The sequence below is a fragment of the Cervus canadensis genome, chromosome 4 (assembly GCF_019320065.1).
Source record: "Cervus canadensis isolate Bull #8, Minnesota chromosome 4, ASM1932006v1, whole genome shotgun sequence".
Taxonomy (NCBI): domain Eukaryota; kingdom Metazoa; phylum Chordata; class Mammalia; order Artiodactyla; family Cervidae; genus Cervus; species Cervus canadensis.
In genome coordinates this window covers 55,095,549-55,239,727 of record NC_057389.1, presented here as the reverse complement: position 1 = coordinate 55,239,727, position 144,179 = coordinate 55,095,549, and the positions used below count along the sequence as shown (strand labels likewise).

Below are 144,179 nucleotides of genomic sequence, written 5' to 3'. Positions count from 1 at the left end.
GTCTCTTTTTCTGTTTTGCATATAGGGTTATCGTTACCATCTTTCTAAATTCCATATATATGTGTTAGTATGCTGTAATGTTCTTTATCTTTCTGGCTTACTTCACTCTGTATAAGGGGCTCCAGTTTCATCCATCTCATTAGGACTGGTTCAAATGAATTCTTTTTAATGGCTGAGTAATATTCCATGGTGTATATGTACCACAGCTTCCTTATCCATTCATCTGCTGATGGGCATCTAGGTTGCTTCCATGTCCTGGCTATTATAAACAGTGCTGCGATGAACATTTGGGTGCACGTGTCTCTTTCAGATCTGGTTTCCTCAGTGTGTATGCCCAGAAGTGGGATTGCTGGGTCATATGGCAGTTCTATTTCCAGTTTTTAAGGAATCTCCACACTGTTCTCCATAGCGGCTGTACTAGTTTGCATTCCCACCAACAGTGTAAGAGGGTTCCCTTTTCTCCACACCCTCTCCAGCATTTGTTGCTTGTAGACGTTTGGATAGCAGCCATCTGACTGGCGTGTAATGATACCTCATTGTGGTTTTGATTTGCATTTCTTTGATAATGAGTGATGTTGAGCATCTTTTCATGTGTTTGTTAGCCATCTGTATGTTTTCTTTGGAGAAATGTCTGTTTAGTTCTTTGCCCATTTTTTGAATGGGTCATTTATTTCTCTGGAATTGAGCTGCAGGAGTTGCTTGTATATTTTTGAGATTAATCCTTTGTCTGTTGCTTCGTTTGCTATTATTTTCTTCCAATCTGAGGGCTGTCTTCTCACCTTGCTTATAGTTTCCTTTGTAGTGCAAAAGCTTTTAAGTTTCATTAGGTCCCATTTGTTTAGTTTTGCTTTTATTTCCAATATTCTGGGAGGTGGGTCATAGAGGATCCTGCTGTGATTTATGTCGGAGAGTGTTTTGCCTATGTTCTCCTCTAGGAGTTTTATAGTTTCTGGTCTTACATTTAGATTTTTAATCCATTTTGAGTTTATTTTTGTGTATGGTGTTAGAAAGTGTTCTAGTTTCATTCTTTTACAAGTGGTTGACCAGTTTTCCCAGCACCACTTGTTAAAGAGGTTGTCTTTTTTCCATTGTATATCCTTGCCTCCTTTGTCAAAGATAAGGTGTCCATAGGTTCGTGGATTTATCTCTGGGCTTTCTATTCTGTTCCATTGGTCTATATTTCTGTCTTTGTGCCAGTACCACACTGTCTTGATGACTGTGGCTTTGTAGTAGAGTCTGAAGTCAGGCAGGTTGATTCCTCCAGTTCCATTCTTCTTTCTCAAGATTACTTTGGCTATTCGAGGTTTTTTGTATTTCCATACAAATTGTGAAATTCTTTGGTCTAGTTCTGTGAAAAATACCGTTGGTAGCTTGATAGGGATTGCATTGAATCTATAGATTGCTTTGGGTAGAATAGCCATTTTGACAATATTGATTCTTCCAATCCATGAACACGGTATGTTTCTCCATCTGTTTGTGTCCTCTTTGATTTCTTTCATCAGTGTTTTATAGTTTTCTATGTATAGGTCTTTTGTTTCTTTAGGTAGATATACTCCTAAGTATTTTATTCTTTTTGTTGCAATGGTGAATGGTATTGTTTCCTTAATTTCTCTTTCTGTTTTTTCATTGTTAGTATATAGGAATGCAAGGGATTTCTGTGTGTTAATTTTATATCCTGCAACTTTACTATATTCATTGATTAGCTCTAGTAATTTTCTGGTAGAGTCTTTAGGGTTTTCTATGTAGAGGATCATGTCATCTGCAAACAGTGAGAGTTTCACTTCTTCTTTTCCTATCTGGATTCCTTTTACTTCTTTTTCTGCTCTGATTGCTGTGGCCAAAACTTCCAACACTATGTTGAATAGTAGTGGTGAGAGTGGGCACCCTTGTCTTGTTCCTGATTTCAGGGGAAATGCTTTCAATTTTTCACCCTTGAGGGTGATGCTTGCTGTGGGTTTGTCATATATAGCTTTTATTATGTTGAGGTATGTTCCTTCTATTCCTGCTTTTTGGAGAGTTTTAATCATAAATGAGTGTTGAATTTTGTCAAAGGCTTTCTTTGCATCTATTGAGATAATCATATGGTTTTTATCTTTCAATTTGTTAATGTGGTGTATTACATTGATTGATTTGCGGATATTAAAGAATCCTTGAATTCCTGGGATAAAGCCCACTTGGTCGTGGTGTATGATTTTTTTAATATGTTGTTGGATTCTGTTTGCTAGAATTTTGTTAAGGATTTTTGCATCTATGTTCATCAGTGATATTGGCCTGTAGTTTTCTTTTTTTGTGGCATCTTTGTCTGGTTTTGGAATTAGGGTGATGGTGGCCTCATAGAATGAGTTTGGAAGTTTACCTTCCTCTGCAATTTTCTGGAAGAGTTTGAGTAAGGTAGGTGTTAGCTCTTCTCTAAATTTTTGGTAGAATTCAGCTGTGAAGCCATCTGGTCCTGGGCTTTTGTTTGCTGGAAGATTTTTGATTACAGTTTCGATTTCCTTGCTTGTGATGGGTCTGTTAAGATCTTCTATTTCTTCCTGGTTCAGTTTTGGAAAGTTATACTTTTCTAAGAATTTGTCCATTTCATCCAAGTTGTCCATTTTATTGGCATAGAGCTGCTGGTAGTAGTCTCTTATGATCCTTTGTATTTCAGTGTTGTCTGTTGTGATCTCTCCATTTTCATTTCTAATTTTGTTAATTTGGTTCTTCTCTCTTTGTTTCTTAATGAGTCTTGCTAATGGTTTGTCAATTTTGTTTATTTTTTCAAAAAACCAGCTTTTAGCTTTGTTGATTTTTGCTATGGTCTCTTTAGTTTCTATTGCATTTATTTCTGCCTTAATTTTTAAGATTTCTTTCCTTCTGCTAACCCTGGGGTTCTTCATTTCTTCCTTCTCTAATTGCTTTAGGTGTAGAGTTAGGTTATTTATTTGGCTTTTTTCTTGTTTCTTGATGTAAGCCTGTAATGCTATGAACCTTCCCCTTAGCACTGCTTTTACAGTGTCCCATAGGTTTTGGGTTGTTGTGTTTTCATTTTCATTCATTTCTATACATATTTTGATTTCTTTTTTGATTTCTTCTATGATTTGTTGGTTATTCAGAAGCGTGTTATTTAGCCTCCATATGTTTGAATTTTTAACAATTTTTTTTCCTGTAATTGAGATCTAATCTTACTGCACTGTGGTCAGAAAAGATGACTGGAATGATTTCAATTTTTTTGAATTTTCCAAGACCTGATTTATGGCCCAGGATGTGATCTATTCTGGAGAAGGTTCCGTGTGCACTTGAGAAAAAGGTGAAGTTGATTGTTTTGGGGTGAAATGTCCTATAGATATCAATTAGGTCTAGCTGGTCCATTGTGTCATTTAAGGTTTGTGTTTCCTTGTTAATTTTCTGTTTAGTTGATCTATCCATAGTTGTGAGTGGGGTATTAAAGTCTCCCACTATTATTGTGTTACTATTAATTTCCTCTTTCATACTCGTTAGTGTTTGCCGTACATATTGCGGTGCTCCTATGTTGGGTGCATATATATTTATAATTGTTATATCTTCTTCTTGGATTGATCCTTTGATCATTATGTAGTGTCCTTCTTTGTCTCTTTTCACAGCTTTTATTTGAAAGTCTATTTTATCTGATATGAGTATTGCGACTCCTGCTTTCTTTTGGTCTCCATTTGCATGAAATATTTTTTTCCAGCCCTTCACTTTTAGTCTGTATGTGTCTCTTGTTTTGAGGTGGGTCTCTTGTAGACAGCATATATGGGGGTCTTGTTTTTGTATCCATTCAGCCAATCTTTGTCTTTTGGTTGGGGCATTCAACCCATTTACATTTAGGGTAATTATTGATAGGTGTGGTCCCGTTGCCATTTACTTTGTTGTTTTGGGTTCACGTTTATACAACCTTTCTGCATTTCCTGTCTAGAGAAGATCCTTTAGCATTTGTTGAAGAGCTGTTTTGGTGGTGCTGAATTCTCTCAGCTTTTGCTTATCTGTAAAGCTTTTGAGTTCTCCTTCATATCTGAATGAGATCCTTGCTGGATACAGTAATCTAGGTTGTAGGTTATTCTCTTCATTACTTTCAGGACGTCCTGCCATTCCCTTCTGGCCTGGAGGGTTTCTATTGATAGGTCAGCTGTTATCCTTATGGGAATCCCTTTGTGTGTTATTTGTTGTTTTTCCCTTGCTGCTTTTAATATTTGTTCTTTGTGTTTGATCTTTGTTAGTTTGATTAATATGTGTCTTGGGGTGTTTCGCCTTGGGTTTATCCTGTTTGGGACTCTCTGGGTTTCTTGGACTTGAGTGGCTATTTCCTTCCCCATTTTAGGGAAGTTTTCAGCTATTATCTCCTCGAGTATTTTCTCATGGCCTTTCTTTTTGTCTTCTTCTTCTGGGACTCCTATGATTCGAATGTGGGGGCGTTTCACATCGTCCCAGAGGTCCCTGAGGTTGTCCTCATTTCTTTTGATCCTTTTTTCTTTTTTCCTCTCTGCTTCATTTATTTCCACCATTTTATCTTCTACCTCACTTATCCTATCTTCTGCCTCCGTTATTCTACTCTTGGTTCCCTCCAAAGTGTTTTTGATCTCATTCATTGCATTGTTCATTTTTAATTGACTCTTTTTTATTTCTTCTAGGTCTTTATTAAACATTCTTGTATCTTTTCAATCTTTGTCTCCAGGCTATTTATCTGTAACTTCATTTTGTTTTCAAGATTTTGGATCATTTTTATTATCATTATTCTAAATTCTTTTTCAGGTAGATTCCCTATCTCCTCCTCTTTTGTTTGACTTGGTGGGCATTTTTCATGTTCCTTTACCTGTTGGGTATTTCTTTGCCTTTTCATCTTGTTTAGATTGCTGTGTCTGGAGTGGACTTTCTGTATTCTGGAGGTCTGTGGTTGCTTTTTATTGTGGAGGATTTACCCAGTGGGTGGGGTTAGACGATTGGCTTGTCAAGGTTTCCCGGTTAGGGAAGCTTGCGTCAGTGTACTGGTGCGTGGAACTTGATTTCTTCTTTTTGGAGAGCAATGGAGTGCCCAGTAATGAGTTTTGAGATGGGTCTATGTGTTAGGTGTCACCTTGGGCAGCCTGTATGTTGACATTCGGGGCTATGTTCCTGTGTTGCTGGAGAATTTGCGTGGTATGTCTTGCTCTGAAACTTACTAGCTCTTGGGTGGTGGTTGGTTTCAGTGTAGGTATGGAGGCTTTTGGACGGTCACTTATTGCTTAAAGTTCCATGTAGTCAGGAGTTTTCTGGTGTTCTCAGGTTTTGGGCTTAAGTTTCCTGCCTCTGGATTTCAGTTTTATTCTTCCTGTAGTCTCAGGACTTCTCCAACTATACAGCACTGATAATAAAACTTCTAGGTTAATGGCGAAAAGATTCTCCCCTGTTAGGGACACCCAGAGAGGTTCACAGAGTTACATGAACAGGAGAAAAGGGAGGAGGGAGATAGAGATGAGCAGGAGGAGAAAAAGGGGGACTCAAGAGGAGAGAGACAGATCTACGCAGCTGTCTGTTCCCAGAGTGTTCTCCGTATCTCAGACACCTACAAGGATTCACAGAATTGGATTGGGAAGAGAAGGGGAAAGGAGGAAATAGAGGTGTTCTGAGGTAGAAAACAGAGAGTCAAGATTGGGAGAGAATAATCTTCGGTTTAAAGATAGGGCTTCTTTTTTTTTTTTTTTTGGTAAGGTTATAGTGTAGTGAAAATGAAAATGAAGAGTAGTAGAGGAGTACTAGAGGACTTTAAAAGAAATAAGAGAAAAAGAAAAATAGAAAATAAAAGAGAAAACGGAAAGGAAAAAAAAGAAGAAAAAAGAAAAAGAAAAAGAAAAAAAAACAAAAAAAAAAAAGAAAGAAAGAAAAAAAAAATTTTTTTTTTCCCCTAATTAAAAAAATCGTAAAAATCTATGTAAATGAAAGTTAAGGAGTAATGGGGGAGTAATAGGGAATTTTAAAGGAAAATAAAAGAGAAAAAATAAAAAAGAAAAAATATAAAAAGAAAAAAAAATTTTTTTTTTTTTCCTTACTTAGAAAAAAAAAGTAAAAATATATCTAGGAGTTTCTCTGGAGCTGCTGCGGTCAGTGTGGGTTCGGCTCAGTTTCAGATAGCTCCTCGTTCCAGCTTACACTTCTCGATATCTACAGGGCCCTTCCGGTGAAGTCGGTGTTTTCTACAGGGATTTTAATCTGTTGCACCAGTCCCTTCTGAAGCGGTTCCCTTTGTTTATTTGGCTTCTGTTTGCCGGTCTCTTCAGAGCCTCATTTCCGCCCTGACACAGGCGGGCGGAGGTGGACTCTTATTCAGTTAGCTAGTTCCGTTGCGCTGCTGGGAGGGGCTGACGCTGCGGGGAGGGGCTGGCGCTGCGGGGCGGGGCTGACGCTGCGGGGTGGGGCTGGCCCTGCGGGGGCAGGCTGCCGCTGCCGGGAGGATGACGCTGCTTTCTCCGTCTGCGCTGCTCAGGCTCCCGGCTGTTCTATATGGAGCGCGCCCCGCGCTGCGCTAGGTTCCAGCCCTCGGGTGTTACACAAAAGCGCGGAAGGAAAAGCTGCGCCTGCTCTCTGTGCCTTCCCCGTCAGAGCGGTCCATGCAGCGAGGGGCTTGATGGGCGCACTATCCCCAGGTGTGGCGCACTCACTCCCTTCCGCGGACCCAGTCTCAGTTTCCGCTGGCGCCAGTCGGGTGCGCGCGCCTTCCGCCCTCTGCGTCCCCAGCCCCAGTCCCCGCCCGCGCCGGTCGGGTGCCTGCGCCCTGTGTCTCGCCGCGACCTTCCCCTCCCCCCTGCCTCCTGCCTCCGGCGGGGCTGGGCGGGTCCGCAGCCTGCGACCTCTTCTTGGGACTTTCTCCGTCCCTTTGTTCTGCGAACGGCCGGCAGTGTGTTCCGGCCGGTTAATTTTCTCTCTTTTGGTCTCCCACAGTTCAAGTTGGCACCTCACAGAAGCTCCCTCCGATTGTCCTCAGGGCACTCAGGCCCGGACCCTAGCCCAAGCAAGGCCGCCTAAGACTCCCTTCCCGGGACGGGTCTCCGTCCTTAGCTCTTTTGTCTCACTTTTTATCTTTTATATTTTGTCCTACCTCCTTTCGAAGACAATGGTCTGCTTTTCTGGGCGCCTGATGACCTCAGCTAGCGATCAGAAGTTGTTTTGTGAGGTTTGCTCTGCATTCAGTTATTCTTTTGATGAATTTGTAGGAGAGAAAGTGGTCTCCCCGTCCTACTCCTCCGCCATCTTGGCTCCTCGTTAGTTTGAGGTTTCTTTGGCATTGCCTTTCTTTGGGATTGGAATGAAAACTGACCTTTTCAAGTCCCGTGGCCACTGCTGAGTTTTCCAAATTTGCTGGCATATTGAGTTCAGCACTTTCACAACATCATCTTTTAGGATTTGAGATAGCTCAACTGGAATTCCATCACCTGCACTAGTTTTCTTCATAGTGATGCTTCCTAAGGCCCACTTGACTTCACACTTGAAAATGTCTGGCTCTAGGTGAGTGAGCACACCATTGTGATTATCCGGGTTATGAAGATCTTTTTTTTTTTTTCTTTCAGTTCTTCTGTGTATTCTGGCCACCTCTTCTCAATATCTTCTGCCTCTGTTAGGTCCATACCATTTCTGTCCTTTATTGAGCCCATCTTTGTATGAAATGTTCCCTTTCTTTTAAGGGATTCTTGCCCTCAGTAGTAGATACAATGGTCATCCGAGTTAAATTCACCCACTCCAGTCCTTTTAAGTTCACTGATTCCTAAAATGTCGATGTTCACTCTTGTCATCTTCTGTCTGACCACTTCCAATTTGCCTTGGTTCATGGACCTAACATTCCAGGTTCCTATGCAATATTGCTCTTTATAGCATCAGACTTTATTTCCATCACTAATCACATCCACAGCTGGGTGTTATTTTTGCTTTGGCTCTGTCTCTTCATTCTTTTTGGAGTTATTTCTCCATTGAAAATAAAATGGGTCAGAGTGGTCTTTGTTAAATATTTCGTGAGATCTACTTTGCGTGGTCTTTGCTATATTTCACCAGTGTTTGCCATGCCATTAGGCGAGCACTTAAAGATAGGGGCAGAAAATGCCAAGTGAGAAATAGCTTTCTCCTTAAGAATAATCTGCTTTTTATTTGTAAAATATATCTGGACCTACCTAGACTCAGATAACTCAGCAAATTCCTTCCTCATTTAGAATAATTGGCAGTAGGGCAAGCCTGAACTGTAAGTATGGGGAATAGATAGATTTTGATTACCTTCAAGGATGTACCTTTGAGACCAAGAGCTTAATAGACTTTCCTTAATTAAGAGATAGCTATAATTTACTTTTAAGTAGCTTCATTTGTGTATGATAGGAGCTAAAGTCATTTTTTTTAAATGGGTGTTTTTTTTTTTTTTTTTTTTTTATTAGTTGGAGGCTAATTACTTCACAACATTTCAGTGGGTTTTGTCATACATTGACATGAATCAGCCATGGGAGTTACATGTATTCCCCATCCCGATCCCCCCTCCCCTCCCTCTCCACCCGATTCCTCTGGGTCTTCCCAGTGCACCAGGCCCGAGCACTTGTCTCATGCATCCCACCTGGGCTGGTGATCTGTTTCACCATAGATAATATACACATCTGTTTTCGAAACATCCCACCCTCACCTTCTCCACAGAGTTCAAAAGTCTGTTCTGTACTTCTGTGTCTCTTTTTCTGTTTTGCATATAGGGTTATCGTTACCATCTTTCTAAATTCCATATATATGCGTTAGTATACTGTATTGGTCTTTATCTTTCTGGCTTACTTCACTCTGTATAATGGGCTCCAGTTTCATCCATCTCATTAGAACTGATTCAAATGAATTCTTTTAAATGGCTGAGTAATATTCCATGGTGTATATGTACCACAGCTTCCTTATCCATTCGTCTGCTGATGGGCATCTAGGTTGCTTCCATGTCCTGGCTATTATAAACAGTGCTGCGATGAACATTGGGGTGCATGTGTCTCTTTCAGATCTGGTTTCCTCAGTGTGTATGCCCAGAAGTGGTATTGCTGGGTCATATGGCAGTTCTATTTCCAGTTTTTTAAGAAATCTCCACACTGTTCTCCATAGTGGCTGTACTAGTTTGCATTCCCACCAACAGTGTAAGAGGGTTCCCTTTTCTCCACACCCTCTCCAGCATTTATTGCTTGTAGACTTTTGGATAGCAGCCATCCTGACTGGCGTGTAATGGTACCTCATTGTGGTTTTGATTTGCTTTTCTCTGATAATGAGTGATGTTTTTAAGTAGTGAAAAGTTTCTCCTCCTGTTACTAATTTGCTTGTTAAATTTCCCTTGATAAACATTGTAGAGATTGTTTAGTCCAGCCTTTCTTATCATAAGTTTGTGTGTGTGTGTTTTGTTTTTAATGTGGAAGCATTCTTTTACCCCTAAAGGATGCCAAGCTCTCTCTTTAACCAGCGTTCTGTTACAGCCTGCCACCAAGTCTAGGATTCTCACCCCTGGGGAGACTCCTTTGGCTTAAATCCCTTCATTTACTGGAAGCTGTTAAATCTGTAGAGGTGATGGTGGTGTGTATGTGTCTTTCTATTTCTGAGAGGTTCTTTAAAAAGGACTATAAATCTATTTTGGATCACCTGGGTGATTACCCCGTGACTCAGCCTGGCTATTTTGTTTTGATTCCAAGGTTTGCATGGGTGTTTCTGCTCACAGTGGGACCAAGGGAAGGCCATTGACATCCTGTTGCAGAGTAGACTAAAGATAAAACATGGTATCCAAATTGTGTCCTCAGGTGGCTCCCACTGACAGAGTCATTCCAATCTCTAAAGCTTGGTGTGGTTGGCACCTTATTTTTATTGCAGTCAAAGATGCAGGAAAAGTAACACAATAATAGTGGGAGACTTTAATACCCCACTCACAACTATGGATAGATCAACTAAACAGAAAATTAACAAGGAAACACAAACCTTAAATGACACAATGGACCAGCTATACCTAATTGATATCTATAGGACATTTCACCCCAAAACAAGCAACTTCACCTTTTTCTCAAGTGCACACGGAACCTTCTCCAGAATAGATCACATCCTGGGCCATAAATCTAGTCTTGGAAAATTCAAAAAAATTGAAATCATTCCAGTCATCTTTTCTGACCACAGTGCAGTAAGATTAGATCTCAATTACAGGAAAAAAAATTGTTAAAAATTCAAACACCTGGAGGCTAAATAACACGCTTCTGAATAACCAACAAATCATAGAAGAAATCAAAAAAGAAATCAAAATATGTATAGAAATGAATGAAAATGAAAACACAACAACCCAAAACCTATGGGACACTGTAAAAGCAGTGCTAAGGGGAAGGTTCATAGCATTACAGGCTTACATCAAGAAACAAGAAAAAAACCAAATAAATAACCTAACTCTACACCTAAAGCAACTAGAGAAGGAAGAAATGAAGAACCCCAGGGTTAGCAGAAGGAAAGAAATCTTAAAAATCAGGGCAGAAATAAATGCAAAAGAAACTAAAGAGACCATAGCAAAAATCAACAAAGCTAAAAGCTGGTTTTTTGAAAAAATAAACAAAATTGACAAACCATTAGCAAGACTCATTAAGAAACAAAGGGAGAAGAACCAAATTAACAAAATTAGAAATGAAAATGGAGAGATCACAACAGACAACACTGAAATACAAAGGATCATAAGAGACTACTACCAGCAGCTCTATGCCAATAAAATGGACCAACTTGGATGAAATGGACAAATTCTTAGAAAAGTATAACTTTCCAAAACTGAACCAGGAAGAAATAGAAGATCTTAACAGACCCATCACAAGCAAGGAAATCGAAACTGTCATCAAAAATCTTCCAGCAAACAAAAGCCCAGGACCAGATGGCTTCACAGCTGAATTCTACCAAAAATTTAGAGAAGAGCTAACACCTATCTTACTCAAACTCTTCCAGAAAATTGCAGATGAAGGTAAGCTTCCAAACTCATTCTATGAGGCCACCATCACCCTAATTCCAAAACCAGACAAAGATGCCACAAAAAAAGAAAACTACAGGCCAATATCACTGATGAACATAGATGCAAAAATCCTTAACAAAATTCTAGCAAACAGAATCCAACAACATATTAAAAAAATCATACACCATGACCAAGTGGGCTTTATCCCAGGAATGCAAGGATTCTTTAATATCCGCAAATCAATCAATGTAATACACCACATTAACAAATTGAAAGATAAAAACCATATGATTATCTCAATAGATGCAGAGAAAGCCTTTGACAAAATTCAACACTCATTTATGATTAAAACTCTCCAAAAAGCAGGAATAGAAGGAACATACCTCAACATAATAAAAGCTACATATGACAAACCCACAGCAAGCATCACCCTCAATGGTGAAAAATTGAAAGCATTTCCCCTGAAATCAGGAACAAGACAAGGGTGCCCACTCTCACCACTACCATTCAACATAGTGTTGGAAGTTCTGGCCACAGCAATCAGAGCAGAAAAAGAAGTAAAAGGAATCCAGATAGGAAAAGAAGAAGTGAAACTCTCGCTGTTTGCAGATGACATGATCCTCTACATAGAAAACCCTAAAGACTCTACCAGAAAATTACTAGAGCTAATCAATGAATATAGTAAAGTTGCAGGATATAAAATTAACACACAGAAATCCCTTGCATTCCTATATACTAACAATGAAAAAACAGAAAGAGAAATTAAGGAAACAATACCATTCACCATTGCAACAAAAAGAATAAAATACTTAGGAGTATATCTACCTAAAGAAACAAAAGACCTATACATAGAAAACTATAAAACACTGATGAAAGAAATCAAAGAGGACACAAACAGATGGAGAAACATACCGTGTTCATGGATTGGAAGAATCAATATTGTCAAAATGGCTATTCTACCCAAAGCAGTCTATAGATTCAATGCAATCCCTATCAAGCTACCAACGGTATTTTTCACAGAACTAGACCAAAGAATTTCACAATTTGTATGGAAATACAAAAAACCTCGAATAGCCAAAGTAATCTTGAGAAAGAAGAATGGAACTGGAGGAATCAACCTGCCTGACTCAGACTCTACTACAAAAGCCACAGTCATCAAGGACAGTATGGTACTGGCACAAAGACAAGAAATATAGATCAATGGAACAGAATAGAAAGCCCAGAGATAAATCACGAACCTATGGACACCTTATCTTTGACAAAGGAGGCAAGGATATACAATGGAAAAAAGACAACCTCTTTAACAAGTGGTGCTGGGAAAACTGGTCAACCACTTGTAAAAGAATGAAACTAGAACACTTTCTAACACCATACACAAAAATAAACTCAAAATGGATTAAAGATCTAAATGTAAGACCAGAAACTATAAAACTCCTAGAGGAGAACATAGGCAAAACACTCTCCGACATAAATCACAGCAAGATCCTCTATGACCCACCTCCCAGAATATTGGAAATAAAAGCAAAAACTAAACAAATGGGACCTAATGAAACTTAAAAGCTTTTGCACTACAAAGGAAACTATAAGTAAGGTGAAAAGACAGCCCTCAGATTGGGAGAAAATAATAGCAAATGAAGAAACAGACAAAGGATTAATCTCAAAAATATACAAGCAACTCCTGCAGCTCAATTCCAGAAAAATAAATGACCCAATCAAAAAATGGGCCAAAGAACTAAACAGACATTTCTCCAAAGAAGACATACAGATGGCTAACAAACACATGAAAAGATGCTCAACATCACTCATTATTAGAGAAATGCAAATCAAAACCACAATGAGGTACCATTACACGCCAGTCAGGATGGCTGCTATCCAAAAGTCTACAAGCAATAAATGCTGGAGAGGGTGTGGAGAAAAGGGAACCCTCTTACACTGTTGGTGGGAATGCAAACTAGTACAGCCGCTATGGAGAACAGTGTGGAGATTCTTAAAAAACTGGAAATAGAACTGCCATATGACCCAGCAATCCCACTTCTGGGCATACACACTGAGGAAACCAGATCTGAAAGAGACACGTGCACCCCAATGTTCATCGCAGCACTGTTTATAATAGCCAGGACATGGAAGCAACCTAGATGCCCATCAGCAGATGAATGGATAAGGAAGCTGTGGTACATATACACCATGGAATATTACTCAGCCATTAAAAAGAATTCATTTGAACCAGTCCTAATGAGATGGATGAAACTGGAGCCCATTATACAGAGTGAAGTAAGCCAGAAAGATAAAGAACATTACAGCATACTAACACATATATATGGAATTTAGAAAGGGGATAACGATAACCCTATATGCAAAACAGAAAAAGAGACACAGAAATACAGAACAGACTTTTGAACTCTGTGGGAGAAGGTGAGGGTGGGATATTTCAAAAGAACAGCATGTATACTATCTATGGTGAAACAGATCACCAGCCCAGGTGGGATGCATGAGACAAGTGCTCCGGCCTGGTGCACTGGGAAGACCCAGAGGAATCGGGTGGAGAGGGAGGTGGGAGGCGGGATCGGGATTGGGAATACATGTAAATCCATGGCTGATTCATATCAATGTATGACAAAACCCACTGGAAAAAAAATAATAAAAAGAAAAAAAAAAAAAAAAGAAAGAAAAAAAAAAAAAAGATGCAGCAAAGAGCCAACTTTGTAAGTCCCAAGTTCATTAGGATTTCTTTTCCTTGTAGGGGATGTTTTTGATATTGCATTTTAGGGTACCACATTAAATTGATTAGCCTTTCAAAATAATGAAACAGAAGATCCAATTGTTTTATTATTTAAAAGAACAAATTACAACAACAAAAACAGTAATTTATAAAGCTGTTTTTGTAGACTAAGTACTTCGCTTCTATTTAATCCTCACAACATCCCTATTGAGTTGATACTCACCATATTTTACAGGGGAGTGGTGGGGCTTACAGAGATTAAGTCACTTGCCCATGTCATCAAGGGCATTCAGCCTAGGCATCCTGACTCTAGATCCATCACACTAAGCCTCATTTTGTGAAAGAGAAAACACACAACTGTATCTTTCTGCTATTAAACACTTTTCAGTTTCAGTTCACTGTCTCAGAAACTCATATCATCTATCACATTTATGTCTGTATTTTGGGTTCTATTGGCATTGCAATTCTTATTTTTAATTTCTTTTTAAATAAGTCACATATGGTTTCCCAGGGTGGCACAGTAGTAAAGAATCCACCTGCCAATTTAGGTGACTCAAGAGATGAGGGTTCGATTCCTGGGTCAGGAAGATCCCCTGGAGTAGGAAATGGCAACTCAACTCCAATGTTTTTGCCTGGAAAATTCCACGGACAGAGGAACCTGGCAGGCTACAGGCTATGGGGTTGCAAAGAGTGGGACACGACTGAGCATGCATGCATGCTAATCACATATACTTATTTATAAATTTGGTTTAATAGTCATGTAAGAACTATAAGCATAAGAGTTTATACCTAGTTTTATATATTTGTGTGTATTTAAGTAATTTTATAATAAAAATGGCTTAAGTCAACACTGGCAGTCCACAGTATTAAGTCATTAACACCCTCAACACATTAACACTGTTTACTTTAAATAAAGTCCCTTAATAGCCTAAGAGACTGGACGTATTTTGATGGACTGGGAGTGAATGCTCATAACTCAAGGTGCTGTGTAGAAATGACTCTGCCACTGGTTATGAGGTACCAGTAGGGAGTAGGTTGATATTTTTTTCTTTGAGCACTTTGAAGACCCGATTCTACTCTTCTCTGCCACTACTGTGCTGAAAAGTCTGCTGCCAGTCTAAAAGCCACTTTATAGGTAATGGCTCTTTCCTCCCACTGTTTTTGAGATATTCTCTATGGTATTCTCCATATTCACAGCTAGATGTGAATATAATTTTCTCTATACTGCATAGGACTTCATATGTGTCCTAAATCTTTGGATGCACATGTTTCATCGAAACTGGAAAATTCTCAGTGAAAATCTCTCCAGATACCCTCAGTCCATGTTTCCACTCATCTCTCATACTACAGCTCTTCCTTTCATTCTGTTTTCCTTGTCTCTTGACCTCTTATTGAGCTTACCATGTTACATCCTGGTTAATTTTTTCAGATTTATTTTTCTTTTTACCCAGATTCTCTCTTCAGATATGTCCATAATATTTAGCCCATTTGTAAGGATCTTTTTTTTAGTGGAAGGGAGAAATATATTTTCTCATTTACATTTTTGAACTTTATTAAGATATAATATATGTACAGTGAAGCACATCATTTAAATTGTATAGTTAGATGCATGTTGATAAATGTCTGCACACAGGGAACTACCACCACAATCAAAAAAACAAAACATTTTCATCACCCTTAAGAGTTTCTTTGTTCCCCTTTGAGACATTTTCAACAATTATTTCTTCATATATATGTTTTTCTGGCCCCTTTTCTTTCTCCTTGTCCTTTGGAAATCCAATTTCATGTGTATTGAGCATTTGTACATTGTCCTCTTAAGGTGTCTGGGCTTCTCCTCAATTTTCTCCAGTCTTCATTCTTTGTGCTCTTTGGGCATTTCTATTGCTCTGTCTTCAAGTTCACCAGTTCTTTGTTCTGTTGTCCACCAAATGTGGTTGAACTCATATAGTGAATTTTAAAAATTCAGTTTTTTACTTTTCATCTCTAGAATTTCCATTTGTTTTGTTTTAGTTTCCATTTCTCTATTGAGAATTCCTAACTGTTCATTCAGTGTTATAGCCTAGTTTCCTTTAGTTATTTGAACATATTTATAATTACTGCTTCTCTGTGTTTCCTAAATGCAATATCTGGAACTGTTCAGAGTCTGTTTCTATTGGCTGCCCTTTCCCCTGAGTATAGAGCACACTTTGATATTTCTTTGAATGTTCAGTTCTGGTTGAAAATTGGAACTTGCAGATAGTACATTATGGCTACTGTAGATTCTGTTGTATTTTTCTGAGTGTGTGTGTGTGTGTGTATTTAGTTCTAGTAGCCAGTTAACTTTTCTGGACTGCAACTGCAAACTTTGTCACCCTTCTGATATGAAGCAACTAGAATCTCTATTCTTACAACTTCCCACTGCTACTTTTTTTCCTGGTCCCTTGAGATTTTTTTCCTTGTTTCTGTGTAATTTGTTGGTCATTCTTTTTTTATTTTCTTCTCGGGATTCCAATTGTCCTAATAAGCTGTTTGACTGATTTGGGGGCTCTGTTCCAGATCTTTTAAGCCTATAAGTTCCAACTTTCTGACACTTGCGCACGGTTGGAAAGTTTACTCAGTTTAAAAAAAGGCAGCAGACTTACAGATAGGGCTGCACACAACTCTGTCATTAAGGAGCAGATTTGTCTCTGGCTCCTACCCACTTTTTCACCAGGCCCCTTAGTGCCTCCTCCTGCACATGCATAGTTGAGTGCTTGGCCTGGGATTTGGGCAGAGTTTATACTCAAAGTTGTATACTCCTTCTGTGGGGTTTTTTGTTGGTGTTTTATTTTTTTATTTTTTATTTTTGCTGCCAGTGTTTTTCCTCTAGACTTCTAGCTACTTTTTCGGCATTGAACTTTGATCTCTGGCACTTTGGCTAGTAAGGGTGTGATTTTCCACTGCTGTTTTTTTTTTTTTTTTCCACAGTTAAAGCTGTAGAGTTGGGCACTACCTCCAGCCGGGAAGACATAAACTCTCAATTCTGACCCTTTCCTGTGGCAGTTTTTGGAGAGTAAATCCTCCTTCTTTCAGACTCTCTCCAGGGTCTTGAAAGTTGCTCTTAAAAAAAACAAAAGCAACATACTTCTTTAAAATTATGTTTTTATCATTGTTATCTGTAAGAGGGTTTCATGATCATTTCAGTCCTCTTACATTCCTGGAAATAGTTCACCCATTTGGTTCCTTTCTGAATTAAATCTGCCTAAGGGTCTATAGTAGTCTTTTTATTTCTCTCATTATAAATATATTTATTTTATGGTCTATATAAAATTAATGTCTAATAGTATTTCCAGCATCTGAAGTTCTTGGGTGTTTAGCAGTGCTGCTGACGAGTTGTGTCTACTGTCTCTCTCTCATTCAACTTTTTCTAAGTAGATTTTGGATGATGAACCAATGATCTGGAGTGCATTAAACATGGAAAAATACTACATCCTGATTTGAGGGTTTGAATCTGCAAAGAGGTTTTTGTTTCTTTTTTCCTGGTGTCCAGAGAATATTATGGACCATTGTTTTATTAATTTCTATGGCTAGGGGCTTTTAGAGGTCAGTCATGTAGTAAAAATTTGAGTCTAAGTCTACTTGAGCACAGGCTCATGATAATAAATTCTTACAGGGAAGCTCTTCTGTCTCATAATACAGAGCTAAGGAAAGCCATATCTGTAGCCCAGTGGATAGAGTTTTCTTGATCCATTTCTTCACTGACAATATAGCTCTTCAAAACTTCTGGTCAGCAGTAGTCTTGATAATAGTTTCTTGCCTACCTCCCACTCAAGAGTCTGTTGTGTACCCACTTCTCTATAGAAACTTTAAAGATTTCATCTACTTGATTACCAGAGGGATCAGATGAATCCCTAGCACTGCCAATTCCTACTTACTTCTCTGATATTTCATTTTCTTATTTGATTTGACTTTCTATTCTGGGAAGTTTGGAACAGAAAAGTATAGAGAAGAGTATAATAAAGACCTGCATACTCATCACATATATTTATTAGTTAACATTTTGCCACCTATTTGCTTTGTCTGTGTTTGCTGAACCATTGTGAAGTAAATTATATATTACATCATAATATTTTACCCCTAAATGCTTTAGCATGTGGGCTTTCTAGGTGGCTCAGTAGTAAACAATCTACCTGCCAGTGCAGAAGATGGAATAGACATGGGTTCAGTCCCTGGGTCGGGAAGATCCTCTTCCAAGGACATTGCAACCCACTCCAGTATTCTTGTTTGGATAATCCCATGGACAGAGGGTCTGGTAGGCTATAGTCCATGGGGTTGCAAAGAATCAGACTGAGTGACCGAGCACACACAGATGCATACACTTTAGTATGCATCTACAAAAAATTAGGCTTTTCTCTACACAATCATAATGCTGTTTTCATGTCTAACAAACTGTATTAATTAGGAGTCTCCAAAGAGATAGAACTGTGAGAGAGGGAGAGAGAGAATGTGTGTTTGTGGCTGGGGTGGAGGGTGGGGGCACAGAGAGAAAAAGAACTGAGTAAATGGGAAGAAGAAAATTAAGAAGTTTTACCAGACAATTCCTTAGGACAAAAAGTCATGTATTTCTAGACTAAAATGGCCCACCATAAACTCAGCATAGTGAATAAAAAGATCCCGCACCAAGGCACATTATTATAACCTTTGAAACACTGGAAGTGTTAACAAGATGTTGAAAACTTCCAGAGACGAAAAGACGTGATATTCAATTGATCAGGAATCAGAATGGCATCGTATTCTTCCTATAAGCACTATACACTTGTGGGACAAAAGAACAGTTCCTTCATGTTTCTGAGTGAGAATGATTTCTAAGGCTTTCTTACTCAGCCAGACTGTCAACCAAGTGTAATGTTACAATGAAGACATTTTCAGACATAAAGGCCTTTTAAAGTAACTTTTTGCGTAACAAGTTGTAAGAAAGCTGCTGGAGGAAGTATTTATAATTGTGGGGCTAAGTAAAAAAGGATTGTATAGATCCTGGAATTGCATAGCTAAAACAGGAGAGAGGCATAAGAGATCCTAGGAAAATATGGAGGAAGTCATAGGGTGATTGCCCCATGGGCTCCAGAGATGACATCTCAATGAAAATTGAACTGGTAAACAATGTGGTTGATTGTACTGAGAGTCTTTTTAGAGCTTTGTCAGAAATTCTGGGGTTCAATTAGTGATGAAAAAGTTGAAAATGAAAGAAATGAAAAACAGATACCTACATAAGAAAAGACAAGCAGTCATCTGTGGCTTATCTGTAACAGTTACGCAGTTTACAAGTATAAACATTGAATCTTGCACTAATCAGTGATGCTGTGTGACTATGGAAGGTCACTGGGATGGGGTGGAGGCTATGACGTAGCTGGCTGCTGGGTAGAGAAAAAAGCTAAATCCTTACCTTCGACAAAATGAAAGCAATAGATACTATTTAATATTGAAGAAAAACCAAGAAATGAAGCATCATCATATTGTTTAGAAAAACAAAGCATCAGAAATATTTAAAGTGAAAGTCACTCAGTCGTGTCCAACTCTTTGCAACCCCATTGAATTCTCCAGGCCAAAATACTGGGGTAGCCTTTCCCTTTTCCAGGGGATCTTCTCAACCCAGGGATTGAACCCAGGTCTCCCACATTGCAGATGGATTCTTTGCCAGCTGAGCCACAAGGGAAGCCCAAGAATATGGAGTGGGTAGCCTATCCCTTCTCCAACAGATCTTCCCGACCCAGGAATCAAACTGGGGTCTCCTGCTTTGCAGGGAGATTCTTTACCAACTGAGCTATGATGAAAGTGCTTGCCTCTGGGAAGCAGGAACCAGGAGTACAATGGGAAGAGGGACAACTGTTTTTTGTTAACATCTTGTAGTGTTATATGATTTTTAAAGCTATGTACCTGTGTTAGTTTGATTTTTTAAAATATTGTTTAAATCAAAATGCACCAATTTCAGAGTTGTGTAATTTTATAACTAACTGTGACACATTTCATGATGCATTGTAACATTGCCATGTTGGTAAAGGTCTAAGTCATACTCACTTTTTTCAAGGGCAAGTTGTTCCAACTCTTAAATTTGCATTGTTCAGTGGAGTGGCCATTAGCCATGCATGGCTGTTTAAATTTAAATTTAAGCTTCAATTCTTCAGTTGCACTGGTCACATTTCCCAATGCTCTGTAGCCACATATCAGGTTAGTTCAGTTGCTCAGTCATATCTGACTCTTGGCATCCCATGGACTGCAGCATGCCAGGCTTCCCTGTCCATCACCAACTCCTGGAGCTTGCTCAGACTCATGTCTATCAAGTTGGTGATGCCATCCAACCATCTCATCCTCTGTTGGCCCCTTCTCCTTATATGGCTAGCGGCTAACATATTGGACAGCACTGCACTGTCCTAAATCATTCTTGAATACACCTCTTCCCAACTCATTGCCATCATCTCTAGGCAGCATACCGTGGAGATTGAAGGTGTGGGCTTTGGAGTCAGACTGCATTAGCTCATATCTTACTAGCTGTTTGACTTTGAACATGTCATAACCTCTTAGTGTTTCAGTGTCCCCATCTATAAAATGCGGTTCTAGGGGTTATAAGGAAAGACTGTGATAATGCATTTAAATGAAATGCTTAGTACCATGCCTGGCCCACAGTAAGCACTCACAGGTTTATCTGCTGTAACTACTGTCATCATCGTGCCCTACTGCACATCCCTTCAGCCACTTCTGAGCTCACATGCAGTCCTGGTGGACAGTCTCCTTTCAAGCTGACAGCTTCTCACCTCAAGGCCTGCCTCCCTCTTTTTCTCTGAGAACTTCCCTGGGTGTTATGTGACTTTGCTCAGGTGAGAGGCAGAGAAGCCCAGAAATGCTGGGATTATACCTCTAGCGGAAGCTCACAACCAAAGAAGGAAAGTACCCACTTTCTTTATTGGGGCAGTTCTGAGGTGTCTTCTCCGTAATCCTTGAGAGGCTCCCAGAGAAACCGAGCCCCCCACCCCCACCCTCTATTCCACAGCAGTGATGTGATCAGTGATGTGCCTTTGTTGACCTTCCTCCCAGTCCTCTTTTTACTTTCCTTCCCTTACTTGTGCTTCTTGGTATCTGCTCCCAGCCTTGGTGGAACCCACACTAAGATAGTCGATCATCATCACTACCACCATCACCATCAATTCTGGTTCTCATTATCTCAAAGCCAAGCTCTTATAGTAGCTTCCTGGATTGTTTTCCCATCTTCTCTTCCATATTATAACCAGAGCTATCTCAGTTTAAATGTAGAGTTATGGCTTAACTGCTTAAAGACTCTGATGCGTCCTTCTTGCCCACAGGTGGAGACTGAATGTAGTCCTGCAATGAAGAACTTTTACAGATTCTCTAGAGCCTACCTTACAGCCTTACCTCTTGTTAGTCTTGCTGTACACCACCCTTTCAGTATACCATTCTCCTTTGCACCTCTGTGCCTGAACACATGCTGTCTTCTCTGATTGGAGTAATAATAATTGCAGTGCACAGCTGTTAACCACCTACTCTGTACCAAGCAGAGCCCTATGTAGTATGCACAGATGAGTTCTTTAATCCTTAACTTTATAAAAAAAGCTTTTATGTTCTCCTTGTATTAGGGATGTAGAAACCCAGGCTTAGGGAAGTCACATTATTAATAGCAGAGTTTGGTAATACCAAGCTGATATCCTGTGTTTGGCAGGAAAGTGACATGACGTAGACATAGTTTACTTAGAGGAAATCAACTTTACTCACCCAGGAGAGAGAGATTTGGGGGTGGGGAGAGAGAGAGAAGGAGGAAGATAAATAGCGTGGGTGATCTGCTTGCCTGTCTGCCCCATGCATGTGTGCTCCCAGGGGAGAAAGGGTGAGGCACGACTCTGCTGTTACCCACATTGTCCTGGGGGCGCTTTGCCAGTGAGTGTGACTAGAGTGCTTACTTATTCACAACATTCCTATGACATAGCTGCCTAAACCCTTGCCAAAGACTTCCAAGAGATAGTATATCCTTCTCCCTGCAGGCTTTTCAGGGCTGCCTTTGACTGTGTGTGACTTGTTACAGGCTGACTCTCCACAGCCTGATCCAAGAACGAGGTGAGACTCCGTGGTCTTCCTTTCCTTTCCCACTTTCCCGCCTGGTAGACACCTGCTCATCTCTTCCACAGCACCTCCTCTGGTAAGCTTTCTCCATCTCCTTTGGGAAGAGCCTCTCCTCCCGCCCGGGGTTCTGTGGCCCCCTGTACACGTTTCTTTCAGTGCTGTCCCGTGTGACCTTCCAATGACTTGTTTATACACCACGTTCCCCAGCCAGGCAGTAGATTCCTCATTGGACCCCCTTCTCTTTTCTTTCTCCGGTATCTGCTACAGGCCCCTCTCCATAGCAGCGAGAACTATCTTGGTTGTCAGCAAGGCAGGTCTCCGTGCCTTCTAGAGAAAGGAGGGAGATCAATTCTGAATGCTTATTGTAATCAGTCACGTTCTTACAGAATCTGGAGACCGAAAATAATCTATTCGGTCTCTTCTTTCTCTTTGGTTTCTATTTTCTTTCTGTGGGGTTGCTATTTGATCATAGGTCTTTAAGAAGCCAGTTAGTGCAGGGTAACGTGGTCCATCGGATTTTTCTTGTTAGATCTGTGAAAACACATTTTTGTTATCTATCTTCATACCTAAATTAAGACATCTCCATCAGACAGCCAACCTCCCCCCAACCCTGAGACTGGCACCATCCCTGAAGAGTTTCCAAGTTATCATTCTGTTTTTCTATCTTGTGAAGGATGTGGTTTTTGGTTGTGTGATTCTTTTTAAGCTGCTTCATTTGTTTTTGGACTGATTAATAGCGTAGCTACCCAAACTTGGACAGAAACGTCAAATTCAGAATCTCTGGAAGCAACAGCACCAAGACGCTAATTAGTTCATGTTTTCCATATGAATGAGACTCAAGTACACGATCACTGCTTCCTTGTTTTATCTCTCACCCTTGACTGTGCTGGCAAACCTTGCTTTTCCTTTTAGCTGTAAGAGAATTTGTTGGGAACAAAAATCCTTTTCCTGTACTTCACCTGCTGGATGGAGTGAATAAAAGCCTCAGGGCAAGATCTAAATATTTAACAAATATAACCTCAACCCCCAAAGTTTTAAATCTGGAATACATTTTACAGTCTAAATTTGAACCCAGGCCAGGGGCATGCATGCTGATACTGATTATTTGTGTTCTTTGGCAGAGGGTCTAGAGAAGTGATTTAATTCAATTGTGTGGGAAAGGGAAGGGGGAGAGAAAATGATCATGTAGATAGAGTGTCCACTTGGTTATCTATATGTGCTGGACAGTGGAATCCACCTGATTCCCTCTTCCGTCACTGGCCTCTGTCTTGCTGGCTGGCCTCGGTTTGCACCATGCTCCCCATCCCATGCTCTCCACTCTTGGGCCTCACTGGCATTGTGCTCCCATCTGTCACAGGGCCTTAGCACATGCTACTGCCTCTGTCTGGAATGTTCTTCACAGCCCATACTCCACCTCTTTAGCTAGCCAGGTCTTACTCTTCTTGCATGTAACAGCTCACTTTCTCAGGGAAGTCCCTGAGATACTTATGAGTGAGATAAATCCTCCGTTATGTATTTTGAGGACACTGAATACTTCTCCCTTGTAAGCACCTGTCACAGTCGGAGTTTTACGTTCTCCTGTATGGTCCTTTGTGTAGATTGTTTCCTAGGGTGTGGCATTGTTATATGGGGAAGATGATATGCGAGTGTTCATTTTTTTCCCTTTAAAGTTCTGTGTTTAATAGATGTTAGAAAAAAAATCTATATAGTAGTAACTTGTCCCTTTGTGAGTATTTCTGCTTACAGTAGACATAAAATAGATAAGACTGTGAATCCACCTTTCATAAGCCATATGAATAAAGAAGTGCCATGATCAGGCAATGGGCATAGAGAGAGAAATTTTGGAAGCAGTATGCAAATAACTGAAATTTGGGAAATAGTATGTTCATATGTTTCCTGTCACTAGAACGTGGGCTGCAGAGAGCCTCATTGTGCACCGTTGTACCCACTAGGCCTGGTGCATATTTTGGCCTTCATAAATATTTGTAGAAAGCCTGGTACATGACTAGATGAACAATTTAATGACTCAATGTGTGCCCCTCCCAGGCACATCAGGGAGCCATAGGTCAGATGACTAGAAAGAAGGCCAAGATTTGTCTTGAGGATCATCCATATGGATGCACACAGTAGAGACAAGTTGGGACTTTGTATACTTAGAACATTCAGCTTGGGATGCCGAAAGATTGTGTAGTCTTGGGGATGTAGGAGACCTCTGCAGTTATCCTGCTCAGAGTGGTGCTTTCTAGCATCCTGGGCAGGTACTGTCACAGACAAGCTTCCCTGATAACAGACTCTGTGATGAAAATTAGCATGCAGAAAGTTTATTAGGATCTTGGGATGAACACCTGTGGGAGGAGAGGAAGCAGGACAGGGCAGAAGGGGAGGTTGAGGCCATCTCAGCATAGAGGCCTCAGCTGACTTTATGAGAAGGTCTGAAGCTGGAATGATCCTTCAGAGCTACCTAAAGCTGGTAGCTTCACGGACTGCCTCAGAGGGACATGCTCTTGAGCAAGGCAGCTCTCCTCCCCAAGGCCACCTGCAGGTAATACTCTCAGCAGCTGGGAGGATCATTTCTGAAGAGAAACCTTAGGGATGCCTCACAGAGTCAACCATAGACAGCCATCTAGAATCCATGTGAAAATCTCCAGGAGTGGCAGATGGCAGCCACTGTCTGTGGATTTGCTTCAACCATGGAATTGCTATAGTCATTAGAGATGGTTTTTGCTTTATACTGAAACCACTTTCTCAGCAAGTTCCAAATACCTGTACTCATTTTGACTATGAGCAAGAAAAGGAAAATGACCCTTGAATGATCTGAGTAGATTTTAAAAGTGAAAGTGAAGTCGCTCAGTCATGTCTGACTCTTTGTGACCCCATGGATTGTAGCCTACCAGGTTTCTCTGTCCATGGGATTTTCCAGGCAAGGATACTGGAGTGGGTTGCCATTTCTTTCTCCAGGAGATCTTCCCAACCCAGGAATTGAACCCACATCTCCCGCATTGTAGGCAGACGCTTTTAGCCACCAGGGAAGTCTATGATATCTCAGGTCAAATCTTCTCTTGACTGAATCACCTAGTTTCTTCTGCTGTTTTTTGGTGTATGTTTTTCTGGCCCCTTGCTATTCATCTTTTAGCCTCCATTTGCAAAACTTCATTTAATGTGTAGCATCTAAAATGAGATATAGTAATCCAGATGTGGCCTAACCAGCCCAGACTACAGTGGGACAATTACATAACATCATCTGTGCCTTATAGAACTAAGCTTGGAGGCAATTGAGATTCTTCTTTTTCAAATGAATTGCTATGAAGCAAGCTCTCTCCAAATGTGGGCTTATGAAAATAATCACTAGGAACCTAAATGGAGAATCTAGAAGATCATTTTAAGCTCTATCATATTACATAGTATGTATAATTATATTTTTATAAAAATAATAGCAAATGTTTATTCAATCCTTATCATATGCCAGATACTGGGTCAAAAATTCTTTCATGCCTCCATCTCATTGGATCCTCTCCACAAACCTGTGAGGTTCGTACTCTTTGTATCCTCATTTTGCAGAGGAGGAAACAGAGGGCAGAGGATTAAGTAACCTGCGCTAAGTCACCAAGTCAGTAGACGGAAAAGCCAGGATTCCAACTCTGCCAGTCTGACCCCAGAGCTACCTTCTTCTGTATGTGTATATTATATTGGTTTGAGTTGACTCAAACCAGTTAGTAACTGACTTAACAATGTCTGAAGAAAGGACCTTGAACATACATGATGGGCTTCAGAGAAGCTTAGAGGGCTTAGAAAGATGTCATTTTATAGGGGACAAAGCCAAAACACTTGACGCTTTCAGATAAGGACTTTCTTCATTGCTGTTGTAAGCTTTTTAAGGGTGAGGACCATACTTGTTCATCTTCTAACACTGTGTCTAGCACAGTATCTAAGTCATGTTTATGCTAGTTACCAGTGCATCTGCTCCATTTTCATTCTTCTCTGCTTTCTTTTCATGCTGGAGCTGGACCCTGTAATCTTTTCTCCTTCACCAGCTGATGCCACATGAGGTTTGTCAGTAGAGGGCGCTGGAGGGCCGCTGTGAGAGGAAGGGGCTTTTTTCTAGGGTTCTTTTCTTCTTGCTCCTATGGCCTTGGCCAGTGGGCAGCTTCCTGCTGAAGACCTAGTGGTGCACAAGCTCCAGTGAGTGCCATTGGCACCCCAGTAAGTTGCTTGCAGAGTTTTGCCAATACTCCTGTGGGAAGCTCCGTGAAGCACCATGGTGAGAGCCTCTGTCCCCATGTGCCCCAGCCACACCTTTGCCCATGAAGTCTGAGTGTCATCCTCCAGAGAAGGGCTTCTTGCTTATTTGTTCCTTCCTTGAATACTTTCCTCAATCTTGGGGGTTGTAACTGCTCCCTACATCTGCTGTTCAGTTATCTTCAGAGGTCGCTTTACCTCTCTTTGTAGTCAGTCCCTTTTTACTAGCTAAAAATTCTTTCCATTGATATTTTCCTATTTAAATTATTGGTGTGGTTTCTGTCTTCTTATCAGACGTTGACTAACCTAGTCCCAAACGCTCAGTAGGTAATGGGTGAACTAGTGAGGGAATTGAGGAAAGATGCTTCATTTTCAGCTTATTGCTGCTATTTATCGTGTGGACTGGGCTGGATTGACTAGCCTTCTGCCCCATCGAATTCTTCCCAGATGTTTCAGTTGCTTGGGAGTTATACATTTTCAAGTGTTATGTAAAAACCATCTCTCTTCTTCATACCAGTTAAATATGATGTGACAGGTTCTGATAGCCCCAAAGATAAACCAATTTCTCCCTCATTTTTCCTCTCTGCACTGCTACCCTGGATTGGGTTTTTATCCTGTATTATCAGAAATAATCTGGTCAGTTCTAAAACAAACACAGTTTCCCAGGTGATTTGGGGATCCTCATGTAGATATTCTTATTTTGAGAATGTCATAGATTTTACCATTCACTTCTATGTTGTTGAGTTGCTAAGTCATGTCTGACTCTTTGCAACCCATGGACTATAGGACTTCAGGCTTCCCTGTCCTTCACTGTTTCTCAGTTTGCCCAAACTCATGTCCATTGAGTTGATGATGCCATCCAACCATCTCATCTTCTGTTGCCCTCTTCTCCTCTTGCCCTCAATCTTCCCCAGCATCAGGGTCTTTCCCAATGAGTTGGCTCTTAGCATAATGTGGCAAAAATACTGGAGCTTCAACATCAGTCTTTTTGATGAATATTCAGGTTTGATCTCCTTTAGAATTGACTTACTTGATCTTCTTGCTGTCTGAGGGACTCTCAAGAGTCTTCTCCAACACCACAGTTCAAAACCATCAATTCTCAGCACTCAGCCTTCCTTATGGTTTAACTCTCACATCTGTACATGACTACTGGAAAAAAGCATAACTTTGACTATGTGGACCTATGTTGGCAAAGTGATGTCTTTGCTTTTTAATATGCTATCTAGATGGGTGGTGGCGATAGTGGTAAAGAACCCGCCTGCCAGTGCGGGAGACCCAAGAGGCTGGGGTTTGATCCCTGGGTCAGGAAGATCTCCTGGAGAAGGGCATGGCAACCCATTTCAGTATTTTGCCTAGAGAATCCCATGGATAGACGAGCCTGGTGGGCTGTGCAGTCCACGAGGTTGCAAAGAGTCGGGTACGACTGAGCGACTAACACAACAGGTATGTGACAGCTCTCCTTCTAAGGATCAAGCATCTTTTATTTTCGTGTCTGCAGTCACTGTCAGCAGTGATTTTGGAGCCCAGGAAAATAAAATCTGTCACTGCTTCCACTGTTTCCCCTTCTGTTTGCCGTGAAGTGATGGGACCGGATGTCATGATTTTAGTTTTTTGAATGCTGAGTTTTAAACCAGCTTTTTCACTTTCCTCTTTCACCTCTTTAGTTCCTCTTCACTTTCTGCCATTAGAATGGTATCATCTGTTTATCTGAAGCTGCTGCTATTTCTACCTGCAATCTTGATTCCAGCTTGTGATTCGTCTAGCCCATATTTCGCATGGTAGCTCTGCAAATAAGTTACATAAATAGGGGACAGTATACAGCTTAATTGTACTCCTTTCCCAATTTTGAACTAGCCAGATGTTTCATGTAAGATTCTAACTGTTGATTCTTTGACCCACATACAGGTTTCATTTCTATAGGAAATGACTAAATTCTGAACACAGTTGATATTCCCAGGCTATGAACAGTCCTGTGTCTACAATTTACACAAAATGTGTGAGCATATGATAACATTCCTATTGCATATTGTGGAGAAGAAAGTTCAGTAAGGTAATCTAATGTCTTGCTCTTATGTATCTCTAGGTTAGACTAAAAATGTTTTTCCTGAGGCAGGAAAACATGAAATGTGGAAATCACAATGAAGTGTGTTTCTGTGATTTGTACAAATTGTCTGCCTACAGCTACATCCCCAAACACTGCAGCCCAGTGAACTAAATCCTGAAATTGAATACCGTTCCAAAGAGGTAATGCCCAACCCTTCATTAAGGCTGATAGAAAAGCACGTCAAGGACGCAGTGAGGTTTTGCTTGTTTATGTAATAAAATAGACACCAGTGTTTAGCTGCTGAGTGTATAAATTTAGCCTGTGTGACAGTCGGAAGCTAAGAAGGAAGGAAGCAATTTGGGAAATACTCCTCCCCACATCACAAATATTCTCAGACTTCTTGGAAGACCCCAAAACACCGAAACAAGGTCCTACAGTTATATGCATTTTTTTTTTAGTTATATGCAGTTTATAAAGCAAATCCACTCTCTAGCTTCAGGCTGTGTGTGACCTGGTTTCTCTCTTTAATTTTATAGCTAGAGTGGAAAGCTAACAATGTAGTATGTCATGGTCAATATGTCAACCACAGAGTGAGTACCATGTTACAGAAAGATCCCAATAGTCACTTAGTATCATTCCTTTGTAACTTGAGAGGGTATTAGATGAATCATTGGGGTCCAGAATACCCGATGGTAGATCCCAACGTCTTAAGCACTCAGTTGTCTGCCTAGATTTTAGATTAATTGTATGTACAGTGGCAAAGAGAGTCTTTCTGGGGGTGAGGAAGAGGTTTAGGGAGCCAAGTCAGAAGGGGGGGGAGTGTGCCACTCTTTGTGAGCCATCATTTCAACTTTAATACTTGTCAAACGAATCCTTAGTAATTGTGAAAAGGAAAACATACAAATCCCACTGCTTGGCTGGGCTTCTTACTTTGCACGAATGCTCCTGAAAAGATTTTTTTTTTTTAATTTGCAAAAGTCCAGTTTAGGGGCACATCTTTGTTTAGGTGTCACTTTTACCATGCTTGTTAATATCCTGACAACCCAGAAGCAATTAAGGTTTGGGATTTCCCTCCTCTCTTCACCACGGGGCAGACAGGACATCACTGTCCTGCCAGAAATGTGAAAGGTGACCTCATTTATATTTTTCTCTTTGCAGTCCAGTTCACCTATAAGAAGCATCCATAAGAGGTCAATTATCAACCACCCTAAACCCCTCAAATATTTAGAGCATAGGGTTACACTTTCTGGTTGGTTCAGCAAGGATGGGAATTTTTGAATCTCTGAATAAGATGTAGTCCAGTAGTAGTGATGTTTTATCTTATGACTGAGTCATGAATGGTATATACTTTTTTTCTTTTTAAGTAGATAACAGCATCATTTCTAGAAAGTGATGGGCACTGGGGAGGATGCTTAGAGGTCCTGGGTTTCTAGCCTTTTCCTCGCTTAGTCCACTTTTCATGTCTTGTTCAGAAATGGTTATGAAATAGGAATTGTGGGGTCAAGAGTGAGGCATGAAGTGAAGACAGTGGGAGTTAGGGAGGGGATGACCTCAAACCCCAAAGTCATGAGATTTCCATAGGAGGAGGTTGTTGTTGTTTAGTCACTAAGTCGTGTCCAAATCTTTGTGACCCCATGGACTATCGCTCACCAGCCTACACAGGAGGGGAGAGGGTCAGAGTCTCTGTAGCTCTGAGAGCAGAAATCTGCTGAGACCAGCATTGGAGGCAGCACTGGGTGCCCATGGGATCTGTATCACTGCATTTGTTTTGCATGATTAGTAGCAAACCAGCTAAAAAAATTCATTATGCCCTTAAAACAGATGGTTCCTAGGTAACAGGATGTCCTTTTGTATTGTTTATTCAAGAGCAAACCATGTCTTTTTATAAATATATATATATATTTTAATTGAAGGACAATTGCTTTACAGAATTTTGTTGTTTTCTATGAAACATCAGCATGAATCAGCCATAAGTATACATATATCCCCTCCCTCTTGAGCTTTCCTCCATCTCCCTCCCCATCCCACCCCTCTCGGTTGATACAGAGCCCCTGTTTGAGTTTCCTGAGCCATATAGCAAATTCCCTTTGGCTATCTGTTTTACATATGGTAATGTAAGTTTTCATGTTACTCTCTCCATACAGCTCACCCTCTCCTCCCCTCTCCCCATGTCCATAAGTCTTTTCCCTTTGTCTGTTTCTCCATTGCTGCCCTGCAAGTAAATTCTTTAGTGCCATCTTTCTAGATTCTGTATATATGCGTTAGTATACTATATTTATCTTTCTGACTAACTTCACTGTATAACAGGCTCTAGGTTCATCCACCTCATTAGAACTGACTCAAATGTGTTCCTTTTATGGCTGCATAATATTCCATTGTGTATGTGTACCACAGCTTCTTTATCCATTCATCTAGATGAATGTTGATGGACATCTGGGTTGCTTCCATGTTCTAGCTATTGTAAATAGTGCTGCTGTGAACAATGGGATGCATGTCTTTTTCAGTTTTGGTTTCTTCAGGATGTATGCCTAGAAGTGGGATTGCTGGGTCATATGGTGGTTTTATTCCTAGTTTTTTAAGGAATCTCCATATCATCTTCCATAGTGGCTGTATCAATTTGTATTCCCACCAATAGTGCAAGAGCATTCCCTTTTCTCCACACCCTCTCCAGCATTTATTGTTTATAGACTTTTTGGTGATGGCTATTCTGACTGGTATGCAGTGATCTCTCATTGTCATTTTGATTTGCATTTCTCTAATAATGAGTGATGTTGAGCATCTTTTCATGTGTTTGTTAGTCATCTGTATGTCTTCTTTGGAGAAATGTCTGTTTAGGTCTTTACCCCACTTTTTGATTGGGTTGTTTGTTTTTCTGATATTGAGTTGTATAAGCTACTTGTATATTTTGGAAATGAATCCTTTGTCAGTTGTTTAATCTGCTATTATTTTCTCCCATTCTGAGGGTTGTCTTTAAACCTTGCTTTTAGTTTCCTTTGCTGTGCAACAGCTTTTAAGTTTAATCAGGCCCCACATGTTTACTTTTGTTTTTATTTCCATTACTCTAGGAGGTGGGTATGGAGGATCTTGCTTTGATTTATGTCATTGAGCGAAGAGCATACCATGTCTTTGAAAACACTAAAGTCAAAATACACGAGGCTAGTAGGGTCCAGTCATCTTTGGGAGGGAGATTGGTTGCATTTAGCCAGTGTTTTTTAATCTGTGGTTGTGACCCTGAATGTTGTGACCCCATTTAATTGATGTTTGACCAGCATTTTTTAGGGGAGTGTAATAGGAAAATCTCAGTGTGCATTTCATATATGTAATGTTTTACATTTTTTTGGTTTCAATTATGTGAATGCTAAAAGCAATATATGTACTATGTTAGAAAATGGGATAGAAAATGTAGTTCTTATGGTTGCTTAAGCTCCAAAAAGTACAAAACTACTGCTTTAGGCAACTTTAGAAGGAAAAGGAGGGATTGATCATGATACATAACTCAAAGAGTGAGCAAACACCACCCAACCTTTTTTTATAAATTACATGTGAGCATGCATGCATGTGCGAGTATATGCATATGTTTGCATATGTGTGAGGGTGTGTGTGTGTGATCTGATTCTGTCACAATGTCTAGGAAGAAGTGTCCTTCCTTCTAAAAATAAGAAGTCATAAGATTTTGTTGTTCAGTCACTTAGTCATGTCTGATTCTTTACGACCCCATGAACTGCAGCAAGCCTGGCTTCCCTGTCCTTCATCATCTCCTGGAGTTTGCTCAAACTCATGTCCATTGAGTTGATGATACCATACAACCCGTCTCACCCTCTGTCACCCCCTTCTCCTCCTGCCCTCAATCTTTCCCAGCATCAGGGTCTTTTCTAATGAGTCAACTGTTTGCGTCAGGTGGCCAAAGTATTGGAGCTTCAGATTTAGCATCAGTCTTTTTAATGAAAATTCAGGGTTACTTTCCTTTAGGATTGACTGGTTTGATCTCCTTGCAGTCCAAGGGACTCTTAAGAGTCTTCTCCAACACCACAGTTCAAAAGCATCAATTCTTTGACACTAAGCCTTCTTTATGGGCCAGCTCTCACGTCCCTACATGACTACTGAAAAATCATAGTTTCGACTATACGGACTTAGGAGTTTATTTAAGGAGATGTTTTTTAATGTGTTAATTTCAGAAAATCTGATGGGCAGACCTCTTAACTCCACATCAAGGTTCTGGAAGATGCAAGAGATGCTCTTCTTTCCATTGACTGAAAATTGTAAGTATATCCTTAAAATTTTTTTCAAGTTACTATATCTTTGCCAAATGCAAACTGGTTAGCTTTCCAATAGTAGCGTAATTTTGCATGCTACGATGAAGAATTAGTGTCAGCTAAGTTAGCTATGCAGGGCCACCCCAGACAGGTCATGGTGGAGAATTCTGACAAAAAGTGGTCCACTGAAGTAGGAAATGGCAAACCACTCCAGTATTCTTGCCTTGAGAACCCCATTAAAAGTATGAAAAGGCAAAAAAATAGGACATCAGAAGATGAGCCCGCCAGGTTGGTAGGTGTCCAATATGCTACTGGGAAGGAGTGAAATAAGGACAAAAAGAATGAAAAGGCTGGGCCAAAGAGGAAATGATGTTTGGTTGTGGGTGTATCTGGTGCTGTAAAGAACAATATTGCATAGGAACCTGGTATGTTAGGTACATGAATCAAGGTAATTTGGAAGTGGTCAAACAGGAGATGACAAGAGTGAACATTGACATTTTAGGAATCAATGAACTAAAATGGATGAGAATGGGTGAATTTAATTCAGATGACCATTATATCTACTACTGTGGGCAAGAATCCTTTAGATTGAATGGAGTAGCCCTCATAGTCAACAAAAGAGTCTGTAATGCAATACTTGGGTACAATCTCAAAAATGACAGAATGATCTCAGTTCATTCCCAAGGCAAATCATTTGACATCACAGTAATTCAAGTCTATGCCCCAACCAGGTTCCAATGTCAAAGAAGCTGAAGTTCACCAGTTCTGTGAAGACCTATAAGACCTTCTAGAACTAACATCAAAAAAAGAGATCCTTTCATCATAGGGTATTGGAAATCAAAAGTAGGAAATCAAGAGATACCTGTAGTAACAGGCAAGTTTGGCCTTGGAGTACAAAATGAAAGAGGGCAAAGGCTAACAGTATTGTCAGGAGAACACACTGGTCATAGCAAACACCCTCTTCCAACGACCCAAGAGATGACTCTACACATGGACATCACCAAATGGTCAATACAGAAATCAAATTAATTATATTCTTTGCAGCTGAAGATGGAGAAACTCTATACAGGCAGAAAAAGAAGACCTGGAGTGGACTGTGGCTCATATCATGAACTCATTATTGCAAAATTCAGGCTTAAATTGAAGAAAGTAGGGAAAACCACTGGGCAATTCAGGTATGACCTGAATCAAATCCCTTATGATTATACAGTAGAGGTGGTAAATAGATTCAAGGGACTAGATCTGATAGACAGAGTGCCTGAAGAACTGTGGTTGGAGGTTTGTAACATTGTACAGGAGATAGCAACCAAAACCATCCCAAAGAAAGAAATGCAAGATGACAAATTGGTTGTCTGAGGAGACCTTAAAAATAACTGAGAAAAGAAGAGAAGTGAAAGGCAAAGGAGAAAAGGAAAGATATACCCAGGCTAATGCAGAGTTCCAAGAGTAGCAAGGAGTGATAAGAAAGCCTTCTTAAGTGAGCAATGCAAAGAAATAGAGGAAAACAATAGACTGGGAAAGGCTAGAGATCTCTTCAAGAAAATTGGAGATACCAAGGGACCATTTTATACTAGAATGGGCACAATAAAGGAGAGAAACAGCAAGGACCTAACAGAAGCAGAACATAGTAAGAAGAGGTGGCAAGAATACACAGAAGAACTATACAAAAAGGTCTTAATGATCCAGATAACCATGATGGTGTGGTCACTCACCTAGAGCCAGACATTTTGAAGTGTGAAGTCAAGTGGGCCTTAGGAAGCATTACTACAAGCAAAGCTAGTGGAGATGATGGAATTCCAGCTGAGCTGTTTCAAATCCTAAAAGATGATGCTATGAAAGCGTTGCACTCCATATGTCTGCAAATTTGGAAAACTCAGCAGTGGCCACAGGATTGGAAAAGGTCAGTTTTCATTCCAATCCCAAAGAAGAGCAATGCCAAAGAATGTTCAAACCATCATGTAATGTGCTTATTTCACATGCTAGCAGGGTAATGCTTAAAATCCTTCAAGCTAGGCTTCAATGGTACATGAACGGAAAACTTCCAGATATATCAAAGTAGTTTTAGAAAGGACGGAAACCAGAGATCAAATTTCCAATATCCACTGGATCATAGAAAAAGCAAGGGAGTTCCAGAAAAACATCTACTTCTGTTTCATTGGCTATGCTAAAGCCTTTTGACTGTGTGGATCGCAACGAACTGAGGAAAATTCTTAAAAAGTTGGGAATACCAGACCATCTTACCTGCCTCCTGTGGAACTTATATGCAGGTCAAGAAGCAACAGTTAGAACTGGACATAGAACAATGAACTTGTTCCAAATTGGGAAAGGAGTACATCAAGGCTGTATTTTGTAGCCCTGCTTATTTTACTTACATGCGCAGTACCTCATGTGAAGTGCCAGGCTGGATGAATCACAAACTGGAATCAAGATTGCTGGGAAAAATATCAACAATCTCAAATATGCAGATGATACCACTCTCATGGCAGGAAGTGAAGAGTAACTAAAGAACCTCTTGTTGAGGGTGAAAGAGGCAAGTGAAAAAGCTAGTTTAAAACTCAACATTAAAAAAACTAAGATCATGGCATCAGAAAACTAACTTCATGGCAAATAGATGAGAAAAAGTGGAAACAGTGACTAATTTTATTTTCTTGGGCAGTTTCATAAAGTTTCATGAAAGTTACTTTCATGACTGCAGCCATGAAATTAAAAAATGCTTGATCCTTGGAAGAAAAGCTATGACAAACCTAGATTGCATATTAAAAAGCAGAGACATCACTTTGCCAACAGAGATCCATATAATCAAAGGTATGGTTTTTCCAGTAGTCATGTGCAGATGTGTGAGTTGGACCATAAAGAAGGCTGACTGCCTAAGAATTGGTGCTTTTGAACTGTAGTGCCGGAGAAGATTCTTGAGAGTCCCTTGAACTGTAAGGAGATTGAACCAGTCAATCCTAAAGGAAATCAATCTGCAATATTCATTAAAAAGACTGATGCTAAGGCTGAAGCTCCAATACTTTGGACACCTGATAGAAAGAGCCTACTCACTGGAAAATACTCTGATGCTGGGAAAGATGGAGGGCAAGAGAAAAAGGGGTCGGCAGAGGGACGAGAGGGGGTGACAGAGGGGTGAGATGGTTGGAGATGGTTGGATGGTATCATGGATGGACATGAGTTTGAGCAAATTCTGGGAGATAGTGAAGGTCAGGAAAGCCTGAGGTGCTTCAGTTTATGGGATCACAAAGAGTCAGACACAGCTTAGCAACTCAACAACAACAGCAAGTTAGTCATGGTCCTTGGCCCTTGAGGGGGCAAATTTCCTGCATATATTTCCCTAATGGATCCCTGGAAAAGCACCGTTATTGACTTAGGTTTCCAAACAAAATGAAAAGATGTATTTCCTATCAACCTTCAAAGTCTCATATCTGGTAACAAGCTAAGTGCAGGAGACAAAGCAGCCAGAGCTCGGAATGCCAGCTAAGTCCTTGCACAGGAAGATGAGACGCGGTGACGTTCACAAACCGAGAGAAAAGTTTTCGCCTTTAAGTGTAACATTTACTAATATTTTAAAGGTGCAAAAAAAGAGAGACAGTGATATGAATGACAGGCATCTTCTTCTTCTGAGGTCTGCTTTGCAGCCCAGGAACTTAATTGGTTTAAGCAGTATGCTTTACAGGGCTGAGGACGTGGGCTCCATCTCCTCCAGCACAAAGCACGGACCCTTATCTTCAGTAACATGGGATGCTCTAGTCAGTTTTTTCTAAGTCCACATGGTTAGCCATAGGAGGCTTTAATTATCACCCCTTCCAAGGAAACAGATTTCCACCACCTCCACCATCACATTGAAAACAATCAGAAGCGTATACACTCCTGATGCTTTGTACAGAATGTCAGGCAACTCGTAACAGTTGGCTTGAAAATGAATCCACACAACAGGCATCTGACAAGCAGATGGCTTCGCAACTTTCTCGCGGGAGAGGGAGAGCAACAAGAATGCTCCATATTTGAGGAATGAGAACATGTTCAAAACAGTGCAGGAAACTGCCACGCACTTCCTTCATATAAGTTCAGAAGGCCTTTTTTATTGATTTGAAGGCCATCTGCCTGAACTGACATGGTTCTGCAGTTGCAGTGTTAGATTTACCTGGCCATATCCTGACACTTTGATAGAGGTTTATCTCAAGATAGGGGTTGCTAATTCTTCCAAAAATCTTGGTTTCTGGGAGTTGTTTATTCAGCAGTATCTACAGATTCTCTGGTCTTTACTTGACTGAAAGAAATGAATCCTCAGCATTTTTCATTATAAACATTATATAATGCCCTGGGAGAGAATACAGCAGCAAACCAGGCAGACAATGTTCCCAGGGGCGCCAGGACCCAGTAAAATGCCTGACACACCTTTGGCACTTACTCATTGAGTGAATACACGAATAACGACTGGGCTGAGCTTGTCAAGTTCACAGTAATGTTTCTTCTCAATGCTTTGGGTCTTTGCAACCACAGACTTCTGTCTCACCTTTTAGCCACAGTTTTAATTTTTCTTGGCCCATGTTATACTTGAATTTGATTCATAAACTAAAAATTATGGACCATTATAAATATCTTAGATTTCCTCTCTGGGTACCTTTTTCTGGCCAAATCTTCATAGTCAAGAGATGTCAAGCCACACTGCACTATCCCCAACTTGCCTGCAAAGACTTACTAAAATAAAATAGAATTGTCTTATCCAAGTTACAAAAACAGAAAAAGTTATGAAATGTTCTGCTGTACAAATGCAGAATTATATTAATAGTGTAGTGTTAACTTAATTCCTCAATTGTATCATGCTGAACTTTCACATATTGCCATTTTTCTTATTCAGAATAGTTCAATTACTAAGGAATTACCTTTCAATGCATAATTACTAAAAATCATTATAAGACATCAGTTTTTATACACAATTATATCATTGCTCAAGAGTCCCCATTTTCAAAAGAAAATTTATAACACCACAGTGAAAAACAGAGAGAAATCTCATTTTCTAAGGTAATTGTAGTAGTCCAAGTAGTAGATAATTAAGGAGTTTATATAGCATATGCTATCATTGTAATTCTCAATGGCTGAATACTAATCAGTTTAACTGCCTTTGAGCTATATATTTTTAAATATGACTAAAAGGTACAATCTCACAGTAAATTTAAATGGCTTATTAAAGGCCTTTACATGGCAACAGTGTCATGTCAGAGATGAATGGTGTTTCTAATTTGCTAGCCACTTGGGTCAAGTTTTCTTGAAGCAGGAAGCATATTTATATAAGTAATCGTCACACAAACGGCCTTTTGGGAAAAGCTGTTTGTGAGGGTTTAATATTTTTGAAGTATGCTTTTGTATATCTTCTAAATGGGCATTTTATAGGCACTTGGCCAAAGTGCTTTAGACCCACAATCCTTAACTCAAGTATAACTGCCTGAGTGCAGGAAGATCCATGGAGCATGCATTTTTAAGGGTGTGGTGGGTGGGGTCTGGGTTTGAGCCCCCTTATATTTGAATAACACTTTTAGGGACCTTGCTATTTAATGTGTGGAGGTAGAGTGGATAGGCAGCAGCATCTGCAGCATCCAGGAGCTTGTAAGAAATGGGAAAACTCCACCGCAGACCCACTGAACCATAATCTGCAGTCAAAACAAGATGCCCTATGGTTTGTAAGCAGTGCCCCAGGACCTCCAAACCTGCACTTTCTGGTGCCCACACACAGGTCATGGTGTCCCTTTCTCTTTCCTTCTCATTTCTAGAGTGTCCTCTTTGGAGAATAACATCCTCTCAGCCCATGCTTCCTCTATCTTATCACTCCCACACCCACTCCCCAGACCCAAATGAATTTCCCAACACCCGACAACCTGATTTTTATCAAGAACCCACTTCTGCTCTCCATCTGACATCATCCAAGGGCTTCCTGCTGCTGAATGACCAGGGGGAAGTCAAGGCATTGTAACAGCTACTAAGGCTGTGCCTTCATTCTGCTATCCTGTGCCTGAGCCTCCCACAATCATCCCAGTGGGATTGTGCGCTGAAATCCCACTCGGATCCAGTCAGCCTCCCCTTGCTATTGGAATCCCTTTTGTTCTTCAGAGGATTTCTTCATCCATGTTTCCACTCATGGAAAGCTGCCTTCCTCCAACCTAGCCATCAACTTTTCTGCTGACATTCGTGATAGATTGAAAGGATGAAAGGGAGTCATGCCAGATGTTCAGGGGACTCACAGGCAGGCTTTACTCTATAGAGGGAATTGCATGCAGTTACTCCCAACCCACTTGGCAGCCCCCTGCTCATACTTCATTTGGCCCCACCCATTCATTGAGAGGCTCAGCCAGCAGCAGATGCCCAGAGGCAATTGGACTTCCAAACCAGACCCAGACTGGCCAGCCAGCTGGCCCCTAAAAGCCATTTGGTTCCTCAGTTCCAAACTGTGCCAGGGCGAAGGGCTCTAAAAAATAGCGAACGGGGCATTTAGAAGCACGTTACAGGTTTAAGCTGTGTTGGCCAGGGGTTAGCACGGCCAATGGTAAAGGGTACAATCTGGGGTCAGCCAGGTGAGGACCCCTTCAGATTCCTCTGGAGTGGTCAGCACCCAGAACAGATTTCTTTAATCAGAGGAGACTGGCAGGGGGAGAAACAAGATGGCTTTCTGGCCGAAGTGAGTCCGAGGACCGAGTTTGGAGCTTCCGTTCTTCTTGAGACCAACGAACCAATTCTTGTCTGCATACTTCTTGGATGTGTAGGTGTTGTAATGGTTTTCCTCTATCCTTTCCAGGAACACACATTCCTCATTGGGTGTCTGCTAAAAAAACCAATAAAACCAGAGAGAGTAGAATAATTAGTGAGTGGTTTTAGATGGGGTTCCTCTGTGTTACTAGTTGTGTGACCTTGGGCAAGTTAGTGAGGCTCTCTGTGCTTCACTTTTTTGTTCAGTGAAACAAATACTGGGAAAAATAATGGAACCTGTGTCTGAGGATAGAAATGAGGACTTCAGTGAGCCTTCAGTGTACATCTGCTGTTATGTAAGCTCTTCTCGAATCTGTTGTGCTCAGGACCCTACACTCTCCAATGGAGGAAATCCTAAAAGACTTTAAGTACCTCAAGGACAAGGCTAAATCTTTTGTCTCTGTGGAGACCTGGCAGCTAGGTTTGACTGTGAAAAACATCCAAAATAGGTGAAACCAGATTGTGATGCTGTGGGACGTTCTTAAGTGTGATCCTGAAGAGTAAATGAAAACCTGCCAGTTTTACTTTATCCCCTAGTGATTTTCACTAACAACATCAGGATTTTACTTTAGTGCTGTTATGAACATGCTGCTGCTGCTGCTAAGTCGCTTCAGTCGTGGCCGACTCTGTGCAACCCCATAGATGGCAGCCCTTCAGGCTTCCCCGTCCCTGGGATTCTCCAGGCAAGAACACTGGAGTGGGTTGCCATTTCCTTCTCCAGTGCATGAAAGTGAAAAGTGAAAGTGAAGTTGCTCAGTCAATGTCTGTCTGACTCTTCGCGACCCCATGGACTGTAGCCTACCAGGCTCCTCCATCCATGGGATTTTCCAGGCAAGAGTACTGGAGTGGGTTGCCATTTCCTTCTCCATTATGAACATGCGTGCACAAAATATATCCTAAGCAAAAAACATGTCCTGGAATGTAAAGGGTTTCTCTCTCTTTTTTTTTTTTTTAATGAAAATAACTTTATTTTTTGCTACTTATCAAAAGAATGATACTTGTAAAAGATCACAGCTTCACTTTAAAAACAGAAAGAAATTAAAAAAAAAAAACAAAAAAACAGAAAGAAAAAAATCACCCCAAGGCATACCTATTCAGATATAGGCATCTGTTAACAGTTGATGAACTTCCTTCCATACATCTTTATGTATGAGCATACAGAGACATGGATAGGCCATATGGATGTAGACTTAGGATGTTATCAAAATGGCCTGTTATCTCTGTTGTCTGAAAAATGGATGATAAATCTATGAAAACATATTTAATCTCACTAGCAGGAAGATGCAAATTAAAAAATGATTTAACTTATGTTGGTTATAATAATCTTAAAAAGATTTACAAGGCTTAGTATTGGGGAGAGTGTGGGAAATAGGCACTTTACACACTGTTGGTGAGATAAATTGGTGGAAACTTTTTGAGGGGACTTTTGCATATGCTGAAGCTGAAACTCTAATACTTTAACCACCTGATGTAAAGAACTGACTCATTAAAAAAGACCCCGGTGCTGGGAAAGATTGAAGGCAGGAGGAGAAGGGGATGACAGAGGATGAGATGATTGGATGGCATCACCGACTCGATGGACATGAGTTTGAGCAAGCTCTGGGAGTTGGTAATAGACAGGGAGCCCTGGCGTGCTGCAGTCCATGGGGTCGCAAAGAGTTGGACATGACTGGGTGACTGAATTGAACTTGCATACGCATCAAAATTTAAAGTATGCATTACCCTTGACTCAGTGATTTCCCTTCTAGGAATTGACACTTCTGAGATAGTTGAGCCAGTGTAAAACTATATTTTCAAAAGATGTTCTTTGAAATATTGGCTATAATGATAACATGGGAAACAATGTAAATACCCATGGAAAGGCGATTGGTTAAGTGGAGAGCGGTATATCCACATGAAAGGATCCAATGCAACTGTCACTTTATTAATTGGATAGATAGTTAAAACATTTTAAACTGTGCAATTACATTGAAAATACCTACCAATAATTACTTTTCTTTCTTTCTTTCTTTCTTTTTTTTACTAAAATGTATGTTAGAATGGGAGGAATTCCAGTTCTTGGCACTTTCTATTTGTCAAGATTTTAGAATACATTTATTATGTTTGGACATAAGACAGGAGTTTTAAAATACACGTGCTCTGTATTGACTTAGCTCCAATTCCAAGTCATGTGATGTCTATATTATCTCTTCACTCAACAGTGATTGGCAAGTCCCTTTCTGGTGGTTTCCAATCCTATTGTTTATTCTCTATTGGTGAGCATGTTTGTCTGTATGGACTGTCAGTCCTACTAGGGAAAGAGATGGAATCTTGTCAGCCTTGTGTCTCCTCCCCAACACAGAAAATTTGCACATAAGAGGTGCTCACCAAGTAGGTGATGAATGTACTTTCATGCTTGAGTTCATTTAAAGTATTCAGTTAAGTTATCTCTGATTAGTAAGGAACTACATAACAGGATTATACAGTGAAAGTGACAAATAGATTCAAGGGATTGGATCTGATAGACAGAATGCCAGAAGAACTATGGATGGAAGTTCATAACGTTGTACACGAGGCAGTGATCAAAACCCTTCCCAAGAAAAGGAAATGCAAAAAGGCAAAATGGTTGTCTGAGGAGGCCTTACAAATAGCTGAGAAAGAAGAGAAGTGAAAGTCAATGAGAAAAGGAAAGATATACCCATCTGAATGTAGAGTTCCAAAGAATAGCAGAGAGAGATAAGAAAGCCTATCTAAATGATCAGTGCAAAGAAATAGAGGAAAGCAATAGAATATGGAAAGACTAAAGATCTCTTCAAGAAAATTAGATACCAAGGGAACATTTAATGCAGAGATGGGTACAATAGAGGACAAAAATGGTATGGACCTAACAGAAACAAAAGATATTAAGAAGGGGTGGCAAGAATACGTAGAAGAACTATACAAAAAAGATTTTCATGACCCAGATAACCATGATGGTGGGATCACTCACCTAGAGCCAAACATTTTCGAGTGTGAAGTCAAGTGGGCCTTAGGAAGCATCACTATGAACAAAGCTAGTGGAGGTGATGGAATTCCAGCTGAGCTGTTTCAAATCCTAAAAGATGATGCTGTGAAAGTGCTGCACTTAATATGTCAGCAAATTTGAAAAACTCAGCAGTGGCCATAGGACTGGAAGAGGTCAGTTTTCATTCCAATCTCAAAAAAGGGTAATGCCAAAGAATGTTCAAAGTACCTCATAGTTGCACTCATTTCACATGCTAGCCAACTAATGCTCAAAATCCTCCAAGCAAGGCTTCAACAGTACGTGAACCAAAAAATTCCAGATGTACAAGCTGGATTTAGAAAAGGCAAAAGAACCAGAGATCAAATTGCCAACATCCATTGGATCGTAGAAAAAGCAAGAGAATTCCAGAAAAACATCTGCTTCATTGACTGTGCTAAAGTGTTTGACTGCTAAAGTGTTCCACAACAAACTGTGGAAAATTCTTAAAGAGATGGGACGAGCAGACCACCTTACCTGCCTCCTGAGAAATCTGTATGCAGGTCAAGAAGCAACAGTTAGAACCAGACAGAGAACAATGGACTATTCCAAATTGGGAAAGGAGTACATCAAGGCTGTATATTGTCACCCTGCTTATTTTACTTATAAGGAAGTACTTCATGTGCAATTCGGGCTGAATGAAGCACACGCTGGAATTAAGATTGCTGGGAGAAATATCAATAACCTCAGATATGCAGATGACACCACACTTATGGAAGAAAGTGAAGAAGAACTAAAAAGCCTCTTGATGAAAGTGAAAGAGGAGAGTGAAAAAGTTGACTTAAAGCTCAACATTCTGAAAACTAAGATCATGGCATTCGGTCCCATCACTTCATGGCAGATAGATGGGGAAGAAATGGAAACTGACTGACGTTATTTTCTTGGGCTCCAAAATCACTGCAGATGGTGACTGCAGCCATGAAATTAAAAGACTCTTGCTCCTTGGAAGAAAAGCTATAACAAACCTAGACAGCATATTAAAAAGCAAAGACATTACCTTGCCAACAAAGGTCCGTCAAGTCAGTTTTTCCAGTAGTCATATGCAGATGTGAGAGTTAGACCATAAAGCGAAGGCTGAGTGCCTAAGAATTGGTGCTTTTGAACTGTAGTGCTGGAGAAGATTCTTGAGAGTCCCTTGAACCATAAGGAAATCCAGTCAATCCTAAAGGAAATCAACCCTGAATATTCATTAGAAAGACTGATGCTAAAGCTGAAGCTCCAATACTTTGGCCATCTGATACAAAGAGCCTACTCATTGGAAAATACCTTGATGCTGGGAAAGATTGAGAGCAAGAGGAGAAGAGGGCCACAGAGGACAAGATGGTTGGATGGCATCACTGGCTTAATGGACATGAGTTTGAGCAAACTCCGGGAGATAGTGAAGGACAGGAAAGCCCAGCATGCTGCAGTCCATGGGGTTGCAAAGAGTCAGACACGACTGAGTGACTGAACAACAACAAGAGTGTAACAGGAGGTGTTCTGCTGCTTGTTCATCTGTAGTCTAGTGCAGTGACAGCTGGCTGAGAAACTTTAGACCACTTTGGAACAAGATAGGACATAGATGTAATATTTGATTAGGTGACTCTGCTGCCTCTGGAGGAACTTACCCAGACATTGCTGTCTGATGCACATCATCGGGGTGGGAGGAGGTTGGCCAGTGTTGGACCCAGGTGGGTTATCCACTCTCCTGCCGGGAGGACTTACCCTATGACCGCCCTCCGTGGGTGTCAGGCCTAGGTGCTGTGATGAAGCTGAGGACGGCCACGTCCCCCACCTGATATGTCTATTACACAAGAGCAGTTGACACACACAGAAATGCTGAGTCACAGACTGAGTCAGAGCCCAAATTGGAGATGCTGTATCTGTGCTTCAACCAGGATTTGTCAGCACTTACTGTGCACTTCGTGCAATGCCACGGGCCTGAGGATTAACAGCTGATTCATGCCTGTTGTTCTAGTTAATTTTTTATATTTAGCATGAAAAAGAATGAAGTGAAAGTGTTAGTCACTCAGTCATGTCTGGCTCTTTGTGACCCCATGTCATGCTTTCCCCGTTATGTAGGCGACAGATACCCACTGTAGAAAATTTGGAAAATACAAAAAAGCATTCACGTATTGTAAAGTCATCCATTCACCATTCCCAAAGAAAAATATATTAATGTTTTAGAGCCTTTCAAACTTCTAAAAAAAAAAAAATATATACTTTCTACGTATAAAAATTTGTATCTGGATAAATGATTACCTACTATTGGCTAAGAGCATGGGGCAAGCTCTGAGATATTTTAGAACTTTCCTTCATCAGTGAAGGCAGATGAAAATTCATATTCTTAGGAATATGAAAATAGTGATATATTAAGATCACCCTGTGCATATTTCAGGTGAATCAGTGACATCCAAGACTGTGGTTAGAGAAGCGGGTGTTTCAACCCTAGAGGAAATGGAATTTAGGGGCATTCTCCATCAGAGTTTTATACAAGTAAGAGAAGGTTATAATAAACATCAGGATTGACTTAAAGGAAGAAAAGCCATAAAACTGTAACATATAACATGATAATGAATGTAAGGAATTTGTAAACCAGTTGCCTTATAGCTGTCATTGCTACGTGTGTGTGGGTTCTGAGTGTTGTCTCTCTGACTCTCCTGACCTATGTAAGTATGCAGTAATTACTGTTCATTACTATCCTTGCTTCAGATAAGGCTCAGAGTAGGTGAGTAACTTGCCAAACTGGCAGAGATATGAGATTAAGTTACAAGTCTGACACTGATTGATGGATTGGTCTATTGATTTCATTACAGATTGGAAGATTTGCCTTTAAAAAAAAAAAATCAACTCTCACTTCCAGTCACTGCCTAGCTCCAAACCCTTTCAAGTTGTCCAATCAATCTGTATTTCAGCAAACAGCCTACAGGAGTCAGCTGTTCCTCCAATGGTCTCATCTGCTGAGCCCTAGTGGGCAGCATGAAAAAGATGAACTGTGTTCAGATCCCAAGCCCTGGCTGAAATTCCCGCTTCAAGAAAAAGTTTCCCATTGCCACTTGGCAATTTGATTTAAGTTAAAGGGAGCCCCAGACTGAAATTCCCCTGCTGGCTGCCTTTTGATAGATATCTTCTTAAAAGGGAAGAAGGGGGGTTTGGTGAAGCCTTAATGTTCAGTTGTTAGGCTACAGAGAAGGGATTATTGAAATCCAGAAATAATTCCAAAACGTACAGCCATTGGCTTTAGCTCTCTTTCAATTCAAATCGTTTACCAGGGATACGAATAGGGACAAAATCAGATTGCCTCTGTTTCCTTCCTTTCTCACAAAGATCAATATGTACTGAGTCAGACATGTATAAAGCCTTAAGTAAAAGAGAGAAGGAGCAGGAGATGGAGAAGGATTTTAGCCACTGAATAAGCTCTTGGACCGTGCTTCTCCAGGGCAGGGATGTGTCTATTCATTACCCTCCCCATCCCCACTCCCAACCCTCCTCTCGCCCCTGTACCCAACTGCACTTTGACACAGGAGGCATTGCTGCATGTTTGTTGAATTAACTTATTAAACTTTTTATCCTTTTAGGTGACCCTTCCAGAGTAAAAGGACTGTTTTAAAGGTTTTATGTGTGACGTATCAACTGCGAGAGTCTGGGCTCTGCAGTTTTTATAAAAAGCATAAGAGACATACCTATATAACCCGTGGCACATGCTCAGGAAGCGTTTTTGGAATGAATGAGTGAATGAAGTGGGGTTGGGTATTCTGGAGCAAGTGACTGGATGAGTTACTAAAATTTCAATCAATGTTTTCTCTTTGTCTATGTGATAATATGTTGGAGTATTTTGAGAGAATACCGCAAGAAACTCTTTTATGTTTGTGCCTAAAATAAGGCTGTGTGGAGGGTGGGAATCCTGCTGGAAAAAATAACAAACAGACTAATTGACGCTTTATAGTTTGCATCACTCCATGTAACAAGATTTCTGGAAACCTCAAACCTTGGCTGAGTCTGGAAGCATGTCAGCCTCATACTTACTGAGCCGTACAAAAGCCCGTCGGTGTCCATGGCCAAGAACTGGCCAGTCTCCGTGCTCTTAATATACACCTCCCCTATGCTTTGCGCAGAGAACTGCAGCTGAACTGAAATAAAAATAACACGAGCAAGAGTAAATAAACACTAAGCTTTTGCCGATAGAGTCTGGCAGCCAGGACAGTTAGCCATGGAAAATTCTGCTCATTCATCTCACAGAGCCCTCAAGGATGAGCCTCATATTAATCAAAACACAGAAATACAGTTCCTTTTTCTTTGCCCTCCAAAGAAAGCCGTCTGTTGGGAGTCATGTTCTCAAGGGAAGGAGAGGTGGTGGCAGGCTCGCCCACCCGTCTCTGCCTCGTTTGTTACAAAGTGACCCCACATGCACTTTACAGGGCAGGGTCAGGGGAGGAGCCTCATTCACTTCCCTGGATCCAGCATCCCAGCGAGCGATCTTGGGGTACCATAGAGTCGGCAGCTGGCCAGCCTGAGGCTGTTCAGCTTCAGTTCTCAACCTGCTTTGGCAGGAGTGCTTTTTATGGCCCGGGCCTTCCTTTCATGGGTGCTTTTCATGGACAGATTGTTATTTTTCAACATCTAATAGTGTTATTTTCCCAGATGGAAGAGATTCCCAGGAAGTTAGATCGCTTGGCATGTATGAAACTCAAGGAGCTCAACCATGATGAAGTTCAGTCAAGACCCTGCCTCTGTGACAACCCCACTCGGGTACTGATAGAGGGGAAATCCTGACCTCTGGCAGGGAGAATGAAGAAGGTACCTGAGATGGGAGTGGTGGTTCTCACATGGGGGTGATTTTGTTCTGCGGGGGACAGGTAGCCATGTCTGCAGACTCTCTTGGTTGTCCCAGCTGAGGTGGGATAGTGCTACTCGCATCTAACAAGTAGAAGCCAGGCACACTGCTCAACATCCTACAGTGCCCAGGGAGCCCCTTCACTGCAAGGAATTATTCAGCCCCAGAAGTCAGTAGTACCAAGGTTGGGAAACACTGAGGTTAAGGGTAAAGACTGAGATGCTCTGAGTTACCCCCTCTCCAATTACACTGACTGATATTCCCATGGCACCTTGCCTACTTCGGGACAATTTCATTGGTCCCAACCATTGTTACGATTAGGAGTGAAATCTGGACTAGGGACCACTGAGCATCCAATAGTTCTTTGGGAGTCAGCTGACCTCTCTAAGGGTCAACTTTCTCAGAGGCTGAGGTGCAGGGGATGCTAGAAGGAACACAGGGCTTCAGTTTGTACCCCTAGGCCCCTCATTGCTTTTCCTTGTTTTCATTTTTTATTTAATTTCTTAGAATCAGAAATGTATTCCCATGTTTCAGACTTGGAAACATAGAAGAGGAGGTGGTGAATGTCTTCCTCCTGCCCCTTCCAACCTCTCGCTCCCAATCGATGGGGGTCAGGACAGACAAGGGTCCTGGTCCTTCCCCTGGGATACATTCTCCTGGGTAGACAGAGACAAACAAGTAAACTCTTCCTAGGTGTATTTTGAGTGTGTTTTCCTAGAGAGATTTTATGTATGAGACATTGATTTTATCCCTCCTGGCTTTTGTTTTATTCCTACACAAATGGTAAGATACCCTACAGTCCTGTGCCTGTGTTTTTCAGTTAAAACTGACTGGAAATCTTTCCACTGAAGCAGTGAAGGAGTTACCATCCATCTTTGCCAATTGAATTGTGTCCCCTTATGTGGATGTGCGGTAATCATTTTACCACTTCCTTATTAGTATGTCTGTATCTTCTCATTTCCCTCTGTTTTCCTTATCTTCTGATTCATCCGAAGGGTGATACGTAGTTACCTCACCCTTATTGAAGACTCAGTTCTCTTGTCCTTGAAAGTCTTTGCTGCAGAGACTCAGGACCTCCACTCACTTCCTCTGGTGAGCAGAGTTTATTTAACTCACAAGAAGAAAACCAGAAGCCACAATCTCCTTTGCCACCAGGCCTCCTGACTCTGCTTAGCTCTGAGAGGCAGTCATGGGAGCACGGGCCAGAGGCCTTCTCTCTCCAGCCTCGGGTCCCACCACTCGCTCACTGAGTCACTGCTCCGGCCACACCACTCCTTTCCCACACCAGTCTCCCTTCTGCCACAGAATCTTTGCACAGGCTCTGCCCTCTGTCTGGTATCTCCTCACCCCTAATAGTCACAAAGACGGTCCTTTTCCTCCTGGCCTCAGCCCCAAAACCCTTCCTCAGAGCGGCCTTCCCCCCACAAGTACCCCACAACACTCTGCACAGCAAGTCCTTTCACTCCCACCCTGGGAGCCCTGGCACCCTAGTCCCTGCATCTTTGTCTTTCTCCTTCCTGGTTTGTTTCCTTCATGGCACTTAGCGTGCACTTACTTTGTGGTTTAGGGCTTTACTCATTTATTTCTGCCTTCCCAGGGGAGTGTACACTTGGGAGAAAAGGCAGGAATTTTATCTGTCCTGCTTCCTCTCCAGTCCCCAGTGCCTCCCATAGTGCTCTGCACCCTGGGGAGAGCCATTGTGTATTTGTTGAGTGGACAATATTAGACTAATCTTTGCAGAGATGATTCTGTTGGCCCATCCTTAGTAAGCTGCACATTTTGAATTGTGTTTCCAATAATGCTTTGTGGAGTGAAGTAAGATGCGACCGGGTTGTGAGTTGTAAGGTTCAAGGCTGGGCTTTGCCACTTATGAGCAGGACCTTGGCTGGGTTGTTTAACTTTCAGGCCATAGTCTCCTTGTTAGTAAAATTGGAATGATTTAGATTCAATTTCTAGAGGTTTTTTTCCAGCACTAGTAGTCTCGGAAGCATGTGAATAAATTCAATAATGATGCTGTATACAACAGAATATTATTTAATCATAAAAAGGAATAAAGTACTGGTGCATGCTACAAGATGACTGAACCTTGAAAGCATGTTAAGTGAAGCAGCTTACTCACAAAGGACCACATATTGTATGATTCCATTTAAAATAAATGTCCAGAATAGGCAAAATCCATAGAGACAGGAAGTAGATTAGTGGTAGCCAGGGGCTGAGGAAGGGGTTGGAGAGAGAAGGGGAAACTATGGTTAAGAGGTATAGGGTTTCTTTTAGGGTGATGAAAGCTGATTGTAGAGATGGTTGCACAAACCTCTAAGAAAACCACTGAATGGCATACTTTAAATGGGTGAATTATAAGGTATGTGAATGTATCTCAATAAAAAAAATTTTCAATGCTCAGTATTTTCACTGACCTCTGATTTGCAGAGAACTTTCACATGTGTTTGCTATTAGTTTCTCAGCATAATCCTGTATATTTAAGAGAGACCAAAGGAAGGGAATAATTGTTTACTGATCATCTACAATGTGCCAGGCATCTTGCTAGTTTCTATCTTGGTATAAATAGTGTAAAACTAAAGAGTTTGAACTCAAGAAGCAAACTGCATGAATTTAAATTCTGGCTTGGCTGTGTATTAGCTGTGTAATGATTGGGCTTGGTATTTATTTCTGTTTCCTTATCTGTAATGATAGTGTCTGCTCCCTGGAGTTGTGAGGTTTAATGATCTGATACCTAGAAGTGTCCAGTAAAATTGCTGTCATTTTTATTGTGTTTAGGTGACATCATTGCTTCTCACAGCATCCCTGGAGGAAGGTGGCACTGGCTCTGTCCTACAGGTGAGGAAACTGAAGCTTGGTAAGAGCACCTTTTACCAGACATTGTACTTAGAATCATAGACAAAACCATGACCAGAATCTGGGCTTGACTATTTTAAATATCCTGCTTTTTCCTCTCTTTCATACAATACCTTGAATAGTTACCAGAGAGATTGGTCCAAATCAAGCCATATTCACTTGCCTCCTTAGTCCCCTTTACGTTCAAGATCTGACTTGCACAGATGTCAGATTACCATCCAGAAGCCATGATGATGTTAGCTACCTGGGACTTTTGGCTCAGATGGTAAAGAATCTGCCCTCACCGCAGGAGACCTGGGTTCAATCTCTGGGTGGGAAAGACCCCTTGGAGAAGGAAATGGCTACCCACTCCAGCATCCTTGCCTGGAGAGCCACATGGACAAAGGAGCCTGGCAGGCTACAGTCCGTGGGGTCTCAAGAGTCAAACACAACGGAAGTGACTTACGACGCACACCTATATAAGTAGGTCACATTATTATAAGTCGGTCACATTATTATAAGTCAGTCACATTATAGCTGCAACAGAAACCCCAAAGGGCAAGTCCTTTTGGGTAATCAAGAAAAATGTTTTTTAATAGACTTCCTTTGGTAGAGCAGTTTTAGGTTCACAGCAGAAATACGGGGGAAGTATGAAATTTACCATGTGCCCCCTCCCCTGCATGGCACAGTCTCCCCATTGTTGTCACCCCCCACCAGCGAGGTACAGTTGTTATAAACGATGAACCTACACCAGCACATCGTGATCACCTAGGAAGACTTATTTTTTTAACTTTTTATTTTCTAGTCCATTTCTGTTCTGCGCCTTAAATAATGCCCATTTGTCTCGCTGTGGGGGTAGGTAGAGTTGACTTTGCTGTCTGAGGAGCCCCGTCCTGGCCGTGTAAACGCCCCATGGAGGTAAACATGAGACAGAGCTGCCTGGCGCACGACTCAGCCCTCGGCCCTGAGCCCCAGCACCAAGTTGTTGCACTGGTGAGAGTTTGTCTCAAGAGTTTCCTCTGTAAATATTATTTCTCCAGGATGTCCAAGTTTCATAGCTCATTTTCACTGGATTTCTTTCTGGCTAAGTTGCTTAAACATATATCCTTCTACAAGCAGAGCTGGCAGGAAGGAGTAACACCCAGCGCGTTGCTCGCGTAGCTGACTAGGTGTCCAACTGCCTAGTGTGACTTCATTCCAGTTTTCCAAACCTACATCCTCCTGCAGCTGCTGCTGAGGGGTGGGAGGGAAGGAGAGCAAGCGGGAGAGGGGGGCTTACAAAGAGAGGGAGGGACTGGCCGACAGCCTTGGCGGAAGCAGCAGCCCTTCCCTCTTGGAGGGAGCAGGGGCCTCAGGGGAAGCCACCGAGTCACCACGTGTTTATGGTCCGGGCATCACGTGCTGGGTGCTCTGCTCAGGGTGGGCAAGGTCCCTGCCTTCAGGGGCTTACACCTATTTAGGGTCAGATGACCCAGAGTGATCAAGCAGTACAATAGCAAAAACTCCACTTGTTTTTGAGCTAAAAGCAAACAAAACCAAAACCCTCCTTTTGTTTCTCCCTTTCTATAGTTGTTTTCTCTCTCAAAGAAAAGCAGAAAATAATGTACAGTGGGAAAAAAGCAAACTGCAAAAGAGTATTTGTGGTAAATCCTTGATGAAAATTTTGTAAAAAAAATAAATAAAATAAACCAATGCATGAATAGATAGGGAGTAAAAGATAAAAATGTGCACTTGATTCAGTCCAAATTCATAGCAGTGGCTGCTCTAGGGAGGATGAAAATGAGACTGGGGAGGGGAGTGGAGGGAAATTGCCTTTCATCCTAACTCTTCGTTCCTTTCAAAAGACAATACTGAGGCAAGAACAGCCAGCAAGTTGGTAATGTGGTTACCTTTGGGTGGTGGGGCTGCTGATGGTTTTGCCGTGCTCCGGGTGTGGCTGGGTGGCTGATGTGTAAAGCCTGGTTTGTAGTTGGTGGGCAGGCACTGAGTTTCTTGCTGCTGCTGACCCCTGCCGTGCTCTGTGACCCAACACAGACTTTCCCTCGGGGACCATCTAGACCTGAATGTAGGTATCTGCAAAAGGTGTGTCATCTTGCGGGCAGACACACCTTTCTGACTCACTGGAAAAGACCCTGATTGAGGGCAGGAGGAGAAGGGGGCGACAGAGGGTGAGATGGTTGGATGGCACCACCAACTCAATGGACATGAGTTTGAGCAAACTCCAGGAGATGGTGAAGGACAGGGAAGCCTGATGTGCTGCAGTCCATGGGGTCACAACTTAGTGAGTGAACAACAACTTAAGGGCAGACAGGGAACCCGGAAAGCTGGTGAAGGGCCACTCAGGCCACACCTGCTCTGTTCAGTGTCTCCTTCCAGCACCTTCCACCAGGTTAGCACCCAGGACACAGGGGTGGAGGGAGTACCTCCTCTCTCCCGTATGGGGAATTTAGGACTTGCTCTCTGTGAGCAGGGTGGTCAGTGGCTCTGCAGCATCCCAAGGATGAAGGGGCAAGTGCTTTTTGAAAAACAGGGCAAATCGCTCAGCCCTCAGGGGAGTCACTGTTCCCCATCTCTGAAATATGGACAGCGACTTTTGACTCAGCTGAAGAAATGAAAAGCAATTTTTAAAATAGGTACTCTAGTGATAGTTACAAGTTTCTTAGAGAAATTCAAACTTATAAAGCACTTTAAAAATGTGCTACAGAAAGACTGGAAGCATTTGCCTGATGGACTAGTAACCACAGTGTCCCCAGTGGAATCCAGAGTCCTGCTCCTTGTCTAGGAACGCATTAGGGTGTGCTGGTTTGGGAATGGCTAATTTATCAAAAGTAAATGTCAAATAACTGAAATATACAGGATGACCTTTGCAGCCCATGCTCCTGCCTCATCCTTTGGACTCTTCAGGGGTCTTTACTTAGGGGAACCTAGGCAAGGGGGAAGCCAGGGATCTGAGTGGCTATGCTGGTCCCTGTCTAGAGGTCCTCCTTCTTTTCCTGAGGAATTATAAGCCGGTGTCTCTGGTTTTCTCTTCTGCACCTCAGAGCCTTCCATTAGCTCTTCATAGTAGTTTAGTCACAGTAAGACACATGATCCCTTACATTCCAAGGATAGAAAGAAGAGACAGGAGTTAGAACTTGCCAGTGCCAAGAGACATGAGCTTTGGGGCACCATGCTGGTGTCTTCCTGTCCCTCCCTGGGAATTTTGAAAGGTAAGACTACAGCTGCTGCCTTCAGCAGGATGAATGCTGCGGAGGGAGGTCCTGCTTCTGCAGCACGTTCCTCCATGGCCTTTAAGCCTGCTTTCCACCTCTGCTCTCCAGAGAGAGGCCCAGAGAGATTACGTGCCTGGTTTATTCTGGGTTGGAGACTTCCCGTCCTTTGCTGTGTTTACCCAAAATGAGGTCAGCCCCATTCAGAACTTAGTGAGGTTGTTTTATGTCAGTGGCATTTATAATTAAAATGTAGCCACAAGCCGGGCACCGTAAAACATTAGAGAAAGACGGACAAGAAATAAAATGGAGTTTGTGGGGGGAAAAAAAGTTACAGTGGTTTGGATACATATGTGTGTGTGTGTGTGTGTGTGTGTGTGTGCCCGTGCGCGTATGAAAAAGACTTTTCTTAGAATGTGTAAAGGTGTTTGCTTCTCCTCTAGGGTCTGAAAAAGGTGCCTGGAAAATTTTGATACAGTCCATGGACTGTGTGATATTTTTTTAAAAAAATAGTCTATCTGGAAAAATCCCTCCTGTATAAGCAGATAAGGAGCTGGTAGGGAGGAGAGGGAAGGAGGCCTTCGGCAGGGCGTCCCACCAGGGAGAGCGTGCCTGTCTGAAGACCAGTTGCTCTCTCTGATGCCTGGCTCTGCCCACTGTGGTCACCTGAAGAGCACACCAGTGCAGTGGGGAGCACAGTGGGTTCGCCGTCAGGTGGTGAGCCGTAGCAGGATGGGGAATCTGGACTGCCCCCAGAACTGCGGGCAGGAGGGATTCACTGAAGGGAAGGAGCCTGCCCTTTCTAAAGGGCTGCAAAGCAGGGTTCTGGGGACCAGTGAACTCCTCTAGTGCCTTTAGGATGTGGTTTGATTTATAAATATTTGATTGGCACACACTTTGCTCAGGAACATTTCCATTTGTGTGGTAAGTGGTGCCGGTAATCCTGCTCCCCATGAAGCCTCGTACGTGCTTGGGGAGGTGAGGGGTGCATGCTGCGGGAGGGGGCTGCAGGTTTGGGATGCTCGTGAACTTTTTCCTATCCTCCAGTTATTGCTCCAGAAATAGGTTATGGCCCCCTTAGACAGAGAGTGAACTCCCCCAGAAAGAGCGGAATCAGGCACGGAGCTCCTCCTTGCTTTGCCCAAGACAGCTTGCTGTGCAGAGAGGCGAGACAGGGCAGGACTTGAGGAGCTGCTGGTGCCTGGGCACAGGGTACCTACATGCCAGGTCTCAAGAGCTCCAAGCCTGGACAGTCCCAGAGATGCCGAGATGCAGGGAGCTGGTGTAGCATTGGTTTAACTCAGCATACTCCAAAGATCAGATGGTTAGAGGAGGAAGGCCCAGCAAGCCTCAGGTTGCTGCTGCTGATAGATACCATGTTCCAGGCGCTTATCATGTGCCTGGCAGGCTGTTAAAGACATTCACAAACTGTCACACTTAAAATTCCAACTTTCCTATGAGGGTGGGTACTGTTGCCATCCTTGTTTTTAAACAAGGAAACAGGCACGTGGAGGAAAAGTAACTTCCTGACAGGGAAGCTGACAGGGAGCCAGTAAACCGCAGTGATGGGTCCTGCATCTACTGGGCCCACAGATGGGCTGTGTGAATCCAATATGTTCATTTAATCAGTGTGTGGGGTGAAACCACCACTGTGGTGTTGGTGTCAGGGGTGGAAGTGTGCTATAAGAAAGCCTTCGTTTTGGAAGATGCAGCTGTGGGTCGGTGCCAAGTTTCCCAGTTACTGGCTCTTCCCAGGGCTCAGTGTTCACAGAGTTAGTTCACAGGGCAGTTCATTATGAATGATAATTAATAACCTCATCAGGACCGTGGCTAAGAGGAAATTAAATAGTCTAGTGCAACGCCTGGCATATATTAGGTGCTTGATAGATATTTATGGAATATTATATTGAATTTGAATTTATTTGCTTGCAACACAGTTCATTCACTCATCAAATTAATATTTATTGGCCATGAACCTGACTGCCCAGCCATGTGCTTGACACACAGATTGCAGTGTTGAGCTGTGAGAGACGAAGTCCCCGTCCTCAGGGAGCCCAGTGGGGCAGAAGACCATTAGATAATCGCACAAGGAAATGTGCAGTATGACCCTGAGGAGGGCTGCCCTGATACACAAGGCACTCCTCAGACACCTGGTGTCTGAGGGGGAGCTGGTCCTCTTTCCCTGCCCCTGTTCCTCCTCCAGGAGCCTACCTCTCCTGGTGACATGGCCACTTACCAGCCCCCCAAGCCACACCCTAGCAGTCAACGAAAATCTTCTCACACCCTGCCCCCAGCACCCCTTTTTGCAGTCTGCCACTCTCCTCTCTGGTCCTGCCTGGCCTCCCTAGTGTGGCAAAGTAATAGATGTCTATAGTCTGCATTGCTAACTGCCTACAGCTATGATTTGAGCCTTTGTAAAGGGTGAACCAAAAACATCTTCTCTGCAGCCAGAAATTCCCACCTGTGGAGATCTCTGACTCAGGTCTACAGGACAGTGGCCCATGCACATCCATCCACCGTGGGTTTATTCCACTCCAAGAAAGACCTTGGGTTAGGTTCTGGGAAACTTATTCTCCTGGAGATAGGAAGGGAATACATTTTGCATACTTCTCAGTCTGTCCAGGGTGGATCAACTGGTTGGGGACAAAGAGAAGCTGTAAAAGGAGTTGAGTTTTTTTTTTTTTGCCTTATAGTGCTGGAAGGCGTATAGTTCCATTTTGCATGGTTTATGTAGATTTATTTAAATATTTGATTGGCTTTTAGAAATACTCTCCCTGGAGGAAGTTTTAGAGTGTGGCTCTCCACTTATCTTCATGGTCTCTGCTGCTGCTACTAAGTCACTTCACTCGTGTTCAACTCTGTGTGATCCCCTAGAAGGCAGCCCACCAGGCTCCCCCGTCCCTGGGATTCTCCAGGCAAGAACACTGGAGTGGGTTGCCATTTCCTTCTCCAGTGCATGAAAGTGAAAAGTAAAAGTGAAGTCGTTCAGTTGTGTCCAACTCTTAGCCACCCCATGGACTGCAGCCTACCAGGCTCCCCTGTCCCTGGGATTTTCCAGGCAAGAGTACTGGAGTGGGGGGGTGCCATTGCCTTCTCCATCATGGTCTCTAGTCATGCTAAAACTAATGATCAAGGAATACAAACCATTGTGCTAACCACCCAGGGATCATCCACTCCATGCCTGCCCAGGTTGTTTCTATTTCTGAAGAACCTTGAAATTCAGAAAGATTGTGGCAGTACCACCTCTGGGCAGAAGAGGGCGACAGAGCCACATTTAGTATGTGCATCCATGGCAGGGAGTCAGTCCTTTTGGCTGCAGGATCTCATGAGTTTTCAGCTTTGTCAGGCACACAAGGCTGTGTTGCTCTTCCCATTGCACTGGTGAGGAAACTGAGCCTCAGTATTTCCCCGCTAGTTGAGATAGCTGGGAACACTGGAGACTTCCACATTTTTGTAGAGAAAAAGATGATGGGAAGGGTCTGGGGGCTGGGAGACTTAAAGCTGCTTTTGCAGAGCATTTTATGCCAAATGGAGAGAATGATAATTGTCTGGTGCTGATCCAGTTAGAAAGCGGCAGCACAGGAATATAACCTCAAGGTTTCTGACTCTAAATCTAGGCCTCCTGACTCTACAGGGGGTATGTGGATTACCTGGTTCTCCTGGCATTGACAGGTACGGGGATGGATTTCTGCTTACTCACCCTGCTTCCATTTCTGACCTCCTTGGCCCTTGTTCTTACTTCTCGACTAAGTAAATAGGCCAACACAACAACTCTGAATGTTGCCAGAGAGGCCTTGAATCCAAACCTGACTCCAAACCCTTGGCCTTCCTGGAGGGCAGTGTTGCTGAAGGGAAGAGAGTAGGTAGGGTCCTTAAGTGTTATGCTGTGTTCCATGTGCTCTGTTGAGTACATGGAAATCTCGGTGGTGGTAGTGATGGTGACAATGGTGATGACAGTAGCAATATGAACCAACATATGCTGAGCAGTTACTCTCGGTCAAGAGACTGTGCCAAGAATTTTCACTACATTGTCTCATGTAATTCACCCAAGAAACTTGGGAGGCAAGGAATATTGCTCTTATTTTACAATTGAGAAAAGTAAGGCCATAACAGTTACATAACTAGCCTAAGTTCACTTGAGAAGTAATTAATCCACCGTCACTCTTGTTTCGACCTCCTCACATACACTCCTATGCTACTGTATGCTGCCCTCCAGGGCTTCTGACATCTTAGGTCAGACAGCTCAATTTGCAGCACCATGCAGAAGTTGTCCCACACTTCTGTACCCAGAGTGCAGACTATAATGTTAACAGTGAAGTCACATACCCTCTGTACAGAAATCCTAGTACTTGGAATTGTACTAATTGTAGCCTCCTGTGACCCCAGAATTTAAGGTTTCCCAGAAGAGCCAGCTTAACCCCATAGAACACTTCACCAAGGTTGTCTTTTCCTCTGGGATGAGGAAGACCAGAGAACATTCTCGTTGGTTCAGAAAACTGATAAGACTTATTAGAAATGTTTAAAACCTTTTAGAGATTACAGCTTGTTCCCTTTGTGTTGTATGAGGCATATCACACAAATTGTGTAGCTTGCCTAATACAACACAACAGATTGAAGTCTAAGTCCATTTATTTGCAGTGAATGTTGCTTGTGTATATATCTGACATACTCAGTAGTCTTTTGTTTTTTTGCTATACTCTGGTACCTATTTTTCATCAAGTATAAGGCATTGGGAAGTCCATCTGAAGACAAGCCATTAAAACCAAGTTGACCCTGCAGCAGTCAGCCCCAAACCTCAGCCCCAGACTTCCTGCTTCTCATAGCAAGGGTCTGCTTGGTGGATGAAAGGGAAGGGACAGTGCCGCCTGGTTGGTGAATGCTAGCTTCCGCCCCACCATCTGTGCTTCTGTGCGTGGAGGGTGAGCACCACTGGGGTGACCATTTGTCCTTAGTGCTTGCAACCTTTGGTGTGTGTGCATGCGTGCTACGTCGCTTCAGTTGTGTCCAGCTCTCTGCGGCCCTATGGACCATAGCCAGCTAGGCTCCTCTGTCCATGGGATTTCCCAGGCAAGAATACTAGATGGCTTGCCATGCCCTCCTCCAGGGGATCTTTCCAACCCAGGGATCAAACCTGTATCTCTTGCATCTCCTGCATTGGCAGGTGAGTTCTTTACCACAAGTACCACCTTGGAAGCCCTAACCTTTGGTGTAAATTGAATCAGTAATAAAGACTACCATCACATAAAAGCCAGTGTTCTCTGTATCTCATTTTAAAGCCATCCTGCACAACCTTAAATTCTACCTGTGCTATTCTGTGTCTCCTGATTTCATCCATACTTTCCTTCCCTTGGCTTATGACACGTTTGACCCTTCAGACCCTCTGAGCAGGGACCAGATCTGACTTTTGACTCCGCTCCAACATCTAATGCTTTGGTGGTGCTCAGGGAATCCCCAGTGACATCACAGTAGAACCCAGACACCTAATATCAAACATACACCCCACTGCCAGAAATACTAAAGCAGAAGGGAGAGATTTTTGTTCTTAGATAGTCAAGTCTTTTCTCCAAAGTCATACCGCCATTTATCAACACCATCTGAGAGCAGGGCTGGCAGGAAAGCCCGGAAGAGATACTCAGTCTTTGGCTCAAATCACTCCTACTTTCCTGTTTCTATAAGGTCTGGAGAATGACTTTAGCCCTCCCAGTCACCGCAGCCACATCTGCATGATATGCAGAGCGAGAGCAGCATAATTAATGAGGTGTAAGACTACAATTGTGAACTAGGATTTCACAAATCAAGCCCAGTGGAAACATAACCTGGAGAATCGGTTAACTTGAAGTTGAGCCCTTGTCTGTTGGGAGTTTACTGCCCCTGCCTCATGTGGCCCTTCCCGTCATGGAGCGAGAAGGGCCCTGACAGGCCTTGGGGACCAGGCCTCTCACTGCTTACAGGAATCTGGAACAATTGAACATTGGCAGCCAGTCTGATCTCACAGCAGGTATGTTAGGTCAACAGAGAGTCCTCTTAAACTCTTGAAATCAGACTCCTTTAGGCAGGCTGTTGCCCTCACAAGTCCCCCTTCTCCACACCCAGACCCTCTGTACCTTGTTACCCCTGCGTCTGAGTGTGTCATATCTGAAAAGAACCTTGGAGAAGGGGGTACAGCCCTTAGCTATTCTCCCGTCTCCCGTCCCTGACTAAGGAAGATACCAGAAATGTGAGATGGGTGCTTACTGTGCTGGTCGCTCCTGTCCCTCGTCCCATCCACTGTGCCATCTGGGAGGATTCTCAGGAAGTGGCCCCCGTTGCTGCAGTAGAGGAGTTTGGGCTTCTTGTAATTGCCTAGAGGCAGGTTAAACTTCTCAGTCAGGGCCGTGAAGGTCGTGGTTTCTCCTTCAGCCATGGCTCAGCAGCTGCTGGTTGTGGCTGTTTCAAGGCTGTAAGAAATTAAACAACCCTGTAGGATGTTCTTCCAGCGAAGGTCTTTGGCTCACTATTTGGTGCCCTTTCAATAAGGCAAGGAGAGCCTCAGGGCACCGGCTCCTGGGTGGGCGGAAACCACAGACTGCCCAGGTGCTGCCCACAGTAAACGGGCCTGCGCAGTGGCCAGTGGTTAAGGAAGGATGGTCCCCGGCAGGGGAGGGATTTTCAGTCATTTCCCACTTCCCAATTGGACTCAGCTCTGGACCAGGCTGTGCGTTTTTTGGAATATCAAATTTGATCATTTTGGTGGACGGAAAAAAAAATAATGTTTTGGTCCCTCCTTCTGATCCACGCACATCCTCAAATTAAACACCAAAGTTGCACTAAAATAACATTCAGGGTCTGGCTGAAACCCACAGAAGCCAAGAGGCCGGCACCGAGGTTGTTCCCTCCACCCTCCCACTGTTTTGCCCAGGTGCTGAGGCCTGTGTACAGAGATAGCCCAGGGAGCCTGGGCACGCAAGACCCGTGGGGGAAGGGGTGGGGTGTTTCCGAGCTAGCCAACAGTTAATGTGTAAAGGAAAATTATGGGTTTGCTGGTGGGAACGGAACCAGAAGTGGAGAAGTAGGCACGTGGAGGTGTTAGGTGGGGTTTTTAAAGGGCCATCAATGTGCCAAAGGACATTTTATGGGGTGGAGTATTTTGAAGGTTCTGCTGGCTGTTACCTGCATTCACAGCTTCCTGTACATCCTCAGATCACACAGGGAAGAGAGTAGTCTATCCCTGGTACAAAGACTACCTTCACCCTAATTACTTCCTAATGAGAAGTCTTATGACACAGAAACCATTGTATGACCTTCCATGACCCTCTAATGATATGTATACCCACTGTACACAAATTATATTATCAGAAATGCATATATGTAGAAATACATCAGTGGACCCACTATACACAAATTTATATTATCAGTGTACAGATGGATTAGTGGACCCACTCTACACAAGTGTGTATTATCAGTGTACAAACGCATCAGTGGCCCTCTACGAACTAAAAAGCAAAGCCGATAAACTTTAGTATTTTAAAACATCTGCTTGCTCCACCATTTAGAAGACTGAATCAGTGCTCACTACAAGAACTGCACAAGAAAGAGGTCAAGAAGAGACCAGAAAACCACCATGGGAATTTCATCTTATAAGAGTGAGTAGATGCCAGTTGTACACATTGATTATCAAGCGGCCTTATAATACTAGTGATCATCAGCATCATCATTAACATATTATGGGCTGGAGTTAACTTATGTCATTGAGGCAGACACTGATATTATCCTCAATTTTTTTATAAAGTGAAACCAAAGCTTATAGCTGCTCATAGCCTGTCTCAACAGCTAGTAAGTGAGCCTCTAAAGGGGTCTGTTGAAAGAAAGCCCCAACTTGCCCTTCATTCACTTTAGGTCAGTTCAGTCGCTCAGTCGTGTCCGACTCTTTGCAACCCCATGAATCGCAGCACGCCAGGCCTCCCTGTCCATCACCAACGCCCAAAGTTTACTCAAACTCATGCCCATTGAGTCGGTGATGCTATCCAGCCATCTCATCCTCTATCGTCCCCTTCTCCTCCTGCCCCCAATCCCTCCCAGCATCAGGGTCTTTTCCAATGAGTCAGCTCTTCACATGAGGTGGCCAAAGTACTGGAGTTTCAGCTTCAGCATCAGTCCTTCCAATGAACACCCAGGACTGATCTCCTTTAGGATGGACTGGTTGGATCTCCTTGCAGACCAAGGGACTCTCAAGAGTCTTCTCCAACACCACAGTTCAAAAGCATCAATTTTTCGGTGCTCAGCTTTCCTCACAGTCCAACTCTCATATCCATACATGACCACTGGAAAAACCATAGCCTTGCCCTTCATTACCATGACAGTATTAAGTGACTTCAGTGATAGCACAGTATTACTAGCAGAAGTGGGAGTTTTACTCAAAGCCTGGCACTTACATCTGCCCCCATGGCCTGATCATTCATTGTTACTCATCTGTAACCCAGGTATTGGCCGTCACCACCAACAGCCTCCACTTTTGCCCCCATGTATGTTGTCATTCCCTGGAGAACCCATGTCACCAGGTGTTAGGAGTCCTGTGAACTTAACAGAAGGCCAGCCAGTCTCCTACATTCCTCACTCTCCCCTTCCAGCCATCCAGCCATCCCTGGAGTGGCTTCAGGGAGCTGCTCGCATAGAAGGTAATTCCAACAGAAATCAAGACAGCACTTTGGGTGATTTGTCCTAGTGACTTTGGAATTAGAGTTCATGTTAGAAGCCTCCACATGTTCCTCTGCTTCAGGCATTGTAATGTGTCTGGTACATCTCTTCCAATCTGCAGCCGCATGGGCTATGGTTTGAAGTCCCTCCAAGGATCCTCAGAGTTTTGCATATACCATGTAAACTACCTTTAAAGTCAGACCACCTCCAAATGTCTTCTTCACATAAGGCAAAACTCTGTCCGGTCCTTTTCACATACAACAATAACAAATGGAAAATTAATTTCATATACATCAGTTCCACAGGGCAGACGGCAGAGTTCACCTTCCACAGCTCTTTACATTCCCTTCCCAAAACCTCACTCTCTTTCCCAAAACCCTCTTTATCCACACAGCTCTGAGTCTCTCTCTGTGCTCAGCCCTGTTTCCTCCCAGCCTCTCAATGTCCCTCTCCCTCCTCTTCCCCATTCCACACAATTCTGGAATCCCCTCTGATGTAAAGCAATTCAGTGCTTCCAAACATGGGCATTTTCACCCATCACCTGTCGTCAACATACAACACTGACCAGATCCTTGTGCCTTAAATTACAGCTAAGAGATAATCCATGTTTTTTGTTCTATCAGTCCTCTTTTCAAGCACCTAGTACTTAATTAGGTACAGGAGACAATAACCATATATTAGTGGTGGCCATTTCACTATACAAATAGTCATTTGTATTCTCCGTCTTAGGCAGAATTTTGCTTCTTGCTGTCCCTGGATTTTTTCAAAGGGAGGTCCCCGTGAGCCCTGGTCATGCAGCAGTTGCTGTGGTGAGGACGGCCTCTGTTCGAGATCTGGCACCCATTAGGAGTCTCCATTAAGTTGGTTTCTAAGTGTTGCATGTGAATCAGGCTCTACTCATTTACATTGTTGCTTCCATTCCATTAGGAAGAAGGGAACAGATGCACCGAAAGGCTGGCCATGGTTGGAGGCATCAGTTCTGGCCAAGAATTCTACTGATGCTCTCACATTCATGTGTATGTTAAGCCATGAAGCCTGGGCTTTATCACTGCAACTCTCCCCAGATAGGACCTCTGCCAGAGGCCAGGCACCCCTTCCCTCTGGTTTGCATTGCAGCCTGGGGTTATACAAGCCCCCGCCTCTGCTCTGGGCCTGCTCCACCCAGTAAGAGGTGCGGTGACTGTGTGGCTGCATTGACTTAAGATTGCTCCCATCACCCTTTGGTTCAAATCCATACCTGAAATCTGAAGGTGATATGCTGATGCCTGAAAATAAGCCTTGAGTTCAATGTGAATTTGGTAGGCTGTGAAGTGGCATTTGATGAATCAGCTGTGAAACATACAAAAATGAAAAATTTTTTGTTGTTGAAGGAAACTCCAGAGGCACAAAATGCCCTTCCCCTTTCTGCTTTGTTTACAGTTTACTTGTATTTTCAGTAGTGGTTGGTCCAAAGTTCCTTGCCAATCCAGTAAGTGTTAAAGGACAGGCATGAAGAAAGTGTATGACATGATAAAACCATTAGGCAGCAGCCTTACCAGGCCCTTGGGGATTTTCACAAATTGCTCTAATAAATGAATCCATTAACTATGTGAAATTAGGCATAGAGCATAATGGAAATTTATAAGCCCTGCTCCTGGTTACTATAATCTTTTTGTTGGCTGTCAGGGAAGGGGGTTATCTCTGTGTTTGTTGGGAGATGGAAAAGACCAAGCCCAGTGGATGTCATTGTCATGTGCTTGGCCCAGCCCTCTGGGATTTGGGGCCCTGGGGAGATTTTCTCGACTTACCAGTGACAACCAAAGTGAGGAGAACACCAGGCGTGTTGGAACATTTATATTAAGCCTGACATATTTTGTTAGCTGTAGCCTCTGGAAGAGAACCTGGGCTCTGACACATGAATAGGATGTTAAGTATATGCTTTTAGCTGGGAATACCACAGTCACTTTTCAGTGTGGGAGAGTAAGGAACACCGTACAGCTCTAGCTATGCACAAATTGGCTCTGGGAGCCTGGGCGAGTCATTAACTTCTTCCAAGATATTTCCTCTAATAATCCCCACCCTGCTGCCTACCTCAGATTTAACCCTTCAGCTGACTGAAGGGTTAAATGAGTACAGTATTCATAACGCTACTTAGAAAGTTTACAGGTGTGACCTGACCTCTAGGAGATAGGGGTAAGTGGTTATGTTGAACTGGTTGAAGCCAAATGTGGTCTAGGTCAGCTGCAACTGAATGCTTAATTTAAAATAATTTTTTCAGCTGGTATGGAAATAGAGTTTTTCTCCCCTCTAATATTTGGCAGAAATTAGCTAAGCCCTTCCTCCCTTATCATTCAAGCCACAAACACAGTGGAAAAGATGGAGGCGGCACAGGTGAGCCATGGTTATGTGAGAAAGAATCCAGGTCACTGTTTCATACTCAGTTCTCAGCTTACTGACGGTTATTGAAGGAATGTTCGTGAGGCTTGCTGTTTCTAGGACACATATGTGTTCAGTGTGGCCCTGGGCTAGGTCAGAAGCGAAGACATGGTTCTAAGAATCAAAGGAAGACAAACACTGATGTTTATTTTTTTTAATTTTGTTTTTAATTTCTGTCACTGCTTAAGCAATGCAGAATACCCATGAAGGAGGATGTTTTGCAAAGTGTATTAAGCCATTGAAGGTAAGTGCATAGGCATCTGTTAAGGTGATAATTGGGTATGTGTTCTCAAATTCAGTATATGTAAAACAGATCTCACCTTTGGCCTCAAATATACCCCAGGTCCTTTCTCTCATCTCTTTGAATGGTGTGACTCAAAAGCCTGAGCTTTTCCTTAGAGATACTCATTTACCTTAGATATTGATAAGTCAAATATACATGTTAAAAGAAATAGAATGTATTAATTCCAACCAGCAACTGACAGGTATAAGGGAAAAAAGGTGAAATGAATAAAACTGTACTTAACCAAAAGAATCTAGAAAAAAAGAGAAAACTCATAGAAACTTTTAAAAACATAGCTCATAATTAAGTGACAGAAATAAATTCAAATATATTTAAAAACATTGCTCATAATTAAGTAGCAAAAATAAATTCAAATATATTTATAATCACAATAAATGTAAATGGGCTAAATTTGCTAGTTATTTGATTTTTTTAAAAAATCCATCTACACTGATTACAAGAGACACATTAAAAGCATGAGGACACAGAAAGATTAAAAGAAAAAGGATGAAAAATAGACACCAAAAGTTAACAAAAATTTAAGTATAGCAATATTAATATATTAATAATATAAAATAGATCTATGGCAAAAAGAATGATCAGGGATAAAAAGGATCACTGCATAATGGTAACTGGATCAACTCAACAGAGAGATGTAAAACTTCTAAGCCTGTGTATACTTAATAATGTAGCCTCAAAAATGAAAATGGACAAATATGTAAGAGAAGTTGTTGACCAGTCCACAACGATGGTGGGAGATTATAGCACATTTTTATCATAAATAATAGAGCAAATAGACAAAAAGTACTATGTGGAAGATCAAAATACACAATTAACATGCTTAATTGAATGAACCATATAAGAGAACCCTACACCAAACAATTAGTGAACACCGTTTTTCTCATGGACACACAGAGCATTTACAAAAATTGACCATGTTCAAGGTCATAAAGTTAGACTCAACACAAATAGAATTTTGTTGAGACTATTCTTTGGTTAGAGTAGAAATCACTCCCACCCATCCCACGCATGACAAAGCCCTTTCAACTGTGCCTCTTCAATGTCTGCTAGCATCACCCTCCCTCTTGCATTTTCACTGTGCTGCTGGGAGCAAGTGTAACACCTTCTCTCACCTGGGCTGCTGAGACGGACAGCAATGGCCTCTCTTCTCCAGCACTGCTGTCTTCCAGTCCACTTTATACCCTGCTGCCAGTGACCTTTCTAACATATGAAAATGAGCATTTCTCTCCTATTGAAGATCTTTGACCTTGTCAGTGTGTTCTCTGCTGCCGTCAGGATAAAACCCAAACCTATGACCTATAGCCTTTCCTCATCTGGTCCCCACCTAACCTTGTTGCCTTTCCTCTCATTGGTCTGCTCTTTTTGGAGTCCCCCCACACCCTCACACTCACCCAGCTGCATTCTCTCTGTCTCTCCCTTCTTCCACCCTTCCACCATGGCCTGGCTAAGTCATACTCATCTTTCAAAAATTCATCTCAGATATTCCCTCCTCCAGAAAGCCTGTTTGGACATATCACCAGCCCTAACCTCCCTACTCTTCCTCCATCCCACAGACACCAGTTTAGATTAGTCGATTCCCTAATGCTCCCATGGCAGCATACCGTTTACTCTGTCATAGCACTGGGTGTAATTGCTGTACATATTCCCTACTTAACCCTTCATTATTTTCCAGTTGCTCTGGGATAAAGAGTAAGGCCAGAACAAGGACAGCAGGGCTCTGTGAGGACCAGCCCTGGCCTCTACCCCTGCTCATGCCCCTTCATATTCTCTCTCTAAGCTTCCGCTTCCTCACGCTATTCCCTCTCTCTGGAGCACCTTTCTTCTCCTCCTCCCCTCTGCCTCATTCACCTGATTGACTCCTACTATTTTCCCAGTCTTAGTTCAATTCTCATTTCCTCAAGCCTTGCCTGACTTCCATTAACTGGATTAGGTTCCTCTAGTTCTCCCAGGACCATTTAGCATTTCCTCAGAGCTCCTATTTCAGTTTTTAATTACACCTTCATTCTTAGATTATTTAATTAATGTGTCTTCATGACTGAGCTGTCAGCTCCATGATAGTACAAACCAATCTGTCTTGCTCACCATGGTAGCCTAGTACCTGGCAAAATGCCTGTTACTGAATGGGCATTTGATAAATATTTGTTGAAAGAGTGAATGAATATAATTTGACTATGTTTGCTTGACTGTCTCCTTCATTAGTCTCCAAGGCCCTGGAATAGAAGCTGTGCTTTTTCTTTCTAGACCCAGAACTTAGCAAATGGCTGGACATAATCAGTGTTATGTGCATTTCTGTTGATTGAATAGCAGGCCAGTCCCTTCTTGGGAGCCTCTCATGGAAATATATTATCAGGACACCTAATTAGAAGGTGGTGTCCTAAAGGTGTTAACAGAGTAGCTAAGCAAAGAGCCTACATGTATTTTGATTTGGTTCAGATTAGGTCTGGAATATCCTATCCTATGTTAAAAGCAGGCCAAAACCTGGTTCTCATTTTATAGAAGATACTTCCTTACTACTTCGAAGGAGATGTTAAGGAAATTAAAGATCTTAAAGGAAGGGATCAGACCCTTTGGTCTCAAGTCTGACCTCCTTATCTCACCTAGAGAAAGTTGGTAGGGTCTGGAAACAAGTTTCAGGTGTTATTTCTGCCAGGGAGTGTCAGGTTGGCAGGACCCACTTCACACCCTCTGGTGAGGAGAGGGACACAAGTGTGTTCTCCTATTTCCTATTCTACCTTTGGTGTGTGCCAGGTCCACACCAGCACTGAGGAAGGAATGGGGCCATGACTGACTGGCTTGGGCTATCACTTCTGCGTGTTCCTCCTAAGCCAGATCTGTTCCACGAGCTGAAATCCCATCTTCCAAAGTTAGCAGTAAACTATGGACATGGCTGTGGGATGGACTTGACAGTGACATGCAGGAGTCATCTCCTACAAGTTTGTGAAAGCCAGTTTATTAATTATGAATTTTGCTAGCCGGTTGTTGAACCATTAGTAACTTGTAAGTTGGCCCCAGGGAGAGTGTTTACACCACAGAAATTGGCAAATACTATAAGAAAAGACTTTTCCTCTCTCTATTCTTCCTTTCCCTCTCTCCCTCCTTGCCTTCCTTCCTTCCTTTTTTCCCTCTGACTGCCAAACTCAGGTTGGAGTTCTGGCTGGACACTCACTAGTGTGTGTCTTTTTTGTTTTTTGTTTTTTTTTAACTCCTTATCTCCAGAATGGGGCCCCGTAGTAGCAGCTACTGCACGGAGTTCTGTAAGCCATAAATAATAATACATGCAAAGCACTGAGCCCAGCACTTGAAAACTTATAAGCATTCAGTATATGTTAGCTTGATTACCAGCCTCCATGTATCTTATTGTTTGGTTTCGCCAGTTATCTGTGCTATTAAAATTGAACAAAGTTGATTTTTAATGTTTACTGATATTTTAGCAATATTTGCAAATATTTTTTAAGTGATAGGGTAGAAATTTTTCATGTCACTGACATGCATTGATGCTCTCTTCTCATTTGCTTAGGTGTTGACTATGATATACTATGGGTTTGTGTGTGTTACTGTCCAGGATGATAGAAAATCTACGTTTCAGTTGTCTTCATCTCCAATACTCTTTAATTTAGTATTCTTTTAATCCTTAAGAATCCCAAAGTCATTGAGAATAAACTATCCCCTGGCTTCCAGAATCAGATATTACATGAGGGATATCAAAATGTCATGTTTTGGAAGATAACTTCTACTCTGCACCTGTCAAGGGCAGGATGCTGCAAATGTTCTGAAAATTTGCAAAAGAAAAGAAGGAAAAGTAAAATAAATTTTTTAAAAAGCCTGAAATCCCTAATCCATAATTCTGAAATTCAAAAGACTCTGAAAACCAGAAGTCCTTTCATTATTCAAATATGGCAAAACAAGACAGAAACTGTCCTGAGACTTTTTAAAGTTTTTTTTTTTATTCCATTTGGGTTAATATTTATATAATCTGGTGGAGAGTTATTAACATGCTTGATTTTAGGCTACTATGCCAGACACCTCTGGAATTATTCCATCATATACAATATACACACCATACTACCTTTCTAAAATCTCCCAAATTCTGGATTTTGAAACATATCTAAGTCTTTTTGAAACAGGAATTCTGGAACTGTAGTAGAAATCATAATGTCTGCTTTTAAGATATTCACAATCTGGCCATACCAGAAATGAAGTCATAAAGTTATGCTTCAGATAAGAGGGATATAGATGCTTAGACCAAGTGTAGCCAGCAGGAAGTGGGGACTGTTCATCTAATTGGGCTGTGTTACCCAATGGCTCAGTCCCAACCTTAGGTCTTTTACCCCTCAATGAAGAGTAGAAAATATGAGCACACACATACTTTCCAAAGAATCTCCTCCAATATCCTTCATTCCTTCCCTTGATTCCCAAATTTAATTCTCTGCAGTCTGGCTTAACCATTCCCAAAACACTTCCCCCTTAGAGCATCATTTGTGTAGACATCAGGAATTCTTTTAAATGCTTAGAGAAAACGGCCTCTGTTCAAGAGGAAAAACAGAGTGCTCCCTGGCGCAGCTGTGTGCTCTGTGGGCCCCAGGTCTGTCTGGGCTTAATGGTACACCCCGGGCCAGAGCATCCAGCAGGCACTTAGCCGTTCTGAAGACCTGCACACATCTTCAATGGGAACATCCTTCCTGCAGACTGACACAGGAAGCCCCAGGGCCTCGAGCCAAATGCAAAGTGATTCTGCAGGGGCTCTAGCAACCCTTTCCACCCATCCTCTAGCCTCCTCTTACTGATGTGTCTCCAAAAATCTTTTGAATCTGTTGTGCAAGTTAACAGTCTCCAGGACCAGCCCAGCAAGGACATTCCTTTCTTGAAATCGACAGACCTTCCAGCTCATAGAAAGAGAGTCTGTTTGCTGAGTTGTTTTTTTTTGCTTTTCTCCTGACCTAGAAAATTTGGCTTCTACAAACTCAATCTTTTGAAGTATGTATTTGTTATCTCTTTGGAAATGCTGAGGCCTTGCCCTACCATATGTTTCCCAATAGCCTACCCTGGACATACCCATAAATAATAAAATATGCCCATAAATAATAAAATAGTGACCTTTTCTCAGACATTTACTAAGTACCAGGTACTATCTAAAATGCTTTGTATATATTATATTAATTAATCTTGAAGAAATTCTGTTAGGCAGGCATTGCTTTTCTTTGTTTTTATGGCTAGGAGGTAAGTGAATAGAGTAATATTTTCTAGCAGTCAGCTACCCTGGTCAGTTTGATGTCTCTGAGTTTAATAGAACAGAGACACTGCCCTGACCTGAACTCAAGGCATTGCTTGTTTGTCCCCTGTTTTGCTTCTGAAGATCCTGAGACTCAGAGAGCTTAAGTAATTTGTCTTAAGGTCACACAGCTACATAAATGTGAAAACTGAGAGCTGAAGAAAGACTTAGGTTCTGACTCCAGAGTCCATGATTTGAATTGCCAAAGAAACTTGTGAAAGAGAATAAAATGCCTGTTGGATTAAGTGATCCTTAGCTTTTCTACCCGTTTTACCCTACCAGCTTCCATAGCTTGCAAAGGCCCCTGGACTGTGTTCTGCTGGAGGTACTTTTCTTCCTTGAATGAAGTCTTTGACGGGTTCTTTGACACATGACTATTGGCTTCCCCAGCGTTATAGTGGCGCCCACCAGCACTTTCCTCATTGTCACTGTGATGCTTTCCCCAAATAACCCAACAATGGCTAAATCTTTCTTGGCTTTTGTCACTGCACAGTCATTTGCCTTTACTTTTAAAGGGCTGGGTGAGATCTGAGGTCACTGGGCAGACTGAGTGAAAGATCTTCCTTCCTACTGTGTTGGAGTGACCGTGAAAAAGGGAGGTTTTCATAGACGTGGCTTGCATGACCTGGCGAGTCATTTAATTTTTCTGATCCTTATTGATAAAAGGAAGCTGTTAAGAGGACTGATCCTATTGTGCCATGAGGATGGGAGAGAGTGAGGCCTGGGAAGGGCCTTGCATGTAGGGAGTGAGTACCTTGAAAATGGAAGGTATCATGACTGTTGTTAGTAAGAGCATTATTTTATCCCATGTGTTGATTATTTACTTTTTTACAACATTTAGGGTTTCACAGAGCATTTTACTTGAGTGAACTATCATCTTGGAGTGCCAGTTACATAGACTGTACGTTAGGTACTTAATAATCATTTCATATTTGTTCTTCCTACTGTTACGCCAAGAGACCTGCAGTGCAGAGAGGCTGAGTGACTTATCAAAGCAAACCTATGACTTAGCCGAGACTAAAACCCTCAGTCTCGAGACATCAGTTTATTATCCTGCTGCCTCCACTCTGTGGGGCAACCTCGTTTCCAAGGGCCCCATGCTCACTCGAAACATTAAAAAATAAAAAAGACAAAACTCACATTTCTGCCAGACAGTGATTTCCAAATGTCTCTGGAAGAAGAGTTAGCAGTCCTGGCAGGCGGTTTTGTGTTGCAAGGTGCTTGGATACGAAAGAGGAATGTAAACCCCATGGAACTCATTTCACATGTCAGAGTCTATTCTGGATCTTGAAAGTGGGCCACGGAGGCCCCAGCTCTGCCCCAAGAGCTACATTCCTGTGGAGGCGTCCAGCAGGAAGCGGGCGGGGAGCAAGGCCCAGGATTCACAGAGGGACCCAGTGGGTGTCACAGCCAAAGGGCAGGAAGAAAAGAATCCTCCACCCCAGCACCAGCCTTCCAGAGCCTGGTCCCTGCAGAACTTGCCTCAAGGCAGTGTGAAATTGGTCTCCTTTTGTGTTATTTCTTTTTAAGGACTTCAGCTAGTTTTATAAGTTCCTTTCACTTGCCTACTCTTTTTGATCCCACATGAAAAGTCCAAAAGGGACCAGTGTCCAGTTTTCACTGTTTGCCCTGTTTCATCATGTTTGATGGCTCTTTGGCCCTGTGACCCCATCACTGGTGTTGCCCACACAGGTCTACACATAGCTCAGCTATTGACAGGAACCAGGGGGACTTTATGGGAAGGGCATGGAACAAGAGAAAATCACCACCAATGGCCCTGGGAAATGATTGGTGTTTGATAAAGCTTGGAAGTAAGTTGAAATTTGTATCCAAGAAACTCAACTAAGAGATAACTCTGCCCCTCATAGCTAGCGTCTCCAGGAACACGCACATTGCAACCAAGACACCATTTATCAGGAAAATCACAATGATAGCCCAGGACCAATAAGCAGGGCAGTGCACGTGTATGTTAAACATGGCCTCATGAGAGTTGTCTTTAGTTCTGGCGGGTAGCTGGACGCATGCTTTGCTCTCATCCTTCCCACTCCACATGGTTTCTGTCCTTGTTTATTTCTTTTTTTCTAACTGACTTTTCAAAGTCACTAATGTCCTCTAGTGTCCATTGCTCCCCTCTGATGTTTCAGAGATCAAAGTGCCATTACATCGGGTGGAGTGGTTTGAAAAATGGGGCACTTCTATGTTACTGACCTTTGAAAGCAGATTAAGCAACAAGAAGTAAGGGGAAATGTCAGAGAGCCTTCTTTCTTCTCTGGGCTGCCATCTTTTTGCACATAATTCCTCTTAACTTTCAAGGAGCCTGCATTCCTTGGCTCCTTAACATTGTCAGGTTCAGGGGCCTCCTCTGGAATTTGATAAATCTAGACATTTAGGTGGGACCATGGAATGGAGCGGTCAGAAGGCTGAACATTTCCTAACATTTTCTTGATATTGTATTCCTAAACCCTTGATGGTATGAATAACTTTTCTGTGAATTTGTTCATAGAGAAGATAGATAAATAAATGAATGTTGCTTTTCAAAACTGGCCTGCACCAGATCAGATCATTAAGTTGTCAGGTTTCACTTTCTGTAAGGAGCTTGGGTGATTAGATTTGCAAAAATTCTCCTTAACAGCAATCTTCAACTTTATGACCATTAGGAGCCTCCCTGAGTCTACTTATGTTGGGCCCACCCTGGCTAGGGGAGATCCTATCACTTCGCTATCCTCTATCTCAGACCCAAACATTCATGATAATTTATGATTTTATTTATGTATTTGCTTACTTGTTACTGTCTGTCTCACTCCAACACCACACACACACACACACACACATACACTCACTCACTCACTCACCCACTCACTCACTGACTCACTCACTCTGTCTCTAATGGAAGCCCCAGGAGGGCCCAGGTCAGGTTCCTTTGGCTTACATGATATTGTCAGTGCCTAGCTCTGTGCCTGATGAGTAGTAATTACTCAATAAACATATGGGAGTGAATGAATTCAAGAAATATGTTCCCAGAAAAGTTGTTGGGAAGAAGTGTAAAGAAAACCAATGTATCAAAAATTCTTCCTATGGAAGAAGATGATATTTAAAGTTAGTTTCCTTTTCCTTTGAATCCTTTTAAGCAAGGTAAATAGCATGTTGAAGAACAGTGTTTGCCAGAGTTAGAACCACTGGTTATCCCTATAGGACTTTGAAGGAATTAGTGGAAGGCCCATCCATTTTTCTTTCTCTTATTTTCCCTTCTATCTACTCATCCATCTTTTCTTACTGTATTTATTAAATGCTTGTCAAGTATGGATATATGCCAGACATAGTAAAATAGGTAATAGAATATCTACCTAGTGTATATTACTGTGAGGATTAAATGAGATAATTGTACTTAACTGTTTCTGGCAAAGCACCTAACATATTAAGAGCCTGATAAATGTTAGTTATTACCATTACCATCAGAAGTATTTATGAAGCAACTATTTACACCATTTGTCTCAGAGTCTCCGCAGTAAGGAAGAAAGGATACCATCGAAACCACCAGGGGCTTTCGATGATGTATGTCATTAATTCCCCTTCCGTTATGTCTACTTTAGAGCAGAGTTACATATAGCCTCTTATTTTACAGGTGGGGATGGTCAGCTCAGCAGGACAAGAGTGAGGAACAGAATGTCAAATTTTTCAGTAAAGATAGGATCGGTGACTGATTTTCCCCTTTTGCCCCAGCTTCCTTAAATGGCTTAGCTCAGTACTTGTACTCTTTAAAGAAGCTTGATATTTTGTTCATCATGGACTTTTCTGCATTAAATTTGATTTTTTAAAAGTCTTGCATTAAAATATCATTTCTCTTGATTTCTAAGTATATTTTGTGCCCAATGCAAGTGTCTTGCATTAAAATATCATTTCTCTTGATTTCTAAGTATATTTTGTGCCCAATGCAAGTGCCCCCCTCATCCTACCCTGGTACCAGCCCTTTTAGCTGGTTGACCTGTTTGAGTGCTCGTGATCAAGCCATTCGACTCTAGTTAAGGGCTATCAGATTCACGTTCTTGTCACCCACTGTCAGTACCCAGCCCAGTTCACCACCAGCTCCTATCTTAACATCTAAAGTAGCCCCTCGTTTGTTCTTGGTCTCCTCAAGTCATTACTATACACAGAGTCAGAAGATCTTTTAAAACCTATTTCAGGTGATCACTCCCTGGCTTAAAACCTGTAACTTTCCATTTCCATAAAGTAAAACTCAAACCCTTAACCATGGTCTGAGACCCTATGACCTGGCCTGACCTCCCATTCCTCTCTCCCTTTGCCCATCACTTTCCATCCACTCTGGTCTTCCCTTGGATCCTTGAGTCCACGGTGGTCTCCACATGGCTGCCTTCATCACACGGTTCCTCTCTGAGCAGTGCCTGTGCCCACCTCTTTCTACCTTGCAGATGGCAGCTGAGGTGCCACCTCCTCAGAGGTCTTCCCTGACCTCTGGTCTAAGTTCTGCCGCTCTCTGCCCCTACTGTTCTCTTCTCTTGCCTCTTGTTCTTTCCCTTTTCAACACTTCTCATCATTTGTAATTTCATTGTTTGTCCACCCATGTGTTTACTTGCTTGATATCTTTCTCCCTGACTCAACCGTAAGCTCCTGAAGGACAGAGCTGGGCTTATTCACCACCTTCTCTGCAGCCTCTAAACCATGTCTGGCACAGAGAAGTCACCCAGCCCTTTATTGAGTAAATGAGGGAAGGAAGGGAATGAGTGGAGAAATCGGTCTTCAGCTTGCAAAATCTTGATCTAAGGGCTCTCCCACACACTGCGGAACTTTTATGTCCTATTCTACTCTCTGTCGTCATGAACTTTGCTCTTCTAAAGCAAGTGTTTTTCCCTTGGATTATTTTTATAGAAAAAAGGGAAGCAAATATAGAGATAATTATTGATTCTCACTCATCAAGTCGCTGCTCCCTATCACCAACATCCTTCTGAGAGCCTGCTGCAGAATTCTTGGGAACCACAGGAAATAAGTCCACTAACCACTTGAAATGCTCTTATAAAAATAGACTGAACTTGACCTTCTTCCTGTGGAAAGGCCTCTTTATTCAGGGCAAATGTTACAGAGAAATTCTATCTGCCCTTAGGAGCTTCCCTCTTCCATCATCCTTCCAGCAGGACTTATCTGGACGAGTGTGGAATCCTGTTCTGACCCTCTGCCTGGGTCAACATCTGAGCAAATTCTTCCTTTATTATTTTCATGCTGTTGTTTTTATATTGAAATGGTGAGATAAGCAAACAGAAGTCAAAGCCTGGGGGACCTATTGGAATATTCTGCTATGCACTGGTGCTCCCTGAGGAGTGGTGTTACTCTCGCCAGAGGTCATCACTACTGTGCCTGGGCTTCAGTACAGGGGTGCACCTTCATCACGCTGATCATTATCTGCTTACTTTAAAATTTTATTACCAAAGTGCAGTTTTACTTCAGTTCAATGTCCTTATGTAAAGGAGGCTTTATTTCTCTAGTATAATCGCAAAAATATCCCATCAGTAGAAGGCAGTGGTCAAGACAAATAAAATCAAAGGACATAGTCACTGGCTTCTGCTTAGGTGCTGTTCTCTGCCTGCTCAGCTCTTTAGGTTATCAAGAGAGAACAGCAATTCTTCTAGAGGAGTTGAAAACAAAATTGTACCAAGATGAAGCTTTCTCCCTGAACAGTGAAAATGGTTGAAGGAGACTCTGAAGGGGGCAGTGGTCTCCCTACAGTGGTCCTGAGAGATGTCATAGCACCACTTAGAAGTGCTCCTGTAGCAGCAGGGGCACATGCAGCATGCTTGATGAAACAGAGGTTAGTACTTAGGGTTTACTGTTACACCAGTTCAACAAAGAAGCAGAGAATGCCAGTCAGTCCCCTTAGAAATCCTGAAATATGAGGAGGTGATAGAAAAATTAGAAAATACAGATAAACAACAGTAAAAAGTTTTAAAAGATTGTTCATGATCCTGTCAGCCAGAGAGAACTCCTTTTAACATTTCCATTCATGGAAATGTAAGCATTTTACAAAGTGGAATCATATATGTGAATTGTATATACAAATATCTCAGATTTCCTGCGACACAAAACTTTCTGCTTTGTTAATTTTCTGCATTGTTTGCCTAATTTCTAATTTGTTACTATCTACTTTTATCTTTATTTTTTCCTATTACTGCTTACTTTTAGTTTACTTTCCCCTTTTATTTTTCAAAACCTTTTCCTGCAGAATCTTGGATCATCAATTTTAAACCTTTCAAAATATTTTAATGTGAGCACTTAAAGGTAAAATTTCTAATAATTGTCTTGAGTTACCTCCCAAAATTTTTGTATGCTGGGTTTTGTATATCATTTAGCTTAAGCTATTTTGTAATTTCTTCTTTGATTTTTTTTCTATATGTGTAGTTTAATTGAAAATATTTATATTTTTCCTAGACATGTTATGGTTATTGATATCTAATTTAATTTACCAGTGACCATAGGATTTATTCTCTATGGTTTCAGTTCTGTTAAATTGATTCAGACTTGGTCTAAAGAAAGTGGAATCACATGTATGATTTTTTTTTCATTAATAAATGTATATCTATGTACATCTCCATTTGTAATGGCTACATAGGATTATAGCATTTGGTTATAAGTGCAAGCAAAACGGTGTCAACTAAGCCTCTATCATTAGACATTTCGGTTGTGTACTCTCTGTCACTGTTATGAACAAAATTGCTCTAGGCAGCCTTACCCACCAGACCTTTAGGAGGATTTATGTCCTTAGGAGGATTTATGGAAATAGAATTGCTAGGGTAAAGTATATACATTTTAAGTTTTTTACTCAAAATTTTCAGAAGGTTTGTACCCATTATGTGGCTAGGTTCCATTTATACTCCTTGACTTATTATCAGTATTTCCCTTCTTATTCCTATGTCTGCTCTTCAAGGTAGAGAAATTAATTTGAAACCTTCTGACCTGCTGACTGGTTTCCAAGTCCCCTCGTAAAGTGGGGCCCTTGCTCCTTTTGCCTCCACTTGTTCTGAGGGTGCCTGGCACCACTCGTGGGATCTTGCTGCACGCGTTCCCAAGCCTGTGACCCAACGTAAAGAATGCTTTCCCAGCAGTGTGGGCCTGTGGAGCTTGCCAGAGTCCAGTGAGCCCTGGGCTCCTGGGGAGCAGATGCCCTGGACCAGCACTGGCTCAGGCGACCTTGGAGGCCTCCTTTGTCTCTTTGACACTTCAGGCCACTTCACTCCTTTGCTACACTGACCTCATCTCTCAGTTCTGACAAACTACTCCTGACTTCTCTTCAAAGCTCACCTCTTCTATGAATCACCTAGTATTGATGACTGTTCAATCCAGCAATTCCAAGACCTCTTGTGATATCACCTCTAAGTGATTTTATCCACTATTCATTTATAAATTTACGGTGAATTCTTGCAGAGGGGCACCACACACACCTTATTAAACATGGGGCTCTTGTATAGCATGAAACACCATGTATTGAAGGCAGTCAGTAAACACTTGCTGAAATAAGAACTCAGCATCTCCCAGACTGAGGCGAGGCTTGGCATAACCAAATGCAAAATGGCAGACAACTGGGAATTCTTGCTTATTGAGTATCCCAAGTAGTATCTGTCCTTGTGTTTAAGAGACAGCCAAGGCACTGGGTAGAAACTCACTGGAGTTCAGACCAGCAGGTGCAATCCCATAGTTGGTGTGTGATTCCAGGCCAGTGTCTTGACCTCTCTGAGTCTGCCTCCTCTCCTGAGTGGTGCCTGCTTGTGGGGTTGTTGCAAAGATCCAGCTTGGTAAAAAGGTGTAAAGTGAACAGCACGTGATCAGCTCACCATGGATGACATCATTAATATCCTTTGTATTTAGGGCACTTACTGAAGGATACAGTCTCCCTCTGAGTTTGGCCTGTGGTCTCCCACTGCCATACCCTTCTGTGTGCAGCAGAAACAGGCTGGGAAGGCCACTTGGTTTTCTCTAAAATCCTCTCACTTCATCCTTCCACAAAGGAGGGAAAACAGTTGTTTTGCTTTCCAGGTTTGCCTTTCATGACTCCTGAGATCCAGGGAACAGAGCCTCAAACAAGTGGTTGGCTAAAACAGGATAAGACTCATCCAGTGTCCCTAGGTTGATGGCTCTTTGTTTCATGAAACTATATAGTTTGTACCTATTCTTTTGATTGTCTTCTGCCTTTCCTGTTAATTGTAATTAACCAGGGGCTGACTATCTCAAGAGCACTTATGTGGTAACAGTTAAAATGGGAGATAGATTGCACAGTGAGGAAGACTTGGGTTTCAGTCTGGGTGTGCACTTACTTGCTGGGTGACTTTGGGCAAGTCATGTCATTGCCCATGCCTCGGTTTTCTCATCCATCAATGGAAACAGTAATAGTAATACCTCCACAGGTTGGTTGAGCATTAAATGAGATCATGCATGTAAAACACCTAGCACACTCTATGATGCCAATACCTGTGAGTGTCCATCATTTTCATGCTTAATTCCATCCCTGTCATCACTTTGCCCTTGCACCTGGCACAGGTCCTTGCCTATGAGGTCCCTTCAGTCCGTGTCAACTTAAGTGAATGAAATGAATAGAATATGCCTTCTGCCAGAAGGCAAAATCAACAATCTTCATTGTCCTACCAAACTTAACTATAGTTTGTGGTGGTGTACTATGAACAAGGTTGTCAGTATCCAGGAGCAGATGTGAGTCTCTTAGGTGGACTCTGTGTTACTAAGCAAGCACGGGGCATGACATCGCCTTCACATCCTGAGTGTTATTCCTCGAGGTGGTGGTGCTTCACTGCAGTGAGGGTCCCCTCCCCAGGGGTCCTGATTCACTGGGCCTGGCTTAGGGCTGGCACCTGCAAGTTCAGCAGACCTCCCCTAGGGATTCCGGTGCACACCAGGATGTGAGAACCACTAGTTTGGCATAGCCTTCTTCTTCTTTTTTTTTTTTAATGCATCAAGAGAGAGGAAAGGAATTCAGCCTAGAAGGGCCAGCTTGGTTCTTTTTCTCATTTTAGCAAAGTCACTGAAATAACTCTAAATCTACTCACGTTGTTTTCTTTAAAAGCAGTGGCTCAGAGGACACTGCCATTTTGATATGTTTATTTTTTCTCTTTCTTTCCATTACTCATATTTCCTTTGCTGAATTATTGTTTGTGCCTGCTGGGGTGGGGGTGGGGGCAGAATAAGACAGAAGGTAAGGTGAAATGAGTGAGGGCTCCAGGTCCTTCTCAACCCTTTTGCTCTGAGAGGTTGGGATGGGAGGGAGGCCTTCCTTTCTCTGTTGTGGGAGCCACAGGCCACCAGCAGGCAATGTGTCTCCCTAGGTCTGGTTTGTTCTAAGGTTCTGGCTTGCTGATCATGGTAGGGCCTGGTGGAAAGGCCCAGATTTCTCTGAACTCAGTCAGAAACCAGTTCTGAAGAATTAACTGGGGCCTCATCACAATGTACAAGCCAGAGTAAGATTAAATCAGGCCTCCAGAGTGAGGGAGCTTGTGCGGCTTGGAATTGCAATGCAGTTCTGTTGTATTCTCATTTCCCTCTGCTTCTTAATTTATTTGGTAAAGTTGTTCTCAGTTGTTCAAAGATCTGAGTACTCATTCATTCACTTGACACATATTTAATGAGCACCTACTATGCATCAGGCATGAGGAATGTAATGGAGAAGGCAGATGCAATGAAATCCTTTTGAACCTGGCATTCTAGTGAGGAAGACCCACCATAAAAGGAATTCCCAGTGAACTGAATGTTAGAGCAGCGAAGTCCAGAGCACCTTCCAAACTACATAATAGGTAACTTACAGAGCCTGGGAGATGGGAAGACTTCCTGGAAGAAGGAGCATTTATATTCCTCGTGAACAAGGGGAAGAAAGCAGCAGGAAGAGTGTGTGCAAAGATCCTGAGCCCACAAAGGGCATGTTTCATTTAGGGAGCTGAAACTAGTCCACTATAGGTGAGGTGAGAAGACTGTGGATGGGGAAGCTGGTGGGGTCAGGTCATGCAGGGCCCTGCAGGTGGTCTCAAGACCACCAAACAATGCAGGTTGCAGGTTGACATGACGAGAGTTGCATTTTTAAAATGTCACCCTGGCTGCTGAGTGGAAAAGTACTGGAGAGGAGTTCAGGGAAACTAGATGCACTGGTGAGAGGTGGTAGGGACTCAGCAGATAGACGTGATGTACACAGACGTGATGTACTCAGCAGATAGACGTGATGTACACAGACGTGATGTACTCAGCAGGCCAGACGTGGTGTACACAGACGTGATGTACTCAGCAGATAGACGTGATGTACACAGACGTGATGTACACAGACGTGATGTACTCAGCAGATAGACGTGATGTACACAGACGTGATGTACTCAGCAGATAGACGTGATGTACACAGACGTGATGTACTCAGCAGGCCAGACGTGGTGTACACACTTCACAGCTACCCAACCACTAGCCTTCTCTCAGAGGGACAGCAGCATCCAGCCAGCACATGGTATCATGAGATGAGCTAAAGTTGGACTGAAAAATCTCACCACCAGGTATACCAGGAAATGTCATTTCCACAGGAGATGGTGCTGCTGGGGAAATGTGGGCATATTGATCTTTAGGAGCAGATTGGGAAGGGAGGCACCTTGGTGTCTTAATAAATGACACAGAATCCAGGGCTCCAGAAGGCCTTGCTACCTGACCTGCCGACTAGGACCCTTGTCCTTGCTTTTCTCCATCCTCCCGTGACTCACCAGGTGACTGGACAAGTCGTCCATCCCTTGACTGTACGTGTATGAGCTCAGAGACTTGAGTTTCTGAATCATGCTACTAACTATAAAATCTACAAGACTGTATCAGCTCAGGGCAGGTCAGACAGCCTGGAGGGAACAGTGGACCACCTGGCTCTCGAGATGACTCTTGGTCTTATGATTCTGTGGGGCTTGGTGACACCAGAGGAAATGGCTGGGGTCACCTTCAGGGCACTTCATTCATTCACTCAGGAAATGGATAAAGTCTTCTGGCCTCATCCTCAGATGGTGAAGAAAGTGGCCGAGGCTTCCCCCGGGGAGCTTATGTTTCAGTCATTTCCTGAGGTGTAACTGGTAGTCCGAGGTGCCCCTCAGCTCTCCTGGTCTTGGTATTGAATAGCAAAGCCCAAGAGTTCCCTGGCCTCGAATTCCTCAGTGACCTCTAACAGGGGTAACCATCTTTTGGTTCCAAGCTGGTGATCACCTCTGGGCCTTTGAACTTGTTTCCTTGTGGCCTGTGCCTCTCTTTGCCAACATTGTCCACTGCCCACTGCCACCCGGGGTGTTCCTGCTTCTTTCTCAGCCACACCCTCAGGTGTTCCTCAGACAAGCCTTCCCTGACCACTCACTCACCCCAGATCCAGGCCCAGCCTCCCAGCGGATGTCCTTGCCCCTCTGTAGTTCACTACAGCTGCTTACGGACTTTCCCTCCCATCAACTTTGCTCCATCAGGGCAGAGCCCTTGATTTTGCTGCTCAGCTGTTTAGCATCCTGCACAGACTAGCACATAATAGGTGAGTAATAGTGTTTGTTGGAAGAAAGAGGGGTGGGAGAGAATGATGGTCTGGACATGTGTATGGTATCAGTTTTCCTGAAAAGTCACATGCTACACTTAGAAGACCCCTTGTGAATCAAAGCCTGAAAAACTGTACTAATTTGCCAGTTGCCATACTGAACCGAGATATTAGTATTTTTAATAGATTAAATCAATCAGAAATTCATCCTATACGTTTTCTGAAACCATTGATCCCATCCCACAAAAACTAACCCAGTCAGCCAGGAAGATGAAGAGACTGTGGGAAGAGATGAGGTTGAGTCAGTCTGTTATTATTCATTACTTCATTCCAACTGTATACTGTGATTTCTCAGGCACTGAGGATACAGCACCGTCCCTGCTTTCATTGTCTGTTCTTATTCATATGGGGGAGATAGTAAGTTTGTAAAAAGTGAACAGCCAAATGAGAACATCTTTCAGTGCTAATTCCTGTATCTCCCTGTTGAAATCCCACAGCAGATGGCTGGAGGTGGCGAGGGCACCGGTAGATGGAGGGTGGTTGGGATGTCTCTGAGGAAGTGACTGAGCTGAGACCTTGGGGGTGGGCAGGAGTTCAGTGCGCGGGCCCAGGCATGTGTGCACAGCCACGTGTCCTCATCTGATCCTCAGGAACTGGCTCGTTTCAGGAAAGCAGTGTCAGGATGCTAAGCCTTCTTGCAGTAGCTATCCCAGTCTAAGCATGGGACTCAAAATAATTCAGCCTTTAGGGGCCATAGGAATTCATGTCATCTTTTAAAGGATAGATGCGTCTCAGAAGGCCAGTGCTGCCTCCTTCCTGAACCTTCCCAATCTGCACCAAGCCGAAATTGATTGTTTCCTCCCTCGGCATCCTGCACCTAGCTGGCTGGAGCTGTTTGTGGCAGTTACTACGTTCTACCCTGCAATTAGAGTTATTTGCATCCTCCAGTTGGCCTCCGTAGTGAATTTTCACCTCCTCAAGGCAGGGATTGGATCTTAGGGACTCCTTTCCTTCATAGATACATACTCTTGGCTTGCATCTAATAGATGCTTGGTGATATTTGTTGGCATTTATTAAATTGAGTAACTGAAATTCCTGACTAATACTTTGGAACCATAAGTTTTTAAAAAGAGTTTGATTTGGGGGATGGGAATGATAATTTGGATCATGTAGGAGACTCACACCTGGATGGTTCTAGCGGAGACCATTCAGTGCCTCAAGGCTTTGCAGTGGGGGCGGCTGGATAAGAAAAAAAGAGCTGACGAAAACACAAAAAGGGCTGGGGCAATGAGGACTAACTGGCTATTGTAGCGTTCTGGTCTTGATGCTGATAAAAAGCTATTGAAAATCACCTTGCTATGCCACACTTGTACGTGTTTGCTCTGAGGTTATGCTGATTGGCTTGTTGGTTAATTTGGAGTCTGGGGTTTCATGTCTTCTTGTGTTCTCTTTATCATTTCCTTCTTTGAGTGGGTTTATTTTCTCTATGTACAGAATGTATTGTCCTGAATAATCTAGATATAGGCAGCTTTGTGCAGCTTTGTTATAATTGGTATTTTTGAAGTTGAACCGGTGTTCAATCTGGAATTCAGATCAGATAGAAACTTAGTATCACTATTGAGGCTTTCCAGGTGACTCAGTGGTAAAGAATAGACCTGCCAATGCAGGGGACTCAGGTTCAGTCCCTGGGTCAGTAAGATCCCCTGAGGAAGGAAATGGCAACCCCCTTCAGTATTCTTGCCTGGAAGATCCCATGGTCAGAGGAGCCTGGTGGGATACAGTCCGTCGGGTTGTAAAGAGTCGGACGTGACTGAAGTGACTTAGCACAGCTCATAGCACATTTTAAGTACTGAGTTGGCCAAAAAGTCCATTTGGGTTTTTATATAAGCTGCTATAGAAAAACCCGAATGAACCTTTGGGCCAACCCAATATTTCATAGATGTCATCTCATGGTTCCATGTAGGAGCTGAAGTGGCATGAACATTGTTATTCTCATTTTCAGAGGAAAAATCAGATTTTGAGCAGTGAAGTAGCCCCTAGAGTTATGAGGTGTTTCAATATAAATTATCATTTAGTTTTTTGTTTACAAATGGAATAATGGAGCTAAAAAGTAGAAGGTGGGCCTAAAGATGATTAACTTTTAAAGTGGATTCTTAAGTACTGTTTAGCTGTTTACTTTTGTAACTAAAAATAAAATCTAATGAAGCACAAGAAAATAAAGCAAAAAAAGCAAGAACAGAAAAGACCTCTGTCCTAGGAGGAGTGAGGTAGAGTGTCTGCTGTTGTCAGGGGAGCCAGCTGACCTTTGGCCTGCTGGGCCACCACGTGGATGTCCTTGGCAGTGCCGTCCCCTCAGTCCAGGATGAGGAGTGGTGGCTCAATAAGCAAAGGGTTACATGGAGATGCGAAGAAAGCAGAGGGACCAGGTGCTTTCTTCCCTCTTGACTGTTACCAATTAACTAAAACCAAGTCCATTTTCCCTGTCCCCTTGGACTGGGAGCAAAGTGCTGGTGGAGGCCTGCGGGGATAGTTTTGTGGGGTCTTTTCAGGGTCAGAAAACTCACATGAAGGCAGCTTTGTTTACATCAGCAAATCCAGCTGCAGCGTGCAAGCCCTTGACCGGCCAGTGACTCCCAACACAAAACAGATGTCCGGGCTGCACAGAGTGAGCACACAGGGCTCCTCAACTGGTAGAACTGTGTCTTGATGAGCTGGGAAAAGGGCCGGAGATGGGTGGCAGTGGGTGTGCAGAGTTGACAACAGCAGTGACCACATAGACCTGGCTTTGTGCTGGCTTGAGCCACGTGGGCTCCAAGAGATGATGCTCAGAGGGGGCTGTAAAGGCCAAGCCGCATTCCTGCCTGAGAAGGCTGCATTATTGTGTATGCTGGACTGTGGGAGTTTGAATTGCCTGTGACTTGGGCATGGGAAGAGATGGGGTCCCCTAGGCCAGAAAAGGGGAAGTGGGGTCAGAACCAGGATTCCACTTGGTGCTCAGTCCTAAAAGCTGCTCTTCTACTTTTTGTCCATATAGCATGATCAACGTCATTTGTATGGTAGGTAGATTGTGCAATGAATCTTTCCTAACTAATAAATCATTATCTGATTAGGTTAATCATTACATTAAACATTTTTCAGGTAATGCTTACCAACTAGAAATATTAATAAATAATGAAAACCCAAGTCCTCCTAAAAGAACTAGGCACATATGCTAGATCCAATGCACCCCAGGAGGCCCCCATGTCTTCTGTCCTTTGAACAAAAGACCTTGCATTCCAGATCATGTTCTACTCTGTTCACTGATATTCATTTAGTAGATTTATCAATTTGAATACTCTGATAAAATTTTCCCTTGAGGAAAAAGGTGAAATCAAGGCAATAACAGTTATTTAAGATATTAAGAACTATGATTTAAAAACATAATACCTATATATACATATATATATATGCAGTTTAAAGAGAGACTACAGATTATATACACACACAGACCCCAGAGTATGACCATAGCCATTATTGGGTGTCAAGGTTATAGATGATTTTTGTTTTCTTATTTATATTTTTCCATAGTTCCCTAGTTTTTTATAAGTAACATGTATTATTTGTATAAAGACATTTTTAAATTCTAAAAAACCCATCAAATTGCTATATATACCTCTTGCTGCAATCTAGAGGTTAATATCCTGAGTTACTGCTACAGGCACCTCACTAAAGTGTTCCTTTAGGAAATCAGTCTTTTTCCCCTCGGATAAAATTTGAAAATTTCTCAGTAGGGAGCAATAACTGACCTTAAGATTCAAAATGGTACCCATGAGAGAAGCAATACCTAAGGAATGAAGCTTCCAACCTCTTAGCAGAGAAAACAAAGTGTTTTCTTCTGTGGTGACATTTTTCTTCATCGATGCTCACTTTGTGTTTTCTGTCAATACACTCTTGGTTATAGTGAAGTAAATCTACATTTGCATCCCAACTCCACAATTTGCTAACCATGGGACCTCAGCCAAGCCATTTATAATCTTTGTGTCTCTCTCTGTTGGTTTCTAAATAGGCTTCTAATGGGGATTAGATGAAGCAATGCATGTAAGTGTGTGATAGCACAAGCAATAAAGGCCAGTTATTGTCATGATCCCATTGGCTTGTCCCAGTCATCTTTTCTAACTATTTCACAGAGAATATTTTTCTGATTTAGCTGGTCTCTATAATCTATGTCAAGCAAGTACTCAGAACTGTGACCTTCCAGAATGGCCCCAGGAACACCAAAAAAAATTTTTAAAAATCCAATATAGTTCCTACTTACCTGCTGGCAATAGGCTTATTTCCCCACAGAGCCTCAAAGTCTCTGAGCAGCAGACTTAACTCACTCAGGAAACCCTGAGAGCCTAGCTGTGGCCCCAGTGCCTGCTCTCCTCGGTTAAGTCAGTGCTCCCTTTCAGCTGTTCCTTTTGGCTTTTCTGACTCAGTGTCTTAGGTCATTCTGAGACAGCCTTCTCCTCCCCACCTTCCCCACTTGTACCTGTTGTCCTGGACATTTGTCATCCTTTTTGACTGCGCAGTATCTAAAGCCCCAACATAAGCACACAGGTCTTGATCTGGCTGGACACTTCTTGCAGTGTGATTTGGGGGTACCACACCTTCCCATTAGTTCTGTGCAACTGCGGGTTCTCCATATTCTCCAATTGTCAAAGTCATTGGTTGCTTACAATTAAGGAGCTTAGCCAGATCCTGCTTGTCCTACGTTGACATAAATCCTTCAGCTGTTAGTTCTCCAAACTCTCTGAGCTTCCTATGGCATACTATGTATTACATTCTCCTGGTTGTGACATTTTATTGGAATTACCTTCTTATTCTCCCCTAGACTTAGCTCCCTGAAGACAAGAACTAAAGCCATCTAGATCACTGTAGTGATGCTCTATCATGGAGCAGAGTGCCTGGCACATAGTAGGCCCTCTGCAAATGTCAAATGAATAAACAAGCAACCACTTGGGAGGGGACCAGAACAACCACAGTAGTTCCACTTGGAGAACCTGTTAACTTGCCAACTTTCTGATAACCTGGCACCATTCCTAGCCTGATTCCAGGAGAAACCAGATTTCCTTTAGGCTTTGGCAAGGAAGAGGCTATTCCAGCAGCATCCTGAGTGGGCGGGTGAGATGTTGGCCGCATCTTACAGTGGGTGAGTAATCCCCCAGGCAGCACTTAGCTTGCAACCCTGGCTTACATCATGGTCATCTCCTGAAGCTCCCAGCTTAAAATGGAAAGTGGCATTACTCATGGCGGAGAGCAGACAATAAAAAAACATTGAGGTGGGGCCCAACACAATGGAGTGAATATTCCCTGTTGATGGATGAGAGCATCTCTGCTCTGAGGGCTCACTGCCCTGGCAGACAGCTCAGTCATAGCAAGGCTTTTGAACTACACCTCCAAATTAGTTCGTCACCCAGCACCTCACTCTTTGGGATGTTGGAAGACGTTGTGTTTCTCAGCCTGCATCAGGCCTGGGGAGAAGAAATGCCCCTGAATCCATATCAGAAGGCAATAGCAAGCAGCAATTATGAATTGAGGCTTTAACATGCAACAGAGCTAAGCCTGAATCCTAGCTCTTCTAGTTGCTAAGTCTGTGACCCAAAGTAAATTACTTAACCTCTCTGCTTTTTGTGTCCTTCAGCTGTAAAATGGGTTGAATAATAGTACCGACTGCAAGATCATGAGAAAAGTTGTCAGAGAATTTATATAAAGTCCTTACCACAATGCCTGGCTTGCAAGCAACACTCAGTAGATGATGACTGAGGTTGTGCTTTTACCATCTTCCTTCAGCAGCTCCATACTTCTCCATCCTTTATATTTTTATTCCCTTTTAATCTCTCTCAGCCTTCATATCCCTGCTCCTTCCAGCAGTCCTCTTTCACCTCTCAAACCCTTCTGAGTTGAGGCCACCACCCAGCATCCCTACATGCTCACTCCGCTCCATTTCTAGTTCATCTTTCTCTCACTTTATCGGTATCTGTCAGCTTGTATCCCCAGACCTAATGTCCGGCCCATCATGGTCTCTTCTCCACTTCAGAATCTATGACCTGGCACATGGTGAAGCAAAAGACACTGAAATAAATCAGTCTGATTTTAGTGACACCTCATGGACAGATTGGGCCTAAGGCCATAAAATGGTCAGAGCTCAGTGCCCATTTCCAGCGCCCCAGCATGCTGAACGTGTCCCCACAGAATGTACAGTGGACCAAAGTCCAGTCTTATCAAAGCTGAGCATGGCACAGCAGTGGTGATGATCACAAAGGCAGTATTAAAAGATCATATACCAGCTTTTCTATTAATAGCCTTCTTTAGTAAGTTCTAAATTGGATTCTGTTTTTTTTTAAGGGGTACACTTTTGACCTAAGCAGGTTACATGCATTACTATTGAGATATAAGCAATGATATACATGAGCTGAGACTCTTAGCACTGTACTAGGTAGTTCTTTACCAATGGTCTGAGGACTCCACAAACATCAGTTCTTCCATGGTTAATAAAACCTTCCACCTTTGATCTCCAATGACTAGATTAACCACAGGCTGTCATCCCAGGATGTGTCCTGATCATTATTTATTCAACACAATGAATGAATAGCCTTTTATGTTCTAGGAACATTGTGGATACCATGGTAGTGTTATGAGGAGACACAAATCCCGTAACTGATGGAGATATTAGGGAAGATACATGTATCTTTTTCAGATTCTTTCCCACTACCGGTCATCATGGGATATTATATGTAGTTCCCTGAGTTATACAGTAGGATCTTGTTGTTTTATCTATTTTCTGTATAGTAATATGTATCCATTAATCTCAAGCTCCTAATTTATCCACCCCAGCCTTTCCCCTTTAGTACCCATAAGATTTTCTGTGTCTGTGAATCTTGAGAAACAGTACACTTTGAATTAAGGATGGCCCATATATAATGAGCTCGTGGGGAAGGGGTAAGTCTGGAAAGATAGTTTATAGCCAGATCTGTACTTGAATGTCTAGTATTTATCTTAAAAAAGATGACCTCAGGAATCCCCTGGCAGTCCAGTGGTTAGAACTCAGCACTTTCACTGCCATGGCCTTGGTTCAGTCCCTGGTTGGGAAACTAAGATTCCACAGACTGCTCAGTACCAGGGAAAAGATAAATAAATAAAATAAGACCAAAAAAAGAAAAACTCTCAAGATGACCTCGACAGAACAATTGGTTCCCCTCACCCAACCCCCCAGCTTTCTCAAGTATTTGAAATCTTTGTAAATGTCCCAGTTATTATTTCTCTCTTCTTCACCCTAGCCCCCTTCAGTCCATCAGCAAGCTCCGTATCCAAAATATATCCTCAGTGTGACCTCTTCTGTCTTCTCCAATACTGTCCCTATGTTGCAAGACACCATCATTTCTTACCCACGTCCTTCTTTCATTTCTTGCCCTCATACAGCAGGTAGCTTAAGTCAGATCACATGCCCTTGCTTGCTGGAAACCTCCTAGCAGCTTCCTGTTGCTGTACCTATCCGTGGGAAGACTGTGTCCTGCAGGCTGAGGATTAGGCCCAGGCTCGTCCTCCCCTCTCCTCCCTTGCTTGTCCTGCTGCATCCACACGACAGGCTTCTCTTCTCTTCCTTGAACTCTCCAAGCATGGACTTGCTCCAGCATCTTTATGTTTCCTGGTCCCTCTGTCTGAAATGCTTCTCTTTCCTTAGACCTCTGCTTGTCTACCTCCTCATGGCTTATATCTCAGCCTGAATGTTACCTCTGCAGGTCACCCTCACTATCCTAACTGAAGTAGCCCCTTCTCAGTTTTTTTTTTTTTTTTATCTCAGAACCCCATTTTTCCCTTACAGCACTTATCTGAAATGCTCTTCAGTATTTACTTTTCTCTTTTATCGCCATTACTTCTATTACTTGCAGGCTCCATAAGACTTTGTCTTATTTACTACCACCTCTTTAGTCCTTAGCACAATCCAGCCCAACTAGGTACTCAGTAGTCACTCACAGAATGCAGATGCCTAGACCACATGCCCAGAAAAATTCTGATTAGTCTGGGTTAGGCGTTAAAGAGAAGTTAAATTGTTTGAGGTGTTTGTTTTTTTTTTGTTTTTTTTTTTTTTACTATATGCATATTTTTATCCATGTTATATCTAGTACAGTTCCCAGGTGGTTCTGATTTTTAGATAGTTAAGAATCCTTGACATAGAGAACAGAAATCTCTGTAGCATCTTTTACTCAAAATGGGGTCCTTGGACTGGTACCCACCAGATACTTGTTAGAAATTCAGATTGTCAGGCTCCACCCCCACCTTAGAGAACCAGAATCTGCACTGTAAGATGATGCCCCAGCTGACTTGTATGCATATTAAATTTGAGAAGCACCAACCTAGCAGAAATACAGAATTCCTGAAGAGTAAGAACCTTGAATTTGGCAGGTTGAGTTTGCTTTGTTTGCAGGACAGTGAGATGGGCATGTCTCCCAGACAGCTGGAAATGTGGTTCTGAAGTCATGGAAAGAGAACCCAAAAGGAAATGAGCATCTTCACCAAAATGCTCATTAAGGGTCGGAGTGCAGGCTGTAGTGAGGTCATGAGTGGAGAGAAGAGGACAGAGTTGGTAGACCACAGGGGCAGTCCCGGTAAGGGCAGAAAAGAAGGGGAGCTGAGGTGAGGAAGTAGGGAAAGAGAATGATGGCTCAGGTGAGGGCAGGAGGCAGGGTCAGGAATGGAGTGATCCAAGCATCAGATTCTGCAGCAACATCAAGGAGCACAGAAACTGAGAAATGGCCATGGAGTTCTGTCCCCAGAGGTGGGTGATAAGAGAAACCAAGTGAGGGGAGCAGAGGCTTGAGTCAGTGGTGAGCAGTTGGAAGCAGCCAGTCCACACCACCCGCCCAGGAAGGATTGTGGTCTCACCAAGAGGAGAATTGTGCCTTGAAGGAGCGGGAACGGAGAGAAACTTCTCAAATGGGAGACCTGGGAATGCTGTCAAGAAGAAACCTTCAGGGAAGGGGACTGAGTAGATTAGAGATCAGAAGAGAATTTAATTGATGAGACTGGGTCCTGAAGCAGGTAGGAGGGAATCACATTGGACTCTACGCTTGTTAACACATAGACTGACCTAGATGGGCACGAAATAAACAGCAGGCCACCTTCAGGGAAGGAGACTGGGTGACTAGAGAGGCAGGGTGGCTTTCTTTTTTATTTAAGAAAAACAAAATAATAGTTAAAAAAAAAAAAAACCACCTGTGTGTGCTCTGCCCAGATTTAACAAATGTTAACATTTTCTCAAATTTACCTTAGATTTTTTATATATAAAAGAAGACATTAGAAAGTTGAAGTTCCTCCTCTTTCCCTTTTTCTTAACATTTTTGTCCTCTCTTCTCCAAGGGCAGGGGCAGATAGATGGTGGAGAAAGAGTGTGCTTGGGTAGAGGTGGAGAATAACATTGATTGACAGCTCCCCTGTGCCAGGCTTGTGTTTGACATTTGAAGTAGGAGGGAGAGGGAATCCACAGGGATTTATCAGGATGATGTGTGCAAAAGGTCAGGAAAGGTGAGTATGGCAGTTAAAACAGTCTGTGAGCCTCAGTTTCTCCATCTGTAAAATGGTTGTAGTAATACTACCTACCTCAGAGGTAAAGATCGAATGACTTGGGTGAATGACCTACTCAGAACTTGAGACTTCTTACATGGCTATTAAACGAAGACACTGGTGGCAAGAAGGATGCTTACGACTGTGATTATTCAACCCCCTTTATAATCAATATATATATTTTATCAGTTCAGTTCAGTCACTCAGTCATGTCCGACTCTTTGTGACCCCATGGACTGCAGCACGCCAGGCCTCCCTGTCTATCACCAACTCCCGGAGGTTACTCACACTCATGTCCATTGAGTCGATGATGCCATCCAACCATCTCATCCTCTGTCGTCCCCTTTCCCTCCCACCTTCAATCTTTCCCAGCATCAGGGTCTTTTCAAATGAGTCAGTTCTTCACATGAGGTGGCCAAAGTATTGGAGCTTCAGCTTCAGCATCAGTCATTCCAATGAATATTCAGAACTGATTTCCTTTAGGATTGACTGGTTTGATCTTGCAAGGGATTCTCAAGAGTCTTCTCCAATATCACAGTTCATAAGTATCATGTAATAAGGGGTAATGTGTTCATAATGATGATAAGCATGAAGGTTTAAGTACTTAGGTCCAGGTTCTCCATACCACCTCATCTAGTCCTTCCTGAACCCTAGGATGTAGGTGTTATGAAACCCCCTTCTTCATTCAGATGAAGAAACTGAAGCCCAGGGAGGTTAAGTCATTGCTCAAGGCCACAGATCCAGGAAAGGATTGGTCTGTTACTTGAACCCAGACATTCTGACTTCAGATGTTAGTATTGGTAGTGCTGTTACCTCCCTGAAAAGTTCTTAACAGTGTTTGGCATGTAGTGAAAACATGCTCATGTTACCTCTTATTATTGTAAATATTTTTGGAATGGAGCCATTTAAATGGTCAGGCTGCAATTCTTTTCTAATGAGACATACAGAGCACTAAGATGTTTGGAAATCCCCTAGTGCCATGCTGCCAAGGGGTTACAGAACTGAAATGAAAAGCTGTGGGTACCGGAGGCTCCAGGCTGCTCTGAAGAGAGTGCTAATTGACTTGTAAGCTGAGCACTTACCGGATAGGTTATCCCATTCCATGCTAAGACAACCATTTTAGGAAACAGGTGCCCAGGAGCCTAGCCTTGCTCCCCCTACTCCCCAGAAGCTCCTTCCATGTTGCCCTTCCCACACCACTTCTTCCCATCTGAGCCCAGGGACCAATGTCGGCAGCCCAGGCACATATCAGAGCACAGAAGCAGCCTGAGAGCCTGGGGTCTGGCCTCAGGTGTGGGTGCCTTGGCAGCCAGCCCCAGCTCCTCATCATCACCCTAGCTACAGTACATGCTGGTCCCTGCAGGGTGCCTCAGCCTGGGCACACCTGCTCACTCCCTGTCCCCTCCACTTCCTTCTGCCCTGGATTTCCAGACAGAGTCCAAAATGGGTTCACATCAAATAAGATTTGTTTTCTTTCAGTGTAATTTTCCCTTTATAGACAGCCTTCTCGCAGGAGGCACTGTCCTCCTTCCTCTGTCTCAGTTTTTTTCTGGGTGTTTGGGGACAAACTCCTGGTGGTTGTTTTGGAGCCCTGTGGTCAGCAGTCCAGCCGGTCATTCATTCAGAGTGTCTCCAGAAAGCCTGCACTTACACTTAGAAGAGCTTATGCTGATTTCTGTGGCCTTTGAGCCGTCTATGGAACTGTGCCTATGTAGCCAAGTGTTAAGAAATATCTGATCTGGGCCAGCAGGATCCTTATCTGCAGGCTCATCCTGGTGAGATGATGCGGATGATAATTATAGCATTATAATAGCAGCCAATCCTCACAGACACTCCTCTAAGTGCTGAAAGGGATTCCCTTATTCCTGTGAGATAGGTGCTGCTTGGACCCCCTCTACAGAGGTGAGGAAATAATCACCCAGAAGTGACAGTCCTGGCTGACCAGGGGGTGTGTGGGATCCAGTGCTGCTGACCTCTCTGGCCCAGCCACCCTACCACCCTGCTCCGACCCTTTGATCTAACCACACCAGCTTTGGTTTCATCCCTTAGATACATGGCATGACCTCCTGCCACAGGTCCTTTGCACACGCTTTCCCTCTGCCAGGACCCCCCTTTCCTCCACTCCACAGCTAATTCACCCTGAACCATCGTTCACATCTCAACTGTGCCTTACTCAAGGATGTCCTACTCAACCTTCCCTGACCACATGTCCCATTACAGCTCTCGTGGTGCTGCCTGCCTTTCCTCCATGGTCCTGGTCAAAGTTTAAACTCTACTTTTATTTGTGCAATTTACCAGTCAATGTCTGGCTCTCCTTCCAGACTGTGACTCCATGGGAGGGGAAGCTTGAAAGTGCTGCCTTGTATGTAATTCTGTCATTACACTTACCATGCTGAACTGAAATGATTTGTTTATTCATCTGTCTCATCCCTTGGTCTGTGAGTTTCCTAAGGGCAGTATCCAGGTCTTTTTCTAACACAGAACTTGGCTCAGTAACTACTTGGTGAATTGAATTGAATGACTGGGATTTAACTGAACAGTATAACTTGGAAAAGGGCACCTGAAAGTTCAGAACTTTGGATGGAGCAAGCCCACAAATACTCCCTCAGAATCACCCCCTGTGGAAGTCTGGAGTGATGTTTGAGAGAAGGTTAGTGTTTTTAAAAAGCCAAGTTTACTTATAATTTGGATAGCAAACTAGGAGGATCTATGACTTTCCTAAAGAAGCATCATGTTACGGTTATAAATCCAAGAGAAGTGAGAACGAAAGGGTGTCTGCCTGTCCGAGGTTCATCTGAAGTTTAGTAAAAGTCAGAGCATAAGTAACAAGTGGAATCTCATGGAAGTTGTACTGGGATTTGGCTCCTCAAGCCCTCGGCCTTGCGTCATTTCCTTATCTCTCCTGGATGACCTTGCCTGGCTCGCTTCCCAGTGCGGTTATTGCTGTCTTTGACTCCATAAATGTTGTGGTCTGGTTGCAGGGAAGCATTCCCGTCTTTGGAGCTGGTCCTTTCCATGACCTGATGCCCCTTAGTCTGGCAGATGGTCCCTGGGGATTCCTTGAATGAGAATAAGAGAGGCAGAGAGGGAAAGGGGGCTTCCCTTTTGCCCAGAGGATGAGCAGGGCCATGGGCGAGCTGCCCGTTAGAGGCTGGTGCTGACCTAGCAGGGTTTATGAAGAAAGTGCCAGGTGACTGCGGGCTCTTGCATCCAGACAGGACCTGGCCTCAGCTCTGCCCACCCTGGCTCCAAAGAAAACAGGCAGTTTTTCAAAAAAGCTGTTTTCATTCATCATGCCTCCTCCTTCCTATCAAAACAGATTATGAGTGTGTTCTTTGGAGGATTGAATAGCACCCTTTAAGAAGTTAGAGGCCATTTCTGAGTTGAGAGGATTAACCTAGTTAAATTTAATAGTAGCAGCACATCATAGATTAGCAGGTAATTTGAAAGAACATGATTGAGGCTCCAGTAACTCATTATGATGTGCATAGTTTTTCAACTATTTTGCAATAACAACACCACCTGGTTATCATCTGTGAGGGATTAAAGTGACACTATCCTCTTATCCCCATGTGAATACCTCAGACACATAGCAGGTGCTCAGCAGTATTTGTTAAAGGAATAGAAGAAATATGAGGCTGATCTAAAGTTCTGAGAACTTTCTAAAATGGGACAGAAACCCATGGTCTTGAATAGACTTTGCCCAAATGCATTGGGTAATGGCACATCCAACTGCTTGCTGTTCTCCTTGGGTTTCTAGATCTAGTTCCCACGCATTCAAAATTAGGAATGTATTCCTGACAGCAAACTTACGAGGAATCCCAAGGCTTAACTCAGATCTAAGGAGGGTATTTTTTTTTAAGTCACCAAGGAATCATTCTTAAAGAGGAGACAGAGTCCTGTGTAACCTGAAAATAGCACAAATATTGAAAAAGAACATCCTGGGGCTTCAGTGGCTAAGGCAGAGGAAACTCAAAGATGTGTTGAAGTTAGAATTGGAGCTTTCCAAACTGAAAATCAGACTTGTCCTGTCTTTGGTGGGCTGGGCACAGGCTGGTGCAGAGGAGCCCAAGTCCAGAAGAGGGCGCTCGGAGCTAAGGGTGCTGACTGCAGCTGGGAACTCAGGGCCTTTGAAAGAGGCTGTTCATGCTTCATCTTTGTCCTGCCTGTTTTTGTGTTCTCTGTAGAAATGAGAGAGGGTTTTCCCTCTTCTCTGCCAAAGAATGATATTCCGAAAATATAATTAAACTGGTGATTTCACAGATTAAATACCAAATCCTAGGTGTAAAATTGTTTAAAAAATTTTTAATGGCCTTCAACCTTTGGTCTCCCTGAAATCTGTGAACAAATTTTCCACATCATGGCTCTTCTAACTTATTTCAGTGGGCCCTTGGGAATCAGTATATTTTTCAAATATTGACTCTAGTCCTGCTGCTGCTGCTGCTAAGTCACTTCAGTCGTGTCCGACTCTGTGAGACCCCATAGACGTCAGCCCACCAGGCTCCCCCGTCTCTGGGATTCTCCAGGCAAGAACACTGGAGTGGGTTGCCATTTCCTTCTCCAATGAGTGAAAGTGAAAGTGAAGTCGCTTAGTCGTGTCCAACTCTTAGCGACCCCATGGACTGCAGCCTACCAGGCTCCTCCATCCACAGGATTTTCCAGGCAAGAGTCCTAGAAGATGGTTTTTCAAATGAAGAAGAGTAGACTGTCATTTTCTCTGTCTACAAGTTATTTATGTTTGTTCCGTCTTTATCAGGTTAATGAATAAAAGTTACCTATACATGAATACTACCCTACCTGCAGCATCTTGACTAAAAAGAAATCTGTACAGTCATCAGACTGGAATACATCAAAGCCTTGTTTTCAGTTGTATAAGCTTCCTTGGAAATATACCTCTTCCCTGCCTTTTTCATCCCCAGGCCCTAAGGAGAAAGCAAACAAATCCAACAAGTCCTTCAAGGAAGCATCACACTGTGTGCAGACTCTGACTGGTAAGTCCAATGTTAAGAATTTGTCTTATGGAGGGATTCACCCCAGGACCCAGAGATCAATGTATAAAGTCCACAGAGGCACTGTTTCCCATAACAAGACCTGGGAAACCATGCTGCATCAATAACAGAATGATAAAACAAATTATATAGTCAAGCAGATACCAGGTAGCCATAAAAAGAGAGCTAGACATATGGGGAAAAGAAAGCCCTGGAACAGTATGTGTGGAATTATCCCATAACTGGTTTTCAAAATTATATGTGTAAGTATAGATACATAGATCGAAACCTGAAAAAATGACTACCTCAGATTGTGGAATGGAGTTGGTGAAAGTATATCAGGCATATTCTTCTAATTTAAAGGAAAAACAATAACACTTGTACAGCCCTCTGGAAAGAGAGCAAGAATGCTGTGCTCTCAACCTGTCCCTTCAACCCCAGACCTGCTCGATGTCTTCCACCTAAAGATTTCTTCCCACCCTCCCTGGGGCCTTCTGGCTCCCACCTCACTCTTAGCTTTCCCCATGGCCAAGCTCCCCCCTCCCCAACCAGTGTCACTGCCTCCAGCCCCTCAGTCACCCTCAGCCCTCTGGAGTCCCCCTTCCGCCAAAACTGCCTCTGGAAAAGCTCGCCCGTGATGTTCTCCAAAACCGGGACTGCAAGCTGGTGGCCCGCGAGCCAGAGGTGACCTGAGGCCTGTGGTTTGCTGGAGCTGTGCTTTGGTTGTAGTTGCTCTCGGTCGATTCGACATGTACCAACTGGGAGGTTACACCTGGACCTGGCGCTGTCCTCTCTGTAACCGTCTGAAGATCTGACCCATTGCACCCACCGTCAGACTGAGGGGCAGCCTGACCCAGGGTCTCCACTGCTCCCTCCCGTGGGTTCTCCTGCTCCCATAGGCAGTAGAACTTTCTAGTCCCATTCTAAACCATTCTCTTCTGTCTGGTTTCAACCCTTGCTCTGGCTTTCAGGTCTTCCTCTTTAACTGTTTTTTTAGCATCTTTTCATGGCTTTGTCCTTTGGCCCTTCCTTGGATGTTCATCACCCCTCAGGGGTCTGCCCCACATGTCTTCTCTCAACTATGTGCCTGCTCTCCTCCTCTCCCAATATGCCCTTGTCTTCGTCAGCTTCCGCCCATGTCTCCAAAATCCCAAATTGCCTCTGCCTTGATGAATGACAGTACAGTGGTTACAAAGTAACCCAAACTATAAACCTTGGTCATATTCCCATTCCCTTGCTTCCCACAGGCATTTTCTAATGATTTGACCTAAGTATGCCTTATATCTTCATTCCTTTCCTTCCCTACCATCAGTGTCTTGGGCCAGGATGGTGAAATCTTGACCCCAATCTGAGGCGATTGCTTCTAATTTTTCTCTCTGTAGCTTATTCCTCTTACCTCACCCACAACACCTCCAGCCTTGTCCTTCCAAACCACAAATCTGATCATGCCTCATGTATGCATACATGCGTGCTAAGTCGCTTCAGTCATATCTGACTCTTTGCGACCCTATGGACTGTGACCCACCAGGCTCCTCTATCCATGGGGATTCTCTAGGCAAGACTACTGGAGTGGGTTGTCATGCCCTCTTCCAGGGGATCTTCCCCATCCAAGGATCAAACCCAGGTCTCCTGTGCCTCCTGCATAGCATCCTTGCTCAAATACTCTTCCATATTCTTCACTGCCCGCAGGCCAAAGCCCAAACTTATTAGTTTGGCATTCAAGGCTCTTTATGATCTAGTTCTAGCATTTGTTTGTTCTGGCAATAAACTGAGGACCGATGGCATGTCAGGCCTTGGAGGTACTTTGGTGAAAAAAGTAAGTCCTTTTCCCTGTCTTTATGGGACCACATTTTACCTGGAACTTCACAGAGACCACCACACACACACACACACATGACTTAAATGACAGAGAAAGAAAAATTCAGTATCAGGAAACAAAGGCAGAGAATAAAGAGTAAATCCAACTTTAGAATAGTCAGGCAAGACTCCCTGAGGAGGTGACATTTAAGCTGAGACCTGAAGGAGGAGAAGGTGCAGAGATTGGGGGGTAGCTCACTAGCAAAACCCCTCCTTCTCATGCCTGCCTATCTACACTCTCTTTTAAAAAAACCTGTTCTCTATTCCATGCACGCTAAACCACCATCTCTACCTGTATACACTGTACTGCAGGGGTGCTTCTGCCCCAACTGTGAACCTCTCAAAGGAGGAACTTTGTTGTTCATTTGGGCCCCTGGTGCTTTATACATACCAGGCTGAGAGGGAAAAGTGAGATGAAATGCTGAGGTGAGAGGAAAAAGTAGATAGATCGATGGATGGGTAGGTGAATGGATGGATGGGTAGGTGGATGGGCAGATGGATGGGAGCACACATGCTTTGAGCTGAGCTGGGTGTAGTGTCTTTTGAGTACAGTTACATAACCAACAAAGCTGAGGTCTTGGGTTTGCTGGAGGTGATTTATACTGGGCGAAGAGTCACTGTTAAAGAGTGCTTACTCGGGTTCTCTACCAATTTGTTCACTAGTCCACTTTGGTCACTTTTTGGGGCAATTTTTTTTTTTTTTACAAATATGAAACAATAACATTAAAATTTTTTCTTCAGTAAACAGCTCTTGCCTCAAATCTTAAGGGGAATTTTTAGATAGAAAAGTGAGAGACCATGTATCCAGTGGTCAGTCTTCAGCCTCTGAAGCTAGATCACTGTGCTTCAAATACTGATGCCAACACTTGTGTATGAGATCCTAGGGGACCTCACTAAGCCCCCAATTTCTTTATAAAACACAACCACCAGTAGTCCTTACTTTCACAGTGTCGCTGGGAGGATTCGATGACATGTGTGTTAGTGCAGTACCTATAATAAAGGAAGGGCTCAAAAACTCAGAGTTCAAGGGGTGATGTTTTCTCAGCCTGGCCCATCCACATGCCTCCAAAAGCTTCTAAAGGATCTGAGCCAAACATGACAAAGGCCGTGCACTTTGAGCTGGTTTTCTGGTTGTAGAGGAGAGTTGCCTAGACACTCCTGGACCCTACAGTGGACCCTCAGAAACAACTGCAGACACAGCCACACTCAGGCTGAGGTCGGATTCTGAACATGTCCCGTGCCCACTGCCCGTGCAGCCTGGGTCACTGCTGAGTGAATTAGCCCTCCAAGGCCCCAGGTGGCATGTCACCAGTTTCATCACACAATGTGACTGGAGCGTCTCTTCATTCGTCTATAATCTGGGCTTCTTCCTAAGACCTCATGGGTTAGGTGGCTGAAAAGCAGCAACATCAGTCTCATCCAGAATAGGAAGCCGAACAGCCCTCTTGGGTGATGCCCCAACCCAGAGAGCCCCCCATCTTTGGCCAGTCTACCTGCCCCTCTCCGAAGCATCATCTAGTTGTAACGGGAGCGGATGTCATTCAGCCTCTTATTGGAAGTGTCAAGACCCTCACTCAGGGCCTCTGGGGCCTGAGGTCTCGGTGTGGAGCCCTCCGCCTGCTCTTGAACTGCCCAACATGGCCTTCACGGCTCGAGTTGAGGCCCTGGCTTCACTCGGTTTAGCTGGGGCCCAGGGTGACTCCCTGGCTGTGTTGCTCTTGCTGGCCGTGGCCCCTCTGGTTGTCTGCCTCCCAGCCTAGGAGGCCTGTCCCTGGCCCTGCTACAGGTCACCATACAATGGCCTCTGGCCCTCATGTCAGTGTCTACATCACCCAGGGACAGCTGGAAGTCTGGAGTCCAGTCTGCATCCACCTTCCAGGGGCTCAGACCTGTCCACCCTCTCAACCTTCCAGGCCTCCCTATGTTGCAGGCCCAGGGTTCCTCTCAACTCATTGGGGGTATTATCAGAGCCACAGCTACCTCCACCCCCTGCACACACGCACAGGCAGATCATCCTCAAGTCTGACCCCCCGTGGCAGGTGGGCAGCCCCCTCCACAGTGACAGAAACTCTATAGTCTGTCTGCCAGGCCTGGCCCTCCCTGTGTTAAAAGGGAGCTTAAGCAGTTTCGCAAATCTTGGCAGTTGGGTTGCCTGCCCTCTTTTTCAGCATACCAATTTCCCTCCCTGGCTCTGGGTGCCAGGCCTCCTGACCCAGCCTCTGGGAAGGGAGGCTCCAAATGGAACATGGTTTAGAGGCAGCAAGATGGGATGAGAGGGATCAAAATACATTGCTTCGTTTTTGCAAAATATAATCCTTTATCTAACCACTCCTCTTCCAGGCCTGCTGTGGCTCATGGAGCCAGCGTCCTTTAAGGCAGTTTTCTTTGCTACATTCTGAGTTGTGTTCATTCAGTGATATTATTGAGCACCTGTGACAGGAATGCATTGTTCTGGGACTCAAGTCAGTTGCTGTCTTACAAACATAATTTAGATATTCTCATCTTCATATGGAGAGATACTCAGGATCATTAACCTTCAGGGATGTGCAGATCAAAACCACAATGAGATGCCATTTACATCTACTAGGATAGCTGTAAGCAAAAGATAGATAATAACAGGTGTTGACAAGGATGTGGGGAAATTGGAGCCCCTATACATTTTGGGTGGAAATGTAGAATTGGTGAACCACATTGGAAAACAGTTGGACAGTTCTTCAAATGTTTGTCCAAGGGTTACCGTATGACCCAACAAAACCACTCCTAAGGACATACTTAAGATAAGTGGAAACATGTGTTTGTACAAAAACATATAATAATGTTCAGAGCAGCATTGTTTATAATAGCCAAAAAGTGGAAATAACTCAAATGTCCAACAAATCATGAATGAATGAATAAATGAAATGTGGTATACTCATACAATGGAGTATTACTGGACTATAAAAAGGAATGAAGTACTGAAAAAATGAAGGGATGGAGCCAAAGGAAAAACAACACCCAGTTGTGGATGGGACTGGTGATAGAAGCAAAGTTCGATGCTGCAAAGAGCCATATTGCATAGGAACCTGGAATGTTAGGTCCATGAATCAAGGCACATTGGAAGTGGTCAAGCAGGAGATGGCAAGAGGGAAGCTGAAACTCCAATACTTTGGATACCTGATGCAAAGAGCTGACTCATTTTGCAAAGACCCTGATGCTGGGAAAGATTGAGGGCAGGAGGAGAAGGGGACAACAGAGGATGAGATGGTTGGATGGCATCAACCACTCAATAGACATGAGTTTGGGTGGACTTTAGGAGTTGGTGATGGACAAGGAGGCCTGGCGTGCTGTGGTTCATGGGGTCACAAAGAGTCGGACATGACTGAGCGACTGAACTGAACTGATAAAATACTACAACATGGATGAATCTTGAAAACAATATGGTAGTGAAAGAAGCTGGTCACAAACACCTATATAGCATCTGATTAATTTATATAAAATGTCCAGAATTGGCAAGTTCATAGAAACAGGAAGTAGATTTGTGGTTGCCAGGGCCTGGGAGAGGAGGGATGGGGCAGTGATAGTCTAGTGAGTGTGGAGGTGTTAGCACGATGAAAATGCCCTGAGATTAGATAGTGGCAATAGTTGCACTGCTCTGTCAATATAATAAAATCTATTGAATTGTATGCTTTGTATGGGTGAATTGTACGGTATATAAATTAAATCTCAATAAAGCGGTTAAAAAAATGTCTTCATCTCATTTTCTGACTCTCCCTTTCCCAGTTTCTTAGCCCTCCTAGAACAAGCATGAATTCAAGACCTTCTCCAGCACACTTATTAGAGTCCAGTACTTGGTGACTAGACTTCAATTTAATGATTTTCAAACCGTCCTTTTCCATTAGAAGTGAAGCTTCAGGGACTCCCCTGGTGACCCAGTGGCTGAGACTCCACGCTTCCATTCAGGGGGTCCAGGTTCAATCCATGGTTGGGGAACTGGATCCCACATACCACAACCAAGAGTCCTCATGCCACATCTACAGATCCCACATGCTACAGCTAAAGATTCCGCATGCTGCAATGAAGATAGAAGAAGATCTGGTATGCCACAGTTAAGACCCGGTGCAGCCAGATAAGTGATAAACATTTATTAAGAAAAAAAAAGTGAAGCTTCAGGATACCAGGGACCACAGCAGGGGAAGGAGAGGGTGGGACAAATTGAGAGCGTAGCATCGAAACATATACATTACTGTATATAAAACAGATTGCCAATGGGAAGCTGTGGTATAACACAGGGAGCTCAAGCCAGTACTCTGACAACCTGGAGGGGTGGGAAGGGGTAGGGGGAGGGTCAAGAGGGAGGGGACGAATATATACTTATGGTTGATTCATGTTGTTGTATGGCAGAAGCCAACACAATGTTGTAGAGCAATTGTCTTCCAATTAAATTTTTTAAAAAGATCAGAGACTGTTGTTTTATTCATACCCACCATGCTTGACACAGGGTCTGGCACATGGTAGGGTACCACAGAGGTGTGTCAAAGGAACAGATGCTTCATGGTGCTCGTGTCCTAAATGGAGGCAGAAGCCCAGCATTGGCTGCGAGTCATCCATTCCCTCGGCACATATTCACTGTGTCCTCATGACCCATGGATGGAGTAAATGTACAAAGCAGACAGGTCTTTGCTCTGGAGGGACTCCGAGCAAAGGAAATCTGTACTGAGCAGGGTTAATGCTTTGATCAAACACTGAAAATGAATAATAATGAACCTTCAGTAAAAGTGTACATAGACGGAAAGTGGAAATTATGTTAAAGGGGGCTTTGTGGGAAGTTAGACTGAGTTGAGACAGCTGTGCAGAAAAGAAGAGAGATTCTGAAGGATAGAGGCAGAGTGAGAAGAAACTTAATCAGAAAAAAAGAAAATGGGCATTTTTCAGTACAGTGATTCTGCCAGTTAGGAGGCGTGTCCACATTGTGATTTTAATTTCTCACTGAAGTGGGGAGTAGTATCCGGAAAGTGGAAAGTGCCAAGTACCCTCCTTCATCTCCTGTGTCGGGAAAGCTCTGAGAAGAGATGTGCAGGGAAACAGTGACTCAGTGGCCATGAGAGGAGGGAACCAGGGTGTTTCAAAGAGATGGCGGAGATTTCATTAAAGTGCGACTGCCTCCTTCGCTTTGGGTAATTGTGGGAAGGACAGCCAGGAGGTCAGGACACCTGGCAAGCAGATATACAATGACACAGGCTGGGAAACCAAGAGGCCAGCTTATAGCTACACAGCCCTCGGTAGGTGATGGAGGTCTTGGCAATAAAAATTAAGGAACCTTGTCCAGTTGGCTTTTCCCACATACAACCATCTCGTCCCACATCTCTTTTGTGTTTTCATTTTGACATGCAGGGATTCTAGAAAGCCTTAAATGAAAAGGAGCTATGAAACAGGGCTATGAAGTGATTAATATGTGAATAAGGCCCTTGAACAAGGCAGGGCTAGGCCAAAGAGTTAAGACACTTGGGAGGATGGGAGGAGGCAAGGAAGATGTGGGAAGAATAAAGTTCAGGGTCAAGGATGATGTTGCCAAATCTGATACAGATCACCAGCTGGAGTTTGGGGAAAAGGAGATGTGGGTCAGAGAAAGACCCAGGACTAAGGAGCTTATGAACTCACAGATGAAAGGGCAGAGCCGAAAGGTCTTCCTGAATGGGTCACCTGAGCCTGCAACCAGAGGCTGATGCATCCCCAGGGTTCAGGGGGAGCTTGAGACTCGGAGTGTGTCCAGGCACAGATGAGCCTGTGAAGAGCAATGAAGCAAAGTTTTCTTTTCTCTTGAAAAGTGCCTCTGCTGTGTTTTTAGTTTGTTTAGCTGGCTGCCCACCAGAAGGAACAAAGGACAAAGATGGCCCATCTGCCTCAGAGGCAGTGTGGCCTGGTGGTTAGGCACAGCGGTTGGGGGCCCGGGAGATTGCTGAGGACCCTCCTGGGCTCGGGGCTCCATGGTGCCGTGTCACTGACCATGGCACAGGCTCTGCTGCTCCAAGTGGTGTGTCCCCCTCCCTCACAGCGGGGCTGATAAAGGGCTATTGTTAGCTTGAGATAAAATAGCCTGGGCGAGGCTTTTGGTGCATCGTGGCACTTAGAACCTTTTCTCAAGCCTCAGATGCAGTTTTCCTTTGGTATTTTAACATCTCTGATATTAGGATGTGCAGCATTGATTTTTTAGTGGTACGTAAAATACAGTTTATGGTGCCTGAGATTTGATCTGGAAGCAGACAGCCAGTCAGCGGCAGTGGGGGTGTTCTGTGTCGTTCCCCCTTGGCCACACTCATGGCTCTGTCCACATCTCGGGGTCCCCTCTTCTTTCTGGACTGATTGAGCCTTTTCCCTGGGGGGCAGTTGGGCTTCCCTTGTAGCTCAGTCGGTAAAGAATCTGCCTGCAATGCGGGAGACATGGGTTCGATTCCTGGGTTGGGAAGATCCCCTGGAGAAGGAAATGTCAGCCCACTCCAGTATTCTTGCCTGGAGAATCCCATGGACAGGGAGCCTGGCAGGTTACAGTAGAGGGGGTTGCAAGAGTTGGACACGACTGAGCGGCTAACACGGCACACACCTGGGGGACGGGAACCTGGGCCCTGCAGTCAGGCCTGCTGAAGGCAAATCTTGTCTTGTCTACTGCTCTCTGTGTGACCCAAGCTAAGCAACTTTCCCTCTCTGAACCTGTTTCCTCTGCTCTGCAAGGGAGAAATACTACCTACATTTATAGGGTTATCAGGTGAGGATAAGAGGAGATAAAGTTTATATAAATTGCTTGCCTAGCACAGTGCTACATTGAATAAATGTTAGATGATGATACAAATAAACAATGTTACCTAGGTAGCAAAGTTATACTTTGTTACGTATTACTATTCCTGGGGTATCTTGGGAGCCCCACACAAACATTCATCTCACTCTCAATGGGACTGATCTCAGAACCCAAATCCATCCTGCCCTGTGATGGTGGCTGAGGTTGCAACCTCCCACTGCCTCACCTGGAACTCTGCTCCCACTTCCTGCCCTGCTCCTTTCTCAGCACTCTCCACCACTGCCCTCAGGACTCTGGACTCATTACTTCAGGAACTGTTTTTCTTGGGAAGTGGGCTGGCTCGCTCCCTCCTTGGGAAAGACCACCCCAAACCCTGGCTGGGGTTTTGTCAAGCAGTTAATCACCCGAGACCTCCCCCAAGAAGACTCTTCTCTGTGGCTTCATCTTCCATCTCCTCTTAAGTGCCCTGACACTTCACAAAGCTGTCTGCCTCTGTCCTTGCTGGCATCCCCTACCCTAAATGTAAATACCATGTTTTTCTCAAAGCTTCTTACCTCTGCCTAATGAGTCTTATGTATCAGAATCAATCATGCTTTACATTTATAACGTTTGTAACTCATGCACCCAGAGCCTCCCCAGGTCTTCAGATCCCCACTTGGTCTGTCCCATTCACAGCTCTCCGTGGTCCTGAGGGTATCGCACAGCCTTCCTCTTCAAGTGCCACAAGCAAGCCTTTCCTTGCCAAGTGCCACCAGAGCCTCATGGAGAGACAGGTTTGGCCAGTTTCTTTCTTGAGCCCTCCTAATCTTCCTCATCATTTTTCAGCACGGAAGATAGAACTAATGACTTTTCCCCAGGCTAGCTCTTTGGCAAGCCCTTCTCTTTTGAGGTGAGACACCCCACTCTAGCCCTGCCCCTACCTTGCCATCTGTCTTGTGCTGCCTTTTATAACTGGCCTGCCTCTTTGCACCAAACCCAGGGGCAGGAAACTCAAGACCTGTGCCTGTACCTTGGCTGGGGGATTCCAGGGTAACACAAGCTTCTCAGGTATGGAATGGCATAGATAAAAACCTCAGACTTTGTCAATGAAACAGCCACTGGCTCCCCCTCAAGATCTTTATCAGGGGGCTGGATCTGGAGGAGCATGGTGGGCCTGCCCCTCGGGGAAGCTGTGGAATCTCTAGTCTTCACTGCATTTGTAACAGAATGACTCTCGTGGTCTTAAAGAGTGTGTCCCAAATGTCTTGGCTTCTCAAAACTGGTTTCTGCTCCCTTAAAAATCTTCTGGACAGGGTGCCGTGTGCTGAAAGGGATGGGGCAGATTTCACAAAATGCAGCAGCAGCCATATGGCATCGAGTTAGGAGACAGCACAACATGTTAAGACACAAGTCCCCACGTCTACTTCTTTATCAGTCTGTTCGTCTGCCTGCCTGTCTGTACATCCTCTGATATGTTTAGAGAAGGACATGTGGCGTATAAGCCAGGATATAAATGAAGCTGAGGGTGGTGTTTAAAGGTGTCTGTAGGATCGCGAGATGAGGAGCTTCAAGAGCACCCTCCCCGGAGTCCCTCCCAGGCCATGGGAGGGGCAGACAATAAGAAGGCAGGAGTGATGCCCTCCCACTGTCAAATGTCCCACACTGCAGTGTGTCCTTCTGGGGGCTCTGAGAGGTCAAGGTGTCTGATACTGTCAGGCTTCAGAGCCCAGGGCTCCAAACCTTCCTGAAGGTTCTACCTAGCTCATCCCAGAAAGGAATGGAGGAAGCTCCCAGCTGACTGGTGGCGGCTGCGTGTCCAGCCGTCCGGGAAAGCGGCCCTTTCGCCTCCCCAGCCTTCCCGCCGTGGCTCTCCCCTCTGGCCCAGCTCCCAGGATGTGGGATGCCAAGCGGTGCCCGCCTCCTCCCCCCACTCCCCACCTCCCGCCTTGTTCACAAAGGCAGGTCTGTCGAGCTGAGCAGGGCAGGCCCACGGGTAGGGCTGGTGCTCCACACCACACCCTTTCCTTACGGAAATGGACAGGTCTAGTCCAGGGGAGAGGGTGTTCCCCTTGTGGAATACCTCCTCCCAGGCTCAGCAGAGGCAGCGGGTGTGTGTAAATGGGAAGTTCTCTGCTTTGGATGTCTGGGCAAAAGAGGGCTGTGAGTGCAGCACGTCACCACCCAAGCCAAGTAAGAGTACATGCTCCTGTATTCAACAAGGTGCCTTCTAATCCTTTGCTCCTGAGTCAGTCAAAAATGTTTACTTTGCTTTGAAAATGGCCTCCATTTCCTAGCTAATACGTGTAAGAGAAGATGCTGCCACTCAGCATTGTGCTTTTGCCCAGCGATTGTGACTTGCAGCAATGACCTTGAGAAGACTGCTCTGGGCTTCGCTGTCTCCATTCACTTAACTGCACTACACCTACTAAGGGCCCACACATACTACCATTAGGAACATGGACTTGACCAGACACTGCAAGGGAATAAAGGTCAAAGCGTAAGCTCTGAAGTCTGGCTTCCTGGACTTAAGTCCAGAGAGTCAGTTCACCTCTCGGAGCATCAGGTTACTTGACCTGTGGTAGCCCCCACCCCACATTGTTCATTATGAGGGTGCAACAAGGTAACGTGAGTAACCTCGCTTAGCACAGCACCTGGCACATCTGATCTCTGTAGCTGTTATTCTGTTGCCGTTGTTCAGGATACATAAGACAAGTTCCCTGTCCTTGAGGGAGGGTGAGAAGGAACATCATAAGTAAGGCAGACTGGTAAGTGCTATGATGAAGGTGCCAGAGACTGGAGGGGGAAGAGGTCCAGGAGGATTTAGTGGAACCTGTGGCAGGTCAGACACAAGGACAAACAGCTTCAGCAGAGGCCTGAGTGTGGGCAGGTGGAGGCGGTCTGGTCCCAGCATGAGTGAGTGGGGCTGCGGGGCCAGGGCATGCACACTAGTTTGGAGTCACACCAGAGAGGACCCCGCATGGTGCCACCTGAATAGTGTAGACTTCTATCTGCAAGTGATGGGCAGTCAGTGGAGATCTTTGAGAAGGGAATTAGAAAGATGTTTCTGGTAACATTTTATGGGAAAATCTTGGTGGAGGCGGGGAGGGCTGGGCACCGAGGCTGAGGGACACTTGTTCTGTGTTTCCATCTCTGAAAATTCACTAGTCTTCTAGTCCTTGCCTAATATTCATCTTCTTTACTTGACTACAAGGTCATCTAGGACAAGAGCCATATGCTTCCTTCACACAGCTCTACCCCCCAGCACAATCCCCAGTGCTTCATAGATAGCTGTTGAATTGAAATAGACAAAAGATCTGAAACTCGAGCCTTGAGAGTAGAGGGAAGGGATGGTCTGAAGTCACTTGAGGAGGAGCATGAAGAAGATTTGGCAAATGCCAGGAACTCAGCAAAGGAATAATCAGAGATAGCATAGGACATGGTGGGGAAGATGGATGAATGGATGGGAGAATGGACAGAATCAGGAGAAGCCTGGTCAGTGAGGCAGGTACCAAGTGCCTGACAGAGTGGGCTGCTTCCCAGGGGTGCGACACCATCTATTCAGAGCTGGGTGTCGGGCAGGCCTTGGACATGGGGCTCTGGGGGAGAAGCCAGAGTTGGAGACAGATGCGGGAGGGTCAGAGACGAGGGGAGAGATGGGAATCTTCAAGGGAGAAGGACCCAGAGCCTGAAAAGAGAGGTGGACAGAGGCAGCTACCCTGGGGGACATCCCACATTCTCAAGAGATCCCTAGTGCAGCCAGTGATCTCAGAGGAAAAGTCGCAGGGGACTGGAGGCCAGAAGGTACAGGATCACAACATTCAGCGGGAAAGCTGGCTCTGGGCCACACTGTTCAAAGCTGCTGAGAGGTTAAACAGATGGAAAACAGAATCCAGAACCTCGAGATTGGTCTTGTGGCATTGCTGTGCCAGTCACTTCTTCCAGTCATCTAAAGGAAGATACGTACTCACCAACCCTCCCATTACCAGAACCTTCCATTGCTTCCCACTTCCCAAACATTAAGGCCCTAAGTCCTTGGCAAAGGGTTTCTGTGACCCCCTAATCTTGCCTAGAAGCCTCACCTCCCTGTTGCATGTCCAGGCCTTCTTGAATTGGTTCATGCTATTCCTTCAGCCTGGAAGGGCCTTCCCTTCCAGTCTCTTCTAGCTAAAATTCTTCTTACCCTTCAGGACCTACATCACACTGCACCTCCACTGCAAAGCCTTCGCTAGTATCTCCAGTAGAAAGGGTCCTTCCTTTGAGGACCCATGGTGCAGTGCTTTGCCTAGCGATTCTTCCGTTCCTTCTAAGATTCCATCCAGTTGTTGGCTTGTCTCTCCCCTTCACTGGATTATGACATCATGAGAGCAGAAGATGTATCTTGTCTTTGAACATTCTGTGGCTTGATCTCTTATGCACAGAAGGGACTCAGCCAATGCCAGCAAAACATATGGAGAAATGAATGTCTGAGGACAGTAGATGCTGGTTGTTCCACTTGAAAATTGTTACAGGGCCTAGGAGTTGTTTGACTTCAGGGCTTGGCCCTGCTATTAAAATCTTGGCCCAGCATTAGGTTGCCTTACAACCAGATGTGCTATCTGTGATCTCTAGAGTCATTTTGATATTGTGGATACATTATTACAGATACATTTAAGATTTTCCTGAGCATTTCCCATATTTAGACAGAGATGGAAAAACTTGGCCTGGTCATCAGAAGTGCTTTATCACTTATGTTCCCCTTGATGGCGATTAAGAGTAATCCCTACCCAATTCCATGAGGATCATAAACATATTTCAAGAGCCATGAATTAGGAGGAGAAAGTTTCCCAACACTCAATTTACAGACTCAGAAAGCATCTGTTCATTTCATCATCTGTCATCTTCAGCCCCTCTGAATAGACTCTGACAGTATTTGGATAAAATGAGTATAATGATTTTGCGACAGCTTGTTATTTGTAAGGAAAACATGTATTCAATAAATATATTCAACAAGGTTCAACAAGCACCTACTATGTGCCAGTTGTGTGTCTTTCTTAGACAGTGTATGAGTTGGATGAATTCTTTCTGTAGTCTGTGTTTTAGGGGTTAGATATTCTCTGTTTTGTTATATAAAACTGAGAGCAATTTAGGACTGATATAGACAGTCCTGCTTTTTTTGGTAGGCTTTGTTTTTATTTTAGGATAGACAGTTACAAAACACAGCTGGCAAAATGGAAAGAAAGGCTACATTCTTCATGCAGCTGTGAACAACAGCATTTAAATATCTCTAATCCAGCAGACCCGGTTCTTGGCAAGGGAAGGAAAAAGAGTTAATTGTTTTTTACCACTTTAGGCTTTCACACTCACACACATGTGTGCACATGCATATCCAAAGAGTAAAAAGGCAGTGAAGCCAGAGGGTATGTTGAGTGCTTTTAAAATTCTTTTTCCATGGATCTTGCAGTGTAGGCTGGGAAGGAGTTTCCCAAAGAACTAACCTTGTAAGGAAAGCCTTCCTCTGCCTTTGTAATAATAAAAATCACCTTCTCCTGAGCATTTGTCCTGTGCTAGGCAGGTGCCTGAAGGGCATTACCTGTTTTATTTTATTCTCTGAGGTGTGTGCCATCCACACACACAAAATGAGGCTCAGAATGATGAAACAGGTCGCAAAACTAGTTAGGCATGGAATTGGAATTTAAATCTAATTGTCTAACTTTAGGGCCCACATTTAGCCACAACTGGGATTTTCCTTAACCCATCTCCACTGTGGCAGAATAGCACCAAAACATACTTGAGAGGTGAATAATGACCAGACTTGGGGAAATGGGGAACATTCCAGATGACATCTCACCATCTTTAAATGATTCCAAAGGACAGATGTAAGAAATGTGGTTGCCTTGCACAAAAGAACCCTAAAAATAGGGGTCTTTCTCTTTTTTCTATTTCAATATGTATTGCTCTTTCCTCCTTAACAGTAATAGAGCTATGCTTAACTGTTTTTGTAGAAGGATATTCAATATGGCATTATTAATAATAGTGACAATGAACTGAATATCCAATAATAAAGGACTCATTAGATTATAGAGGAGTACACTGCCACCGTTAAAAAATCTGTTTCAGAACAGTCTTGAGTGGAGGACACGCATGATATGTTGCTAAATGAAAAAGTAAGTTAAAAGTCTATAAAGACAGTATGATCCCATTTTGTTTCACACACACAGAGAAAAAGACAAATAGAGACACACAAACACACAAAGAGACACACCAACACAGACATATATATAACACAAGAAAAGAACTGGGAAATTATCAATATTTTAACTGTGATTATCTCTTGATGATGGGTAAACTTTTATTTTCTTAAATTGTATTTTCTGGTATTACTTCCATTTCCTATACTGAAATATGTTACTTAATTATCTAAGAAGAATTTTTTAAGTAGTGCATACTCATTAACTCAACAACTTCATTATACAAACAGTTTTTGAGAATCCACTGTGTCCTAGACTCAAAACATTAAAAAAAGAAAAGCAGAAAGAAAGCAAAGTTACTCATATCCTTGTTCACTGGCTCTTTGGATGATCTCCTTCAGCTTGTTTTCTGTGCTGCATTGAAAGCATAATGGTGACCAAAGCAGACAGCTACCAAGCCCTGGACAGTTAGGAGTCCTGCCAATAGAGATTGAACAGCCTCTGGGCCCTGACTCGGCTGCTTCTACCACCAGACATCATTTCACTTCCCTCTAAGTCTCGGCTCCATCATCAGTAAAAAGGATGGAGAGTGGTACCTACGTCATCAGCCTTTGGGAGGATTAACCGAGTTACAAGTAAGTGCTTTGAAGTAGACAACAATTAATAGCTCTTATTACTGTTACTGTGTAGAATGGCTGCATTGCTCTTCTGTTCTCCATCTCCTTTCTTCCAAAGAGTGTAACATAGTTGTATTGCTCTTGGAGAGAGGGACCACTTCCCAGGTCTTTTTTGAAAATTTTATTTATTTATTTTAATTGGAGGATAATTGGTTTACGATATTGTGATGGTTTTTGCCATACATCAACATGAATTGGCCACAGGCATACATGTGTCCCCCACAACCCGAAGCCCCCTCCCATCTCCCTCTTTTTAGGTCATTAAGACCTAGGACTTCCCTGGTGGCTCAGATGGTAAAGTGTCTGCCTACAATGCGTGAGACCCGGGTTCAGTCCCTGGGTTGGGAAGATCTCCTGGAGAAGGAAATGGAAACCCACTCCAGCATTCTTGCCTGGAAAATCCCATGGACAGAGGAGTCTGGTAGACTACAGTCCATGGGGTCACAAAGAGTTGGACACGACTGAGCGACTTCACTTTCACTTTCCTTCAAGGCTTATAAAGTCACCTTTGAGTTTTGTCTGTGGTCAGATCACTCAGTCCAAGCCATTTTCAGGCAAAGCTATAAAGGACAGAGGAGCTGCCATGGTTTAAAGAAAAACCAGAGTATTTTTATATCTTTCAAAAAATCTTGGGAGCCAATGTTGGACAAAGATCTTACTTAATTGTGTTTGGAAACCTCATGAATGTGGCTTGGTATAGGCATTATGATAGCTAAACTCTTGCTTATTCTCACCAACCCTGTGACTTTGGGCCTTGGTGTTCCGTTTTGTCTTATCAGCTCTGTTATTGTATGAGCTCTTTGGAGACAGGATGTCTAGTAGTGGGCTATTTCCTGGAGGAGCCAGCCTGTTTCTGGTTGTGGCCCTGTTTCAGCCTCCCCCATCTCCTTTCTACATGACTCCCAGACCTCTTAACTCAGACCCCTGCCTTCCCTCCACCCATCTCAGAATCAAATCTCCACTCAGGATCAAGTGAGGGTCTTAAATTGTCCATTGTTGCATGTCACCTCTAATGCTAATCCCCCAGTTATTTTCAGAGCATTTAGAATAAAGCCCTAGCTCTTTGCTTGACTCCAGGTTGTACATGATCTGGTTCTTGCACACCTCTCCAGCCTCATATTGACCCATTCCTCCACTGTTTGTTCTTCTTGAGGTATCCTGGCCTCTGTTGGAGTCTAGAACACATGAGTTCTTGTCCACCTTGAGGCTTTATCTCAGGTTCTTCCTTCCATGAAGAATAGTCTTCATCCCTCCTCTTGGCATGCCTGGAGCCCCTTAATCCTTCTGGTCTTTGCTTCTGTGTCACCTTGGAGAGACTTTCCCTATCTACCTAATTTGTAGCAGCTTCTCTTGTTCCGGGACCTTGTTCGTTCCATTTTTAGATCTTAACACGGTTTTTACTTATTTCTTTTTGTTGACTTACTTGGGGTGTGTGTGTGTGTACACTGTTTGCCATTCCTGTGCCTCATTAGAATGTAAGCTTCTTAAGGGTAGGGACCATGTCTGTCTCCTCCTTGTATCCTTGAGGCAGGGCCCTTCATGGAGAAGGCACCCAATATATAGGGAAGGGAGAGAGGGAGGGAGTCTCTGAAAAGTGGAATGCTTCTCCAGGCAGCCCAGTTTCCCGTGAACGTGGGCAGCGTGTGCTGCTCAGCCCTAGCATTACTGTGCAAGTTTAAAAATAAAATCCCTGGGTGGAGTGAGAAACCTTTAAAGAGGATGGGGGAAAGATAATGAGAAACAGAAGCTGGCCAACAAAGGCCCAGCAGGATGTGGGACTGGCCAGGAAGAGAAAGGGACCCTGACTCCAAGAAAATACTGCAAGAGTCTGATGAAGATACGACTCTGCATTAGGTACTAGAGGTCTTCCTCTTACTCGACAGTGGATGAAAGACTTTAACTGTTTCAGGCTGCGCTTCCATCCCAGAGTGAGACGTGTTTAGAGTCTTTTTTTTTTTTAAAGAGCTACTCTTTACAGTTCCTAGAACAGAGGCCTCCACGCCCCACTTCTGACTGCCATGCTGTCAGAAGAAGGAATAGCAGGAGGTTACAGGGAGGTGATGAGGCCTGCTTTGGCTCACTCTCCCCGTGACCTTCCCCAGGGCCCCTCCCAGCGTGGGATCTGAACCTCCCACCACAGTCGGGCCCTGGCCAGACAACCCAAGGTATAGCCACCCTCCACAGTCTTGGCTCACTTCTGGGGATGTGCAAGGCGGGGAGGGTCAGGTCAGTGGGTTGCTAGAAACAACTCGGACGTTGCCTTGGAAACCCTTTTCCCCCACTTGCACTGTGTGTGTTTGGATCCACCCTGAACCAGCTGTGTATTAAATCCTCTGGCCGCAGTGGGAGGTAGTCATGTGGAGGAAGGTCAGAGTGTGTCAGGAAGGGGTCCACCTCTGTGATGGGAGACCATCGATCTTCGGGTCTTAGTGAGAGGTCTGACGACCCAGGAGAGCCATGGGCTGAAAATCCATACTCCGGGCCTGGTCTCTGTGGTGCAAGAATGGGCCGGGCTGAGTGTGGGGGCTGCCAGCATCCCCTCCTCCAGACTGTGGCCTGGACCCCTTCCCGTAATCCATCTCTCTGTGCTGCTTCAGAAGCCAAGTGATGTGCTCATGGTCACCTAGTGCAAGGGAGTGTTTGCAGGCCTCTACAGCATTGATCGCGAGGGGGTTTTTCCATAATCCCTGCTCTGTGATGGTCAGGAGGGCCATGAAGGAAATTAGCGAATATAGAGAGAGACAGATGGAGCTTTCAATGTCCCCTCATAACCTCTGCTCCGCCCTCTAGAGATGAACTGTTGTAAAGAAGGAAGCCAAGGCCCAGAGAGGACCAGTTCTCACCCACAGTCACTCAGGAGGCAAGATGGGGCACTGGGTAGCCTAGGTGCAAGATAACTGTGCGGTTCACAGCCTGCAGCAGGCCATTCTGTTCACTCTGCGTTTAGTCTTCAAATGTGTTAAACTCAAAGCCCAGGGTCAGGGGACATAGAGGAAAAGTTTGAAAGCACCCGAGCACCAAGGAACCGCAGGTACCCTGGAGGGGTGGGGATCCCACAGCGTTTTGGGGAATGGTGCTAAAGGAGCCTTGCTAAAGTTGAAGCTTCTTTAATTGTTTGTTGCAAACTCCTACAGCTTAAAACTGCTGAACAGAGAGGCTTGTCTGCTTCATGCTTGAACTCTTTAAAGGGGCTATTGCTTTCTTGGCTAGTTCTAGGTTCCTGACATGTGAATTTTAAGGGTTGAAAGAGCACAGGGTGATAATTGTCCCTTGGAACAAAGAAGACTGACAGGGGAACAGCAGATGACCTTAATGTTCCCAGATCTTTTTTTTAGTTCAATTACATTCTTAGGTTTCCTGAAAACTTTAGCCAGACTGCAAAGTGTTGGTAGCAATAATAATTAATATTTTATTGATCAAACACTGTGTGTTCTGCATTATGTACTGAAACATTTTTGTCTCACTGACATCTTAAATCACCTCTGTTGGGGAGTAACAGCTAATGCTGATAATAAAACACACTTTCTCAGACTTCACCTGTATAAATTCACAGAGTCCCGTAAACAATGCTCGGGTGTGCGTGCTGTTATTATGTCTCATTTCAGAAGTGGAAAGGTTACAGAATTGGATCAGGGCCTTGCAGCTCTTGTGTATCAGAACCAGAATCCAAACCCAAGCAGTCCTGCCTGCCCCAACTGGTATACTCCTATCCTTACGCCCTGCACACTGTCACTCTGAAATAAGAAAAGGATGATGAGAGAGATGGGCCAGAAGTGGAGGCATCAGGAGAACTCTTGGTCTACAACATCAGCTCCCTTTCCAATGAACTTAGGACACTGCCTCCCGAGTCTTCGGCAGAGACATCCCAGAACCAGCCTTGGAAAACGGCAGCTCATTCTGTGTGGCCAACCAAGTGGGGATTTTACCCTTGGGAGGAAATCATCCTGAGGCTGACCTGCATCTCTGTCCCAGAAACATCCCTATTAGCATTTCAAACAAGAAAAACCAATGGAGGCTTAAGGAAGAACTTTTTGTTCCTTGAACCTAAACACCACCTTAGCCCTGAAGACAAAGAAAGGAGCCAGGGCCATGCCAGCCTTGAACTCTGAACCAGGGACATGCTCTCCCGGGACTGCAGCTTGCCGTGTAGACTCCAGGGAGTGACTCTGCAGTGGTCATTCCCAGCTTTCTTCCAATTGCCATTTCGAAATACTGACATAGATTCTGAGGAAGAACAAGCACAGCCTGGTTTTCGAACAGCTCTTTGTGTCCCCGGTGGTACTGAAGCTGTACTTTGTGCTCACTGATTAATCGGTGCAGACACTGCTTCCGCCCCCATGGGCCTGGTGGCCAAGGTGGGGGTGAGTGGCTTTGTCCACTCCTCCCTGGGTGCGAGGGCAGGAATGTGCTGGATCAATGTCACCCTTCTGGGTGCCTGACATCACTTGTTTGCCTTTGATGCCCATCAGCCAAAAGGAGTTATTCATCTCTGAGCATGAATAACACAAACAGGCTGGATTTTTCCAGGCTTCCAAAGTGAGTTCTCTGAAGAGACGAGATTATGCACCCTAGGCCAGAGCAGCTGACGCAGAGCATGGGGTTCTGGGGGCTGTGAGGGGCCTGCTCACCCAAGTCAGGGTCTGAGGCCCCGAAGCACACTTGGTAGCACTGCTTTCAGATGTAATGTGCTTCTTTCTAGAGCTATGAGGAGTGACAGAGGCTGGGCGGTCCCACTGCTGTCCTTGGTTGTGGCTTTTCCACTCCCAAGATTGAACCAGTCGCTCATTTATTGAGAACTTACTATGTGGCTCAGCTCTGTTCTAGACACTGGGGATACAGCAGGGAAAAAGAGAGGCAAGGCCTACCCTCCTGAGGCTTACCTTCTAGTGGGGAGGATGGATCAAAGCAAACTTTAGAAAAAGATTGACAAGATGATATAGACTGGGTCAGTGCCATGAAGGAAATAGAGATAGAATAGGGAGTAACAGGAGAGAAAGCCTCTTTAAGGAGTTGACCAGAGAGATGAGACCTGAAGGACAACAAGGTCTGCTATGTAAAGAACAGCAGGGAAGGTACTCCAGGCAGATGGAACAGCAATTGCAAATCCCAGAGGCAGGAAAGGGCATGGAATGGCCGAGGCATGGAAGAGAGGCCAGTGGGGCTACAGCTTGTGGGGAATATGAGAGGAGTGGGAGGATCTTGTCCCCACGAGGCCCCCTAGCTGCTCTCACCTTCCTGAAAGTCTCCTCTCTTCTCCACAGTGGACTCCACTTGCCCCAGGGACTCATTCTTGCTAAGCCAAGTCTATCTCCTCTGCTGGAAGGAAAAGGAAGGGAATTCTTTTGTGTCTATCAGGACACATGGCAAAGGCATGGCGTTTAGTTTGACATCAGGACACATGGTTTATGTCAACAGTGGCTGGCATCGATGAGAAGTTTCTGAATGATGGGAATGGTGTGTGTGTGTCTGGTAGGAAAGACATTTGAGAGGGCTACAAACTCCAAGCTGGAATTCCCATTGCCACAGACCTATCTTTCTGCTTCTCATGTGAAATCCTGAATAAGGCACGTTTTGGTTTTAAGTCCTTTGTACTCCTTTATATTCTCTGCCTATTTTCATACCTGTGTCTGCCTACTTACACCCTTTGCCACAAGGGGTCTGCCTTGGGTTTCTTTGCCCGCACTTCTTGCCCCTTCACAACTTGAATCTCGACCATTCTCCACAGCCCTGCTGAATGAGCCTGCTGACTGCTGACCTGTTCCTGTAGCTTCAAGAAATGTTCAGCAGGCAAAGGAGAGGTTACATTCATGAGACCTCTGTGTATCCTTTAAGTGATGCCAAAGAAGATTGGGCTTGGCTGCCTGGTCAACTCCAGTCTGAGCCCGGCCTGGCTCCCAAGGTCTTGAATTAACCTTATCAATGGGAGACAATGATCCCTATTTAGACTTTAAAATGCTGCACTCAGTATGTCAGCAAATTTGCAAAACTCAGCAGTGGCCACAGGACTGAAAAAGGTTAGTATTCATTCCAATCCCAAAGAGGGGCAATGCCAAAGAATGTTCAAACTACTGTACAGTTGTGCTCATTTACATGCTAGTAATGTTATGCTCAAAATCCTTCAAACTAGGCTTTAGTGGTACGTGAACCAAGAACTTCCAAATGTACAGGCTGGATTTTGAAGAGGCAGAGGAACCAGAGATCAAATTGCCAATATGCATTGGATCATGGAAAAAGCAAGGAAGTTCCAGAAAAACATCTACTTCTGCTTCATTGACTATGCTAAAGCCTTTGACTGTGTGGATCACAACAAACTGGAAAATTCTTAAGAGATGGGAATACCAGACTACCTTACCTGTCTCCTGAGAAGCCTGTATGTAAGTCAAGAAGCAAAAGCAACAGTTAGAACCAGACATGGAACAACAGACTGGTTCCAAATTGGAAAAGAAGTACGACAAGGCTGTATATTGTTACCCTGCTTATTTAACTTCTGTGCAGAGTACATCCTGTGACATGCTGGGCTGCATAAATCACAAGGTGGAATCAAGATTGCTGGGAGAAATATAACAACCTCAAATATGCAGATGATACCACTTGTAATGTCAGAAAGCCAAGAGGAACTAAAGCTTCTTGATGAGGGTAAAAGAGGAGAGTGAAAAAGCTGGCTTAAAACTTAACATTCAGAAATCTAAGATCATGGCATCTGGTTCCATCACTTCATGGCAATTAGAAGGGGGGAAAGTGGAAGCAGTGACAGGCTTATTTTCTTGAGCTCCGGAATCACTGTGGATGGTGGCTGCAGCCATGAAATTAAAAGATTCTTGCTCCTTGAAAGGAAAGTTATGACAAACCTAGACAGCATATTAAAAAGCAGAGACATCACTTTGCTGACAGAGTCCATATAGTCAAAGCTATAGTTTTACCAGTAGTCATGTACAGATGTGAGAGTTGAACCATAAAGGATGCTGAATGCCAAAGAATTGATGCTCTTGAATTGTGGTGCTGGAGAAGACTCCTGAGAGTCCCTTGGACTGCAAGCAGATCAAACTAGTCAATGCTAAAGGAAATCAACCCTGAGTATTCATTTTAAGGACTGATGCTGAAGCTCCAACACTTTGGCCACTTGATGCGAACAGCCGACTCATTGGAAAAGACCCTGATGCTGGGAAAGATTGAGGGCAAGAGGAGAAGGGGGCAGCAGAGCATAAGATGGTTAGATAGCATCACCGACTCAATGAACAAGAATTTGAATAAACTCAGGGAGATAGTGAAGGACAGAGAAACCTGCCGTGCTGCAGTCCATAGGGTCAAAAAGAGTCAGACACAAGTTAGCAACCAAACAACAAAACAGTGAGGCCATGATGAACACCTAAAACATGCTGTTGAAGGGACCATGGCTAGAACACTATTGGGAAAGGGTCTGGAACTTTATTCCCTAATGGTGATGTACCCAACACTAAGTTTATGAGCTCAGGAAGCCTGCTGTCTTCCTTGGGGGCTGACCCACTGTTGAATCACGCCATCAACTTCTCTGCCCTTTGTTGAAATCAGAGTTTACCCTGCAGAGGATTGCCTCCTTCTCTGGCTTTCTGTGGCTCTCAGGAAAGGACCTAAACCCTCAACATGACCACCATGGTTCAGCCTCCGTCTGTGCCTCCTCTTCCCTGCCTTCTAGCCACACAGCCTCCCCTCCACTCCTTGGTGAAGCCACACTTCTCACACCATGTGATCTTCCCTCATGCTCCGCCTGTAATAGAGCGAGGACTGAGTGCAGCCCTTAGCACACAGCCAACCCCCTGTGCTATTACCCTGCTCCCTGTTACCAGGCAAGGGTTACCATGGCCCATTGGTCTTGCCCAGCCATTGGTTGGCGGGGCAGCGGGTCCTTCCCCCAATCAACCAACTGGCAACAAGCAACCCTTAGTAGTCCTGTTCAGTCATTGGTTGGTGCCGGTGGGCCCCGCCCACAAGCCATCAACTGTCGTTGAGCGGCCATTAGTGAAGCAATTCAGCCAGCGGTTGGTGGAGTGGTTGTCGTCAGGTGTAGAGTGAGGTAAGAAGGGGATCTCGGCCTCCTCCCTGAGGCCCTTCGGCTCACCCAGCCTTGGTCCAGCAGGTGAGTTGGGGGCTCGGGGAATAGGCGAGGGACTGTGTCCTCACCAGGGCCACCCATTGGCTGTGAGGCAGCCAACCATGAACCTCTCCTCCACCCCCACCTCTGTTAAGGAATGGCTATGGCAGTCTCCATGGGACAGTCTGTGGGTTCGCCCTTGCCCCCACCTCCCACCCCTTCGGTTTGGGCGGCCTGAGGAGCCTGAGGGTCGCTGGGTCCTGTGCACCAGGCTCCCGCAGTGATGATGTCTGGACAAGGTCTGGGCACCTGGCCCTGACGGAGCTGCAACTCAGTTCTGCCTCCTTTTAGCCAATATCTGGACCTTGGAGGAGGAGGAAGAGGAAAGTTGGGACCTGGCCCTTGTCAGAACAGAGAATAATATTTATTTGTTAAGAGATTTACAGGAACATGGTTACCTGACAATGACCTGACCTCCAGAACAGAGGATCTGACACCAAGAAATTTGCAACAGCTAGCCATGCCCCTCCTTCACCTTTCCTAGAAAATGGCTTTGCTGAAAGCTTTTGGGGAATTTGGGGTTTTTAAAGCATGAGTTACTCATGTCCTTGCATGGCCTTGCAATAAACCTTTCTGTGTTCCAAACTGACGTTTTGGTATTGTTTGGCCTCACTGTAGTTCGGGCACATGGACTTGCATTTTTGGTAACATTCTCTCCACCTGAAACGTTCAGCCGTTACCCATCAGACCCCTGCCCATCCTCCAGATCTTATCCCAAGCGTCACCTTGTCACTGAAGCTTTTCCAGACACCCTGACTTGGTCCAGCATGCTGCCCTGTGCTTTCAGGGGGAACACTCAACGAGAATTCATGCAGGGTGTCGCGATGGCCCCACCTAGCCTCTTGCTTTCATGCAGGTAGGAACTGTTGGTCCCAGGCTCTGTGGCCTGCTCCTGGCACACAGGAGGGCCCCACGAGTGAACCTCCTGACCTGGACTGCTCAGGAGTGGACTCCAGGCTGCCTCTCCTGGTCTGCACCCTCTCCTCTTTCTCTCTGTCCTCCTGTCTTCTTTTTTCTTTGCTTTTCCTTCCCTTCTTCCTCTCTGTCCTTTCTATCCATTCCTTCTTCCTTCCTTGGCCTCGGGCTTACCTGTGGCTCCCCAGAACACTATTTAAGTCAACAGAAAAGCACTCAGAGTTAAAGAAATAGTTGCCACAACTTGGCAGGGTGTATTGGTCAACTAGATCACCCCAGACCCAGGGCCTCGAGAGGAGATCTGATTCCTACTGTGATCATTTTCTAAGGCTGCTGTAACAAGACTGTTACAGAGACTGGGTGGTTTAAACACAGAAATTTCTTGTCTCACAGTTCTGAATGCCAGAAGTCCAAATTCAAGGTATTTGCAGGGTTGGTTTCTCCTGAGCGCTGTGAGGAAAGGATGTGGTCCAGGCCTTTCTTCTTGACATGTAGAGGGTTATCTTCTCCCTGTGTTTTGTCATATCCTTTTCCCTCTGTGTGTGTCACTGTGGCTTAATTTCCCCTTTTTAAAAGGAGACCAGTCATACTGGATTAGAATCCACCCTAATGACCTCATTTAAACTTGATGACCTCTGTCAAGACACTGTCTCCAAATAAGGTCACATACTGAAATACTGGGGGTTAGGACTTCCATCTACGAATGTCTGGGGGGACACAGTTCAACCCATAACTACTACCTTCCAACTACCCATTGTCCCCACCCTTTTTGGCTTATTGAATGAGGTAAAAATAGGGAACAACAAGGATACATCATCTTCTGAAGAAATTATGTGGGAGTCTCGGGATGGGGGAGGACAAGATAGGAATATGAAGAGGAGAAAGACACTGAAGGGTGAGAAAAGAGGGTTGAACTGACAAATAGCTAAAACTACCCTCACACATTTGTGAGGGGCTCCATGGCTATGCTATGGAGATCTGTGGGGCCTGGGTTCCTATCCTAGATCTGCCACATACCAGCAGTGAGGTCTTTCCCCTCACTTGTGAAATGTGATGATAATAGTACCTAACTTATGGGATGGTTGTGAAGGGCTTAGCACTGTGCCCAGCACCTGATAACTTAGTAGCAGTAGGTGGGCTGTTACTGTTGTTCCCACAGTGTAGGTTTAGCCTAAGTACAACGGTGGTTCAGGAAGAAGGCCAAGTCAAAAAAGAGGCTAATCGCCACTGATTCAGGCCACACAACTCTGTTCTCATTAAAAGCAATGAAGACGGAACCAGAGCAACGGTGAGCCCTGGGCTTCTTCAGCTGTGACCTGTCGACCGAAGGCATCAGAACCAGCTGGGCCCTACCCAGGAAATGCAGAGTCCTGGGCCCCTTGTGAACCCAGCTACGTTAGTACTTGTGGGGGTAGTTCCCAGGAACCTGATGTTTTAACATTTTAAAGTTGATTTTTGGCTGCTCTGGGTCTTTGTTGCTTTTCGTGGGCTTTCTCTAGTTTCCGGGAGTGAGGGCTACTCTTCCTTGTGAGGTGTCTTCTCTTGTTGCGATCACAGGCTCTAGGTGCATGAGCTTCAGTAGTTGCGGTGCACAGACTCAGTAGTTGTGGCCCACGGGCTTAGCTGCTCCACAGCCTGTGGGATCTTCCTGGGGCAGGGATCGAACCCATGTTTCCTGTGTTGGCAGGCAAATTCTTATCTGCTGCCCCACCACAGAAGTCCAACAGGTTTTTTTTTTTATTAATAGTTAATTTATTTTTTGAAATATAGTTGATTTATCATGTGTTAATTTCTTCTGTACAGCAGAGTGATTCAGTTATATATGTATATACATTTTTAAAATATTCTCTTCCATTATGGCTTATCACAGGGCATTGAATATAGTTCCCTGTTTTATATATATGTGTATATATATATATATATATAGTAGGACCTTGTTGTTTATCCATTCTATATATTTATATATATAATATATAGTATATATAATATAATATATATATATATAGTTCCCTGTTATATATAATATATATATATATAATATATATATAGTTCCCTGTTTTATATATATATATATAGTAGGACCTTGTTGTTTATCCATTCTATATATAATAGTTGGCATTCGCTAATCCCAAACTCACATTCCATCCCTCCTCCCCCTTCCCTTTCAGTTCAGTTCAGTTGCTCAGTCGTGTCTGACTCTTTGTGACCCCATGGACTGCAGCACACCAGGCCTCCCTGTCCATCACCAACTCCCAGAGTTTACTCAAACTCATGCCCCTCAAGTCAGTGATGCCATCCAACCATCTCATCCTCTGTCATCCCCTTCTCCTCCTGCCTTCAATCTTTCCCAGCATCAGGGTCTTTTCCAGTGAGTCAGCTCTTTGCATCAGGTGGCCAAAGTATTGGAGTTTCAGCTTCAACATTAGTCCTTCCAATGAATATTCAGGACTAATTTCCTTTAGGATGGACTGGTTGGATCTCCTTGCAGTCCAAGGAACTCTCAAGAGTCTTCTCCAACACCTCTGTTCAAAAGGCATCAATTCTTGGGCGCTCAGCTTCCCTTTAGCAACCAAAAATCTGTTCTCTATGAATCTGGTGTTTTAAACAAACTCCCATGTGATTCTTATGCATATTAAAGTTTGAAAATGCCTGGGCCAGACCACAGGTTCTGGAGCAGCAAGGGTGAGTCTTGTCCATCAGTAATCCCCACATCTGCACAGCTCTGGTACAAGATAGGCATACCTTCCCATCGCCAGCATTCCTTAGGTGAAGTTAGAGAGGTGGACTTGAGCAACTGTGCATAAAACAAATCTCTGTGTCATGTTTTAAACATTCAGTTTAGAGAGATTACATTAGCAAATCAAGCCTTTTGCATCACTATAAACTTCACTGTGCCCAGATGCTAAGTTCTTTATTGCTTATTCTTCCTCTCTCCATGGCTGGAGTCACCTAGTCTTGACCTTAGGCTTGGCTCAAAATGACCTCTGACCTTAGGCTGGAGGTTTGTCAAGAGCCCTGGCCCAGCACCCTTGCTGTGTCCTTGTCTCTGTTGTTAGGCACCATTTTCTCTCTTCTTGGTATCATCCTCTTGGAGGAAAGCCTGTGGCCCACCTAGTCCCCCAGGGCCTGCGTTCATGTCTTGTTCCTAAACACCCAATCCCAAAGGTCATGAGTCCTCCAGGCTGAGATTCTGTCTCCAGTCCAATCCAGGGTCTTTCCATCTCTTGACAGAGCTTCCAATTCCTGGCCTACTTTCTAGGGCCTTTAAGAATCATCTTTTCCTGAAGTCCATCTGTCACCAAACTCTACCTGCCTCTTAGAACACCTCCAATGATCCCGCAAAATGTAGATGACACAGCAGCTAGGAGCACAACCTAGGTGTAAGTTCGGCTCTGCCGCTTTTTAACTGTGTGACCATAGGCAAATGACCAAACCCACCAAGCTCAATTCCTGCAGCCATGAGAGCCCCACTTCACAGAGTTGTTACCAGAATCTGGCGAGGTTACATAACAGGGTCAAGAATGGTGCCTGGCTCATGTAAAGGCTCAAGAAATGCTGGCCACCAGCCCAGAAGCTCCTCTATTCTGAAAGCTCGGAAGTGTAAGTAAAACACCACACCAAGCAAAAGCATCTCCGTGTTGCCCAGAAGGTGGCGCTGGTGGTCACACAGAGTGTCACTTTGGACCTTGGAACAAATGGACTTGTGAACAGCCTTTTCAGAACTCACCTTTCAATATAGTAGTAACAACAGATACTTCAATTTTGCTCACTGTAAACCAGCCACTGAGCTAAGAGCATTTACTCATTTGAGCCTTTCAATTATAAGGCTAGTACTTTATTGCCCCATTTTATAGATGAGAAGACTAAGGCACAAGGTCGCAGGACTAGTAAATGTCAGACTGAATTTGAACCCTGGCTTCTTCCTACCTGCAGAGTCTATGTTCTTAACCACTGTTCTGCTGGCCTCTCTTAAGTGGTAACATTTAGGAATTAAGGTAATTACCCTCCCATCCTTCCCTCTTCTCCTGGTGTAGGCCAGATGCTTGTCCTTGTTCCTGTACCTCGGACTCCATTACCTCCCAGCTGAGTCGGACATCCTGCCAGCCAAGGTTCATTCGCTCTTACCTGCCCATCCAGTTAAGTCCCCACCTTTCTCTATGGTTGGATAGGCTGGATCCAGTCCCATGGGACACCTTGCCATAGTATTTGATGAACTTGATGAGTGATACTTTTCTTAAGGAAAAATAGTCATTGACCTATACTTTATATGTCATGTATAGTTGTTAGAGTTACCTAAAACAGGGTATGTCTGTAGCCCAAATGACTGCAGATTATTTTTCCAGTAGCTTAAATCAGGGAGTATTTCATTAGCCAAGCAGTGCCTATTTGATGATGTGGAAGGGGTGTGCCTTCCCCTCGGCATGGTCCCTGACTGCTGGAAGCTGGCATAGTGGGGCTGGCAGCTCCACGATCCTTAACCCTTTTTTCAGGATCCACAGAATGCACATCAGCAGAGTGAGCAACCACATCTCTGTCCTGGCATTAGACATCCCTTCTCTGGGTATAAATGGAGCGTATAGGTGTCTGTCCACTGTTACCATGGAAATATCATCATCAGAGTTTGTGCTCCCTGCCTGTGAAATCAAGCCACTTAACTGGATACTTCTCCTTGAATCCTTTTTGGAAGCTGGCAAGTCATATATGCATATGTGCACACCAGGTCTGGGAGGAAGTTTATAAGTAACTGTGTCTTCTCCCTTAATTTTTTGTGTGTTAACTTTGCTTTTGATATAATACTACATTTGCAAGTCCTGTTCTTTGTGCTAAAAAGGCAGCATCAATAGAAAACAGTTTCCCGGAGTCTACCCATTGCCCTTAGCAGCAGATCTGGCAAATTTGCCTTCAGATACATGATCTCAAAAGGGGAATTTCCTTGAGAGCCCTCAATGACCAACACAAAGAAAACAAAGGAAGTTTGTGACTGTGAATCACAGTCTCCACCAAAATCCACATTCATTCACCCAGACAGCTTCTTTGCTAGACACCACTTAGCCTAGCTGATTTCTCTCTAGCCCTTTGCCACCGCTGGGCTGGGTCACTCTCAGTCAGAACCCGGATGCTTGTGTCCGCCCACTGGTGTTCGTGGAGCTAAATCATGAACAATTGTGTCCCTAGAGCAAATGAAAGGGAGAGTACTAGTCACCACAGCAGGAAGGTGGGGGTGGATTTAAACAACTGGAGAGAGTCAGAGCGAGCTCTTGCACCTGATAGGTGAGATAGGTGTGTGCCCTCTTGAAAAATGTGTCCTTGATTTTTTTAGGTCTGGATTTTTCGAATGTTCTATCTAGAAGCCTTGCATACTTTCAGCATGTAATAGTGACGTGGGTGTGGATAGCATCAGTGCCAGAGAATGTACCCAGTGGCTAGCCATTCCTGTTCCCTCTCTGCCGGTGCCTATCTGGAGGGGCACTGAGATGACGGTGTGATTTTCAGAGAAGATTAGAAGGATGGTAGGATGTAATCCAGGTGACCAGTGGGGCCATTGGAATCCCAGCCTCTCAAGCATACTCAGATAATTGCATATTTCAGCATAACATATCAGAATGTTGACTAAACCTAAGGTGCCCACCCAGTAGACAGGGTTTCTAAGACGGCTGAATTTCCAGGCTACTTAATCACTTAAGTATGAGTATGACAAGCAAAATAATGCTAGCCATGCTCAGTAGGGCCACAGAGTCCTGCCAAACCACAAAGGTTTTAGTGAATGAGAGCCTTCTGCCCCCTCCGGTCCTCATGGCCGGCAGTGGGAGATGAAGATACAGGAGGAAGCATGCTGCATGATTATTCTCACGGGCTCTGCACTCCAGGTGCTATTTTTTACATGTCTGTGATGTTAGCCAGCCTTTCTTTTTTTTTTCCAAGAAGCCTTATACTTGCACTCAGACACACACACACTCGGACACACAGACACACAGACTCTCTCTCTCTTCTCTGTCTACCTCAACACTGGATGTATAACCTGCTCTCTGCTCCCAAGAGTAGAAACCCTGATTCCTACCTGATCAGCTTGCAGGCTTTTCCTCTCCAGTCGAAGTGAAAGGGGATCCTCTCAGTCTCATCCGCCCTGCGTTGTCACTGTCACTGCGCTGCGACTGCTGCTCCAGCAGCCCCAAGCTGGCTCTCTGCACCTCCCGGTGCAGACTGCGGCTCTGTGTGGGGAGAGGGGACGGGCCGTGGCATGTACATCAGGTTGCTGGTCCGCCTCCAAACACCGTACTCCAGAGCCGGCTCCCAGTCCTGCAGGGCTGAGTGGGAAGCAGGGAGGCAGGCAGGGGGGTGAGCATGCAGCCTGTAGGTCTCTCTCCAGCCCCGTTTTGATCGGCAGAGGGGACCTGCCTTTAGACAGCTGCCTGCACTGACCCTGCCCACAGGGATGCACACGGAGTACCCTTAGCCTTGGGCAGCCAACAGCAGGCCCAGGGACACAGAGCTCGTGGCCTGTGGGGAAGGGAGGCAGAGACAGCAGACAGCGGCGGCAGCTCTTCTGGGTGTTATTTTAACGTGGTTTGTCTTGGGGCAAATGGCTGCACTGAATGGACTACTAGCCCGTCTGAGCAGATTCCTGTTTATTTTGAGGCCTCAGTTGGCAGGGAAACAGCAGGTCATGGCTCAGAGACACTCCTCTGCAATCAGAAGACTGCTGGATGAAAAGGAATCCTTTTCTGTTCTGACTTCTGGCATCTCTGCACAGGGTGTAGATGTCTGCCTGTCTGTCTGTCTGTCTGTTCCTGTTTTACAAAGCCACTCGAGGCAATGGCCATGCAGTTTAGAGCCAGGGAGGGGCTTCAGAGAGAATATTTCTGCCCTTTCTCACCAATGGTCAAACCTGTCCCTGCTGAACTAAGCAAATCATCAGGTGGGGTTTCTTCAGTGGCCATGGGCATCATCTTTGTGCCCCTGGCCAGGATGGGGTAAGGAAGAGGGAAAGCTGCTTGTACGAATGACTTTTGGCTACAACATGAGGAATGAACCTGGACTGAAAGGCTATGGATCAGGAGGTATCTCTGAAGAGACCAAATGGAAACATGATTAATAGTTTCCTGTAACTGACAAAGAGTCCTGTTCCTGATGCAGGCATTTGAGCCTGGGAGGTGTCGCTGAGAGAGTGTGTGTATGTGCGCACACGCATACAAGCCTGCCCACCTGGTGATTCAGATAGGAGGTACAGATTGACCTGTTGGAACTAGAAATAATTTGCTGGTTTCTCCCTCCTCTGGGAAGGTGGAGATGGAAAACTGTTCCCCCAAGTCATCAGGGAGCAGCCAGGGAGACTTCATGTGCCTCTGAAGGAAGGAGCTCAGAAAAGCTCAGCTCCTGTGACAAAGAATTAGAAGCACAGACAAACATAACTGATAATAGTTGAAGCACAGCTCTGCTAAAAGGGCCTTGAGAGGTACAGGAATAATTGATTTTTCTAAACTTTATTAACAGGGACTTCAATGAACTGTCAAGAGGTCCTTTTGACAAAATTTAAAATTTGCTTTTAAAAAAATAGTAATCTTCTTAAGCATCTGCACGATTCCAAAGGACCTTCCAGATCATAGATGAAGATATTTTAGATAGTCATCTTCTTAATATTGGAGAATTGCTTTACTGCTTCCAGGGTGCATGTGAGCTGTTTTTAGCCACATGGAATGATAGGTGGTAAGGCTAGGAAGCACCCTAAGTCTTCCCTGCAAGCTGCTGTGATTATGGTGACAATCAAATGTGCCCAAGTGTGTGACAACACCTCGAACACCAGTAATGCAAGTGTAAGTCATTATTTTAGTGTTGTTTCTTCATTACATCTAGTTGTCAAATGCTATTAAGGAGAAAAAACCAAAAAACCACACAGCTCCTAGGCAAATATAGGCAAATGCAATCCCTAGCTACTGATATAAACCAATTAATTTACTACTATCAGGTGTTGTTTGGCAGTGCTCCTGTCCAAATACTGGGAAATCATGATTTCTCAGTTCCTTAAAGTACTTAACATAATTCTTCTCAATACTGAGTTTTTAATGTTTTAATTTAACATCTCTCAAGTTCCATATTTGTTTCAATTTCCATGTCAAGTATGTAGATTTATCTTTTTTAAAAAGGTATTAAAGTATAGTTTATTTACAATATTGTGTTAATTTCTGCTGTAGAGCAAAGTGATTCAGTTTTATATACATATATATATATATGCACACATACACATATATATATTCTTTTTCATATTCCTTTCATTATGGTTTATCATAGGATATTGAATATAGTTACCTGTACCATACAATAGGACTTGTTATTTATCCATTGTATATATAATAGTTTGTAGTTGCTACAACTCCAACCTCCCACTCCATCCCTCTTCCACCTCCCCTTCCCCATAACAACCACAAACCTGTTCTCTATGTCTGTGAGTCTGTTTCTGTTTCATAGACAGGTTCATTTGTACCATATTTTAGTATAGGTGCTGCCGAAGCAAGCACTCATTTGTACCATATTTTAGATTCCACATATAAGTGTATATGGTATTTGTCTTTCTCCTGATTTATTCTACTTAGAATTATAATTTCTAGTTCCATCCATGTTGCTGCAAACGGCATTATTTCATTCTTTTTTATGGCTTCGTAGTATTCCATTGTGTATATATACCAAACCTAGATTTACCTTTTAAATAGTATATATTCAGATGCTTGGAATCATGAGATATGAAATGTTCATGCTTCCTGGCCCTTCTGTTATTTAGCATGGTAAAGGATGGGAGGTTTCCTAGTTTAAAAGTCTGACCTCAGAATAGCCCCCTAGCTCTGAGCTCATGGAAATAATAGCTGTCAAAGCCTCTTGTTAAGCATTCACAAGCCACTAGATCCTATAGAGAGTATGTAACAGAAACCATAGCTTCCTTCAAAGCTCTTAGATCACTTTCAAAGCCGTTAAAACCATTTAAGGTTGTGAAGTAATTAAAACTTCATATGTGCACTTACTAGCACTGCAGAGAATAGGTCTGAGAAAAGAAGAAAATGACAGATTTGGAGGACCAACAAAAGTCCTAGTAGAAGTCTGGTAGGTTTGTCCACAGAGCTATGGCCTTGGCCAGAGTCAGCCATGTCTACAATGTTGTGGCTGGTGCTGGAGGTGAGATTTTTTCCTTCCCCGACCTGAGAGACTGACTGACTACCAAGCACTTCATCAGTTGCTATTACAGAAAGTAGTTCTAAACCTCTTATAAGAGCTTTAGAAGAACAGGAAAAGTAAAATGTGGCATTTCTATATATTTTTTCTTATTCTGTGTTCAGCGCCTCTGAAAATCAGACATAAAACTATCACTTTTTAACTGCACCAACATGAAAGAGGAATCAGAGCATGATAGATTCAACAGGACTCGAAACGTCTGCAGGAAATAAATTTTCTTTCTCTCCCGGCATAACACATGAGCCCTGGCTTCTTGTCTTTGAGTCTTGAGGCTGATATTCAATATTTGCTTTAAAGTTTCCCCGTCATTCATCCTGTTTACATAAACAATGCAGTTATATGAAATGCATACCAGACACTACATTTTCTTTCTAATCTCGTTTGACCTTCTTTGGACTCAACAAATCCTAATCAGCTGACAGGAGAAATCAGATGCTGCCTGCCTCTCTCTCCCCCCAGCAAAGTATTTCTTTCTGTTTATGCTCAATCATGCAATTAAATGAAGGGCATGCTGGCCTCCTGGTGAACCAGCTGCCAAGATGACGGAGGGAAGCAATTTGACAAACAGGGCACAGGGAAACACAGCAGACATTCACAGGAAATTGTATTAGTTGCCCAAGGAAACCCAACAGACACAAACATAACCAGAGCTACAGGACAGAAATGGGGTCCAGAGGTTCTCAAGTGAGAAGATGCCTTGCTCAAATCTCCCTGTAACTCAAGAGCAGGAACTTGTCCCAGTTTGTCAGTCTGACTCTCAGCGACTACAGGAGAGGATGCTTGGAGAGAGTCACACCCATGAGAAGTAGGCTTTCTTTTTCTGATACTGGTATCCATTGCCTAGTCAATGTTTTCCTCGATCTCAGCTTTTCAATTTTATTTAAAATATTTTATCTTTAAATAAAAGGAATGCTTTGTGCATATATAAAAAATGTACAGTATACAGAGAGGAACAAAATGACCCTCACTAACCCCCTTCTTCCCAAAGATAATCACTATTCACTTTTTTTCTGGATCCTTTGAGGGGCAAAAATGTCTTTATACACCTAAATGTGTTTGTTTAAAAGCAGTTTACTAGGCAGAGTGTCCTGCATTCTTTGTTTTTCACTTAATACTAGATCTTTGCATATAGGTCTAGTCTATCCAGGCACCAGTATTCCTTGCCTGGCTTGTTGCAGCACCTCCTTGCTGACTTCCCTGCTTCTGCCCTGACCCCCTACAGTTCATTCCAGAGGCATCCTGCTAAAAGGTAAATGGAATTGTGTTTCTATTTGAACAGAACTGCCCAGTGCCTTTCTCTGGCACAACAAAAGCTAAGCTTGCTGTTGTCGTTTGTGTCTTCAGGTCCATCCCTGATGCATTTCTCACTGTGCTGTAGCCTCCCCGATCCTCATACAAGCCAAGTGTGGTCCTACCTCAGGGCCTTTGCACTTCCTGTTCCCTCCACCTGAAATGCGTGGATTTCTCTTCTGCCCCTCAATTCTTTACATGGCTGGCTCTTCCTTATCATTCTGGTCTTACTTCAGACCCTCCTCCCTGACCACCTGTTCTAAATTAGCCTCTCATAGATCTTTCTTTTTCTTCATAGATCTTATTACTATCTGAGAATTATCATGTTCAGTTATTTGTTGACTTATATGTGTGTCCTCCTGACACACACACTAAAATGTAATGTCCATGAGAAGAGCCAGGGATTTTGCCTTTTCACCCTTATATTTCCAGTACCTAGAGCAAGGGTTCTCACATTGAATGTGCATCACACTCACAGATAACTGGACCTCAACTCCAGAATTTCTCATTCAGAAGGTCTGGAGTGGGCCTGGGAATTTGCTTATCTAACTAACAAGTTCCAGGTGATTCTGAGGCTGCTGGTCCATGGGCCAGACTTTGAGAACCACCAGTCTGCACAGTGCCTGGTACACGGTGGGTGTTGTTTATACATTTATTACATGAATACACAAGTCTGCACAGAAAAATCTTCTACTTTGTTTGGAATGGCAGTTTTATTTTCAGTTTATCATTTATTTATATTTATTGGACTATAAACCTCCAATTCTCTGTGACAGGAGGGCTCCAAGTTCTGTCAGCTAAAATGATGTATTAGCTCCATTTGTCAGCAGATGATTAGAAACCTAAAGTGTTACAGGCCCAGGGGAACCAGTGAGAGGCATTCATCGTTCTTTGCCTTAGTAACACCTCAAAGCCAAAGGTGGCGGGATTCTCGCTTGACATGTGAAGAGTACTTTCCCTGTGGGTAAGTACTCAGGCCTCCCCTGTATTTGTCTAACAACTATCCTGTTGACTTGGCTTAGGCCTTGGTGCATTGGAAAATATACAATACACACACACATGCACACACACACATTTCCATATTGAATTTCAGGAAGTTACAAGTTGCCTCAAGTCTGTTTTAATCTAAAATTTAAAAACTCCTTATCTAAGCATTGGCTATGTACTTGGCAAAACAAAGACAACCTGGATCCTCAATTTGTTAAATTCCTGATAAATAAAAGTTTATTAAATGTAATCAGACAAACCTTAGAGGACAACATTAGAGAAAAGCATTAGAGGAAATCAGTAGGTAATAAGGTTTTCCATCTTAGGTTGGAGAATGCTTTTTGAAGCATATTTTGAAACCCAGAAACAAAAATAGAGTAGTTAGATTGATTCCATAAAACTTAGAATGATCTTTACAAGAAAGAGGAGAATAAGATCCTTCTAGTCTAAATTCCGGGGAGAAATCTGTGCATCCTATGTTTTCCATATATATTTTTTCCACTTGAATTGTCTGGAGGACCTATAGCCAAGCTCAGTGGGAGGAAACAAGCTTATCAGAGCAGACAGGGTAAGACTACATCCTTCAACAAAGCCATTTTGTCACTTCGTTAATTATTTCATTAGCCATGTTTTGGGTTTTTTTTTTTTTTTTTTGAGAGATTTTATTGAGATATTGTTCACGTATCATGCAGTTCATCCATTTAAAGTGTGCAGTTAAGTGGTTTTAGCATGTTCCCAAAGTGGTGCAACCATCTCCACTGTCTAATTTAGAACACTTTTGTCATCCCCCAAAGAAACCCTCATACCCATTAGCAGTCATTCATCATCCCTCCCCGCCTCCCGCTGGGCCTACAACAACCACCAATCTACTTTCTGTCTCTATAGATTTTCCTGTTCTGGCCGTTTCATATAAATGGGATCATATAGTATGGGTTTCTTTTCCTTAAAAAGAATAACGTCTTCAAGGCTTAGCCTTATTGTAGCTTGATTCATATTTATCAGAATGTCCTTCCTTTTTATTGCTGAGTATTTCATGTGTATGGATATGTCCCATTTTATACGTTCATCAATTAAAGGATATTTGGCTTGTTTCCTCTGTTTAGATATCATGAGTAATGGTGCTATGAATGTGTGGGGTCCAGATTTTCATGTGAACATATGTTTTTATTTCTCTTGAGTCTAGCAATGGTTTTTCTCTTAAAGATTTACCCAAAACATTTTACTTAACTTACATAATTCTTTTGGTTTTAGTTTTGTTCTATCATGATCACTTGGGGAAGCAAGAAGGCTTGTATCCTAAGGATTTCAGAACTTCTCTGCCCTGAGTTTGGGCCCTCCTTGCTTCTGTGTAATTGGGGATGTGACTTCATCTCACTGAGCCTCACTTGTGAGAAAGCCAGCTCTCTGATCCTCTCAGGGATACTGTGAGGATTAATGACATATACCCAGTAGGATCTGCTCTTGAGAAGATACTATCCCACAGGAGTAGGTTCCTGTGCATCAGGGAAACAAGATACCCTCAGGCCAGGCAGGGGCTCCCAGCACCATAGGTGACGGCCTCAGCCAAGAGGCCAGTGGGTGAATGCAGAGGCACAGATGGTATAAAAAAATTGAGATTTGGGTTTCCTCTGCGATCTGAATTTGGTTGCATTCTAAATCCTTCAGACCACCCTCTGCAGGAGGCCCTGGCCTGGTCACCCTGTTCAGAGGGCAGGAGAAAGGTCAGGGCCATGCTCAGTGATGGGCATCCTGGTGAGCAAACAAATTCTAAAGCCCACCCTCCAGCTAATGTTTTCCCAAAGACCACTCTAATCAAAGACCTCATTTAATCAAAAAGCACATTGCTTTCTGTGGAGTCCCAGAAGTACCTCCTTGTGTAAAATTCCTGTACACTTGACCTTCTTGTTGGCTCTAGGGTTGGGGTATGAACCCTCACCCCTGGATACAGTCTAATAAAGACCCCCGCACCCCCTCCCCTCGGTAGAGGCACTGGGAGCCCAGGTGGCAAGAGAAGAGGCTAAAATATTTGAGCTTCCTCATGGTCTCTGGCCAATCGCCTATATCCTTCACTCTTTAAAATCAGGTAGCAGAAAGTGCTATTGATAAACAGGGAATTGATGAGTTTAATAGGAAAGAAGATGGCAGGTTTGCTTGGGTTCTAACTCCCAGGCCACAACTTACTAGCTGTCTGATCTAGGACAGGTGACTAAGTTCTCTGAGACTAAGGTAAATGTTGGGATAGTAGTGGTATTTACTTCGCAGGGTCACTGTGGGGAGTTGCTGAGATGATGCCCATAGGGCCTTTAGTCTATATTCAGAGCTCTGTCAATGTTTGTCATAGTTATTATATTACTTGCAAAATAAGAATTAAGGATCTCAAGTAATATAGCCATCCTCTCTAAGCTATCTAGTGGCAAAGTGACAAAGTGAAAGTCACTCAGTCTTGTCCAACTCTGCAACCCAATGGACTATACAGTCCATGGAATTCTCCAGGCCAGAATACTGGAGTGGGTAGCCTTTCTCTTCTCCAGGGGAATCTTCCCATCCCAGGGATCGAACCTAGGTCTCCCACTCTGCAGGTGGATTCTTTACCAACTGAGCCACCAGGGAAGCCCCTGCAAACTATTTAGGGAGGCTGTTTTTATTTTTATTTATTTTTACTAATTGGAAGCACCTAATATGTGTTAGACACAGCAGGTAGGGCTGGGGATGAAACTTAATTTTCCCCAGGAATATAGAATTCAAGTTGGGAGAGAAACTAAGATACATGCAGCTTTTAAAGAGCAAGTAAACAGTGACGGAATGCTGAGAGTCAGCACTGCCCTGGCTCAGAGAGGAGAGAAGAGGAGCAGAGAAGGTTGGATGGGCCAGACGAGGTGTCGGAGGGAAGGCAGTGCAGAGGCCAGCCTTTGAAAGGCAAGATGAGTTCCCATCAGCAGAGCAGAGGGAGGCAGAAGTGGACAAGGGTAGGTGGGGGGAAGGGGAGACCCATGTGAGCACAGCCAGGTTGGGGGTCCCGTCGGTCTGGGCATGGTGGGTGGTCTGGGGACTGAGCCAGAGACAAGACTTCTGATGTCTTTCCCACTCTCAGGAGTTTCTAGGGATAGTATACCGTGGGATCTTTTAGTCACCTGTTCTACTAATTATCCTTTCTATGAGACTTTCTGTCACTTATATGTTTTTGTGAACTCTTAAGAGGGAGGAAAGAGGAGGGGCTATGTTGGAGGAGTTTTGGCTCTTACTCTGAATGGTCAACATAAAAGCAGTACAAAGTGGTAACTGTTGACCCTAGCCGTCCTGCATCCAGACCCCTTCTTGTCTTTGGGGACCAGCCTTTTGTTGCTTTCAGGTAATTTGTTTTGGGTGGTGATGACCATACCCCTGTGGTATGGCTAGACACAGTTCCGACATTGGTTCAGTGAGATGAGATCCCAGCTAGAACGCTTGGGAAAGGACAGCACCCATCCTTGTAGGGCAGCTGTACCAGCGGCTGCTGGCAGCCATCCTCTACCATGACTGATGGGTCTTGCTGGAAATGGAATGATCTGAGGATGCAAAGCATGAAATGGAGAGAGACAGATTCAGGTACCGTTGTCTGAACACCTGGATCCCACCAAAGCAAAACCCTGGCTGTTTCAGTTACGTGAAGAAAACATTTCCATCCCCTCTCTTTCTCTTTTTTTGTGTAAGTCTCTTTAAATTGGATTTCAGCCCGTTGTCACTCAAAGAATCTTGATTGATTCAAGGATTTATCTTGTTCCCACCAGCATTTTGTTGGTTTACCCTTACCATAGATATTCATAGTCAAGAACTGTGTCAAGGAAGAACAGTATGTGCATGCAAGCAATGGAGATATCTCTCTGTACCTCCAAACAGGCCCAGGTACATGTCACGTGCTTGGGAGGCAGAAATATTAGGAAGAGAACACAAGACTCTGGAAAAAATGTCTTTCTTCTTCTTCCCTTGACTCTGCTTACAGAGCAGTTCTCCCCCAAACCCTTGCCTTTTTTCCGAAGAAAAGAATTTTTGGATCTGTTGAGTGTATTTTGCAGGGATCCAAGATGTCAGGAGACAGAAGGAGGTGAGGGGAAGGGAAACTCTGCAGATGCTCTTAGATCTCATTTGCGTTCTTCCCTTTTGCCCAATTACAAGGAATCAGCTGGCATCTTTTTTTTAAATTTCCTATTTGATGCAGAGCTTTTTCTAAACAAACAAACAACTAAGCATTAACATTACTGTAATGGCATTTGTTAATGATTTTCTGGGAAATATCTTCTTGAATCTCAGCAAAAATAAGTCACTTGGTAGCAGCCCTTTCCTGCTTCCCTGCTAAGAATTCAACTCACCCAGTTCTTTCTGGAATCTAGCTAGTGTCTGAATGAGAGAGGGGAGTACAAGGAATGTTTCAGTCAAGCATCCATCACATAGACTCAAGCCTGCCACCAACTGAGGTCAGGAAGAAGAGGGTGGTGGAGAGCATTCGAGCAGAGCAAAAGCCTGAAATCAAGCAGAAAGTCCACAGTAATCTGAGCCCCTTGGAGAAACAAATGTACTCACCTCTGCTTTGGCTCTGGGGCGCTTTCTTTCTGGGGTGCTAGCAGCTGCGGCAGCCTACGGCGTCCACACTGTCCTAGCAGGACTGCAGCAGGCAGGCCTCAGTGGGAGGAAGGGAGTTCCCATCCTCCATCAGAAGGGAGTGGCCTTCACCAAAGGAGGCGATGCCCTTATTCCCCTAGGGTCCAGATGATTGGATCTGCTTGTCCTCCCCTGCTCCCTCTCTGATGTGTATGGAGCTCAGGAGAGCCCCCAGAGGAGGGCTACGTGCAGACCACACACCACACTCGCCCTGCTCCAGCTTGTTTCCCCAGCCTTGGGGAGCCTGGGGAGGGAGGCAGCGGAATGTGTCGTGAAGCCACTCTCTTGGGGCCCCTACTAGAGCAGCTAGTGGACCCACAGAAAGCCCAAGGACGAATACTTGTGTATTTATTTCTCCCCTTCTCATGTGATCTTATTTTTGGACCAAACACAAAAGCTATTTGGGGGCTGGACAGCTGCCAGGTGAAAGGACAGTTATCTCATCCAACTTGTCTCCATGCCTCTCTCTGAACAGTTCCTGTTACCTTTCCTCATGTAAGGCAGGAGGGGGAGGCGGGGCTTGCTCTGAACCTTACTTTTAATATATCTGAGCAATTAGTCTAAATTACTAACTTTATTTCAACCAGTTCATCCCCACCCTTTAAGGTTTCACAGAGGATCTATCCAATGAACAAAGTCACTGTTTCTATGTCTGAGGCTATACGTATAGCCATCATCTACACAGTACTGTAGACAGAGACCCTGTTAGCAGCACTAGGTGGGACCTCAGCCCTGGAAGGCACTTGTGAGTTATGTGGAGAAGCAAGACTGTAACTCTGAATCTCTGATTCTGCCTGTTTCCTTTGGCTGCTTCTGCTTCTAACTCCTGGAATTTTAAAACTTACAATATGTAAATAGCTTGCTTTTTTCACTTCTGATTCTTCCTCTTCAGACCTGAATGGGAAGCTCTGAAATGCTCATGCCTGACAAAATGCCAGTTCCATATCATCATCTTCATCATCACCACAGTTATTTCTTGAGCCCTTGCAAAATGCCGTTCCCACGCTGAGCTCTTTTTTCACGTTGTCTCATTTATTCTCACAACAGCTCTGTGGAGAAGGTAATCCTGTTCCCATCTGACAGCCAGAGAAGCAGAGGCCAGGAAGGTGAGCTTGCCAAGAGGAGAGATCCCAGCCCCATCAGCCGACTCCAGAGCAGGAGTTTTCAGTCACTTTGCTCCCTGCCTCCTGAATCTATAAATCATTGATATTTCACTGTTGTTTTCATCTCATAAGAATAACAAAAACCCACGTTTGATTCAGATCCATGACTTCACTCCTCAATTTCTTTTCTCAAACTCAGTTCTTGAAGAGGAGAAAGAATAAAGTTTACAGTCCCAGGCCCTGATTCGAGGTGCAGGATGGAGAGTCTCGGGCCTCCATTCTCTGTGGAGCCAGTTTCCTATGAATAATTCACTGTGCAAACACAAGACACCAGAAAGGACTGGGCTGGACTGCCCAAGCTGTGGTCCCCACTGCATCCAAGGTGAATTGCCCTTTCGTTCCCTTATGAGAGCCAGGGAGATAGAGCCAAGCAGGTTGTACAATACTGGCCTCTGCTGGCCACTGGTATGAATTACCCCCGGGATGGTGGTCTTCAAGACTTTCCAATGGGCACACCCAGGAATATTTCTAGAGAACCAGTTTCCAGGTTCTCAGATTTTATAAGGTATCTTTTCCTAAAACTGGTTAGCCTGAGGACAATGTCTGTGTTCATAATAATCCTATCCTTACTGGAAAGCATACCCCTCACTTTTCACAAATCCTAACTCAGGAGCCATAGCCCCAAATGTGAAAATTTCCAGGTCCAAGTTCCCAGACAGAAAGGTTCCTTTAATAATTTAACTCAACTTCCTTCAATAACTGATTAAGGCAATTTTAAATTTCACAGATTTTTCTTTTCCACCCCTTGAATTTGAAGGAGAGTACTGTGAAAGTTGTAGAGGATATTAGAAATAATAACAATAGGTTAATAGGTATATTTAAAGAATTATATCACAGTTTAATTTCTTAAATCCAATATTTATAATATGCTGGAAGTTATTATCTTAATTCCCTATGAACTTGGTGGTGACCATTTAACATCAATTTTTAAATGTGAGTATAGGTAACATAATTTTTCATAATTGCTTTAGAAGGCACAGGGGCAAAAATGGGTGAAGACTGTTGTAGCCTAGGGTGGCCCTTGTTGACTGATAATTTGCTCTTATCCACCTACCCATCCATCCATCCGTCCATCTTACCACCCATCCATCCAATACCCATTGAGCATCTACTATGTGTCAGGCATTGTTTTAAGCACTAGATATAAAAATGGTGAGTAAGAACTGACATGTGATATGCCAGCTTCTTACTTATGAGTCCCTCTAGGGAGTTGAGTGAAGGGAAACAGATTAATTTAGTAATTTCTCAAATAAATGTAAGGATTCACCTTTGATAAGTACTTCCAAGGAAGGGTATTCAGTGATGAGACAATGTGTAATGAGGATTATATGTATATAATGTATATACATATATAAACACTAATATATATATTAACATATATATACATTAATGTATTAATGTATTTAACATATATATGTACATAATGTATATAATGTCAATGTATAATGACACTATATAATGAAGATTGACCTAACTCATGGTAAAGATGTCAGGAATAAGATCTGAACTCAGAAAAAGGTATTCAGCAATCTATATGAAAATCCAGGAAGAAAGGGCATTTTAATGAGGCAGGATTGGCAAGAAGTAGGATCAACCTTTGCTGAGTCAGTTGTTTTTTAGAAAGGGCATTTACTCTTATACAAAACAGTCCATATTGAAAATCAGTGGAAGCAAATTTTCCCCAGGGACTATTTGGCAATTTTTGGAGACATTTTTGCTTGCTGCAACTGGGATGTGCCCGTGGCATCTAGTGGGTAGAGGCAAGGATGCTGCTAAACATGCTACAATGTTCAGGATAGCACCCCACAACAAAGTGTCCAGGCTGGCCCTAAAGTCAGTGATGGTGATGTTGAGAGGGCAGGGAAGGCCCAATAAGTGTCTACTGTGGATGTTGTTTCATCCATTCATTGATTCAACAGGTGCTCACTGGGTACCCACTATGTTTGAGACACTCTTCTGGGCGTAATCAAGGCATACCAGGCACTCCCTAACCAAAACTGTCACCTCTAATGGCCTGTCTGATTGTGTTCCTCTTACCCAGCCTAAACTTTTCACTATTAAAATGGTGGGCAAAACTGGTCTGGTTGCCTGTAGAAAAAAAGACAAAAATCTATGGATATTATTCACAATCTGGTCACTGCAATAAGGTAGTGGTGAAAACAAACTATATGTCTGTCAACAGGGAAATAGCTTCATAATTTGGTACATTCATACAGTGGAATACGGGGCAGCCAAAAAAAAGAAAAGAGGTAAATTTCTTTGAGATGACTCAGAAAATAACCGTGAAGATATTAACTGGAAAATTTTTTCTGAACAGCAGATTGAATGTAGTTGATTTGATTTTTTTAAAAATTGGTTTATATGAGTGTTTGCTTGTGCATGCAACTGCTGGGAAAATTCTCACCAAATTTTTTAAATGTCCCTTTCAAGGAAGTGGGGGAAAATGTTTAACATGTTCGTTGGGAAAAGTTCCCTATCTGATTCCCTCCTTTAACACCAGCTAGATTCTCCCTACTTCATCCTCTCAGTTACTTTTAACTTCCAGCACAGTATCTATTCCATACTGTTAATCCAAGGTCCTTCAGAGCTTGCTGCCAGACAGTCTTCATGGACCCTTCTTGGGAGCTGCTCTTCCTGCCCCGGCCCTGTTCCCACCCCACCTCCCCAGAGCTTAAGTCAGGTAACCTCACCAGGACTTACAGACCACACTCGTACAAGACAGGCTCACCTCTGTGCCTGTAAAACAGTCCTTTGCTTTTTCTACTTGTATCAGTCTGGATAGACCAGGTTACATGACATTTATAAATAATTTCCAAATTTCAGTGACTTAAAGTAACAAGGGCTTCCATGATGGCTCAGCGGATAAAGAATCTGCTTGCGATACAGGAGACATAAGAGATGCTGGTTTGATCCCTGAGTCAGGAAGATTCCCTGTAGAAGGAAATGGCAACCCACTCCAGTATTCTTGCCTGGAAAACCCCATGGGCAGAGGAGTCTGGTGGGCTGCATACAGTCCATGGGGTTGCAAAGAGTTGGACACAACTGAGTGACTAAGTACACATATGAAGTAGCAAAGGTCTGATTCTCACACATCAATATCAGCATGTCCATTTGTAAGTTGGCTAGGCAGCTCTGCTCCATCTCATCCTCATGAAGGTCCAGACTGAAGGAACTCTAACCCTCCACTTATAGGAGGGAAAGGGGAGAGGTTTTTGCTATTACAACTAGCACCTGGAAGTTACTCCTACTCACATTTCATTGGCCAAAATGAGTCTTAGAGCCACACCTAACATAAAATGAGACCAAGAAGTTTAGCCCTATAATTTGCTTGGAAGGTCTTGGATCATAAATACTTGGGGAACCTGTATTCACCAAAATAAATACTTGGGGAATTCTATAATTGCTGTATAATACATAATATTGCACTAAATCAAGTTTACTAATCATGTTCAAATAATCTACTTCCTTAATACTGACCTTCTTTATCTGGTCACTTCTTGTGGTTTTTGTCAATCTTAACTACATATTTTTTGAAGCGACATCATAAACTGTATGATGTACAAGTTTTATAATCAAGATTTATAATCACTATTTTCTTTATGAATTGAACGTTTTATTATTTGATATATTCTTCTTTAGCTGTAGTAATGCTTTTGGCCTGAAAATATGTTTTGTCTTACATTAATATGTACTATCAATATTAATATAATTTTGTTTAATATTTGTATTTTGTCCACCCTTTACTTTCAACATTTAAAAAAATTTTTTTTCAACATTTTTAAAATTAATATTTTAGATGTGTTTCTTATAAACAGTATATAGATTTTTTAAATCCAGTTCAGTACTCTTTGGCTTATAATTGAAGTATTTTGTTCATTTATATTTAATGTAATTATTGATATATTTGGGTCCATATCTACATCTTGTTAAATGCTTTCATTTGTCCCACATGCTTTATATTCTTTTTATGCTCCTTTCTTTTTTGCCTTTGAAGTGGTTAAATATTCTATTTTTTCACTCTGTTACCTTGCAAGTTATATTCTTTTTTACTATTCTTTTTAAAAAGTTATCATGGCAGTCACAATATTATCTTGGATTTATCAAAGTCTATGGCAACCCACTCCAGTACTGTCGCCTGGAAAATCCCATGGACAGAGGAGCCTGGTGGGCTGCAGTCCATGGGGTTGCAAAGAGTCGGACACGACTGAGCGACTTCACTTTCACTTTTCACTTTCACTCATTGGAGAAGGAAATGGCAACCCACTCCAATGTTCTTGCCTGGAGAATCCCAGGGGCAGCGGAGCCCGGTGGGCTGCTGTCTCTGGGGTCGCACAGAGTCAGACACCACTGAAGCGACTTAGCAGCAGCAATGTTAATTAATGGGGCTTCCCAGGCTCAGTGGTAAAGAATTCTCCTGCCAATGCAGGAGACAAGGGTTCATTCCTGGGGTCGGGATGACTTCCTGAGAAGGCAATGAATGGCAACCCACTCAAGGGTACTTCCCTGGGAAATCCCATGGACAGGGGAGCTTGGCGTGCTATAGTCCATGGGGTTGTAAAAGAGTTGGATGTGGCTTAGCGACTAACCATCAACAATAACAATGTTAATTAACATTTCAGTCCTCTTGCATAGTAATACAAGGACTTTGGAACATTTTAGTTCCATTCGTCCCTCCCTCCTTACTATGTGTATTATATATTTTAACTTTTTAAATCCCCAATGTACATTGCCATGTTGTTTTGTAGAGTCTACTTCATTTGGGTTTCCTCAAATTAACCTTTGCATTGTTCTTCATTTCTTCCTGCACCTATATCTATCATATTAAGTCATTTTCCTTCTGCTTAAAGATGCTTTAGTATCTGCAACTATTAAAGAATCCTGGAAATGTCTTAACCTTTCTTATTAGAGGCTACTTTCACTGGGCATGGAATTCTAGGTTGGCATTTATTTTCTTTCACCACTTGAAAGATACTTAAATTCTGTTAATTTCTAGCTTCCGTTGTTTCTGTCAAGAAGTAAGCTAACAGTCTATTCCATTTTCTCAAGTAGTGATAGCTCTTTTAATGTTTTTTTTGTCTTTGGTTTTCATATATTTTACTGTGACGTACCTAGGTGTTGTTGTTATTTAATCACTAAGTCTTGAATGACTTTTTTGTGACCCCATGGACTGTAGCCCACCAGCCTCCTCTGTCCATGGGATTTTCCAAGCAAGAATACTGGAATGGGTTGCCATTTCCTTTTCCAGGGAATCTTCCTGTAACAGGGATTGAACCCCCGTCTCCTGCATTGGCAGGCTACCTAGGTGTAGTTTTCTTTTTATTTGTCCTGCTTGGGGCTCCCAGGGATTCAGGAAACTGGCTTGCTTTTGGTCAATTTTGGCAGTTTCTCAAATATTTTCTCTTCAAATTATTGCTATTGCCCTATTCTCTCTCATCTCTTTCTAGAACTTCAGTCTTCACTTTATCTTCCTTATCTGTTATTCTCTCCACAGTATTTTCCATCATTGTGTCTATGTTTCATAGTGAATATTTTCTTCCAACTGACTTCCCAGTTCATCAGTTCTCCCTGTGACTGTGCCTAATCTACTTTAAAGCCATCCACCGATGGCTCTTCACTTTTGTTATTGTATTTTTCAACTCTAAATTTCTACTTGGTTATTTTTCAAATCAAAATTGCACCCCCCCCCACCTTTAAGTTTACAGTTCTCTACCGTATTTTTACATCTCCAAAGTCTGTGTCCAGTAACTCCGAAAGTGGAATTCTCTGGGATTGTTTCTATTGTAGTTGTTTCTGTTCGATCTCATTCATGTTGTCTTATTTCCTTAGGTGTCTGGGTATTTTCAGGCTGAAATTGTATGTGAAAAATTGCTAGTAGAAGTAACATGTGACATTATGGTGTTATCTTCCTCCAGAGAGTACTTAACGTTTGCTTCTGCTAGACACCTGGGGATATTAGCAGTTTGGGATAGCCTTAATCCAACTTAAAGAATTAAACTCATTGAAAGCTGGGTTGAGGCTCTACAAAATCTGTAGTTATTTCTGATTTGCCTAGACTTAAGGTGTTGTCCTTCAGGGTCTTTGCCTAAAATGGGGAGTTACAGTGCCCTCTCTTCTTTGGTGGGCACTGGATTCCACCTTTTGTCCCATTCAACATGCAGAATTGCCTAGGTGCTGCTTAACTTTTCAGCTTCTTAGCTATCTCTTCCTGAAGCAGTAAGTGTCCCATGGGGGAAAGAGCCCCTAGTTGTTGGGCTTGTCTCCTTGAACAGCCATCTTTTCCCAAAACTTGGTTTGGCGATTCTTCATTATCTTATTGTCTTTGATGCCTTCAGGCTGATTTTATTCTTGTTTTGTCCAGACTTTCTAATTGTCCTCAGGAAGAAAGGAGAGCCCAATGATCTAGTCTGCTTTGATTAGATGGCAGGAAATATAAATTCAGGAAGTTGTCCATGTGTATGTACATGTGCATACATTATGTGAGTGGTGAGCACTGAGGTCAACCAGAGAGCATGGACCTATTTTTATTTTAGGAGAATGAAAGTCTCATGTTACCAGATTTTCCAGTTTTTTGCTTTTCAAGAGAAGTAGGAAATGCAGACTTTTTAAATGTGAAATTCCAGTTTTCAATGGTGGTTAAAAAATTAGCTCTCAATGAGCCAAACAAAACCCATCTGTGGTCCAAACCCAGCCCATAGGACACCAGTTTGAAATAGCTAGAATATAGTGTGTTGATGGGAGAAGTGGGGTGAAGGGTGGC

General features: G+C 43.4%; 1 protein-coding gene and 1 non-coding gene across 7 annotated transcripts; both read right to left on the bottom strand.

Annotated features, from left to right (window-relative positions):
• Positions 1–35,794: 35,794 nt before the first annotated feature.
• On the bottom strand, positions 35,795–136,582 carry FGF1 (fibroblast growth factor 1). Of its 6 annotated transcripts, XM_043465149.1 has the most exons (6): positions 136,182–136,582; positions 126,187–126,337; positions 62,786–62,877; positions 59,110–59,312; positions 46,027–46,130; positions 35,795–39,078 (listed from the first exon to the last, which is right to left on the bottom strand). In XM_043465149.1, exons 4-6 carry the CDS (start codon positions 59,276–59,278, stop codon positions 38,884–38,886), a joined length of 468 nt encoding a protein of 155 aa, XP_043321084.1. In that variant the 5' UTR covers positions 59,279–59,312; positions 62,786–62,877; positions 126,187–126,337; positions 136,182–136,582; the 3' UTR covers positions 35,795–38,883. The 6 variants fall into 6 exon arrangements, with proteins under 6 accessions (XP_043321084.1, XP_043321081.1, XP_043321083.1 ...); XM_043465146.1 differs by lacking the exon at positions 62,786–62,877 and having other exon boundaries at positions 126,187–126,433; XM_043465148.1 differs by lacking the exon at positions 62,786–62,877.
• On the bottom strand, positions 69,469–69,587 carry LOC122441129. The gene has a single exon (XR_006269264.1). It is a non-coding gene; the product is annotated as a small nucleolar RNA SNORA36 family (small nucleolar RNA).
• Positions 136,583–144,179: the final 7,597 nt, after the last annotated feature.

Coding starts and splice junctions, on each gene's coding strand:
- FGF1 (XM_043465146.1), bottom strand. CDS start 59,278: ATGGCTGAAGGAGAAACCACGACCTTCACGGCCCTGACTGAGAAGTTT. Junction 46,131..59,109: donor GGACAGGAGCGACCAGCACA/GTAAGCACCCAT, acceptor TTTTTATTTCAG/TTCAGCTGCAGTTCTCTGCG. Junction 39,079..46,026: donor ACGGGCTTTTGTACGGCTCA/GTAAGTATGAGG, acceptor TGGTTTTTTTAG/CAGACACCCAATGAGGAATG.